The 144,179-nt window shown below is 42.4% G+C and overlaps 2 protein-coding genes and 1 long non-coding RNA gene across 3 annotated transcripts in view; 1 reads left to right on the plus strand and 2 right to left on the minus strand.

Annotated features, from left to right (window-relative positions):
- Positions 1–894: 894 nt before the first annotated feature.
- LOC111146908 lies at positions 895–36,831 on the minus strand. Its single transcript, XR_002640570.1, has 5 exons — positions 36,579–36,831; positions 32,306–32,492; positions 6,167–6,475; positions 2,796–2,852; positions 895–1,168 (listed from the first exon to the last, which is right to left on the minus strand). It is a non-coding gene; the product is annotated as an uncharacterized LOC111146908 (long non-coding RNA).
- On the plus strand, positions 34,006–74,324 carry LOC111146907 (RUN and cysteine rich domain containing beclin 1 interacting protein like). The gene is made up of 14 exons (XM_022502659.1): positions 34,006–35,078; positions 48,355–48,961; positions 51,849–51,931; positions 52,419–52,629; positions 55,954–56,055; positions 56,543–56,603; positions 57,212–57,344; positions 58,458–58,603; positions 60,591–60,655; positions 67,334–67,572; positions 68,515–68,576; positions 71,227–71,380; positions 72,030–72,120; positions 73,284–74,324. Exons 2-14 carry the CDS (start codon positions 48,457–48,459, stop codon positions 73,394–73,396), a joined length of 1,965 nt encoding a protein of 654 aa, XP_022358367.1. The 5' UTR covers positions 34,006–35,078; positions 48,355–48,456; the 3' UTR covers positions 73,397–74,324.
- A 30,893-nt stretch (positions 74,325–105,217) lies between these two features.
- The window catches only part of LOC111146875 (leucine rich repeat containing 63), a 39,064-nt gene continuing 102 nt past the window's right edge, over positions 105,218–144,179 (minus strand). The window contains exons 1-9 of the mRNA XM_022502597.1: positions 144,108–144,179; positions 134,798–135,466; positions 134,254–134,322; positions 130,864–131,024; positions 113,882–113,980; positions 113,505–113,641; positions 110,664–110,747; positions 107,619–107,858; positions 105,218–105,437 (exon numbers count right to left, since the gene is read on the minus strand). The exon at positions 144,108–144,179 is cut by the window's right edge and continues 102 nt beyond it. Coding sequence (XP_022358305.1) covers positions 105,218–105,437; positions 107,619–107,858; positions 110,664–110,747; positions 113,505–113,641; positions 113,882–113,980; positions 130,864–131,024; positions 134,254–134,322; positions 134,798–135,466; positions 144,108–144,179 — 1,751 coding nt within the window. The remainder of the gene's footprint in view (positions 105,438–107,618; positions 107,859–110,663; positions 110,748–113,504; positions 113,642–113,881; positions 113,981–130,863; positions 131,025–134,253; positions 134,323–134,797; positions 135,467–144,107) is intronic.

Genomic DNA, 144,179 nt, shown 5'->3' on the forward strand with positions numbered 1-144,179 from the left:
TGAACGTGCACTTTCTTTTCTCTTGCGCGAATCCTTAGGCTGGCTTATGTGACATGTGTATGTGTAACTTTCTTTTTATTATTATTGTCTTATGTTAGTCATCATTCAGTACATCATCAGTTTTTGATGTAGTGTTCCACTATTCATTGTTTGAGGTATGTTTAACTTTTTAAGAAACTGCTGACCTGTATTTCAAAGAAACTGCTGACCTGTATTCCATTTTACATGCCCACAAGCAGTGTCTGAGAGTTCCAGGCCTTCCACATCCTTGCCAGTGTTCCCTGTGACAGTCTTTTTTTTTTTTTTTTAAGAGAAGGAGAGAACAGCATGGGGCGGTGCAGAGGGAGGGGAGAGAATGAGACTCTTAAGCAGGCTCCAAACCCAGCATGGAACCCACACGGGGCTCAATCTCACCACCCTGAGATCATGACCTGAGCTGGTCAAGAGTCAGATGCTGGCGCCTGCTGTGGCAGTCTTTTAAATTTTAGCCATTCTAAGTCTGAAGCCATGAAATCTGACAATCTGAAGGTTCTGATCATCTTCAGAAAGTATTTGCACTGCAGCTGTGGGCACACAAGCCAGACTGCAGTGGGGCAGAGGAGGCAGAAGTTAAGCCACGGAGACTGTGTGTGATGCTTTCAGAGACTTTAGGCTATCCGGGAAGGCTCCAAGTTTATGTACAAGTCATGGTCATATACTCAAAACACTCAACTTTTATCTGAATTAAAACACTTTACAGTTTAGGGGCGCCTGGGTGGCTCAGTCAGTTAAGCAACTGACTCTTGATTTCCAGGTCATGATCTGAGGGTCATGAGATCAAACCCTGCGTTGGGCTCTGCACTGGGCGTGGAGCCTGGGTAAGATCCTCTCTCTCCCTCTCCCTTTTCCCTTCCCCCACCCTCTCTAAAACTTTTTTTTACAGTTTATTATTTTCCCAGTTCACAGCGTGGGCAGTGAGGTGGGGTCTTCTAAGGAGAAGGATATAGGATAAAATATTTCTTTTTAATCTTACCAATTCGTGAAGCCACATTGCTTCTTGAAAACTAAGTGTTAAAGTTGGATAAAAATCAGCTGGAATTCTTCAGTCCTTTCATCAAACTTTAAATATGTCACATGTGTGTTTATCCTTTCCAACAGGGCACACCCGAACGGAGGACCAACAGAGAGCCTGGAGAAGAGAGACAAAGACAGAGAAACAGATACCATGACATCTGTCCCAGTTTAGCACCACACGTCTGAGTCTGTGAGTGCACTGCCCTCTAGTCTGAGCTAGGGAAGGAATCAAATCGATAAAGCTAGGGCCTCAGATGGAGGACGGAAGATGTCACAGTCTCCGATTGGTTTACAGAATATTTCTCTTTCCTCCCTAAAAATGTGAAGTGTAACTTCACAAATTAATGATGTGTCATGTGTGGAAGAGTCCTACAAAAACTAGGGGTTCATAACTGGAAAATATTTCAGAGCCACTCACTCAAGTGAATAGATCCAATGGGAGCAGGGACAAGGCTAGGACAAGTTCAGGCTTCTCTCCTGGCCTACTTCTCTCTGTTCTGTGGCCTCCAGCTTCTCTTACCCTTCGGGATTCCATGTGGGTTGAATTGTACCCCTCCCCCAATCTGTTTAAGTCCTAACCCCAGCTATCTATAAATATGACCTTATTTAGGGATAGGGTCTTTACTGATGTGATTGAGTTCATACTAGATTAGACTGGGCCTGGATGACCCAATGACTGGGGTCCTTAGAATAAGAGGGAACTCTGGACACAGAAACACCTACAAGGGAAGAAGGCCATGTGACCATGGAGGCAGAGATTAGAGTGATGTACTCATAAGCTAAGGAAAGTCAAGGATTGTTAGCAGCCCACTGAAGTGAGAAAGACATGGAGTAGATTCTTCCCCAGAGCTTCCAAAAAGGAACCCTGGTGATAACTGGACTTCAGATATCTAGCTTCCAGAACTGGAGAGAATAAATTCCTATGGCACGAAGCCATCCAGATGGTAGTACTTTGTAACAGCAGCCCCGGGAAACGAATACAGATGTTTCCACCCATGTAACCTCAGTGATCCCAAACATTTCCTTCACAGAAGTTTATTGAGTAACTATAATGTTCCAGAGCCTGTGTGGGCGTTATGGGAAAAGCAAAGTAAATGTCAAGGCCTGGCCTGCTTCTTTGCCCAAGTACCCATGTGTATTTTCCAAGTCTCCATGTGGCTGTCAGTCCTTCTAGAAAGCCTTCCCCTCTACCTCCCTAGGGGGGTTCCAGGTTCTCAACCATCTCTGGGTATCAGAATCACCCAGGAAGCTTTTAAAACATACTAATGCCCTGTGATCTGAGATTCTGAATTCACGAGTTTGGTGTGGAACAAGGGCATTTTGTAAGATTTTCACTTGTAAGGTTGAGATTCTCTCTTAGGGTCCTTCTCCCCCAGGGTCTCAGAGCACCCTGCGAGGGCTTCTTTTCATCCAGAAGAACATTTCTCAATTTTGGCTGCACAATCACATCACCAAAGAAGCTGAAAGTCCTTGTGCACCTGACCAATCCCAGACCACTTGAAAGAGGAACTCTCCAGCTGTCTGCAATTTGCAACCAAGTTTGAAAACTACTGTACCAGATCATAAACCCCCTTGGAGCAGGAGTCTAGCTTTGTTGATTGGGTTAACTCCCTCCCTAATAGACTCCTGGTGCTTTATGCTGCTGCAAGCGCACCAATGGATGTTTCTTAAGTAAGTTAACTCTACCAGAAAATGGGTTTATAACCTAGAAAGGAGCCTAAAATAAACATGTTCCTACTTACAAAGTTGTACGAAGTGACTTAGAACAGGTACCAGAGAGCTGCGTCTTCTTTGGGGAGCTGATGGATGAGGAGAAAAGTAAGGAAAGTCAGCAGTTACTCTTGAAAAGCCTTTGGGAAGGTGCCTTTATAACCAATGTTTTCCCAAGAGCACAGATATTATGGCTGTTTCTGCAGTTGAACACCAAATGAAATAATGAGATTGCATTCAGGAATTGTGTTGATTTTAAGATCCAACTCTTTGAACACTAGAATCACACTCAGTTTGAGAAGGCACACGCTCTAAGCAAGGCTTATAGCACTGCAGATCTGCTGAGGGGAGAGCTGACTGATTAATTCCAGCTTTGCTCTCTCCGAAACTCGAATAGGAATTTCCCTGCCATTTCAGTTGTAGGCCCTTACTTTTGGGCAAGAACATATATTTTAATTTAAATTTTAAAAAATGTGTGTATGGTTCCATTCCCTTGTGCCAGCAAATAGCTTGTGATTAAAACAAACAAACACAAAACCACTTTATATAATTGTGAGCTAAGGACATGCTTTTTGAATGGAGATAGGACTAGAGCCACCCTTAAGGTTAAGTGAAATCAGGTTGAGAACAAAGGCATGACTCTCATAGCTGCTTCTTATTTATGAATAAACTGTTTTCTTTTAGGCTTCTCCAGACATTCAGGTTCATGGCTACCAGTAGTTTTGGATTCATGCTTACAATCCACCTGTAAGCTAAAGAGCATAAAACCAAGAGAACCCAAAACATCCTTGGACCTCCAATTTGGGAAACCTCTAAGGAAGGACCCTGATTGGCCAAGCTCAGGTCACATGACAATGGTAAAGGCTGGATGGGGTACCATGACTGATGATCCGCTCCCCAGATACAGGATGGAGCAGAGAGAAACAGCCACAAAAGAGAGGTGGTCCCATGAGAGTTCATGAAAGCCGGAATGACACTGGTGCCAGTAAGTAGGAAAACCACCTCAGCGATTAACATGGTGAGAGCTACTAGAGAAAGAGGAACTTTGAAAAATGACTTCAGAGTTCAATTTTTGCTGACTGAAATACTGTCATGTCATTAGGAGAAATGGAGACTTCAAGGGGAGGAACTGGCCAGAGGGGAAAGCAGGAAGCTAACTCCAGACATGCAGTTTAAACTGGTGGTCCAGAGGCCTACAGTAGACCAGCTGTGCACCTGGTGATTAAACAGGAAGAGGGAAGGTCTTGATCAGCCAGTATGATGTGATCTGCATGGAGGAAGACAGGGAGTTGCTGTCAACATTAAAAGAGAAAATATAGAAAGCAAAAAAGAAGAGAAGGTGGAAACTTGAAGGCAGCCCTTACATGTGAAGAGCCAGAAGAGGAGAGAGAAAAGTGCCATCGGAACAGCCAAGGGAGAAAGACTGTGTGATGCTCAAATCTTGAAGGTGTGGCTGAGTTTTGAACCCCGACAGATGGCAGGGTTGCCCAGGAGCATGTGGTATGAGTATACATTATGGATTTCAAAAGAACAGGACAAGCACATGTTAATGGGGTCCACGTCTTCTTCTCCTTGGTTCTTAAGCTTCTGCCATGCCTCCCACACCCTCTCCCCACCTCTAATGCCCTTTCCCCAGCCAATGTAGGGACAGGGAGCTGCAGGAGCTAGCAGGTGTTAAGAAAATGGGTTGCAGGTCTTCTAGTTCATAGATGCCCTTTCTTTGACTCAGTACCTTTGAAGATTTATTTATTTGAGGGGGGGGGGAGCAGGCATGCACAAATGCGCACATTAGCGGGCCGTGCAGAGAATCTCAAGCAGACTCCCTGTAGAGCACAGAGCCCACCCAGGGCTTGACCTTAGGGACTCTGAGATCATGACCTGAGCCAAAATCCAGAGTCGGGGGCTTGACAAGTGAGCCACCCATGTGCCCCTGACTCAGTACCTTTGATACTTATCAGTAACCGAGCTGAGATCATTGAACATAATCTATTATGTGTCATTACATTTACAGCCAGTCTTCATAAAAAAGCAGGCAGCTATCTTTAAGAGGTAGAATTTCTCGTGACCTCCCTTGACTGTAACTGATGCTGAATCCTACTAGTAAAGCTTTATCTTGTTAGTTTAAGGTTTTGTTTCCTGTTAGGGCACAGATTTCACTGGGGGAAAAAATGCCTGTATTTGTTTTAAGTACTGGATTTTGTTGTTTATTATACTACTGCAAGATGCTTTACTGGGTGGTCTATCTCTTCAACCCATCCATGCATTAGTCTATGAGGGCACGGATTGTGTTTGATTTCCCATTGAACCCCCTGTCCCTGCTGCAGCCAATGGTATGCTGGGGCCAGCTTGCACCACTGTGCTCTTATCTTCCCAATTCTGTGTTTGGTGGCATCCCATCGGTGGCTCAGTATCAACCATGGCAGCGGTATTTACACCACAGAAATTGGAGCTCCCCCACCCTGAAGGTGGTTTGTTCAATATTTACCACCACACCACTGCCTGGCCTTTTAGACCTGGTCAGCTCATTTTTCTGTTGAACCACAAGGTTGTGGACCTGCAATAGATTTTAACGTGGTCCTACTATAAAATAATAATAATGATGACCCCTTAAATTTCCATAATACTCTACAGCTAATCTATAGTTTTCCACCATTTGACCTCTCAGCAAAGCCATGAAGTGGGCCAGGAAGATTACGGAGTCATCTGTTTTAGCGATCTCCTTGGGGAAGGGACAGTCTCAGTGAACCCTCACTGTAGGAGGTGGAACAGGAAGGAATTTTTTCCAGCTTCTCATAGGGCAGTCTCATAGAATCATTCTCTTTGCCCTTTATCTCAGCTGTTTTGACATCGGAAGACCAGAAATGGCTGCTGTATTGGGTGAAAGGACCCTTCCAGAATACATAATTGAACAGCTAAGGGCTAATTGTAAATACTGGCATACTTCATTTTGTCACACTTCACAGATGCTGTGTTTTTTACAGACTGAAGGTTTGTGGCAACCCAGTGTCAAGCAAATCTATAGATGTCATTTTTCCAATGGCATTTGCTTACTTCGTGTCTCTGTGTTACATTTTGGTAATTCTCACAAGATTTCAAACTTTTTCCTCATATTTGTTATGGTGATCTGGGATCAGTGATGATGATTTGCTGAAAGCTCAGATGAGAGTCAGCATTTTTAGTAATAAAATATTTTTAATTCAGACATATACATTTTTCTAAACATAATGCTATTGCATACTTACTAGAATACAATATGCTTATATACACTGAGAAACTAAAAAATTCATTTGCTTTGCTTTATTATAAGACTCACTTTATCATGGTGGTCTGGAACTGAACCCTTCATATCTCTAAGATATACCTAAGGCAAGCCATGAGGTAGACAAGGTATGAGTTCACTAACCTTATGCTGCTTGATTCCCTGGCTTTCAATGGTCAGTATTCCAGGAGACTTTATCTTGCCGGGAGACAGACACTATAAGTAGGCTATTGACAAATAAATGTGTTCCAGACATCTGTGGAGGCCAAGGGACTTTTCTCTGCATTGTCCATCTCTGTGTATTGTAACCCCAGGACAACTGGAATATGGCCACCATCCTCAGCCAAGAAGAGAGAATCCAGTAGCATTCTCCAGCTTTGATGTTCTGTGATGTGCTTCATGCGGTACGTCAGAGATCACAGTGAGAGCTCCAAACCAGAAATCTGAGGTTTCCTTGGGGAAAAGACAATTGGCTCAGGAAATGCAGTTGTGTGTCTTAAACAAAGGATTTTCTGGCTCTGAGGCCTGGCTCTGACTTCTGACATGTTCCCCAGGATCAAGCTCCAGGTCAGCCACCCCACTTGGAGTCATGGTCTCTGTTGGGCTCTGCCAAGCCTGGGCCCCCAACTTTGATAATGGATCAAGTACCTCAGCCCCTTCAGGACTGGGCTGTTCTTAATCTTTCCAGGTTTTCCAGGTAGCCAGTTTTCCTGGCCCCAAGCCCTGTTCAACAGCTGGGCCTTAATCACAGATCTCATCTCTGCTTCTTTTCTGTATTACTGCCCTTGACAACTTTTCCAGACTGCCGGTGACATCTCATTACATTGTCTTTCTACTTGTCCCTCCTCTAGAAGAGCTTTTCTCAACATTCTTGAGTACTAGCCCCTCCCAGATCATTCTCCATTATCCTGTCTTTTTTTCCCGATAGTACTGTGTAGAATCACCTTTTAGTTGTATAATTACTTATTTATTATCTGCCCCTCTTGCTCCTTCACTACCTCTTAGATCATAAGTTCTAGGAAGGCAGAGGTTGTTTTGTTTACACTGATTTCCAATTCCTAGGATAGCATCTGACCCATAGGAGGCTCTCAATAAGTATTTGAATGACTGAATCCTTAGGCTAACCTTCCTTTTACTTACTCGATCATTTCTTACATTGCCTTCCTCAGGGACCCCAAGAGCTACTGCTGTCTTAGTAGTACGTGTAATTTTGAGTTCCCACCAGCCTCTCCCTCCCAGCTCTACTGGGCCTATGCCAGGAGACTAAGCATCACATCTCCTGAGCTCCAAGTTTTCCTTCTGAAAACTTGCCAATATTGTCTAGACTTCTGTTTGAGTGCCTAGTTTTGACACATAGCCTTGTTCTTTAAAAAATTTTTTTATTTATTTAAGCAGTCTCTACACCCAACATGGGGCTCAAACTCATAACCCTGAGATCAAGAGTCACGTGCTCTACTGACTGAGCCAGCCAGGTGCCCAGACACATAGCCTTGTTCTTACCACCAATAGCTTTTCCTTCTTGACCTTTGGTTTCCACTCTGACCTCTGGCCTCCCTGGCCTGTACTATGTCTTCTCCCTCATCTTGCTCCCCCATCTTTTGCTGGGCCCTCCTTGTTCCAGCTCCTGCCCTTGCCGCCTGTGGTCCCAAACTGTCAAAGAGAAGTCAAGCATCAAGGGCAGTCGCATGTTCAACCTCTAATCTTTTTGTTTTTCCCTAGATTTTATTTATTTGTCAGAGAGAAAGAGAGAGTACAAGCAGGGGGAGTGGCAGGCAGAGAGAGAAGCGGGTTCCCCACTGAGCAAGGAGCCCGATGTGGAACTTGATCTCAGGACCCTGGGACCAAGATCAGAGTTGAAAGTAGGCGCTTAACCAAATGAGCCACCCAGGCATCCCTCAGCCTCTAATCTTAAATACGATCTCCAGATGAGAATTTCACTCTAGGATAACGCAGAATATGTCAGTCACTGAACAGTCAATAGCTCTCAAGTCTTGTGTTTATCTCCCTAGGGATGATTAATGTTGCCATTTTTTCACATTATTTTTTAATATGAAATAAAACAAGTTCTCAGAAAATAAATGTATAAAACACATGTGTTGTTTACTGAATCTAGCAAACATTTGTATAGCCACCACCCAGATCAAGAAATAAAATGACCCACAATCACGAACCACCCAGTTATACCTGGTCCCACCCCTTTCTCCTAGTGGGAACCACTGCACTGACTTCTGTGTTTATTTCTTCATTTTTCTTTCTAACTATACTACTTGTGTATATATCCCTAAAAAATAGAGTTCAGTTTTGTCGACTCTAAACTTTCTATGAATGGAAACAAAACCTGTATATCTTTTTGTGGCTACTCCTTTGATGGTGACTCTTTTGTATGAGAAAATTGTTCTTAAAATGCATGCCTATACTAGCAGGATCTAGCACGAATCATTATTGGTAGGTTTATTCTTTTTTCATTCCAGCCTTCTTTGGAATGTGAATTGCAATTTCCAGACAGAGTTTACTGCTATGTTTTCCAGATTGCTTGGTAGTAAACCCAACTCCAGTGTCCAAACCTTAACTCCCTCTGAGATGCTTATTACCTACCCCTTCAACCAAACAAAGAACATAAGATGCTTTCTTATCTCTACATTTGCACATTTATAGTAGAGATGAAAATTCTTAATGACTTGTGTTGGAATGTGGCATGTAAGTATATAAGCTCTTATTCTATAGAAAAATAGGAGAATTACTGAGGCCATTGTCCTATAGTAGGGAGAGAATGTGGAAGATTTGGCCAGTCTTGGATAAAAACATCCATGTGGAACAGCTCACCACTAATCCTTTGTGAAGAGAAGTTTTATCTAGGGCTTCCAAAAGGGAACAAACTAACACATTTCGAAGTACCCCAATTCTAAAGCACATTCATACCACTTAGAGAATATTGAGTAGCCTAATTCTGGAATATAGCAATTTTCAAAAAACAGTGATATGAATGAGCCCTTTGATTCAACCTAAATCTTTTGGAAAGCCAGTTTGTGCAATAGTTGTGTAAATCAGGCCGGAATGTATTCTCTGCCTAGAAATGAGTCCAGAGAGTCGCGTGCCTTGTTGGCCTTGTTCCAAAGTTGGCTTTCTGAATCAGTAGTATCACCCAAAATCGATTTCTAGGTTGGGAGTGGTCATTATGAGGCAAAGAATGAAAGAAGAGAAGAAAAAATAAACACCTCCCATTTTGGCCATCTGGTCAGAAGCTTCCACTGTGGTTCCAAGACATTGCATAAACCTACCCATTGTTCTGAGCTCATTCTTAGTCCATGGTAGGGTGGTTTGGCCCCCGTGCAGTTAAGTTACAGAGGGTTGCATCAGCAGGTTCTATTTCTTGCTCTTGCTCACAGCTGCTGAGGGCTGAAGATGAGTGTGTGTGTGTGTGTGTGTGTGTGTGTGTGTGTGTGTTAACAAAAAGGAATCTTGCTAGTACCTTTGGGGGAGGGGTGGGTCTTAACAAAATGCTCACTCTTATTTTCAGAAATAAATATCCAAAGGACGGAAAGCTCAGCCACACCAACACACCCTAGCCGCCTCTGTGTTTCTACCCCTTGCACAGCAAAATAGTCTCTTCCCAATAAGAGAGAGGAAGAGAGAAAGGCTGAGGTTATGCTCACATAACCATTTGAGGGTTTTCCCATACAGGAAAAAGGAGAAATAAAATGCAAAGCTGATGAGAACCTCTTGGTGCTCAGACCAGACCTCAGGGCAGGACCTTTGTTTCCCCAAGAGAAGTCTATCCAGGTGGCCCAGTGTTGGAAAGCCTGGGTGATGGCAAAAAGCAGTTGAAAACGGCCTGGTGGACCTTGTCATGTGACAGGGTCTTATAGCTTCTGGGGCTGGAGAGTCACACACAGAAGAAATAAGGGTAAAAGTCCCCTTGAACGAGGAAGTACAGGGTGTGCAATTTTGGAACTAATTTTACCTGTGCAAGCCAGGCACATACCCCACACGGGCTTGCGAGGTGCTTCTCTTTTGTCCTCTCCTCGTTGACTATCATCATATCAGAGAAAGAAAAACCCTGGCACAAAGTCAATGTGAGAAACAAAGGCAAAGGAAATGTAGCTTAAATGAACATCTCCTAACATCTTGCAGCCCACGAATATCTGAACATGCAGAGCGTGACCTTCCTGGAGGAGCTCATGGCTGCCCTTGTGCCTTCACGTTTGAAAGTAACCTTATCTTGGCCACAGCTGGCCCCTCAAGGTCCTGAGAGCCTTGTTTCCGGATTCCTTGGAGACTTGCGAGATCCCTAACTCCCAGTATTTAAAAAGTAGAGTCACTGCTCACAATCCCAGTATAGCTCTTCCTGCCCACAGATCCTGTCCCGTGAGTAGGGAAGGAGTCACGTTCCAGGCAGGAGAAATAGGAGGCCCCTGTCTTGGCTCTCAGACTGTTCTGGGCAGGTGGAGACGCTGAGACAGAGTGGAACGAGAGATAAGGGAACAAACTAAGACACACGCAGCTCAAGGCCGCAAGCTTCCCAGTCAGTTCTCCATAAAACACTGCCCCTAGAAGCCCTCAGTGGCAATCTCTTTGGACCCCTCTCACTCTAGAGAGCTTTTTTCCTTTCCTTTCTGTTCTCACCTTCACTTGATAAACTTCCACCTCACTTCACCCTTTTGTGTCCTCGAGATTCATTCTTTGACTCTGTGAGACAAGAACCTCATAATCCTGTAACACAGTGATTAGATGTCCTTCCCCGCCCCCTCCTGCCTCCTTCCTGTCCCTCCCCCAAATAGAACTTCGCTTCATTTCCATTTGCCCTCCTTAAAACCCAGTCCATATACATCCCCCTCCCCCAACATCCTACTCCAGCATGTACTACGGCTTGGGACATGGTTCCTTCCAAGTGCATTGGATAAGGATATTGAGATATTTGCTGTGGGTGGTGGTTTATAGTCCATGATTCTTGCCATTAACAGCTTCATCAGTAACATGGATCCTGATGAGGTGGGGGAAAGAAGCAGAAAAATGTCCCCCTTTAGCCCAGAAGGCTGGCCTATAGCCTGCATAGTTCTGATAAGGATCAAATACATCCTGGTTGCTACATTCTTAAAGGGTCTCATGACTGCCTGTACGTCTCATTGATGGTTAATATCAAACTGCATGATAAGCACCAGAAAAATCTTGCAAAAGTCATTTTACAAGTAGGAATTTGAAGAAGACATTTATGATCTCATACTCCCTGCACGTCCCCTCCCCCTTGAGCACTAAGCATAAAACCACCAGCTTCACAGAGTCAAGGTGCAGCTCTAGCATGGGGTCCTGTCCCCGTGCCACTAGAACAAATTTACTAAGTTGCACCATACAACATCTCAAGAACTCTTTCTTGACCCTCACACTCAGTGATCCAGCAACACAAACCAGCAGTGAGCAGAAGATATCTTGTGACCCCGTCTTCAGAGAACCAGGCAGAGCTCACAGCAGCGGTGTCAAGGAATGAGGGAGTGGCACAGGCCAGAGGGTGTGGCTGGGGCAGGGCAAACCTATGCGATGCCAGAAAGACATTTTTGATGGAAGAAAACCAAATGACATCTCACCTTTGGAAATAAAAGAGCTAGAAATGTTTAAAAGGTGTGGGAGAACATAAGGGAAGGGAAGAAAAAATAAAATAAGATGAAAATAGAGAGGGAGGCAAACCATAAGAGACTCTTAACTATAGGGAACAAAGCAGGGGTTGCAGGAGGGGAGGGAGCAGTGGGGAGATGGGGTAACTGGGTGATGGGCATTCAGGAGGGCACGTGATGTGATGAGCACTGGGTGTTGTATGCAACTGATGAATCACAAATTCTACCTCTGAAATTAATTTTTAAAACTTTATGGAAGGAGTTTACATTTAAATTAGTTTGAATATCCCTTTCATACAGCTGTAAATACAGATTTCTTCTCAAATCAGAATTCATTTGTCTCCAGCTCAGCAGGGCCAAGGGGAATAGCAATATACAGTAGGAATTGAGTTTCTTGAGGGAAGAATAATTCACTCATAAACAGGCTTTCACTTCTTTAGGATCCTCTGGGAATATGTGAGGGAACAACTAAATACAGGAATCAAGGTAATGTACCAAGTGTTTATCTTCATCAAACATGTCAGCGACCACATGACCTCCTTCAGGGGAAGTGAAAAAAGATTCGAGGTTCTTATTTGCTGTCGTTTCTCGTATGTCTGCCACAGGAGGAACCTAAACCGCCAATGTATTCTCTGCTGTCTGACAGTATAAATAGAGCTTGTGGGGCACCTGGGTGGCTCAGTGGGTTAAAAGCCTCTGCCTTCGGCTCAGGTCATGATCCCAGGGTCCTGGGATCGAGCACCGCATCGGGCTCTCTGCTCAGCAGGGAGCCTGCTTCCCTCTCTTTCTCTGCCTGCCTCTCTGCCTACTTGTGATCTCTGTCTGTCAAATAAAAAAAAAAAATCTTTAAATAGAGCTTGTAATACCCTTTGTATTAAAGAAGCGAATTATTTCCCCAGGAAGATAATATATGTTAGGCAGTACCTGAGAGGCATTTCCTTCCCTTCCATAAAAGGGAACCCAGCAGTAGGATGATAATTTTATCATCTGAAGCAGAGATCTTTGGTTAAATAAATCATGGATCAATTATGTGGTACGTGATTACACAAACACTCAAAATCAGGGTTTTTGAAAGCTCTTTCATGAATTGTAGGAATGTTGATGCTATTATATTATTTTTTAAATCTGGGCCATACTGTATATACAAGGAGGTTTTCTATTTTGTAATATATGTGTGTACATAATATATATATATATATATATATATATATATAACCTACATATATAACATATATGTACATATGTATGCAAAAAGACAAAGGAAATACAGCAAAATATTAAAAGTGGTTGTCTATAAGTTACAGGATTATATATGATTTAGAAATTTAGAGTATTCTTCCATTCTAACTATCCTACAATAAATGTATTTTTATTGAAAATCAGATAAAAAGCCCCACATTTTGAACACTTTGAAGAATTGTGACTCCCAAAGTGTCCATTATGTTTTCTGGAACATTCTCAAACACGATTAAAATAAATGTAGATAAGGTGAAGAAGATAAACTCGATCATTTTGCAAACCGCTTACTTTGGTTCCTTGGCCACATGCTATCCCAAGTCAGCAGCGCTGTCTGTAAACACCAGGCCCTGATAAATGCCGGAGCAGCTCAAGGTCCTCGTCCTTTAGTGGGTCGATGGTGCCATCATTGCCCAGAGGGAACTGGTGCTCAAGAGTATCTGAAGACACTTGTTTGCTTACAATTCAATTCAATACCCTCTCTAATGGTGAAAGGCCATGGGCTGGGGTTGCAAGGACTCTTCCTAGAAAGTCTAGAGGCCACCGTTCTGGCCCTGGCTCTGACTTGCACACACAGTGTGGGTTTAGACAAGGAACTGCACAGACCTGATCAGCCTAGGCTTGACTTCAGCTCAACCCGGACCCACGCAAAAGAATGACCAGCACTGGAAATGGGGACTACATGGGGAAATATGTGGCACTATATGGGCAAATAGGAAGACTTTCTTTCTTATGACTTAGATATCTTTAAAAGATAATCAATTTGGGGGCGCCTGGGGAGCTCATTTGGTTAAGCTGCCGACTCTTGATTTTGGCTCAGGTTATGATCTCAGGGTTGTGGGATGGAACCGTGCAGGGAGCCCTGGTTCCATGCTCAGCTGGGAATCTGATTCTGGATTCTCTCTCTCCTTCTCCGTCTGCCCTGTCCCCACCAAAATAAATAAATAAATCTTAAAGATAAATAAATAAACAATCAGTTGTTTAAAGCAAAGCCAGGACTTCACTAAATATTCATATTGTCTATTTAATTTTCATAATCACTGTATTTGAAGTATAGTCTTATCATGTACATTTTAAAGATGAGCAGACTAAGGCTTAGTGACCAGAGGTATTTTGCCCAAGGTCAAATAAACACATCTCTTATACTCCCTTGCTTTATGTCAATGACATAGTGCACAGTTTCATTGCAAAAAGTAGGTGGAAGAGGGGGAAATGTATTGAGTAATTGCTATATTTAGCTGCTTGAACAAATGCCTCTTTGTTTAAAAGAAAAAGACAGTTATTGGGACACATTACCATGTTACTCATAAATCTAAATATGAAAGTCTATAAAAAAGAATCATGTCTGATTCACAGAGAAGGAAATGCCCTGAGAGCCAATGGATCACGATAAGGACCAGTTGGCTTTATGAGAATTTACATGGCAAGCAACTGTCTTTTGATGGCAATAATGAGGGGAGAGAACAACGCTATAAAGGATTCTTTGTGTTTTAAACAGATTAGGTCGTTTATAATTTCCATTTGGATTAGAAAAAAAAAATGGATACAGGATAAGTAACATCTGTCCGCCTCCCCCACCAAGTAGAATGTTATTCAAGGAAAAGGATACATTAAAAAGAACACTCATTTTAAATCTATCCAATAAGTTTGACCATTCAAATCTGTAGGATGGGACCTGAGCCTTTTAAGCAGTGCACATGTTCATGAAACAATGTATAGATTTTCTCCTGCTTCAATAGTATCAATGAGAACCAGGGAAAATTGTGCATGTGTGTATGCGTGTGTGTGTGTGTGTGTGTGTGTGTGTGTGTTGTGTAGTCCTGGTGCAGCAACCAACTAACCGAAGTTTGTTTGAAAAAACTAACATTTGTTAGGTTCCTATAATGTATCTAGAAATGTACCACAAATATTCTTAAATATTTACATATTATCTAAAATACAGTGGTTTCTGAGAAATACAAATTTTGGTCATTCAGATGGCTAAATCGATTTCTTAGATATATTTGGTCTTTATCTATAATCCCCGAAAATGCTTCTGAGCCATAAACGTGAAATGGGAGTGTTGTTATTAATGAAGGTGACTATTGGACCCACCCAAGGGTGGGGGGCCTGGTTGCCAGGAAGACCAACCATGGGATTAAAGGTTTGGAACTTTTAGTCCCACCCCTGGACCTCAGAATCAGAGGGGGGAGAGGCGCAGGGGGTTAAATGAGCCAGTGGCCAATGACTTAGTCAATCATGATTATGTAATGAAGCCTCCATTAAAAACTCAAATTGGGCAGTATTTTGGTCTTTTTCAGATATTTCCTACACTTGGGATACCAGAATGCTTCCTCGGGCTACCAAACCAGCCCCCAGACTCCATGAGGACTGAGTTCCTTTGTGCAGGACAATCACTGTGTGCATCTGTTCCTCTGACTGTTCATCTGTAGCCTTATCCTATCCTTTCACAAACCGGTAAACATAAGTAAGCGTTTCCCTGAGTTCTGTGAGCTGCTCTAGCACGTTAATCCAACCTAAGGAAGACGTCTTTGGATCCTCCAGCCTGTAAGCAGCTGATCAGAAGCACAGGGAGCAGCCTCGGGCTTGAGATTGGCATGTGAAGTTGGGGAGAGAGGGGCTGGGCCGTCTTGTGGGACTGAGCCCTTAACCTGTGGAATGTGATGCTATCTCCCAGTGGATAGTATCAGAATTGAGTGAAATTCTTGGATCCCCTGATGGTGTCCCAGAATTTCTTGGTGTTGCATGTGGGGAAACCTGCCCCCAGGTTGAAATCAGCCTTAGGAACTCTAAAAGATGATCTCATTTAATCTTCATAAAAACCTATGTAATAGGTGTTATTATCCTTTTTTACAGATATAGAAAAAAGTTATAATGAGATTATAAGCACTAGTAATAAATAATAATCTAAGTATTTATTATATAAGTTGTACTAAACATCAGATTGCCTATTCTAATCTTCATAATCACTCTATTGAAGTAGATACTCTTATCATGCAGCACACTTTACAGTTAAGCACACTGAAGCTTAGAGAGCTTAAATGTCTTGCCTGATGTCATATAAACACTCAACATTGACACTATCTATTGTTTTGTTTCCTTGACAGAGTACAAACGTTAGTCCCCATTAATTCCTAGCCTATCTCTAAGAGATACATACCAATACCAAAGAGACACATTTCAGCAAGGTATTTTTTCATTTATGATAACCAGTAAAAGGCTGGCATAAAGAAGATCCCATGTCTTCACTCCCGAATCTCAGTCTACTAGGGGGGTGCCTCCTTCTCCTTAGTTTCCATGATGGGACATAGGCTAGTTTGGAACCCTCAGAAGTTAGATGCTGGGCTCCAGGAAGAATCTGATTGAACGTGAAGTGCTTGGGGGATGGTCCCTAAAGAACAGGAGTGTAAGGCAAAATCAGAACTTAGTTCCACTGCCCAAGAGAGCTATGATCATCACACCAGTAGGTACCTTCTCCATGCCAGACCCCGTGCTGAGATCTGGATGTCTATCCTGTGTGTTGCGTGTCATAAGCCCTGCGTGTTACTCACAAAGAAGGGAACTAAGGCTCAAGAGGCATCTGGCTCAAGGCATGCAGCTGGTAAGTGGCGAAGAGACAGGAGCCTGGAGATGTCACTAAACATAGCTCTGCGGCGTTTCAGGAAACTAAGCGGAAGGATGGCTGCGGGCTGAGGAAGAGAAACTGGCTTTATCCACCAGCCCTGTTTCAGCTTGTTTTACTGTTAACTGGAAAAGATTTAGGAGGGAACCAAAAACAATGCAAAGAAGACCTGGGAAAGAAAGCAAAATGGATTAGATGCTAGGAAGAAGAAAAGTTGGTGAATCAAATGTGTTACATAAATTGGTAGCTTGGAAAAAAACAGTTCAAGTAATATGTAAACTAAGAATCCTGGTGTCCGGGGCTTTCAGAAATTCTCTACCTTATCATCCTCTTTTCTAACAGTTTAATCCCATGGGTAACTGCACAAATGATGTTCTCGCATTTTATTCAGAAGACTTTCCTGGCACTACAAACCTTTAATGTCAGTAAGCTTGTTCTCAAGTTTGACTATGAATTTCTTGCTTAAAAATGTTTGAGGGGCGCCTGGGTGGCTCAGTCCCTTAAGCGTTTGCCTTAGTTCAGATCATGACATGACCCCCAGGGGCCTGGGATCAAGACCTGTGATGGGCTCCCTGCTCAGCGGGGAGTCTGCTTCTCCCTCTCCCTCTGCCCACCACCCCCGCCCATGTGGGTGCGTGTGCATGCGTGTGCGCCTGCTCGCTCTCTCTCTCTCTCTCTCTCTCTTGCACAGTCCTCTCTCAAATAAATACATAAATAATCTTAAAAGCAAAAAAACAAAAGGTTTGAGAAAGAGATGATCACTCCTGTGGGTGGGAGGGTCACATGATCCAAAATGATGCCCATGGATTCATCAGGAGCTCTCTGCACTAATACTCCATTTTCTTTCTGGGCTGCTTTTTAGTGGGATTCTAAAAGCGCAACTGAGGCCTCTTTTTTTGTTCTCTCTTAGAAATCATTAGTTGGGAAAGGACTGGTATTTTGCAATTGCAAATGTCTCTGCAAAATGAATGTGAAATTTAAGACTTTGTGAGTATTTGGATGGCTCTGAGTCATCATTCACGATACATTGTAAATCTCAACTAAATAGAAACTGTAGCTAATATAAGAGACATGGCTAAATTGTAGGTATTATTGAGTATATTACTTCAAATACCAGTTTTATCTTTTATGGTTAGTGCTTCCTATGTCGTGATTAAGTAATCTTAATTAGTCTCTAAATCACAAAGGTATTCTCTTATGTGTGTCTTAAAGTGGGATTTCTACTGTTCCACCTTTAAGGTCTGTTCACCTTAAAGTCTGTGATCCTTCTCAAGTTAATTTTTGTGTATTGTGTGAAGTAAAGGTCCAGGTTTAGTTATATCCCACACGGTATCAAACTGCCCACACACCAGTTACACGAAAGGGTCATCTTTCCCCCACTGAACTTCAGTGGCCGCTTTGTTGCCAATCAAGGGGCCAAGTGGCCATGTGCATCTGAGTCTGTTCAAACTCTCTTCTGTTCTATTGATCTATCAGTCAATGAAAGTCTTGAGCATTAGCTAGTGCATTATACTGTCTTTCTGAGGTTGGAAGGAAGAGAAGTAAGTTTAATGCAGCTTAATAGAGTAAATTATAAAACCATACATTGGATGCTTCCTGTGTACTGCACTTTATGCTCAGGACTTTATACTTATCATGTCACTTATACTATGCAGTGGCATGTGACTATGCTATATTGATGAAACAAAGGCTTGACAACTCCTGTGTTTCTCTCTGCAATATCAATTTAAATGGACCTAATTTATTTCTCTGCAACTTTCCTTCACATCTCTAAATCATCCAAACCAAGGCACGATGGTCCTTTTTGAAGAATCAAATGTTCTTGGCTTGATGTTGACCTCGAGAAATGGAGAGGTCAGTCCTGCTCAAGACATTGGGAAAAAGGAACTTCAAAGCTTCTTTGTAAATAAGTGCACATGGAGAGCAGGACGAGACAGGGAGTTCTGAGCTGAAAGTGCAGTGAGTCTGAGTAATGGGAGTAATGGTCCAGAACAAGCAAAGGGCTCAGAAAGAATGACGAAGAATGTTGTCACAATGTTCTCTGCTCAGGCTATTAGGTCGCCCCAGGAAAACACAGAACTATTTGAAGATGGAAAAGAGCTTGGTGTGCGCCCTCCAGCCACTCCCTTGCCTTTTTCCAGGCTCTGAAAAAAACTCCATGGTGGATGCTTACAAGTGATTCTGTTCAGATTTGCTACTCAAAGTGTTGTCCACAGCTCAGCAGTCCTCGTAGCACCTCAGAGCTTGTTGTAGCATCTGGGGCTCAGCCTGAGAACTACTGGGTTAGACTCTGCCATTTTTCAACACTCAAGGGGATTCCCATGCACATGAAAGTTGGACAAGTTAAGACATTAATATCAGCAAGAAAGGAAAATGCAAACATCCCCAAGGTTCCCAACCCGATCATGTCCCATTGTTCAGAACCCTGTTCTGAACAGCCCTCAGGCTAAGGCTCTAACACCTTAATGTGGCTTTAGACTCTCACCTCCAGCCTCCTCCCTTCCCTCTTCCCTCTTGTGTTCCCTGCCAAGATCAACCTAGAGCAGCAACAGGAAACTCCTAGGCTTTCTTTTTCTTCTTTGGGTTGCACCTATTTCTGCTCATTGAAACAGGACTGTCTTAAAGCCAAAGAAACACAGCACGAGTTGGGAACAATGACCATAAGAAAAGTGGCCCCATGGCCCAGAGGAGCCCAGTGAACGTGCATATGGCTAGATCAGTGCATCAGCTCTGTTCGTGGCTGAATTCAAGAAGCAGAGGCCTCCCCAGGAGGACTCTTAAGTCAGCAACTTTCAATTAATGACATTGTTCAAGGGACCTTTTTGTTTACACTGGGTTTGATTCTCTGACAGAAGCTCCAACTCCAACAGGACTCTTGGGAGCCCTTTTTAGTAGGCCAACTGTTGTAATGATTCATTGAAACATCTACTTGTCTCTCCTGCAAACAGGCCTAGTGTTGCATGTTGTACGAGATATGGGTGTCAGCTGTGTTGACAAGAATGTCACAGGCTCTCTCACCAGCCAGCCTGAAGAGCTTCCTCACACCACAGAGTAGAAATGAAGCTTCCTTTTGTGAGGGAAGTCGCTACTGTCTGCTAAGACTGATGTTGATTTTTAAATCGAATCTACATTTTCTCTGGAAGCAGAAGAGAGAACCAGGTATTATCTTCACAAATTTCTCTGTTACTTCAAGTTGGTATAATTTAACTACCAATTTCTTGATAGCAGGGGCATTCATTCACAACTAGCTAGAAAAAGAGAGATGGTTATCCTTGAAGTTCCAGGCAATCCAAGATACACCAATCGTGGCTCACAGACTCTATATTTTGTCAAAATTTATTTATTCAGCAGATATTTTTAAGAGCTTCTATTATGTTCAAAGCACTTTAATGATTAGAGAGAAAAAAATTAAGATATTTTCAATGGAATCCAGGAAACCACTTGGTTTACTGCCTTGCTGCTCCAAAACCTGCATTTCATCAGTGCAACCAAAATCACTCAGTCTCTTGGGGTCTGTAACTTAAAACAACACAAATTTATTATCACGCAGTTCTGGAGGTCAAAAGCCTAAAATGGGTCTCACGGAGTAAAAATCAAGGTGTCAGGAGAGCTGTGTTCCTTCTGGAGGCTCTACGGAAGAATCTATTTCCTTGTCTGTTCCAGCTTCTAGAGACGGCCTTCATTCTTTGGCTCCTAGTCTGTTTTCATCTTCAAAACCAAAAATGGCTGGCTGGATCCCTGTCCCATTGCATCACTCGGACTCTCCTGCCTCCCTTGTTTCCTTATAAGCACCCTTGTGATTACACTGGGACATGTGATTGGTTCGGGATAATCTCATCTCGAAGTCAGTTGATCAGTGACCTTAATTCTCTCTGCAACCTACATTCCCCTGATGCCATGTAACATGACATAAAAGGTTCTGGGGATAAGGATATGGATGTCTTTGAGAGACAATTACTCTCCCTTTTACAACTCGCTGGAGTTGATTTAATATTAAAATTAGTGATCAAATTCACTGGAGATTACTATGTAAGGAGGAATGATCATTTATTACTATTTACTATGACAAATTTAACTTTGGGGGAATCGAGTAGGTGGGAATGCCCATGATGTCTGGTCAGCATCTTCCTTGCCTGTAGGCAAATTGATACAGAAAATCTACTTTTAAATAGAAACCAGCATGAAGGGCATGAAATTAGAACATCAAATCAAGTTGAATGGCTTAATGGCTGCTGGTTGGTATTCACTTTACTGGCACATTAAAAGACTGTAACTTAATGTGGCAAAATAATTGATTGAGGACTTTATTTGTATTTTGTTGTTCGTGATAATTTCTTGGAAAATGCATTTGTTTTATTCTTCATGCTTTGCAGAAAAATCCAAATGACCAAGACCACGGTTCTCCCATCTCCCTGAAGGAGGTCAGTAGGCCTTTAAGTACCTCAGGGTGTAATTAGGAGATTTTGTTTTTAACTTAATTGTGATTGTGTGTTATGTCAAGCAGAGAGGCAGAGGGTGTCTGAGTGGAAAGTGGCTTCTTCAAAGAGAAGAGTGTATTAGTTTTAAATGGGAAGGGCAAAGAGGGTCTGTGAGAGAGGGACAGACTCTCTGAAGGGGCAGCATTTGAATGCTGAGTGACTGAATCCCTAAGAGCCTGGCAAAGGATCTTCACACCCACACTTGACATACAGGGATGGGACTGTTCAGATCAGTAGTTTTCAAAAATGAGAATCTCTGCAGTGACCTTGATGGAAGAAACCAGAAATCTTTCCTCAGATGTTACCTAGGTACCTGAGCTCTTGAAAAACTCTAAGGTGGGGGTGAGGCTCTCCAGCACATGGCAGATTTTTCTTGCTACTTTTTCAAGTAGGGATACAGAGTCAACTTAATTTGATTTGGAAAAAATTTTAGTTAAACGAGGTAACTTGTTTTGGTATCCAAGTTATAGAGAAATATTTCTACCAGCCACACAGGATTTAATCTAGGTGTTTCAGCCTTTCCTTATCAAACATTCCATGTGGAAATGATCTTAGGAATTGTCTAAACATGGCTAGAAGGCTACCAGAAAGGCTAATGAAATGTCACGCAAGAAACACAGAAGTATCAGGTCAGTGCTGAGAGGTCAATGTGAAAAATATAAGTGGTAGATGGCTTGGGGTATAAAAGTAGGAAAATATGAAGGATGTTCCCAGAGCAACTGGTACCATTGAGGGTCTTAGGGTAATTGAGGCACGAGTAAGAGAAGAGACTGTAAATTGGGTTCAGATCACCGTAGAGAACACTTTAAATGTCGACTAAGAAACCGAATGTCGGAAGCTTCAAGTGTTCCCAAGCATGAGATAATCTTAGCCTGATGTCTTTCTCTTCTGTAGGGTGGCATTCAAATCACACCCCACAAGCTACACAAGCAGTTAACAAATACATGGAACACCAGAAACATGTGAAGCACAGGACCAGGCCCATGGAAGGGGATTGTGGGGGAGGAAGTTCAGAATGGACAAAGGTCCTCCTGGGTCCACAATCTAGAGTGCAAGGCAGATTATAAAAAACTTAATATTTTTGTTCTAGAGGGGGAGGAGCAAGATGGCGGAAGAGTAGGAGACCGAAATATCATCAGGTCCCAGGAGTTCAGCTAGATAGTTATCAAACCATTCTGAACACCTACAAACTCAACAGGAGATCAAAGAGAAGAAATGCAGCAATTCTAGGAACAGAAAATTGACCACTTTCCAGAAGGTAGAATGTGTGGAGAAGTGAATCCAAGGCAATGTATGTAAAGAGAGACCACGGGAGTAAGGGCTGGCTCCTGACAAGTGAGAAAGCAGCAGAGCACAAAACTGGAACTTTTAGAAGTCTGCTCCACTGAGGGACATTGCTCCAGAGGCTAAGTGGGAGGATGGAGCCCCCGAAGGGACAGTGTGGTCTCAGGACCCATAGGGTCACAGAAAGACCAGGGGTGTCTGAGTGTGTCAGAGCCCCCTGGTATTGGAGTGAGAAAGCTGACTACAGAGACAGAGCTGAGCAGTGGGCTCTCAGCTTGGAGTTACCTTAAACCACCGTGACCTGAGGCACAGCTGGCCACTACTCTTCCATCAGGGACCCCACAAGTAGCAGATACAGGGAGACTCACCTTCCTCCTCTGGGAGGAGCGGCACAGGAGCAGACTGCAGGAATCGGCTGGCTTTGGAGACTCCAAAGGGGGCTGTGTGCCAGGGATAGAAATGCTCAGTCACAGGCCAGGTGAGCATGGAGCGTGGCTGGAAACCAGGGAGAGGGGAAGGATTGACTGCTTTTCTCTGAGGGCACACTGAGGAGTGGAGCCCTGGGCTCTCAGCTCCTACAGGGCCGGAGATTAGGAGGCTGCCATTTTCATTTCCGTCCTCCAGAGCTCTATGGAAAGTGTTCAGGGAACAAAAGTTCCTGAGAACGAACCCAAGCAGATTACTTAGCCAGGCCCCGAGCAAGGGCAGTGCAATTCCACCTCCCACAAAAACATTTGAGAATCACTGCAACAGGCCCCTCCCCCAGAAGATCAGGAAGAACATCCAGCCAAGACCAAGATCACCAATTAATGAGAACTGTGGAACTCCAGAGCTAGGGGAAAGCAACACATAGAATTCATGGCTTTTTCCCCATGATTCTTTAGTCTTTCAAAGGTAAATTTTTTAAATTTTATTTTTTAATTCTATTTTTAAACTTTCCCTCTTTCCTATTTTAACCTTTTTAAACTATTTTATCATACCTTTTTAAAAATATTTTTTAAATTGTCATTGCTATAGTCATATTCTATCCCTTCATTGTATTTAACCTTATTTTTTGTATACATATAGGGGTTTTTTTTTCCTTTAAAATTTTGGGATACAGTTTCTTCTAATAGATCAAAATACGCCTGAAATCTAGCACATGGCTTTTTTCTAGTCTCTAGCCTGATCACATTCTTTCCTCTTTTTTTTTTTCTTTTTCCAACCAACTTCTTATCTTATTAATTCCTTTTTTAGAATCTTTTAAAATTTTCATCTTTACAGTCATATTCCATCAATTCATTGTGTTTACCCTTATTTTTGTGTATATATATAAGTTTGTCTTTCTTTAAAATTTTGGGAAGTAGCTTCTTTTAACAGACCAAAATATACCCCAAATCAAGTGTGTGGCTCTGTTCTATTCACCAGTTTAAAATATATATATATATATATATATATATATATATATATATATATATATGTTCTTTTTTTCACCCTTTTTCTCCCCCTGGTTTTGGCTCATTTCTGATTTGGTTAGTGTATATTTTTCTGGGGTCATTGCTACCCTTTTAGTATTTTGTTCTCTCATTCATCTGTTCTTATCTGGATAAAATGACAGGGTGGAAAAACTCACCTCAAAAAAAAAAAAAGAACAAGAGGCAGTACTGACAGCTAGGGACCTAATTAATACAGACATTAGTAATATGTCAGAACTAAAGTTCAGAATGATGATTATCAAGGTGCTAGCTGGGCTCAAAAAAAAGCATGGAAGATACTAGAGAATCCCTTTCTGGAGAAATAAAAGAACGAAATCTAACAAAGTTGAAATCAAAAAGGCTATTAATGAGATGCAATAAAAAATGGAGGCTATGACTGCTAGGATAATGAGGTAGAAGAGAGAATTAGTGATATAGAAGAACAAATGATGGAGAATAAAGCTGAGCAACAGAGAGACAAACAACTACTGGACCACGAGGGGAGAATTGGAGAGATAAGTAATACCATAAGATGAAACAATATTAGACTAATTGGGATCTCAGAAGAAGAAGAAAGAGAGAGAGGGGCAGAAGGTATATTGGAGCAAATTATAGCAGAGAATTCACTAATTTGATGAAGGGAATGAGCATCAAAATCCAGGAGGCACGGAGAAAACCCCTCTTAATCAATAAAAATAGGTCCATGCTCCGTCATCTAATAGTAAAACTTACAAGTCTCAGAGACAAAGAGAAAATCCTGAAAGCAGTTCAGGACAAGAAGTCTGTAACATACAATGGTAGAAGTATTAGATTGGCAACAGACCTATCTACAGAGAGCTGGCAGGCCAGAAAGGACTAGCATGATATATTCAGGGCACTAAACGAGAAAAATATGCAGCCAAGAATACTATATCCAGCTAGGCTGTCATTGAAAATAGAAGGAGAGATAAAAAGCTTCCAGGACAAACAAAAACTTAAAGAATTTGTAAACACCAAACCAGACTAATAGGAAATATTAAAGGGGTCCTCTAAGCAAAGAGAGAGCCTAAATAAACAGACCAGAAAGGAACGGAGACAATATACAATAATAATCACCTTACAGGCAATACAATGGCACTAAAGTCATATCTTCCAATAGTTACCCTGAATGTAAATGGGCTAAATGCCCCAGTCAAAGGACACAGGATATCAGATGGATGAGAAAACAAGACCCATTGATATGCTGTCGGCAAGAAACTAATTTTAGACCCAAAGACACCTCCATATTTAAAGTGAGGGGGTGGAAAACAATTTACCATGCTAAATGGACATCAAATGGAAGCTGCAGTGGCAATCCTTATATCAGATAAACTAGATTTTAAGCCAAAGCCTTTAATAAGAGATGACTATACTATACTTAAAGGGTCTGTCCAACAAGAAGATCTAGCAATTTTAAATATCTATGCCCTAACATGGGAGCAGTCAATTATATAAATCAGTTAATAACAAAATCAAAGAAACACATCTATAATAATAAATAACAGTAGGGGTCTTTAACACCCCCCCTCACTGAAATGGACAGATTATCTGAGCAAAAGATCAAAAAGGAAATAAAGGCTTTAAATGACACACTGGACCAGATAGACACAGATATATTCAGAACATCCCATCCCAAAGCAACAGAATACACATTCTTCTCTAGTGTACATGGAACATTCTGCAGAATAGATCACATCCTGGGTCACAAATCAGGTCTTAACCGGTACCAAAATATTGGGATCATTCCTGGCATTTTTTTCGGACCACAATGCGTTGAAACTAGAACTCAGTCAAAAGAGGAGAGTTGGAAAGAACTCAAATACATGGAGGCTAAAGAGCATCCTACTAAAGAATGAATGGATCAACCAGGAAATTAAAGAAGAATTGAAAAAATTCATGGAAACAAATGAAAATGAAAACACAACTGTTCAAAATCTTTGGGACACAGCAAAGGCAGTCCTCAGAGGAAAGTATATAGCAATCAAGACTTTCTCAAGAAACAAGAAAGGTCTCAAGTACACAACCTAACACTACACCTAAAGGAGCTAGAGAAAGAAGAGCAAAGAAAGCCTAAACCCAGCAGGAGAAGAGAAATAATAAAGATCAGAGCAGAAATCAATGAAATAGAAACAAACAAACAAACAAACAAAAAAACAGTAGAACAAATCAATGAAACTAGGAGCTGGTTCTTTGAAAGAATTAATAAGATTGATAAACCCCTGGCCAGACTTATCTAAAAGAAAAGAGATAGAACACAAATAAATAAAATCATGAATGAAAGAGGAGGAATCACAACCAACACCAAAGAAATACAAACAATTATAAGAACATATTATGAGCAACTCCACCAGCAAATTTGACAATCTGGAAGAAATGGATGCATTCCTAGAGACATATAAACTACCAACACTGAACCAGAAAGAAATAAAAAACCTGAACAGACCCATAACCAGTAAGGAGATTGAAGCAGTCATCAAAAAGTTCCCAGAAAACAAGAGCCCAGGGCCAGACAGCTTCCTAGGGGAATTCTACCAAACATTTAAAGAAGAATTAATACCTACTTTCCTGAAACTGTTCCAAAAAAACAGAAAGGGAAGGAAAACTTCCAAACTCATTTTATGAGGCCAGCATTACCTTGATCCCCAAACTAGATAAAGACCCCATCAAAAAGGAAAATTTCAGACCAATATCCTTCCTGAACATGGATACAAAAATTCTCACCAAAATACTAATGAATAGGACCCAACAGTACATTAAAAGGTTATTCACCATGACCAAGTGGGATTTATTCCTGGGCTGCAAGGTTGGTTCAACATCCGCAAATCAATCAATGTGATACAATACATTAATAAAAGAAAGAACAAGAACCATAGGATACTCTCAATAGATGCTGAAAAAGTATTTGACAAAGTACAGCATCCTTTCTTCATCAAAACTCTTCACAGTGTAAGGATAGAGGTACATTCCTCATTATCATAAAACCATTTATGAAAAACCCACAGCTAATATCACTCTCAATTGGGAAAAACTGAGAGCTTTTCCCCTAAGGTCAGCAACATGGCAGAGATGTCCACTATCACCACTGCTATTCAACATAGTACTAGAAGTCCTATCTTCAGCAATCAGACAACAGAAATAAAAAGCACCTGAATCGGCAAAGAAGTCAAACTCTCACTCTTTGCAGATGATATGATACTTCATGTGGAAAACCCAAAAGACTCCATGCCAAAACTGCTAGAACTCATACAGGAATTCAATGAAGTGTCAGGATATAAAATCAATGCACAGAAATCAATTGCATTTCTATACACCAACAGCAAGACAGAAGAAAGAAATTAAGAAGTCGATCCCATTTATAACTGCATCCAAAACCATAAGATACCTAGCAATAAACCTAACCAAAGAGGCAAAGAATCTGTGCTCAGAAAACTATAAAGTATTCATGAAAGAAATGGAGGAAGACACAAAGAAATGGAAAAACTTCCCATGCTCATGGATTGGAAGAACAAATATTGTGAAAACGTCTATGCCACCTAAAGCAATCTACATATTTAATGCAATCCCTATCAAAATACCACCAATTTTTTTCAAAGAAATGGAACAAATAATCCTAAACTTTATATGGAACCAGAAAAGACACCGAATATTCAGAGAAATGTTGAGAAAGAAAACTAAAGTTGGAGGCATCACATTCCAGACTTCGAGCTATATTACAAAGCTGTCCTCATCAAGACAGTATGATACTGGCATAAAAACAGACACATAGATCAATGAAACAGAATAGAGAGCCCAGAAATGGACCCTCAACTCTATGGTTAACTAACCTTCGACAAAGCAGGAAAGAATGTACGATGGAAAAAAGACAGTCTCTTCAAGAAATGGTGTTGGGAAAATTGGACAGCCACATCCAGAAGAATGAAACTGGACCATTTCCTCATACCACACACAAAAATAGACTCAAAATGGATGAAAAACCTCTATGTGAGACAGAAATCCATCAAAATCCTTGAGGAGAACACAGGCAGCAACTTCTTTGACCTTAGCTGCAGCAACTTCTTCCTAGGTACATTGCCAAAGGCAAGGGACGCAAGGGTAAAAATGAACTATTGGGACTTATAAAGATCAAAAGCTTTTGCACAGCAAACAGTCAACAAAACCAAAAGACAACTGACAGAATGGGAGAAGATATTTGCAAATGACATATCAGATAAAGGGCTAGTATCCAAAATCTATAAAGAACTTATCAAACTCAACACCCAAAGAACAAATAATCCAATCAAGAAATGGGCAGAAGACATGAACAGACATTTCTGTAAAGAAGACATCCAGATGGCTAACAGACACATGAGTAAGTGCTCAGCATCACTCAGCAGAAGGGAAATACACAACAAAACCACAGTGAGATACCACCTCACACCAGTCAGAATGGCTGAAATTTATGTCAGGAAATGACAGATGTTGGCAAGGATGTGGAGAAAGGGGAACCCTCCTACACTGTTGGTGGGAATGCAAGCTGGTGCAGCCAGTCTGGAAACAGTAGGGAGGTTCTTCAGAGTTGAAAATAGATCTACCCTATGACCCAGCAATCGCACTACTGGGTATTTACCCTAAAGATACAAATGTAGCGATCCAAAGAGGCACATGCACCCGAATGTTTATAGCGGCAATGTCCACAAGAGCCAAACTATGGAAAGAACCTAGGTGTCCATCAACAGAAGAATGGATAAAGAAGATGTGGTATATATATATGTATACACACACACACACACACACACACACACACACACACACACAGGAATACTATGCAGCCATCAAACCCCCAAAATCTTGCCATATACGACGATGTAGATGGAACTAGAGAGTATTATGTTAAGTGAAATAAGTCAGTCAGAGAAAGACAGTTATCATATGATCTGTCTGATACAAGCAATTTGAGAGGCAGGGTGGGGATCATGGGGAGTAGGGATGGAAAAAGTGAAACAAGATGGGATCAGAAGGGAGACAAACTGTAAGAGACTCAATCCCAGGAAACAAACTGAGGGTTGCTGGGGGGTTGGAGGGAGGGATAGGGTGGCTGGGTTATGGACATTGGAGAGGTATGTGCTATGGTGAGTGCTGTAAATTATGTAAGCCTGATGATTTACAGACCTGTACTCCTGAAGCAAATAATACATTATATGTTAATAAAAAATATTTTTTAGCTCTAACAGCAGATTGCTGTGTACCATTGCACTCATGCAAGACCCCAAGTTTTTTTGTATACCATGTTTCTTGTGAAAATAGACCACAGGACAGGTGAACCTTCTGGTTCTACTGGCCCAGCTAAGGCCTTCTTCAAAGAAGAAAAGTGAGAACTGTGTACTGGGGAGAGGAGGAGGGGGACAAGGGACAAGGTTTACTGATTATCTGTCCAGCCAAGAGCACATGCATTTCATCTTGTCATTTCCACTAGAACAGGCTAACCTTGGGGGTCAGGGTGTGCCTGAGGCAGTGAGGTTGTGTGTCTGGTATTCCTGGTTGGCTGGAAGCAACAACATTGTCCCCCAAGTCCACAGTCCTTTTACTTGTTACAAAAGGAAGAACAGGACTGAAATGGAATCGCTTGCCCCCACAAGAGGAAGAAAATGAACCAAGACTTCATTATGGTTTCGGCTCTGCCTGGGAAGGTGTCCTTCAACTGGTCAATCTGGAAGGAACTGAGCAGGGCTAGTGAGATTAGTCTACATGAGAAGTCCCTGCCTTCTTCCCAGAGGAAAGTGATCTTGCTGCAAATAAGCCTTCCTTTGTCTTTGACTTCCTTGTCCCATGCTGTTCTGCCTTTAAAAACCTTCTAATTTCCAAAGAACAAATAATCCAATCAAGAAATGGGCAGAGGACATGAACAGACATTTCTGCAAAGAAGACATCCAGATGGCCAACAGACACATGAAAAAGTGCTCCATATCACTCGGCATCAGGGAAATACAAATCAAAACCACAATGAGATACCACCTCACACCAGTCAGAATGGCTAAAATTAACAAGTCAGGAAATGACAGATGCTGGCGAGGATGCGGAGAAAGGGGAACCCTCCTACACTGTTGGTGGGAATGCAAGCTGGTGCAACCACTCTGGAAAACAGCATGGAGGTTCCTCAAAATGTTGAAAATAGAGCTACCCTATGACCCAGCAATTGCACTGCTGGGTATTTACCCTAAAGATACAAACGTAGTGATCCGAAGGGGCACGTGCACCCGAATGTTTATAGCAGCAATGTCTACAATAGCCAAACTATGGAAAGAACCTAGATGTCCATCAACAGACGAATGGATAAAGAAGATGTGGTATATATACACAATGGAATACTATGCAGCCATCAAAAGAAATGAAATCTTGCCATTTGCGACGACGTGGATGGAACTAGAGGGTATCATGCTTAGTGAAATAAGTCAATCGGAGAAAGACAACTATCATATGATCTCCCTGATATGAGGGAGAGGAGATGCAACATGGGGGGTTAAGGGGGTAGGAGAAGAGTAAATGAAACAAGATGGGATTGGGAGGGAGACAAACCATAAGTGACTCTTAATCTCACAAAACAAACTGAGGGTTAATTGGGGGAGGGGGGGTGGGGGGGGGGTTATGGACCTTGGGGAGGGGAAGTTGTATGGTGAGTGCCGTGAAGTGTGTAAACCTGGCGATTCACAGACCTGTACCCCTGGGGATAAAAAGATATTATATGTTTAAAAAATAAATAAATTAATTAATTTAAAAAAAAAAAAAAAAAACCTTCTAATTTCATCCAGACTCAGAGCTCCCTTCTCTTTGCAGGAGAGGCTGCTGCCTGATTCGCAAATCATTGAATCAAGTAAATTAGATCTTTAAATGTACTCGGTTAAATTTAGTTTGTTGTTGTTGTTTTTTTTAAAACCTGTGTCAGCTTCCTTTCTCTCTGAAAGGTAAGGAGCCTCTTGCAGGAGGTGGCATTTCTGAATATGCACTCCGCAGACCCCAAGCTACCTTCCACCAGCAGAAGCAAGTAGTAAAATGGCAGGATTATTCTTCCTTCTCAAGGAGGAGTGCAAACAACTCCAAAGCTAGGCCCTGCCACCCCTAAAGGAAAGCAAAATGAGGCGAGACAAAACAGGTAGAAGACATGAATCGATGTTTCTGCAAGAAGACATCCAAATGGCCAACAGAGACACATGAAAAAGTGCTCAACATCACCAAGCATCAGGGAAATACGCATCAAAACCACAGTGAGAAACCACCTCACCCCAGTCAGAATGGCTAAAATTAACAAGTCAGGAAACTACAGGTGTTGGCGAGGATGCGGAGAAAGGGGAACCCTCCTTCACAGCTGGTGGGAATGCAAGCTGGTGCAGCCACTCTGGAAAACAGCGTGGAAGTTCCTCAAAAAGATGAAAATAGAGCTACCCTATGGCCAGCAATTGCACTACTGGGTATTTAACCTAAAGGTACAAATGTAGTGATCCGAAGAGGCACGTGCACCCGAATGTTTATAGCAGCAATGTCCACAATAGCCAAACTATGGAAAGAACCTAGATGTCCATCAACAGAAGAATGGATAAAGAAGATGTGATATGTAATACAACGGAATATTATGCAGTCATCAAAAAACCCGAAATCTTGCCATTTGCAACAATATGAATGGAACTAGAGGGTATTATGCTAAGTGAAATAAGTTAATCAGAGAAAGACAGTTAACATATGATCTCACTGATATGAGGAATTAGAGAAACAAGACAGAGGATCGTAGGGAAAGAGAGGGGAAAATGAAATAAGATGAAACCAGAGAGGGAGACAAACTATAAAAGACTCAATCTCAGGAAACAAACTCAGGGTTGCTGGGGAGTGGGAGGGAGGGATAGGGTGGTTGGGTTATGGACATTGGGGAGGGTGCTATGGTGAGTGCTGTGAATTGTGTAAGACTAATGAATCACAGACCTGTACCCCTGAAGCAAATAATACATTATACGTCAATTTAAAAAAATAAATGAGTTTCCATGGGCAGAACCCATCTCTTAGCACATTGCTTTCACTTGGGCTTTTACTCCAAAGAAGTATTACATCATGATAATAGATCTTAAATACATATATGTAATATATATACTTATATATAATATGTATTTTTACTATAACACATATTATACTTAGAATACACATTACATATATATAACATTATAATACATATATTTTCAATATATATTTACATGCATGCACACATACATATATAGTTTATTATGGTAAAATATACAGAGCATAAAGTTTACTGTTTCAACTACTTGTAGGTATACACTTCAGTGCCATTAAGTCCATTTGCAAATATGTGCAACCATCACCACTATCCATCTCCAGAACTTTCTTCTCATCCCAAACAGAAAGTGCACCCATAAAACACTAATTCCCCATTTCTCCTCCTCCAGTCCCTAGTATCCTCTATTTTATTTTCGGCCTCGAAGAATTTGCCTGTTTAGGTTCCTCATGTACGTGTCATCGTATGAATTTGTCCTCTTGTGGATAGCGGATGTTTCCGACAGACAGAAAGGAGGAAAAGAAAGTGAGATAAGCCAAATGCAGCTTACCTTGGGTCTTTTACTCCCTGTTGCATGTGTTGACTTCCCTGCCACTGTGGGATCATCCTTCCTTCCCTGAATGTCCATCGTTGTGGTATCACTAGGCTCCTCTCCAGAGCTGATGATGCTACTCATCTTGTTTCCCTCCTGTTTTGCCCAGAGACTGGTTTCTCCTTTGCTGACTTCGTTAGCTGAGCTGAAAAACAGGGTCGCATCCCCACTCATGGCACAAATCATGGATAGTGGTGATGGTTGCACATTATTGCAAACAGACTTAATGGCACTGAATTGTATACCTACAAGTAGTTGAAACAGTAAACTTTATGCTCTTGTGAGGTCTGGCTGGGTTGGGGCAGGCAGCTGCCAGGCCTCTAGTCTCCTATGAGGCTGTCTTGGCCACAATGGAGCCTTGTGTGTGACCAATGGGTACTGGGAACAATCCTGACCAGCTGAAGTGGTGAGTTGTTCCTGAGGCTTTCACTGCCCTTGGGCCCTGGGGAGGGGAGCATCCTGTGACCTGGAAGATGACGTTCCCCATGAAAAAGAAAACCAGCCTCTGCTTTTCCAGAGTGGTTTTTGGCTAGTACTTATCAGTAACTTTCTCAGAAACAAACAATTGGCTAGGCAGTCTTGGAAAGCCCATCCTCAGCATTTAATACTTGGGAAATTCTACTTCCAGAATTCTAATCCTAGAGGGGACAGTAGGTTTCCAGTGAGTGTTTATTTGAAAAGAAATCTGTCCTTGAGCTTTCTTTCTAAATTGTAGAGACACTCTTCCAGGAGATGCACCTCCTTATCTGTGTCTGGTGAATATGTATGTCCAAATTTATAGGATGTCTGCATAACAGGCCGTAGGCCAGCCTATTCACCTATTGGTGAAGATGATGTTAAAGTGACTTCAAAGGGAACTGACCAAATCTTACCATCTTGGTCTAAATTCCTCTAGTGCCATTACAAGAACGCTTTTCTGGTCTTGGACTTGTCCAGGCTACCACCTAGTACAGTTTGCTTTTTGTATTTTGACTTTTTCTTGACCAGTTGACTGATTTACTTTGCATAACATTCTTTCTCTCCTCTTCCTCTTGATCCCTCTCCTTTTTTATATATTCCTGGGAAAGCTTTTGCTTTACCCCTTGATTTCATTATTTTTCTGTGTCTTGCTAGTAACATAGTGGAAAATGGTCACAGGGTTTGGTGTTAGAGACACTGGTCTTTATTTATTTTTTTTCAAAGATTTTATTTATTTATTTGACAGAGATCACAAGTAGGCAGAGAAGCAGGCAGAGAGAGAGGAGGAAGCAGGCTCCCCGCTGAGCAGAGAGCCCGATGTGGGGCTCTATCCCAGCATCCTGAGATGAGGACCTGAGCCGAAGGCAGAGGCTTTAACCCACTGAGCCACCCAGGCGCCCTGAGACACTGATCTTTAAAGTCTGACTGTGCTTTACTGGCTGTGTGACCTTGGGCAAGTAACTTAACCTCTTTACGACACAGATTTCTCCTTTGTGAAATAGAAGCAGATGATTTGTTATTTGCAGGAATGTTGATAGGATAACTCAAAATAATTTGGAAAAGTATCTGGTACATAGGAGAGCTGCACTCATTGACAACCCTCCATCCTTTCACCTCCCTTCCTTCCTCCTCCTCATCCCTCCCTTCCTCTCTTCCTTCCTCCCTTCCTCTCTTCCTTCCTTCCTCCCTTCCTTCCTTCCAGTTTAATGTAAGCCCTTCCCAGTCTGCCTTCAGCCCATCTGAATTCCTGAGACAGAACCCCCAAAATCCACAGTCCTTTCAGGTCCAAACAACTCTGGTCTCCAAACAGGCAGTGGTCAGCAAAGGTGGGGTGGTTGACAGCTAGTTTATCAACTGGCTTTGATACTGGATCCTACTGGATCCCATCAGAAGATAGGCCTTCTGAGAGAGCAGAGACCGCCTGGAGCTGTCCCTTAGCCACTCCATCTAGGAAGTGCCAGGGAGGGGGTGTTCCAGAGAACCTTCCAGCACATAAAGGCCAACACACCTGTGACTTGGTTCCACAACCTAGAAGTGACACAGGACAAAGCCAAGCAACTAAGGCGGGTACGATGCTGTTGGTTTTATCCCCGCAGAAGTTATTCTTTTAAGTAATCCCAGACAAACTCACCTACCTGTTGTTATGGGGATAGGCAACTCTGAGATTCCTTCCCCAAGAGAGACTGGGGCGCTGCTGGAGTGCGCCCAAGCTCCCTAGGGGCGAAGGGACGTCGTGCACTCTGCCCTAGGAAACTAAGTCAAGGCTTTGGTTTCTAATGGTGGAAACTTTGTTTTGGTTGGCAGCTTCTCCCCAGCATCCACCTGGATCTGGATTCGACCCCCGCAGCATAGCTGTGATGGGACAGCAAACCCTCGCCTCAAGAATACAAGGTGATGATGGGGTGGGACGAATTCCAGTAAAGTCCTCGGAGTGGGACTCCCCGTGGAGCAGCCAGCTGAGGTCACGCTCGGGTTAAGTTTTAGGCCCCCGCGGGGGCGCGCAGAGTACTATGCAGACAAATCCCAACGATTCAGGAGGACCGTTCCCCATTTCAGGCAGTTGCACGGATGCTAAGACCGCCGCTTGGGGCGTCTGGGGCCCGGAATTCGTCGTCCTCCAGGTCTGCGTTTTCCTCTCGTGTTTCAGCCCCCGACAGCGCGGCTGCGTCTGGGCCCCCAGCGAAGGCAGGTCCTGATTTCGGGGAGGACCCCGGGGAGAGGGGAGCCCGGCTGCTCCCGGCTGTCCCAGCCCGCGGTCACCGAGGGCTCGGAGGTGGGCGCCGGGGACACGGGCGTGGGGGCTGGAGCAGTGCGGGGGCCCCAGGTCGTGCCGGCTCGCGTCCTCCGCGTCTCCCAGCAAGCCGCAGGCTCGGGAGCGGCGCTTCGCTTCCCCCAGGGGCCTTCTCGGATTGCGGCGGGAGCCCGGGATTTTGGCGGGGGGTGGGGTGGTGGTGGCGTGGCAGCGTCAGGGCGCCGCTTCCCCCTCCGCGCGCCCTCTTTCCGCCGCGGCGGCGCGCGCTGACCTGGCAACGCCGATCCGCTTGAGCTGGAGCCCACGCGCCGCGCTCACCTGGCGAGCTGGGGTGAGGCGGCGGCCCGGGCCGGGGGCGCAACGGGAGCCCGGGGTGGGGGCACGCCGGCGGGGGGAGGCTGTCGGAGCGGGGGTGTACGAGGGGAGCCCGAGGCAGGGGCACGCCGGCGGGGCGAGGCTGCTGGAGAGGTGAGGTGGCGTGAGGGGCTCAAGAGAGGCTTTGCGCGAGTCGGGGGGCCCTGCCTGGGCAGGGTAGTGCAGAGGCCCCTGGGGGAAACGTAGGAAGGGGCTCCTCTGCAGGGGGTGGAGGGTTTTTATGGAACTCACTTGCAAAAGGGAGGGACCGTGAGCTCGGCTTGGATCCGGAAGGCTCGGGAGCGGGACCTTCAGGCACTTTATCGCTTGGCGACTTTCAGGGAGCACAGAGCCTGCACCCTGCGTGGACCCAGGCTCTGTGTTCCCAGCGCGTTGGCTTTTCTCGGTTCCCCCAAAGCGCGCACACAGATGGCGAAGGCCCGCGGAGGAGCTCCTCCCCAACACACCCAAACCTAGGGATAGCTGGTGGCAAAAGCCAAACTTTTTGCTACTTCTCCGAGCTAGGTGAGAGGGGGAGAGCGCGGCATATTGGGTGGTCGAGCGCCCACGTCAAGTCCACCTGCTGAGATTGCAGCGGGAAAAGCGGAATTGCTGCATTTCACCCCCGCCCCCTCCAGCCTGCCTGTCGCTGCGCGGGGAGGTTTGCTACCCCCACCGCCTGCGACTACTGATGCTGTCAGCTTGGAGAACGTGGAGAACCTTCGGAAGAAGGGTTGTTCGGCCCTAAATGGAAATTAAGACTAGCAGGGAGGGGCATATTCCAGAACTGTGCTTACTACGTGATTGCCGTGGAACTTGGAAGGATGTTTGAATTGCAGATGGGGTGGGAAAGTTCAGAGGGCTGAGGGTCAGCAAATTCAAGTTTCCTATACTCTGTCCTCAGGCCGAATAGCAGTGAAGTTTTGGCAAGTCAAGAAACCTCATGGAATCTGTTTGCTTGTGTGAGAAGTGGAGCGATAATCCCTGCCCTACCACATTGGATGATTTGTAAAGAGGGAGGGGAGTGTTTTGAGAAGTATGTAGAGTGGTTTCTGTAAATGACGGTTATCACCGCATTGCTCCCCACACCTCCCTCCTGGCCGCCAGCAGAACCTCATTTGGAGGGGACTTAAGGCAGCGGGGAAGTGCAGGCATTTTCCTGCTTACCTGTCCAAAATGTCGGGATGCGTCTGTTTCTCGGTGTGTTGTGGTAGTTCTTCTTCCCAGCACGACTACCTTACACTGCGCATCACAGTGTGACATCAGGAGACAGGAACTTTGCTTTCCTCCTCTTCTTTAGGGCCTGAGGGAGATGCTAAGAAAGTTGAGGAAAATTGGTAGTGACCAGTGGAGGTGGGGGGAGCGTTAGATTTGATTTGCCATGCTCTTCATGAGAACATTTAACTCTGAAAACCTTCGCTTTCTGAAGTTGGAGTTCTTGTTTTCTGATACGGGAAGACTCTGTCAGGGCCAAGGATAAATATGCAAAAATCAGCATTTCAATTCAAATGATCTTTAGAGGAAGATAAGTAAAGAGCTAGAGAAAAGAGTACAGTTGCTTGCTCGCAGGTTTTCTCCACCCCTCTGGGGCACACAAATAATAGCATTGCCAAATTTAAATAGTTTCCCTTGTTACTAAATTTAGATCCATATTTCTGATATGGAAAGGAAAAGAGTCACAGGGTTGGTTGTGTTACCGTTAGAATTTAAGCAGTTCCTTTTAAATAAGCATGTCCAATCTTCTAGCCATTATAAACGTGAGCAATACTAATGCCTGTGTGTTTTATTGTATGTATCTTTTCTAAAAAGATAAATAAGGTAAGCTTGTCAAGGTCACCAAGCTCTCTGACTGGTTTTTCGTTTTAATTAAAAGTAGTTGAGAGGTGACTCATTTACGAAGTGGGGTAATAAAACTAGGTCTCCTTAGTTGTGCTGTGGTGAACGGAACTGGAAGTTTTTCTAAAATAACACTGATGGTGTTGAATATTGTGTGCCAGATTGAGAATTCATTTAGTTCTCACAACAGTCCTTAAAGAAACTGAAGCACAGAGAGGTTAAATGCCTTATCCAAGGTCACACAGCTAGTAAGTAAGGAGTTTCTCAGGTTGGCATAAAAATTACATTTGATTAGGACCCTGGTGTTTTTTTCTTAACTTCTGCACTGTGTTTTATCCCACACATACAGCAGCATGAGGGAGAGATGGCGGGCTCTGGAGCCAGGTTCCACGTCCTAGGGCTGAGCTTGCTGTTGAATTGCTGTGTGGGCTTCACGTTACTTCCTTTCTCTGGGCCCCAGTTTTCTCATCCACAAAATAATCTCAATAATCCTATTGAATATTGAACGGAGGCTGTAGTTCTCACTGGAACATGAAGTGTGAACTGTGAAAGAGAAACATTTCCAGTATGTAACAAACTGCAGAAATGATTCCTAAAAGTCTAGTCTACACTTTCTATGTAAAAGGAAGTTTCAGAGACAAGTGTTTTTGCTGTTCTCAACATAGGCTGGAACATGACAAAGGGGAAAAAGCCAAACTAATCTACACACTTCAATGTGATCTGCCCAACAATTAATGTTTGGAAATTATTTAAAAAAAAAAAAACTTTAGTTCTGTTCTTGGATCCTTAGTTTTACACTTAAAGAGATAAGTGTAAATTAGACCTCAAAGTTTTTTTGGGCAGGTCACCCATGACCAGCAGATGCTTTCATCTTGTTGATTTCAGGAGCTAAAGACCAGAGGTTGGGGTGGCCTTAAACTCTTCCACATTCTTTTATTTCAGCAACTTGTAGTGGGTCAGAAAACAACTGTGCAGGAAATAACATGTAATGTACTTCCTTATTCTCTCTTTCTTTATTTGGAGATTATTCTTAGAAGCTAACTTGAGGATGGCCATTTTAAATATGATGGGTCAGGAGAGTTGAACTTTGGTTTATGCACATTTTGAGGGTATTTTAAGCAATATGGCTCAATTGTCTAATCATTTCAACTGTCCTACGACATATATAAAATGGTTTTTTTTTTTTTTTTTGGTTGGTTTTGGTTTTGGTCTCATTCTTAGTTTAAACTCTTGGTCCCTGTGGGGATTGGGGCCCAGGGAGGTATAAGCATGCCCATGTCACTGACATTGCCAGCAGCCCCTTCGTGCTTGATAAATTTTGATATTCTGGAGAGATGTTTGGATCCATGAGATTTAAAGGTCTTTCCCTCATCCCTGCACTGTTGCAGGTAAGAATGTGAACTTGGAAGCAAGACTGCCTGGGTGTGAAATGCTCCAGTTTCAAGCTATGCCTCGGGTCCTAGTGTTGTTATAGCTACCTCGTAGATTGTTAGAAGGATCAAGTATGTGTGTGTGTGTAGAAAAGTCTAGAACAGGGCCAGGCCCATAGTAAATGCTGTGTAAGTGTTAGTTAGGAACTGATGATGATGGCTAAGATAATAGAAGACGAGTGCTCTGGGGCAAAAAAAAAATAAAAAAATAAAAAATAAAAAATAGGGAAGTAAACCAGGATAGTGTATATTTTAGGGATGAAGTTTTAAAAAGGGTGATGAGGAAAGTCTCATTCCAATGGCAAATTTGAATAAAGAAGTGAGTGCAAGTAGAAGCTTATAGGGGGATGCAGGGGTGCAGAAGTGTATAGAGGTGTAGGAATGTAGAGGTAGTAGAGAAGTAGGTCAGAGAGGTAACTCAAGGTTACATGGACAGATACAGCAATGTTGAAGTTTTTCTTTTTTTTTTTAATTTAAAACTTTTTTGTTTTTAATTTTTTAAATTAAAATTCAGTTAATTAACATGTAATGTATTATTGGTTTCACAGGTAGAGGTCAGTGATTCATTAGTCTTATGTAATACCCAGTGCTCATTACTTCATGTGCCCTCCTTAATATCCGTCACCCAAGCCCCTCCCCTCCAGCAACTCTCAGTTTGCCCCAGTTTGTTCCCCATGATTAAGAGTCTCTTAGGTCTCATCTCCCTCTCTGGTTTCATCTTGTTTTATTTTTTCCTCTCTTCCCCTATGATCCTTTGTTTTGTTTCTTAAATTCCACATATGAGTGAGGTCATATCATTGTCTTTCTCTGATTGACTTATTTCACTTAGCATAATACCTTCTAGTTCCACCCACATCATTGCAAATGACAACATGTTATTTTTGATGGCTGCTTAATATTCCATTATATATCTATACAACTTCTTTATGGATTCATCTGTTGATGGAATTTTTCTTTTTTTTTTTAAAGATTTTATTTATTTGTTTGACACACAAAGAGATAGAGAGAGAGCGCACAAGCAGGGGGAGCAGCAGGCAGGCAGAGGGGGAAGTAGGCGCCCTGTTGAGGAAGGAGTCAGATGTGGGGTTCAGTCCCAGGACCCTGGGATCATGACCTGAGATGAAGGCAGCTGCTTAACCAACTGAGAAACCCAGGCACCCCTTTAATTTGTTTTCTTAAACTTTTTTTTTTTTTTTTTGAGAGAGAGAGAGGGCACACACATGTGCAAGACGGGGTGGGGGATGGGCAGAAGGAGAGAGAGAAGCTCAAGCAGACTCCAGGCCCAGTGTGGAACCCTACCAGGGTCTTGATCTCACAACCCTGGGCTCCATCTCACAACCCTGGGATCAAGATCTGAACCAAAATCAAGAGTTAGATGCTTAACTGACTAAGCCACCCCGGCACCCCTGTTTTTGTTTTTGTTTTTTAGCTTTTACCTAGGGAGTTTGCTTATGGAAAATTTCAAACGAGAAGTAAAGGGATCAGTACATGTACACTTCTCCCATTTTCAACAATTCTCGACATGGCCAATTGGGTTTCACCCATAACTTCTGCTGGCACTTCCCACTGGATTATTTCAAAGCAGATGTCAGAAATTCTATCAATGATTTTTACATACGTCTGTATATACTTCTCAAGGATAGGCACTTAATCATACAGAAGCACAATACTTGGGGTGCCTGGGTGGCTCAGTGGGTTAAGCCTCTGCCTTCAGCTCATGTCATGATCTCAGGGTCCTGGAATCGAGTCCCACATCAGGCTCTCCTGCTCAGTGGGGACCCTGCCCACTCACCCCCCCGCTGGCCTCTCTGCCTACTTGTGATCTCTGTCAAATAAAAAAATAAAATCTTTTGAAAAAAATTAAAAACAGAAGCACAATACTTAACTGTGTTGATTTTGTTTCCCATCTGTAAATTGGGACCAGCAGAACCTCCCTCTCAGTGCTAGTTTCAAGATGGGGATGTCGATGTCTGGACCATTGTGTAGGGTCCAGCGACTGGTGCCCCATTGCTGGTTGCCATCACATTCATGATGTCGTCTTTACCAGCCATTGGTTTTTGTTTTTTTCCTCTTTTCTTTTTCCAGATAGGTCAGTGGTGGCAATTTCACTTCTACTTCCCCTTTCCTCTCTGTACCTACTTTAGGCACCCATATTCTGTATTCCCTTTATCTATGCTCTATTTTTCCCTTCACTTCCAGTGCCTGTGTTTGCAGCCTGACTTACAGTCAGTTGTCCTCTGAGCCCCCGAGCCCATGCCATACCAGTGCTCTCTAGGCTTCCTAGATCTTTTTAGAAGGGAGATGGGAACTTCTTCCCACTTCATTTTTTTGGACAGCATTATTGAGATGGAGCTAGAGTTCACATAACATACAATTCACCCATTTAAAGTGTACAGTTCAGGGGTGCTGGGCTGGCTCGGTTGGTTAAGCATCCAACTCTTGGTTTCAGCTCAGGTTGTGACCTCAGGGTCATGGAATCGAGCTCCGCCTCGGGTTCCATGCTCAGCTTGGCATCTGCTTGGTATTCTCTCCCTCTTCCTCTGTCTTCCCCCTCTCAAACAAATAAATATATCTCTAAAAAAATGCCACTTTTAAAGTGTACAGTTCAGTGGTTTTAGTATATTCACAGATATGTGTCATCATTGCCACAGTTAATTTTAGAACATTTAGAGCCTCAAAAATGTACCCTGTACCCTTTAGTTATCACTCTTTATGTTCTCATTCCCTCCTTCCTCCACTAATCTATGTTCTGTCTCTATGGATTTACTTATACTTGACATTTCGTTAAAAAGAAGTATCTATCAATATGAAATATCTTTCGTGACTGGCTGTTTCACTTTGTATAACGTTTTCAGGGCTCACCCATGCTGCGGCATGTCTCAGTTCTTACTGTGGCCGAATAGTACTGCATTGTTTGGTGGTCACACACTTTGCTTACCCCTCCGTCAGTTGATGGACATTGGGGATGGAATTTTCCACTTTTTGGCTATTGTGAATCATGCTCCCATTCACATTTGTGTACAAGTGCTTGTGTGAACATCTGCTTTCGTTCTCTTGGGCATATACCCAGGAGAGGAATTGCTAGATCAAATAGTAACTGTATGTTGAACCATTTGAGGAACTGCCAGACTGTTTTTCGACATGGCTCCCTATTTTATTTTGCCCAAACTTGGGAGACTTGCCATCATTTAACGGTAGGTGCCTACCCTTACTGTGGGTGAATGTTTGTATTAATATTTTTTTGTAAGTCTTATTCAGTTGTCTAATATTCATGGATAGATAATTTTTTTATCATTGGTTTTTATATAGAAGGTATAAACTAAACCATTATTTGTATGGTGGTAGGTACCTTTAGAATACAAGATGATTTATTGGAAGAAAGAACAAAATGCTATTTTCATGAATTTTTAAGTTACATGATATATTAGAATAGCTGTGCACATATAAGGTTTATAAATAAATAGTCCCATACTGGAGATGTAGGTACAATAATTTTGTTTGTTTTTTACAAATAGATATAAAATTCCAGGCACAGTGTTCTAAAAACATGGAAGCAAGTATAGTGGCTTGGTTCTTAATCCTTCATTTTGTGACAGCTCTCATGGGAAAATTCTTAAAATTACTTTGCCAGTGAAATTGCAAACATCCTAATTTGAGCCCAAATGGCACATGTAAATATCACTGGAAGGAGCTTTGGATCAGGTCAGACTTTTGGTTTTTTGTTTTATGTCTGGTAGTTATTCATGGTAAGGCTTTGGGCAAGTCCCCTAACGTTCTTTATTTCAGTTCCCAAATCAGCATAGTAAAACCTGACATAATTCATGTTATCATCACGTAGAATGAGAGTGGTTAAGTGTGACATACACAGACCACAGGAAGTTAGTCATTTGTGTATCTTGGGCAACCTTGCAGTTTTCTTAGGCAAAATATCTATGTTCCTTGGTCTTTGCCTTTGTTGGGTCTTCCCCTTCTCACCCCACCCATTTGTCATAATTGCTTTCTGTCCTTCCCTGGTGTTCTTTTGACAGCAGACTTTCAAAATTAAGGGTCATTGTCGAAGGTCAAGTTGGTCAGGTTGGAGTCCCTGGGATGCCACTGCCACTGTTGCAATATAGCTCTGTCACCTTCCGGGTGCTCTTCATGTTAGAACACAGAGTTCATCATGTGTCATTCAGTGGTGGTAACCTTGTAGCTGTCGGAAAATGGCGGTTTGCTCTGATTCCTGGCCGCTTTGTGGAAGCTGTGGAGTCGCTTGACTGGTTTCTGTTTGGTAAGTGATAGTGTGAGTCTGTTTAAAGTCTAAGCTTGAAGGGAAGTAGATCAGGAAAGAGGAAGAGAACCAGGGAACTGTGTTAACCTCAAACAGCTTACACGCTGACCGTTCACTTGCATTTGTTTATCATTGAGCCTGCTCGGTAAGCCACCATAAAATCGGCATAAATGAATCTTACCTTTCACCTCCACTCTTATTTGTGATTTCTAGTCTCTAACTTCCTTTATTCCAAGGGTTGACAGGAATGTTAGGTCATGATCTCCAATTTCTTCTAATGATGGACATATATTCTTGACTTACTTTCTTGGGCAACAGAAAAAACCAACAGAACCACACTTAGGTAGTGTTTGTTCATTCATTCATTCTTTTTTTTTTTTTTTTTTTTTGAAGATTTTATTTATTTATTTGACAGACAGAGTTCACAAGTAGTCAGAGAGGCAGGCAGGTCGGGGGTGGGGGGAAGCAGGTTGCCGGCTGAGCAGAGAGCCCGATGTGGGGCTCAATCCCAGGACCCTGAGATCATGACCCGAGCCGAAGGCAGAGGCTTTAACCCACTGTGCCACCCAGGCGCCCCTCATTCATTCCTTCCTTCATTTTATTCACACTCAAAGAATATATTTGCTGAGCACCTATGATGTGCCCCTGTTCTAGCTTCTGGGAACAAAGTAGTGTCCCAAGTACAATTTTTTTAAAGTTACCCTCAGAGATTTTACATTCTAGCAGGTGTCAGTCTTTGAGATCGAATGAAATGGGGAGTCATGCTAAGGAGTAAGAAGAAAACTAGAGGTGGGTAGGGGGAGAGGAATTACTGGCTGGGACAGTGGCCATGACTTACATGGGGGGCCATGGAGGAGTTGCTGAGAAGGCGACATTTAAGATGAGTCTTTAATGCTCCCAGTAAGTATTCAGTCCGTAGTTAGTGTTCAGGCAGAGAAAATCTAAAATCCTAAATCTGACATGCTCATGTATATTCATCCAATTGTTAGGGGTCCTAGCAGCTAAGAGCTGCTCTTCTGCCATCAAAGTGCTGGCCGGTTAGGGTCTGAAAGACTTTTGTGAGGTCACTATAGAGGTCACGGTGGTTCCTGCCCAACTGAGTCATCCACCCCTTTTGCAAAAGTGGCATCTTTGCAGGCAACCCTTTGGCTCTAAGGTTGCCCTCATGATACGGTCATTCTCAGCAGAACCACTGATCTTGAGGGGCAGAGAATCACCCAGAATGACTGGACAGGGGGGATCTGGGAGTCTCTCTCTTGTCTAGGACCTCTGCTGCTGCACGTATGTTAACTAGTAATCTGGCCCGTGCTCTACCTCAACAGGAAAATCTCAATAGAAATGGCGGTAAGCTTCACGCTCTGATTTCTCCTCCTTTAAAATGTTTTTGAAAATTGATTTTATCTTTGTACCTAAGCCTCTCTGATTCAAAAACCCCATTTGTGACAGTCGGAAGCATTTCGGGAAGATGCCAACCATTGTTTGGGCCCATATTACCGACTGCCTGTCAGCACTGAAATGTGTAAATGTCTGGGTTTAGTCACTGTCTCCCTTCTAACCAGAACATAAATGACTGGAGGAATCATGGAGCTTATTTTACTCCAGTGCTTCCAGAACAAAAACAATGCCAGCCATGTAGTAGGTGCTCAGTAATTATATGTTTAATTGAATAATTGACAAACCACAAGCAAGGTGACATCGAGCAGCACAACGATATAATGGTATCTCACCAAAGATCAAGCAGTGGAGATGTTGACCTCTGGGACTAGGGCCTGGACTTTGTTTCTAATCATTGCCCTCTCCTGTGGCCATCTCCCTCCCAGAGAAACTCATGCTTCTTAATGAGTGTCCAGCCCGGCTTGTCATCCTCTCGAGAAGCCAACATCTGCTGGGTGTTTGTGTGAAACAAAAGCATCTTTCTAGAAGGAAGTGGAGCAAGTACCTGCTTCTGAAATTATTTTTAAAAAGAAAGTCTGTTGTGCTCCATTTTGTGCCGTTAAGTCAATTCCACATCTGGGAGGCTCAGAATTAGCATCGCCCTTTTTGAACTATTACCTTTAGTCTGTTTATAAAAAAAAAAACAAAAAACCCCAGGGATCACTGCTACTTATCATTAGTTGGAGGCTATGCATTCACTTCTGTAATTGTCTCCCACACACAAGGACAGCTATGACGTGGAGAGAACGGAGTGTAAAACACAACTTCTAGCTTCATTCTCTTGGAAATACATTATCAGGAGCTATGGACTCAGAACTAAAATCAGAACTTGTAAAGAGAAGAGAACTAGTGAGAGAAAATCAACAAAAAGCAACACAGACAAATATGTTCATTGCTATATGTTTTATAATAGTGAAACCAAAAATAAATTTCTGTCAGTAGGAGTCTGGCTCAGTAAATCTGGATACATTTATACAATAGAAAGTGGTAAGATAGTTAAGATAAGCATTCTCAAGACCTTGTTGAGAGAAAAAGAAGGTTGTAGATTCTGTCCAGGATGAGCCCTTGTGTATGGGTCCCATCTTCTGACCTGTCCTATGTATGTTAATTCATAGGAAGAGGTTGGAAGTGGTTACTAGTGTCCTTTCTGGGAATGAGATGGAATTGGCAGGTTTGGGCCCATGGGCGTGCTTCACTCGCTCTAGGCTTCTGTGTGGGGGGCATTCCATGAAAACACAGTCATGATTCTCATTTGTAATGTTGAAGCCCAAAATTATTGGAGAGGAAAAGACGGGTGATGAAAAGAAATTGGGGCAGTGGGTGAGATTTGAGGTTTGGGGAAGGAAGACAAAGCGCTTGAGATGAATTCAGACAGTCGCCACCAGAGCCCATGATACTTGGTGAGGGGTGATTTGGAGCTTATGTAGTATTGTACCATATTATGTGTATCCTGTCTATGTGTATGTGTCACTTTGAAAGGTTTGACCTAGAACAGAAGTCAAGAAAACCCAAGGAATTGTGGTACAGCTTTCCCATGTACCTTCTTTTGGTCTATTTGTAAGTGTTGGGTGAGAAAAATGTCCTATCATTAGAAACATGGATTCACTTCTATCCTTGTACTGATAATTCTGCCACGGTAACAGAACAGGTGTGTCTACCACAGAAGTCCTCTCTCCAGCTCATGATATTATTTCCAGTTTGTTGGATTTTCTTCTTCAGTCCGGAAGCGTGTTGAGTCCCCAGAGAGAGCTCTGTGCCTGGTGCAGAACAGACAAGGTCCCTGCTCTCATGGAGCTTATAGGGAGGGGGCAGAGGGGAATGACAGTGAGGAGCTAAAAATATGTCAGGAAGTGAGACGACTATGATGGAAATTAAGCAAGGTGATGTGATAGGGAGTAACTGGGGAACTACTTTAAGAGAGGTAGTTAGGAAAGACTTTTTTGAGGAAGTAATTTATAAACCAATACGTGCAACAAGACTGAAAGGAGTCAGATGTATGATCAGTTGGGGGAAGAGCGGTCCAGGTAGAGGGACTAGAACAGCACCATTAGGATGGGCAAGAGCCTGTGGGACATGAGTTTGCTGCGTGGTTGGGACTTATCGGGGATAGACAGAAATAAGTGAGAGTGGTCTGCAGGACAGGATCATGTCATGCCTTAAGGACAAGGTAAGAATTTTGGATTTTATTACAGATTCGATAGGATCTATCAAGGGCCAGATGGATGACTAGGGGACTGACATCTTATGTAAGCTTTAAAAGATCTCTACATACCTCTTGATTGTAAGTTGAAAAAAATAGAAGCAGGGAGACCCACTGGTCAGATGGAAGGAGACCCAAGTGGGAGAAGATGGTGACTTAGATGAGGGCAGTAGCTATGGATATGAACTTGCTAATGGATGAAAGACAAAGAGTTAGGGAAAGATAGGATCAGGGATCACTTCCAGATTTTGGACCTCAGCAACTGGGAGGTATGTTTCCTGAGATGGGAAGACCAGGGAGGAGCAGATTTGGAGGAAACTAGCATCTTTTTGAATGTGTTAGTTTGCCATGTCCCCTGGATGGATGTTGGATAGGCATAAGATATGCTAGCCCATGGTCCCAGGGGAGGTCAGGAGCAGGGATCCAGGTGGGAGCCATCTGCATACATAACACTAGTTTTTAAAGCCCTGAAACTGACTCCAAAGTTTCAGTCACCACCTTGCACCCCTGTTCTCTACCTTTCCTTTAAGCTAAGCTCACTTAAGCCAACTGCTTCCATCTCTAGGCCTTCCCCTTGCTGACTTCGCTTTTGCTGTTACGATTACTTGAGCCTCATAGAGTGAAGGACAGTGGGAGCAGTAGAAGGACACATGCTGGGCCTGTGATTACGGTGACCAGAGTGCTTCTCTTTGGAGTTTTAATCATGGCTGTATTTACTGGAGCCAAACAGTGAGCTTAAGAGTGAGCCAACTGGGATGCCTGGGGGGCTCAGTAGGTTAGGCTGCCAACTCTTGATTTCGGCTCTGGTCATGATCTCAGGTTGTGAGATCAAGCCCTGCATTGGGCTCCACACTGGGAATGGAGCCTGTTTAAGATTCTCTCTCCCTCACCCTGTGTCCCCCTTCCTTCTCTCTCTCTCCCCCACCCACTAAAAAAAAGAAAAGAAAAGATAGATTCTAGATTTGCAGTGTGTTCTTTAGATATTATAAGCGAATCACAAATTTCTACTGCGATTATAATTCAGTATTATAATCCAAGTTACATAAAACAAAGTTTTTAGTGCTAGGGGTTCTCTTCAATTTAACATACCACTTGTCTACTTTGTTGTAATACAATCACAGACTAAATAAAAACAAGAAACTAAGAAACTATGAAAATGTGTCTTTACTTCCCCATGGTATTCCCATTTGGGGTTTGACATTTAATTTTATTGGAATAATGCACGGCTGTCTTACACTTTTATCTGTTTTATCACCAGTATGCATATATGCCTTTATCCTTATGTAAAACAATCTTTGATTATCTTTATGCCTTGAAAACCCTTTCTTGTGCTAACATCATGCTTCTTTTTTTTAAAAAAAGATTTATTTATTAATTTATTTGACAGAGAGAGAGAGAGAGAGAGAGCGAGCGCAAGTAGGCAGAGAGAGAAGGGGAAGCAGGCTCCCTGCTGAGCGGAGAGCCTGATGCGGGGCTTGATCCCAGGACCCTGAGATCATGACCTGAGCCCAAGGCAGAGACTTAACCCACTGAGTCACCCAGGCGCCCCCCAACATCGTGCCTCTTGTGTCTGCTGCTAGTTGTATTGCTAATTTACTTATTTCTCTTTATTTATGTGTTTGTTTAGTTATTTCTTACAAATCCAAGGGGAATTAACTGTATTATACAGGGTGAAGTACAAACTTACTAATGTTTTGTTTCTTCTCCAAAGATTTTGGAGTTTAAAGTACGACTGTGTTCTTACTTATCTTGAATGGTTTTTGCTTGTTGCAGATAAGCTGTCTGCCCCCCACCCCCCAACAACTGGCATTCGGGTGAGTTCAAGGCCCTAATCCAGTAGTACAGTGGAACTCACACCACCCTGAGCTCAGAAAGATGGTGTCACAGTCTACAGGCCGACACGATTCTCCAGTGGACTCGTGGGACAGGGACAACAATGACCCTGGCGACATTGATGTTTCCCCCAGCCTCCTGGACACTGACCAGCCTCCTTGCCACTCAGACGTCAGATTCATGAGGCACAAAGCTGCCTGGATTAACTCCCAGTGTGAGCAGCAACAGTCTCAGGATTCGCCCCATCGGGTGCCAACAGTGAGGAAGAGTGGGAACCACTTTGGAGGGGACACAGCCTTGCCCCTCAACCCCTCACCATTGTTTCTCGGGGACTCCATGGTGGAGACATCACTGTCAAAGGATACCGCAGACTCTGCCCAGGGCTCAGGGGACAAGAGCAGCGACCTTTCTTTTACCTCAACGGAAGAGCAGGCGGTGTTCCTAGGACACTCTCCTCAGATGTCTTTGTTCACAAGCTCCTCTCCTTGTCCTGAAGTGGACCGTGCTTTTCTGCAGCCTTCCCAACTGACAGCTTCCATGGATGAAGGTAACCCTGGTCGGGAATTTACCTCATTCCTGTCTGTTGCCATGCCGGCCTTGCTTGGTCTAAAGTTCGTCTGACGGTCTTTGTCATGAGAAAAAAGTCATGGTTTTTCCACTTTGATCAGAGGCTGGTGCATTAGCTCATTTAATATTGTCTCCAGCCCATCTGTCCGGATGGTCACAATGGGTAAAATCAGGTATTTCCATTCTCCTTCGATAGCAAGGGGGTGCTATCTTTGCTCAGTTTAGTTGATAATCAGTGCCAGCTGCCATCTTTGAGCTGGTGTGTGCCTCCAGGAGCTTCTGGCCCATGCAGTTGCCTAAAAAAGAGTATCGGAGGCGCTCTCAATTCAGTGTGGTGGGGTGGGGAGTGTTTCCAGACAGAGTGGGTTCCGTTTCACATGGGTACTTTCCTAGGAGATGCACTTGCTGCCTCACCTCTATTTACCTTAATGGAGTGTGACTAGAAAATAGTAAGATTTAAAAATGGTAATAACAATTCCCCCAAAGACTATACAAAAGGTTTTTGGTTTTGTTTTTGTTTTTTAATTAAAGCCAGAGTTCCCATTGTTCTGAAGTAACTCACATATTCTTAAAAAACTGGAATTCCTAAAATAAGATAATGCCTGCAAAATGCCACTCAAGAGTCAATAAGTTATCTATTACTGTTCTCATTTGTGGCGTTCTGATTTTTAAGAAAATATTCATTACATTATATTCACACTGTGTCGATCTGCATTTCTCTCAGAATCCTAGTTCAAATAGTTGATGAAGTTTTTTTCTTTCAAAACAGTTTGAAAGCTGCCCGCCTGCCTGTGTGTGTGTGTCCGTATGTGTGTACATATGTGGGTAATTTATTTATTTCTTACCAGCAAGAACCAGCCCTCCCCCTTCCCTAAAATATGCGGTTTATTTGTTCTATTGGAAAAACTTTTGGAAAAGTCGAAGATGATGATATTCTTTAACATATTATTCATAGCTTAAGCATCGCAGATTTTGGACAATCTTAAAATGGGCTAGTTTTGAAATAAGAACCAAATTTGGGCAAAATGACACACTCTACAGCAATTTAAAATTTAAAAAAGCAATTTAAATTAAAATTGTGGTTCTGCAATTTAAAATTATCCTGTAGCTTTGTCTTTCTCCCAGAAAGAAAACAGTTGCCCCGGCCCCTTTTGTCCCAAGACAATAATCTCCAGCAATTTTTATAAGTACTTTTAAAAGCCACTGCATCTTAAACTTGGTAGGAGGATGCTGCTTATGAAATTAAAAAAAAAAAAAAAGTAGTCCCCAGCGATCTGGTCTCTCTTTGCTGTGGGACAGCAATGCAAAGACAAGGCATTTGCAACTAAGACACAGAATTTTCCCTGTGACTGCTTCGTCACAACTGACAGCAGCACACTCTTCCTTTTCTAGATAATATGGTAGAGGAAGACCCACCCGCCCACTCCCCCAGCCTAGCATTTCCTGAGGCCCCAAGAAACCCATCCACAGTTCCTTTTGTTTGCAGGGCACACTCACATTCCTGGCCTCCTTCAATCTCCTAATAGCTACCTCTCCTAGTGCAAGAAATGAGTATATTTTAACACAGAGGCCCAGCCAGCTGGTGTAGAGAGAGCTGGAACTGGAATCCACAGCTTGACTTTTTTCTGTCCCATTTCTTCCTCAGGTTCCAAAAACTATGACCTATGGGCCAGCTCCTTCTGGCCTCCTGATTTTACAAATCAAGTGCACCGTGTGTTGCTGATAACGCCATCCTCTCCCCAGTGGCGGAACTGCATAGTTGCAACAGATGGTCCTTAGAGCCTATAATACCTACTCCCTAGTCCTTTTCAGAAAAAGCTGGCCCACCCCAGATGGATTCTGGAGCTAACCGATTCAGAGTTCTCCGTGGAACAGTCGCCTTCTTGAAGCAGAGGCAGGGGATCGGGCGATTCTGCTAGCGTCTCTCTTTGTCACCCTGAGAGCTATCTAGTCTTGAAGCCATCTGTGGCATTTTGGCTCCTTTAGCAGGTTGGAACAACTCAGCTCTTGGGGCCCTTGTAGAAAAGTTTTGCCTTAAATGCTGCAAGAAGGAATCACATGACAGGAATCATTCCGTTTTGATGGTGTTTGCTGCCAGTAATGGAGCGGCTCCGGGGGCAGAATGGCTAAGTCAGCTGCATCTGTCCTCCACAGTTTCTTCTGGTTTTTGGCTGCAGGAAGACCATTTCAGAGAAGCAATGCTGGCCTTTTTCAGATAGATTTGTCTCTGTAAACAAGAAGTTTTGAGTCAGTCACAGTGCATGGGAGAAGAGACCCCATAATTCCTAGGGCCCTTCTTCTAGACTGTTCCTTCTCACCCTTCTCCGTCTCCCTTAGGTAGTTTCCATGATCTTCTCTTTCTACCCTCTTCGCCTCATTGGTCTCCTCCATCCAGGGGTTCTCCCATTCCTTCTCTGAGGAGTCCTCCCAAGTTGCTCCAGCAGACTCTTGTAGAAATGTTCCCCATTAACGCAATCTCTGCAAAGCCTCCCACCAGAAGGTCCTGTCTTCTTCTGGCATCCTAATTTATTCTGGGATTGTGCTAAATAATAAAAAAAAATATATTTTAAGGCCACTGCCTAGCATCATTTTGTTTTCTTTTTTTTTTTTTAAATATTTTATTTATTTATTTGACAGAGATCACAAGTAGGCAGAGAGGCAGGTAGGCATGGGTCGGGGGGGGGGAAACAGGCTCCCTGCTGAGCAGAGAGCCTGATGTGGGACTCGATCCCAGAACCCTGAGATCGTGACCTGAGCCCAGGGCAGAGGCTTAACCCACTGAGCCACCCGGGTGCCCCTCATTTTGTTTTCTTAGGGGATCTTTGAACTTCCTTTTCTCCATTTTTAATAACTTGCTGCATTGGTAGGTGCTGTTCAAGTCAGCAGAAGAACCACTTCTTTGAATTCCTTCTCTCCGGAGGCATTCCTGCTCCCTGTCGATGTCGAAAAGGTGAATACAGCTTCTTTTTTTTCCCTTTTCTAAAACCACAGAGAGTGTTCATTCCTTAGATGGTGCTGTTCTGATTTAAATCTGGAAACTTCTCTTGGTGAAGCTTGGCAGATTGGTTTCCTTTCAGCCTCTGGCAGGCGCGCTGAGCTAAGAAGGGCTCTGAGTCAGTGTCTGCGCTCAGCTGGGAAATTTTCCATGACCGATGCCTGAGGTCTACCCTTGGGCCACCATCAGCCCGGGGTCTTAAATCACAAGAAATTCAGCTTGGGGTATCTGTTGGTCTCAGTGGGCTAAATTTTATGTGTCTGGAAGATAGGGGCTCTACTTCATAGAATGACCTGTGATCCCTGAGTTAAGTGAACGTTTATATTTCCGTGCATTAACTCCACTTAAATACAGCTTCTTGATTTTTCAATCCAGTATACCCTCAATGAAAAACAGTCAATTATGCTTATATTTTACCTGATACTTCTTTTTCCCCCTGCAGGAAAATGCCCACTTCTATGTTGCAGATATGATTATAGCAGCAATGGAGAAAATTAAGTGTACGATCCTGAGTCAACAGCACACAGAGCCCTGGGGTGTGGAAGAAGCCGGTGGGGTGCTCGGGAATGACCAAGCTGACTCCGAAGTCACGTTTTATACCAACACAAAGCAAGAATCTGGGTCTTCCAATTCTTCTGACAGTGGCTATGAAGGCAAGTAGGGCACATCAGAGAGACTTTATGCTGTGTTCTCCATTCATGTCTCTTTTCCTGTCACATCCCAAAGTAGATCTTCAAATCCTTTGCCACAACTTTCTAAAACTTCCTGAATAACCAGCTGCATAGCTCACCCCAGTCTTACAGGACCCCGGATCCACATTCCCAGGAGGAGCCCCCAAGGGGGCCCACTTTGATTGGGTGTCCCCAACTGGTCAGCCACCCTTGGCCAGGGAAGTGAAGGAACGTAATCGGACCATCATCCCCTCTGAGGCCACCAGTGGGGAGAAAAGAAATGATTCCTATATCAGTCCTATTTCTGTGCTTTATCTTTGACTCTTTCTTTTTTGTGTCTGTGTCTTGGCCCCATTTCTAGTGAGCAAATCAGCCCTGACTTCTCAGTAACGGTGGCATCTGCTCCGTCCATTCCCTGTCCACCTTTGACCTGGCCCATCACAGCAGCCTCTGGTCAGTCATCCTGTAAGCCGTGCACTTAGGTCCTCAAGACACATTTACTGCCGTTAGTTTTCTCTTTACTTCCAGCCTCTTTCCACTCATCCATCCCATATGCATCTGTCTGCCTAGAACAACTTCTACTCCTCTAAAACGGCCTGCTGGGTTTGTGCCAGATTTGATCCTGGGACTTTGAGCTTTGTGGGATGCAGCTTGCCAGCGGGCATCTCCTGTTTCCCCGTGTTGTACTGTGAGCTTTAGTTTTACGAGCCTGGTCAACTTGCCCGCAGACATTTCTCCCAAGCCTCTGCCTCCCTCCCTTTGCTTTGGCTGGGCTCCTTGCAATGCTGGGTCCCCAGGAACGTCACATTAGTTCCTTCACTCTTCCACTCTTCGAAAGCAGTCTCCCTCCACCACCACTGTGACAAGCTCCCAGATTTCATCCCAAGGCAAGAGCACCATTCATGCGGAAGGAAGCCTAAGTTGCGCTCCCGAATGCTCTGTGATTGTCCGAGTGCGTGCCTCCCTCCCTCCTGGAGTTGTGCAGCGTGGAGTCCTCCCTTCTCAAGGCTGGGGTACACGCAGTTGTGTTTTCTCACAGCTATGCGTGTCAGTTTCTCAGTTCCCTTATGAGGTTTTAAACTCTTTGATGCATTAAAATGTGTCTCATTTGAAATTTGCTTCAGCCTAGTGCCTTGCTTAAAATAGTATTTTATAAATATTTGTTAAATGGCTGAGCATGAGCAGGGGGAGGGTTATAGGGAGAAGCAGGCTCCCTGCTGAGCAGGGAGCCCGACACTTGCTCAATCCTGGGACCCCAGGATCATGACCTGAGCCAAAGGCAGATGCTTAACCAATTGAGTCACCCAGGTGCCCCTGAATTTTTTTTAACATGAATATAAATATGTTAAATAAGATTTTAAAATATTTCTACCACCCCAATAAAAATATGTGTCTTTTATCACATATGTCTCTTGTGACCTTTCTGGTAGTAGATACTACTCCTTTGGGGTAGGTCGGCATACTTTAAGTTGCAGGTTGGTCTTGAGAACAATTGAAAACAAACAAAAAGAATAGAAAGTGTCAGCATTCGACTTACCTCGAGGGAGCAATGCTTCCTGGAACTTTTTTTCTTTTTTTTTTTTTTATAATCAGTGAAATATATTTTTGTGTCTGTAACTGAGTTGCAGTGGGATTGTATGTTACTATGGATCGTGGTCAAAAGAGGGTGGGGGAAACAGAAGTGGGTGAGGTTGCCCTGCCTTACCCAGGAGGAAACCAAAGCTGATTGTGCATGGTCACCTGGCTAAGGTGGGGCAGTGTTGTTGGTTTTTAAAACAATTTTTTTTTAAGATTTATTTATCTTAGAGAGAGAGTGCACACAAATGAGCAGGAAGGGCAGAGAGAGAGGGAGAGAGAATCCCAGGCAAACCCTGCACTGAGCACACGAAGCTGGGCACGAGGCTCGATCCCAAGATCCTGAGATCATGACCTGAGCTGAAACCAAGGGTCAAGTCAGACCCTTAAGTGACTTGCAGTACCCAGGCAGCGTGGTTTTAAACACTGGCCAGTTCCCTGTGAAACCCAGTCATGTAACCTCTGCCTAACCTGCGGGCTAGAATATTTCCCTCAAGAACTGTGTCCATTTCTCTGTGCTTTTCTCTTATGTTTATTCAAGTGAGTACAGTTTCATAGTGATTATATATTTGTATTAATGCAATTCCATTAACAATATGATTATATTAACAGTATTTCCTATCCAGTTTTCCATGTTGCTAAGTTTTCACATTTTTCCATGATGGTATTTCTTGATTTAGTAACATGATTTGCAAAATCAGTTTATTATTATTTGGCATTTTGATAGCTTTTAGTATTTTAATATTTTAAAGGCACTGCAGATAGCTCCTTCTGATCAAAGCCTGCCTTTTGAACCTTTTTTTTTTTTCTTTTTAATGACATTCTTAGGATAATTCCACAGACTAGCATTCAGGATCGAAAAACATGGACATATTTGTAGTAGTTTCCTTGGGTTGCATTAACAAAATACTACAAACTGGGTGGCTGAAACAACAGAAAATGTATTCTCTCTCCGTTGTGGAGGACAGAAGTCAACAGTGAACTTGTTGGAATGATTGGCTCCTTCTGGAGGCTCTGAGGGAGAACCCGTTCCATGCCTCTCCCAGCTTCTAGTGGTTACTGCCAGTCCTTGATGTTCCTTGGCTTGTAGACACATGACCCCTGTCTCTGCCTCTGTCTGTACATGACCTTCTCTGGTTATCAGTGTCTGTGCCCAAATTTCCCTCTTTATAATATAACCAGTTGTATTGGATTTTGAGCTCACTCCAATCCAGTATGGCCTCAGCTTGACTTGATCACATCGAATTCCTAAAGACCCTAATTCCAAATAAGGTCACATTCACAGGTCATTATCCTGGGGTCCCAGGATTGAGCAAGTGTTGGATTCAAGTTCTGGGTGGATATATATTTTGGGGGGGGGATGCTCCTCAACCCAGTACAATATTTAGGTCGCTTCTTCTCTTTGCCTCACTGTGAAGCTGATTTTTGTCCTCTTTCATTTTTTTAAAACTTTGTATTTTAGAAATTTTCAAACACACATTAAAGTAGGCAGCTGACTCTTATGAACCCCTCACCATCACAGATTCTCCTCCCTCTGTTTCACTCAGTCACAGTGAATGGACGAACAATACAAAAATAGCTCCCTGCGTTTTTTAATTCTTAAAGCTGGATTTTTAAACTCTTTTAATGTAAACTCTTGGCCCATTTTTATTCCCTGGTTTCTAGTTAGTTGGCTGTGACAGTTTTTCTTGTTTTTCTTTTTGGTGAAAGCCCCTTCATTTCTTTTTCTAGGTTATGCTGTGTTACAGGGCAGCCCAGTGGCCGGGACACCCACTCACTCTGATATGCTGAAAGAAGCCTGTAAATGTGACTTTGACGACTTTGTTATCATAGGTAAGATTTGGAAACTCACCAGCGATGACTCGTAATTTCCCTCCCCTCAACACATACTGACATGCATCCCATGTGATACCACGTTATAATGGCTTTCAAAGAAACTTCTCCCAAGATCAGATTATGTCAGATTAAAAAAATAATAATAGTAATAATAATTAGATGTTCTTATTTCAAATGTCTTGATAATCAATCTCTCATCTCACTTGTAGAATTGAATGCAAAAGCAGATACTCATTATAGTCAGATCTGTTTGGCCTCTCAATTAAATTCTGGTGGAATTTCAGGAGACTGGATTTTGAAATCCCATCTTTGGTCATTAGCTGTAGTTTCATAATAGAAACCCAGAGAACATGAAGAATGGAGATGCTGAATAACGAGACCTTTCTGAGAGGCAGGGATTTATTTTCGTGTTCTTATAAAATTAAGTATGAGTAAGTAAAACAGACCGAAAGACTTTAATACCCTTTCTTTTATTTACTTGCAGAACTTGGTGAGTTTAGCAATATCACAGAAACCTGTGGGTGTTCCTGCAGCTCCTCAAAGAGGTAGGTCTCGTCCATGTCCACCTGCACCTAGACCCCTGGGCCATTACCACCGAGGCACTGTGAATGCCAAGCCTCTGACATCTCCAACCAAGTTCTGCCAGTTCCAGGGACAGAGATTACTATTTGACAATGAAACAATCACCACTAAGTTTTCCATAGAGCTTTCTATAATCTTTTATTTTTTTTAATAGAGTGTTTAAAGGCCTTTGTATACATTCTCATTTAATCAGCCTGGGTAGGATTTTTTTTTACCCCATTTTCATAAATAAGGAAACTGAGACTCAGGCTAAATGTGCCTCAGGACACAATGCTATTTGATGAGCAGAGACAGGACTTGAACTCAGGTCTTCGAACTCCAAATCCAGTGCTTTTTTTTTTTTTTTTTTTACCACATTTCCTAGTCTTGGTCCCCTCCATAAATAAAAGCTGCTGTTTCGAGCACAGAGGAACTGTGTTGCATAAGACAATCAGTGGGTGGCTGGGGCATGTTCCCTCCTGTGACACCTCTTCTGAGTTTTTGGAGGGGGAAGGATGGTTGAAAACATGAAGATCTACAGCATACTCCTCATGAATACCATTTTCCACTTTTTGCGTCTCTTACCTTTCAGTGTCATTTATGAGCCAGACTTCAATTCTGCTGAGCTAATAGCCAAGGAGCTGTACCGAGCATTCCAGAAGAGCTGGCTGTTGTCAGACGTTAATCAGCAGCCTGCAGGTCCTCCAAATGCAGCTGGCTCGGTAGTAAGTATCCAAATAAACTGGCCTTGCATTGAGAGTTCCTAAATTCTCATCTTGCTTGCTGTTCACTTCAGGCATTTATGCCTTTCCTTGCGTGGTCCCTGGAGTGTTTCCCGAGTGTTGATTATGGGCCGGAGAATTCAGCATTTCACATTTTCATCCTTACCTGTATCCTCTTAAGTAGATGCCGTTGTTATGTTTAAAGTGTTAGTTCCCGCCCCTCGGCCAGCCTGGTCCGCGGAAGAGCAGGAGTCATGTCCAGTCTGGTCCCATGTAGACACACCGGCCTCTGACCGCCCTCAGCCCGTTGCGGGGAGAGAACTTTGCGGCAGAGCTAACACAGGGGTGGGAATAAAGCAGTCTGCGTATGCAGAGGAGGGGTGCTTCATTTTATCAGGGGACTCGGGAAGGCCAACTGGGCATCTCTGAACTTGAGAGTGGTAGCAGGTAGAAACACGTGGCACAGGGCAGCTGGAGCAAAAGTGACAGGGGCGGGTGCGCATGGTATGTTTACTGAGCAGGGTGGCCTGGTGTAGTTGAATAACATGTGTTTGTGTGTGGGTGCGTGTGTGTGTTGGGGGGGCGAAGTTGGTCTTCCTCGGAAATTAGGTTTGAAGGATAGGGCCAAATTGTGGAGGACACAGAATGCTACTTTGAATGTTAATTGCAAACAGGAAAGTGGAATGGCTCAGAGGGGAGCCACTGGACATTTTTAAGCTGGGGAATGGCCTTAAAAGAGCTGTTTTGGGGGAAGTCTGACAACAGCTGGGGGTTCTGTTGGGCAGCACGTGGTAGCCTATGGACTAAGAGCAGTAAGGCTTCTGCTGCGAAGAAAAGCATTCTGGGTCACAGCGACCTACTTACAGAAACTTGAAGTCTGAAAACAAATGAACTCCCCAAAATACTAAGAAAAGTGATCTCAGCTGGCTGGCGTTTCAAGCAAGACTTCTACAGATGGCGTTAGATACTGGGAGGGCTTCTTTCGTTCAGTTGAAAGCAGTTCTAATTTTTCATGGCATATTTTAATGCTGGAAACACATTTGAATATTCTTTTTCTTTCTGTTCCAGAAATATGCTTGTTTGGGTTGCTCTGAAATCCTCTTCTGTGTTATGCAGGTAGTGAATGAAGAGCGCGTCCGGAAAGACTTTGAATCCAGTGTGGACGTCGTTCAGGAAATTACCCTTAAGTCGAGGATCCGAGGGGCTGAAGACTGGGAGCCCCCCAGATTTCAAATCGTAGTTAATGTTCACCCGCCACTCAAGTAAGTCTGGGTTGCTGTGAGGGCTTCCAGTCCAGGTAACAAGGTGTGATAGGTCCTCTCTTTGTGGAAGTAGGGGAAGGGAAAAAAATTACACACCGAGGGATGAAGGAAAATTTGTTGTAGGAAAAGGAAAGTTGGGCATATTTTTCTGAATTAGCGTCCAAGCAACTTGTTTATCATGGGTTTTGTGGGGGGGGGGCCTAAGTAAGTTTGACAAATTTAACCATGTCCTTTATTATGTATGTTACACAGCAATTAAAAATTAAGTAGGTTTAAAGGGGATTTTTTTAAAGATTTTATTTATTTGTCAGATAGAGATCACAGGTAGGCAGAGAGACAGGCAGAGGGGGGGGGGGGGAAGCAGGCTCCCTGCTGAGCAGAGAGCCCGATGTGGGGCTCTATCCCAGGATCCTGGGATCATGACCTGAGCCGAAGGCAGAGGCTTAACCCGCTGAGCCACCCAGGTGCCCCTAAAGGGGATTTTTTTTAAGTGGCTAATATTAAACCTTAAAAATCATACACAATATCTTTAAAAGATTGCTCTATTTCCCAGGCCAATGTGAAAAAAAAAATAAATGGATAATTTTCTTTTAAAGGGAAAATCTTACCTTGAGGAGGGCTGTAGTTAAGAAATGCAACAGGATGGGGCACCTGGGTGGCTCAGTGGGTTAAAGCCTCTGCCTTTGGCTCAGGTCATGGTCCCAGGGTCCTGGGATAGAGCCCTGCATCAGGCTCTCTGCTCAGTGGGAAGCCTGCCTCCTCCTCTCTCTCTCTCTCTCTGCCTACTTGTGATCTCTGTCTGTCAAATAAATAAATAAAATCTTAAAAAAAAAAAAGAAAGAAATGCAACAGGATGCATATAAAAATGTCTTTGTTCTCTAAGAAGTAATAAAATCCTAAAAGACAAAATGACAAAAGAGGGTACAAAAGAAAAAAAGAAATAAACTCATTTCTATAAATGTCTATGTATAAATAAAATACATAATAATTCAAGGTAATAGTTTTATTTGTTTCTGAGAGGATATAACATTGTAAGGGGACATTTTAACCACCTACAGTTTCTCCAGTCCCCTTGGCTTGTATTTAACGTGTTCCCAAACTGCAGCATAAGGAAGGGACTGGGGGAGGGTCTTGCCAGTGGCCCATGGAAGTGCCCTAATAGGCTCTGTCTTGTATTTTTTCTGTTTGAGAGAATGCCAAGAAGGTGTCTGGAGTGCTTAGGCAGAAGAGCTCCTTCTCCTGGCTTGGGGAGGGGTCACTCTCCTCAGCAAGGGTTGTCTTTTCTCTAAAATGTCCCTACGTCCTCTCTAAGGCACATGGGTAGGGTTCTGCCCATTTTTACCTTGGTCCATTTTTGCTGACCCTAAACTGTAATAAAATTTTACAACTCCCTTCGTATTTCCAAATCACATATGGAGTTGTGGCGTTAAGAGTTCAGTAGAAGACACTGCAGTAGACGGTCGCTCTCCAGAAATGTCTGATACTTAGGTCTTATGTGACCTCTTATTCATCCACGTTTTTTTGGGTCCCTGTGTGAACTTCCCAGGCGCATCACCTCTTGGTGTTTCATCTCCCTGAACTTTCTCCCTTGAGTTACATGTCTCCAGTTCTCACCAGTGGGGGTCCTGTGCATGCACAGTGAGCCGTCTCCAAAGATCCCACGGTGAATAGTCATGATACTGACTTATAGTCTGGCGATAGTAGGGGTTTTTAAAAGACCCAGAGATCTCAGAAAATAAATAAATAAATAAATAAATAAATAAATAAATAAATAACTAAATAAATAATGATAAAATAAAATAAACGACCCAGAAATCTCAACTAGAAAACTCGACTGAAGAATGCTATTTTTTTCCTAAATGAAAAAATGACAAAATTAAGGCCTCGAGCCCAGAAAAGCACCCTGATGTCAGTTTCTTGTCTAGTCAGTGAAAAATGCTCCATTGGCTATTTCTGAACTGTAACTGTGATCCTTTTCTGTGCGCAGGAAGGAACTCGTGGTAGCAGCCCAGAATTTTTTGTGTGCTGGCTGTGGAACTCCAATAGAACCTAGTAAGTATGGGCAGTGGGTTACCCGTTGAGGACGCAATGACAGGGCCAAGAATGGCGAAGTTGGAGAGTGCGCTGTTTTTGTGAGAAATGCCTTGGGTGGAGTTGTTACAGGAACTTCAGCTGCTGCCTTCTCTTTCCTGAAGAGGCCATCGTGACCTATAAGGCTATGTGGCTGGCCTGTTACCTTATCTCCTGGTTCTCTCGCCCTTGAGCCCTCAGTTCCAGCCACATGGCCTCCCTGCTGGTCCTTGAAGGAGGCAGGCTCATGCCTGACTTAAGGACTTGCATTTTTAGTTTTCTCTCCCGAGGATGACATCCCTATGGCTGGTTCCCTCACTTCCTGCACACCTTCACTCGACGTGAGGAGATGTTCTCTGGCCACCCTGTTGAAGATGCCAACATTGCCACACTCCTTGCCACAAACATGTGTACACTTTACTCTTCCTACTTATTTTTTATTCTAGCACTTACCTTCCTAAAATGCTCTTTGAGATTTTACGGATTTTGATAATCGTTGGTCTGCATCCCTGTCTCGATTCTAAGTTCCATGAGGACAGATGTGTTGTCTGTTTTGTTCATTGCTTTGATCCCCTGCTCCTATAAGAGCACCTGGCACACAGTTGTTCCTCAAAAGGTATTTGCTGAGTGCCTGAATGGCTTGTATCAAAGAGCTGGCCAAAGCCCTCTGAGAGGGTTTGGGGAGGTGGCTTGAGGGATCATTCCTGGGCCAGCTGGGGGCCTAGAAAGTCAGACTTCTTCTAGTCAGAAATTCAAATTGCCCACTGAAGACTGCCAGTCACGTATTCTGCTTATGAGGGTATCCACAGGTCTGGCATGTAAAAGACTGGGGAGAGGAGCTTTGCTGGAAAGGGTTCCTTTGGCCTTTGATAGGAAGTCTTGGAAGGAAAAAGACTTTGAGGACCTCCACCTCAGGAAATAAAAATAGAACACAGAAATCTGTCTGGGATTCCTTCTACCATATTGAATGACAGTGCCCACCCTTCATCAAAGTTGTAACTGGTTTCCTTGAAAGGAAGGACTCATCCTCCCAGCTAGTCTAGTAGAAATCATGGCTGTTTGGTTAACCCCTATATCATGGTACCTCAGTATGGAGTGCATGATTGAGTGCATGAGTCAGAAACTATGAACACATGACGGTGATTCTGCCAACTTTTAAACAATCTCTCTAAGTTTGTTCAACTACGGAGATGTAGGCCTGCACTGGTCACGTGAACATGGTCCTTCCCTCATGAAGCTCGCTTCCAAGAAGGCAGAGGCATCAGCCAAATGAACAGCAAGAATGATGCTTGCAATGAAAGAGAAAGTCAAGAGTGCTGTGGGATTTACTTCATGGGAACTTAATTTGGGCTTGAGGGGCTGGGAGGGAGAAGTTCTGTAGGGAAGTGATTGTCCCAGGAAGCGTGTGTGTGTGTGTGTGTGTGTGTGTGTGTGTGTGTGTGTTGCAGGTGTAAGGGTCACCCTGAGCAACGGACCTGCAGCAACTGCCGGGAAGTCCTGCATGAGTGGAGAGTAGTAAGGAGAGAAGAAAGCTGCTCACAGGTGCCCAGGGCATAGACAGCAGATGTGCTTTCAGGCACGGAGACGATTTGAACTTTTCCTGTGAACTTCCTATATAGTTCTTAGGATATATTTTGACTTCTTAAAACTTTTTAAAAAGATTTTGTTTATTTGTTTGAGAGAGAGAGAGCAAGTACAAGCAGGGGGGAGAGGCAGAGAGAGAGAGAGAGAAGCAGATTCCCTGCCTAGCAGGGAACCTGAAGTAGAGCTCGATCCCAGGATCCTAAGATCCATGACCTGAGCCAAAGGGAGATGCTTAACTGACTGAGCCCCCCAGATGCCCCTTGAGTTTTTACTTTAAGATATTTTTGAACTTCCGGAAGAGTTGCAAAAATGGTATTCTATATTCCTTTCATCCAGCTTCCCCTCACATTAGCATCTTATAATAATCAGAGTATAACTACCAACTGAGGGCTTCACGTTGGTACAGTCCCATTCACTCAGGCACAGACTGATTCAGATTTCACCCATGACCTTGATCTGCTCCCAGGTCCAGTCCAGAGCTGCACATGGCATGTAGTTGTCTGGTCTCCTTGGGCTCCTCCAATCTCACACATGTTGAACCATTTGAAAAGTATGCAGACAACATGACAGCTTACCCTTTAATATTCCAGCATGTTTTAAAAATAAGGATGATGAACAGTTAGCACACCAAAGGAAATTAGTAACAATTCTCTAATACTCTCTTGCATTAGTCCATATTTGTTTGTTGTTCTCACGATGTCATTTTATAGCTAATTTTTCCATCCATCTTCTGAGTTTCATACACTGCATTTAGTCATTATTTCTCTTTCGTCACCTTTATTCTAGAACTCCACTGTCCAGCATGGTAGCCACTCCCTCATGTGGCTAGTTAAGATTTAATTTAAATTAATTAAGGTTAAAAATACAGTTCCTGAGGCACCTGGGTGGCTCAGGGGGTTAAAGCCTCTGCCTTCGGCTCAGGTCATGATCCCAGGGTCCTGGGATCGAGCCTCGCATCGGGCTCTCTGCTCAGCAGGGAGCCTGCTTCCTCCTCTCTCTCTGCCTGCCTGTGATCTCTGTCTGTCAAATAAATAAATAAAATCTTAAAAAAAAAATACAGTTCCTCAGGGTGCCTGGGTGGCTCAGTCAGTTAAGCGTCCACCTTCGGCTCAGGTCATGATCCCAGGGTCCTGAGATCAAGTCCCATGTCGGGCTCTCTGCTCAGCAGGGACCTTGCTTCTCCCTCTGCCTGCCACTCCACCTGCTTGTGCTTTCTCCCTCTCTCTGTCAAGTAAACAAAGTCTTTAAAAAACGATCCAGTTGGGCGCCTGGGTGGCTCAGTGGGTTAAGCCGCTGCCTTCAGCTCAGGTCATGATCCCAGGGTCCTGGGATCGAGTCCCGCATCGGGCTCTCTGCTCAGCAGGGAGCCTGCTTCCCTTCCTCTCTCTCTGCCTGCCTCTCTGTCTACTTGTGATCTCTGTCTGTCAGATAAATAAATAAAATCTTAAAAAAAAAAAAAAACGATCCAGTTCCTCAGACACTAGCTACATTTCAAATGCTCAGCAACCACATGTGGCTTGTAGCTACTACATTGGACGGCACAGGCTTAGAAGAGTTCCCTCCACCCAGAAAGTTCTGTTGGACTGTACTGGTCTAGAATTTGTCCTTCCTATTTTTTTTTTTTTTTTCCTGTGGCATTGACTTTTCCTCCAATGAGAACAGTTGTGGTTTAGAGCAGGGCTTCTCAACTTCAGTACCACTGACTCTGTTGAAGGGCTGTCCTGTACATTCTAGGACGTTCAAAAGCATCACTAGATGCTACTGGTGGCTCCCCAGTTATAACAACTGGAAATATCTCCAGCTATTTCCATATATTCTTAGGGAATCACCCCTGGTCGAGAACACCTGGTTTTGGATGTGTTGTTTAGCTCTGCTTTAATTAAAGGACTGAAGAAACCAAAAGAGAGAGACATCACTTATTCTGTATCGATAGTATAGTACTTAGTAGAGAGTCAATGAAATTTGATGAATGAATGACTGGACATTGAAATTTTAGGATTGTAGATTTTAGGAAAAGATGAATTACATCAGGAAAATTTATTGGTCCCATCTGTCCCCCTTTCTCTTCCCATCCTGCTAAGTTTTATCAGAAATGTAGAGTGGAAGGGCCAGAGCATACCTTCCTTTCTGCCCATTTTATATAAAATGTATCAAGGCCCTATCACAAGCCAAAAAATATTCATCATCTGACAAATCAGAAATCGTAATCCAGGGTAGGAAATAGACATATACAACTGACTTCTCAAGATTTGAAATTGAAGAACTCAGCCATAAACATCAAGCATTTAAAGAGTTCTTAACAAGAATTTGTCAACCCTAGTTGTGTGCCTTATAATTGAACCTGATTGTTTATGATTCTGTATTTGCAGATTTACCTACTGGATAAAATTTATTGGTGGTCACAGAATTACTCATGGCGTTTTCACAGTCATGCCCAGATATGCACAAAGCACCAAAAATTTGAGTTGCCTGAAATTTGAGTTGCCCGATGCACATGTTTCCAGCTGAAGGCAGTGCTCTGCCTTCTGGTTTTCTCTCTCATACTGTGAACAAGGCCTTCTTATGGCTTACTAAGTGCCTTTTTTATTTGTTACAGCTTTGCATTTTTTGTTGATGAGTTAGCTATTTAAAATATCCCCCACATATGGTACTGAAGTGCTTCTAAGCACGAGAAGGATATGATTTGCTTTATGGAAAATATACATGCATTAGATAAGCTTCATTCAGGCATGAGTTACAGATAGTGCTGTTGGCCCTGAGCAAGGATATAACAAAAATATAACAAAATAATATATTGTTCGCAATGTATATATAAGGTTGTTACTGTTGGTTTAGCGTTGATAATATATATAAGGCTGTTAAAAATAAATTATAACAAAATACATTAGATATGGTGTTTTTAAACAGAAAACACACATAAAGCAGGGTTATATATTGACCGATTGGTGAAAATGGTACCAGAGGGTCACAGAAGCCTAAACCTGTTTTTCCCTCCGGAGCATACATACCTGTTTTGACAAATTTGGTGTTCATGGCACCTTTACAGAACATAAACTATTGTAAATAGTAAGAATCAATGGGTGCGACCGGGGTCTGAGGGATAATCTGGGCAAGCACAAAGGTGTTAGCTCCTCGCCCTTTCTCTCTGTTGCATGCGGCAAAGGGTGAGGGGGCTGTGATGGCCAAAAGCTGGAGCTTCAGGCCAGACATGGGTGGGAACCCCACTAGCCTGCTCCCCGAGTGTCTCTTCATTCCCTGTCTGGGCTCTTATCAGTGAAATGGGGCGTAATAGCCCCTGCCTCTTACAGGTTCGAGCAGAGAATGACAGAGTGTAGGTGAGAATTTTAACCAGAGCGTAACACAAAGTTGGTGCTCAGTAAGGGATAGCTCCCGCAGTCACTCAGGCCTTGTTTATTGATTGATTGGTTTTATATTTTATTTTATTTTTGTAAACATACATGCAGAAGCATATAGGACTAGCAATGTACCTAACTCATTGAAAGCTCTCGTCATTCAAGTAATGTCTCCTTTCATTAAAATACAAGCGACCTTGTTTATTCTGGAAGCCAGGGCAAAGAAACTAGATTTAGAATCTTCAGCGTACCAGGTGCTGTGGTAGCTGCTTTGCCACCCATCCTTTCATTTAATCTGATAATGATGATATCATCCTCGCCCATCTTAGACTCCAAGGTTGAGGGCGGGACACTGGGGAGACTTAACTGAGTTGCTGTCTTCTTCTTAAACTGGGTGGTGGGTACACAGGGACTTGATGCACTTGTCCCTACACCTTTTGCTTGCCAATATATTTTGTTAGATATATTTCGGAAAGCAATGTGTGCTCATTTGAGCAAATTAAAAAATGCAAAAGAATGAAAAATCCTTTCTCCTGCCCTCTGGAAGTGTTCACTTTTGGCTTTTTGGTGGGGATGCTCTTGGACTGTGTATGTGTGTTTTTAGAAGCAAAATCATGATCTCAGTGTAAGCATCTAGAACTGGATGTCCACTGCCCACACTCATCCACGCATTCGTGGGCTCTCTGTCATTTCATTGTTGAGGGCACCATGCCTGTCTAGCCGGGTGCTTCTTAATGTATTTTAGATTGCTGTAACATACTGTAATGAGCACCTGTGTCTCCACGTGTGCATGTTAGCATTTCTGTCTAGTGTCACCAAAGCAGGAGTTCCGGTATGTACACATCAGAGTTAAAGTATATTGTGGAAATGTCCTCCTAGAAAGTCCCCTCAGGTCAGCCCTGAGAGTGAGTGTCCGCCCCTCTGCCCCTTGCCGGCCCTGGGTCCTCTACCTCTGTGACGGTCTCCTGCAAAACCAAGCGTTCACTCTTTCGACATGCACGTCCTTGTTGCTGAGATTGTTTCTCAGGTCATTCCTGGTCAGCTGCACTCCCTGTTTCCATGTATCGCCTATTCCCGTCCTTGGTGCATCTCTGTAATGTGTTTGCCCTGGGTTTATCCAGGAAGTCTTTGGAGTGCGGCTCCCTAAGGTGTCCAGAGCGTGCCTGACGATTTACCAAGCACTTTCTGTAGGTGTGATAGCCCATAACCTGGTCCTGAGCTGCTTTTTATAGCTTCAGGATAGTTAGCCTGAAAGGATTCCACCAGCCCTCAGGCTCCCGGCGGGCCAGAGGCAGAGGGTAGACTCCCACCGATTTCTGGACTCTAAACCTCATGTTCTTTTGCCTATACTGCCGTTTACAATGCCTGTCTTCCAAATTCAGGAGTATTTGGGGCGGCTTTCTCTTTTTCTGACACTTGTTTTTGGAAAGCAGCGCTCCTGAATGGCCATATAATACACAGCCTCCTGCCCCTGCCGGAGCTTTCTCAGAGGCTGTGAGGGCGAGTACGGTGTTAGCAGCACAAACCCCGCCATCTGGGTCTTGAACCTCACAGGGATGGGAAGCGGTGGAGGGAGAGGGCGGCAGGGCGGGGGGGTGGTGGCGGGGGGGGGGGGGGGGGGGGGGGGCGGGGGGGGTGGTGGCGGGGGGCGGCGCGGAGGGCAGTGGGTTTGCCATTCGCCAGCCGAGGTGAGGCGTGCTCACCCTCCCGTGGGCTCTTGCAGAGTTTGTGAAGCGGCTCCGGTACTGCGACTACCTGGGCAAGTACTTCTGTGACTGCTGCCACGTCTACGCAGAGAGCTGCATCCCTGCGCGGATCCTGACCACGTGGGACTTCAGGAAGTACTACGTCAGCAATTTCTCCAAACGGCTGCTGGACGGTCTGGGGCCCCAGCCCGTTTTCAATTTGCTGAGCATCGGCCACGGCCTGTACGCCAAGGTCAAGGAACTGGACAGAGCGAGGGTGAGCACCGGCCTCGGCTGGGAGGAGGGGGGAGGAGGTGGGGCCGCTGGCGCCAAGGGACCTGTGCCAGTGCACCTTGCAACCTTGCACCGTCTCAGGGGACACAGCTGGACCCTCCAAAGGGCGGGTTTACTGCCAGCCACTGGAGCTTTAGCTTCCAAGGCCCGGTACCAAATTCCCTATGTAGGCATCATTTTGCATTTATCACATAGATTTTGACATTTATTTATTATTAGTTTTTAAAATAAAATTATGTTTAAGGTGTAGAGCATGATAATTTGATGTTCAACAAGTGAAATAATTACTGGTCAAGCTAATTAGCATCTCCATCTCCACAGTTAGGGTGTGCGTGTGTGTGTGTGTGTGTGTGTTGGGAGCACCTGAAATGTACTCTCTTAGCAAGTTTCCAGTGTTCAATACAGTATTATTAACTATAGTCCTCATACCATCTATTAGACCTGTAGACTTATTCATCCTACGTAACTGCACCTTTGTTCCCTTTGGCCAGCATCTCCCCATTTGCCCCACCTCCCTGTCTCCCTGTTCAACTCTCTGCTTCCGTGTTTTTGACTTTTTTTAAGATTCCACGTGTAAGTGAGACCATGCAGGTTTTTTTTTTTTTTCTGTGTCTGTCTGATTTCACTTAGCACGATGCCCTCCAGTTTTATCCATGTAGCCACAAAAGGCAGGATCTCCATCTTTCACACACAGTTTTGTGTTTTCCTCAAAGAAGGTCCCCAACGGTTGTGTAATCCTCAGGCTTCACATAACTTGGGTTTCTACTGGACTCTGTCATGAACCCCTGCTATATAGACTGTTTGCTCCAAAGGCTTGTCTTAGAGTTGTAGCATTTCGAAGTTAGAACTAACATTTAAATTTGATTTGTACATTTTCTGTGTCATTGATCACATTAACTTCTCCCCGTTTGGCTTCTCTCATTAGGAAACCCGGGAACAACTTTTTCATATCAAGAAGCTGTTGAAGACCTGCAGGTTTGCTGAAAGGTACTAATGTTGGCTGGGCCAGGCCACGCCTGAGGTTGTGAGGGCTGGGAGCCTCTGCATACCTACACACACCCAGTCCCTTGGGTGCCACCTGCTCCCAGCTCCTCCAATCCACAGGCCCCTTAGCATAGCAACTCCCTCGGGCCTCTTCTTGATGATCCAGACCCTATCGTTAAAGTTGCTGAGTCTTCTGGCTCACTAGTAATGAACTTAAAGTGTTAGAAGAATCGGCCAAAACAAGGATGAAATAACTCCAACTGGGGGGCCTTACTATGATTGTTGTTTTAAGTTGTGACCAAACACGCATAACAAAATGTACCATCTTAACCATTTTAAGTGTACAATTCAGTGGCATTAAGTACATTCACATTCTTTTCCAATGGTCACCACCATCCATCCACAGAATTTTTTCTCTTGCAAAACTGAAACTCTGTATCCATTTAGCAATAACTCCTTCCTCCCTCGCTCCTCCTGCCCCTGGCAACCACCATTCTCCTTACCATCTCTATGGACTCACTCCTCTGGGTGACTCCTGGAAGTGCAGCCACAGAGTATCTGTGCTTTTATGACTGGCTTATGGCACTCAACATAATTTCCTGGAGGTACGCCCATGTTGTAGCATGGGTCAGAATTTCCTTCCTTTTTTAGGCTGAAAAATATTCCATTATATGTACCTACCGCATTTTGTTTACCCGTTCAGCCACCTTGGGTTACTTTCACCTTTTAGCTGTTGTGACTAGAGGTGCTCTGAGCAGGGGTGTATCGATGGCCTTTTTAAAAAATCCCTGATGGAGGGCGTGTCAAACCGTCATTGCTGTTTAGTACTTTATAGTATCATGTGGTGTTAATTTCGGTATGGTTCTCTTACTGGTAGATTTTTAATCTAATAGATTTTAATATCTCTATAGATAGTATACTATCTGTATACTCTATAGAGTATAGCATACTATACTCTATAGATAGTAAACTAGATGGATTTTAATATCTCATGGATACTTGGATTTTTAATACCATTTGTTATTTAAAAGACCGGGCTTTAGGTGAATCTCTGTGCACATCCATAATATGTCCTGAGAATAAACTTCTAGCAGTGGAATTTTGGGGAGCCATGGCATAAAGGTATCGGCATGAATTCAATGACAGAGATATAATTTTTTAAGTGAGAAAAGAGGTTACTTAAGGGGTTAAGATTATTTGTTATAATAGACAGGATCATAGTTTTTAAAAAATTGTTTCATTTCATTTTTTTTAAGTTTTTATTTATTTATTTATTTATTTACCAGAGAGAGATTGAGCACACAAGTAGGGGGAACAGCAGGCAGAGGGAGAAACAGGCTCCCCACAGCAAACCCGATGTGGGACTCGACCCCAGGACCCTGGGGTCATGACCTGAGCAGAAAGTAGATGCTTACCCAACTGAGACACCGAGACGTCCCAAAAAAATCGTTTTATTTTAAAGCTGCTTTCAGTTTCTGATCTTTAATGATAATGTAATGTATCTTTAATGATAATGTATTGCCTTTGAATTAAATTTCTTGGGGAGGAGCACATCTCCTGTAGTTATTTGGCCTTAAGCTCTACCTCATGGCAGTGGTGTGACAGGTTAACTACATCTCAGGCTGTCCGTTTTCTTGCGTAACCTATAACAATCCCCATAATTATTACTGTCTACCAAAATTTCTATTCTGTGCTTCAGATAAAAAGTCCGTAGGACTCATGTTACATCCAGGGAGAAAGCACAAACCTCTTAATGCCAGACCATGTGTTAGACACACACACATGGTGCTGCACAGAAGAGGCAACAGTTAGGTCCTACGGGGTGGGGCAGGGAGGAGGGCCACAGAGCTTCCCAGAGAAAAAGCAGAGTTTAAAGAGCAAGTCAGACTGAAGAAGAAGTGTCAGGGGTTCCCTCCAGAAGAAGCAGTGTGAGCGAGCATCTCAGGCTGGATGGAGAATTCAGCACAGATTGGCTTGTTGGAATGTCAAATCTAGCGTAGGCAGTGGCTGGCTCGGGAATGAGTGCGTGGCGCCACTAATAGATTTAGGGAATCCAGGAGGAGATAAGTACGGGTTGGAGAAAGATGCAATCCATATGTGACTGCCCTTCGGACACACAGGTGGCTATGATGAGCTCACAGTTGGATGCTTGGGTCTTGGGCTCGGTGCTGGACTCCTAGCTGGGGAAGTCATGCACCTGCCTATGAGCAGTGATCCTCCTGCTGGCCTGACAACAGTCAGCAGGCAGATGGACTTGAAATTGAGCTGGAATGAATGAGGTCGTCTTTTTTTTTTTTTTTTTTTTTTAAATCTCAGTACATGTTTTTAAGACTTGAAAAATAAATGTGCAGCTGTCTTTTGCTGAGTCTCTCCATGGGCAGGCTGCAAGAGATGTTTTTCTGCTGGCTCAGCTTTTTGAAATCCACTTTTAGGAAATTTTAGGTTTCTGGCTTCCAAACAAACTTGCAGAATGTCAGACGGTGAGCCAGGTTCACTTGCTCTTGGGCTTTCTTTTTTTTTTTTTTTTTTTGAACTGAGTTAAAAAAATAATCAGGTGTGAGTGCCAGAGAAAACCCCCGCCTGCTCGGCCTCCTTGTGTCACAGCCTCTGTGTGGGTGGCCGTCCGAACTCTTCTTTGTTTCCTCCCCGGCAGTGCGCTGAAGGAGTTTGAGCAGGTGCCAAGGCACCTGACTGATGAGCTCCACCTGTTCTCCCTGGAGGATCTGGTCAGGGTCAAGAAACGGCTGCTGGTGCCCTTGCTCAAGGACATTCTAAAAGCTTCCCTCGCGCATGTGGCTGGCTGTGAGGTAAGGCTCCCCTGGCACAGGTGTGTCCCTGAGCTGTCCCTTACCCTTCAGGGCCTGGGATGGGTGTTCTGGACCTTACCTCATTTAACCACCACTGACAGTGAGGGAAGTGCGAGGAACACTATTTCCAGATGAGAGAAATGAGGTTCGGAGCTATTTGGTAACAGCCAAGATTGTTGTGCTGGCCCCCCGCAGGGCTGGGAATGCAAGCGTGGGCCAGTCGACTTCTTCGTGTCAGGGCCAAGCCCTGCTGGGGGCCTTGCCTGACTCCCATCTGCCCGGATGCTCCAAGGACAGCCATGTGGACTCAGGATCCTGGGGACTAGGAGCTGTGTGTCTTCATGAACTCAAAAGTTGTAGAAGAGCCCTCAGAAATAAGAGTAGATCATCTGAAGGCCCACGTATAAAGTCATGATCTTTCCCTGACATCTTGAACTAAATCTCTCCATGCAAAACAGAGGCACACGTACCGTTCGCATCCGTTTACTCTACTCTAGCGAGATCTAGCGTCCCGGTCCTTCTAGAGGCCGGGATGCGAGACACTTAACGACGGAGGTTTATAAAGTTCTGTGAAAGTAGTCACTTGGCTTCTCCATCAAAAGAATCGTTGCCAAGGAGGATTTTAACTTTTTGGCCCCTTCTCTTACAGCTGTGTCAAGGAAAGGGCTTCATTTGTGAATTTTGCCAGAGTACAGCTGTCATCTTCCCCTTTCAGACTGAGACGTGTAGAAGATGTGCAGGTATCTTAATAACTTCATAATGCACGCTTGATAATAGCTTAATAACGGAAGCGCACAATGAGCTTAATAGCAGCTTAATCACTTAGGCACATTGTTGTTGGAAGTGTAATGGTGCTAGTGCATGCGCGTATGTAGGGTGGGACCTCATGGAGTTTTGGGTGCGTGGGGAAGAGAATTTGGGTGAGGCGGGGATGACAGGGGACATCTCCCCATACAGGAGGGAAGAGTGGTCCCCCTTTTGCCTATGGCCCAGTTCCTTCCCACCAGGGCAAGCCATAGCCATTGCCCCAGTTTTAGAATTGGATCGCGGTCATGCTTAAGGCTGAGGTGCTGTCCCTGGCCCCTCTTGCACTCCAAGGGCAGTTTGAGTCGTCATCATGGAGACCATGTAGCCCAAAAAACCTGACGCGTTTACTACCTGGCTCTTCACGGCAGAGATGCTCAGACCTTGTAAGATTGTCTGTATGGATGCTTGAGGAAATCCCGTGACCTCTCAGCTGTTTCTTGGGAGAGATCTGACCATGCATTCTGCCTTTACCCTTGATAAGAGCCATTCCTCCCCTTTACCACTCCAGCACCAACTCCCCGAACCCTTTAGGCAGGATCGCAGGAGAGGCTCCCCAGCAGAGAAACTCCAAGCACGGATCTGTGTGCAGAGAGCTAACTGGGGTGTGATGTCAGGCTCAACACCCGTCAGGGTATGAAGTCAGCAGGACTCGGCAGAGGAGGAGGCGAGCCGTGGTCTGGTAGCAGTGGAGGGTCAGCATGTCTCACAGGGCGCTCTGAAGCAGGATGGCTTGCATGTTGTCACATACTGGGGACAGGGGCCAGGGACCAGGCAAAAACCTTTAAACAGCGTGATGACCAGTCACCCGATGTAGGCCAGTGCCAGGCAAGGGAGATGACCTCGAGGGAGGGAGGCAGGTCTCTCCAGTTCCGGCATTTCCAGTTAGGGCCGCCTCCTGAGCTGTCAGTCACCAACACTCACATGTTCATGGCACACTGGGGACTTTAGAATCTGTCCATTCCAACCCACCTCGTTTCTTGTTGGACGACTGGTTTCTGGACCCAGACCATGTCTCTCCCCAGGGTGGGGATGAGCATTTGTATGTATGTGAGAAGACAAGATAGGCTGCTCGCTGATGGCTGTCCTCCTGCTCTAGGGTGCAGAGCGTGCTTTCACAAGCAGTGTTTCCAGTCCTCTGAGTGCCCCCGGTGTGCGCGGATCACAGCTCGGAGGAGACTTTGGCAAAGTTTACCTTCTGCAGCAACGTGATGCTCGAGTATTGTGGAAAAGACTGTTCAACATGCCTTAGAACACCGATTCCTGTCTATCATTGATCAGATTGTTGCAGATGTTGAGTACTGTATATTAAGGGAAAAAAGTGGCCAATATTGTTTTTTATTATATATATTTAATGTTTTAAAAAGAATGCACTTTTTTTGGTTATTAAGCATAGGTTTGTTCCTGGTGGTTTTGTTTACAAATGTTCGGTGTTTTTGCTGCTGCTGGTTTTTTTTTTTATGAGTTTTTTTTGATACTTCTTCAATTGTATTTGAGTGGTTATGTAGCTGATATTGGAGCCTATTTTTGTATGAATTGTAACTGACAAGACAAAGGACTCCGTTTGTCTTTCTCTCAAGCTTGTTTTGTGAAACGGATTGGTACTCTCAGTGAACAAAAATGTAGCCAACAATCTGTCTACTCCCCGTGTTTTTTCTGACTTAAGTGCCGTTTCATAATTATATCCGTTTTGCAACCATGTTATAGATTTTCCTTGCTCCAGGGTGGGTAGAGAGAGTACACGTTACTTCCGCAGGTGCACCCATTTCAAGACGAGCGGGAGTTGCTCAGCGGTGCCTAGAGCTGCTGTCAGAAGCAGGTGCCTCTACGCCACGCCCTTAGAGACACACAGACCCGTGCGGCACTTGTCATCTCTCTTCCGAACACTGAGTCAGGGATGCGCGGCTGGGTAGAACTTCATCCCTGCCCTTTAGGATTTTGTCTCATCAGTATAAAACTGAACATAAGGTATTTACAGACTTAAGTCGTGGGAAACTACTGTTAATGAACAATGTGATTTTAGTAATAATAAAATCATAGACATCAATTAAAAAGGCGAGGCAAATTGCTAAACCGTTACGAATTTATTTTTCCTATATTCTTTTATTTGTATGCTTTCTTGAGACACACGAGTCTGTTTTTGGTTGTTTGTTTTCCTTCTACCTCCTGTATACTCTCGCCTACTTGAGAGGTGTCCTGGGCCCGGGTCCCTTTCCAGCACATCTTTGCCCAAACCCCATCCAGTTTGTGTGTGTGTGTGTGTGTGTGTGTGTGTGTGTGTTGTATTCAGTAGGATAATATCGAACAAATGAAAGAAATGAGCGTGTCTACCAATCCCACCAATCTCATCCTGCCACCTGTTTTCATATCCTAGATGCACCTGGGACTGTGCTCTCATTTATTGTTTAAGCCAGGCCTCTCTCTCTCTCTTTTTAAGATTTTATTTATTTATTTGAAAGAGAGAGCACAAGCAGGGGGAGTGGCAGAGAGAGAGAGGGAGAAGCAGGCTCCTCACTGAGCAGGGAGCCTGATGCAAGGCTTGATCCTAGGACCCTGAGATCATGACCTGAGCCGAAGGCAGACGCTTAACCACCTGAGCCACCCAGTCAACCCAAGCCAGGTCTCTTTCAGATAGAAATTTAGGTACATGAGATAAGATAAATAAGATCGAATTTAAACCAGTGTTTTATTCCTACCTGTAGCTTATATTCATTCCTTCTTTGGAATCAAGAGTCAGAGTGCTCTGTTAATAATCCTTATACCATCTCTGTGAGTTTGTGGCAGCGTCTTCATTTCACAAGCAAGACAACAGGCTGAGAGAAGAAAAACGACCTAAGTCCCCAGAGGTGGTGCACGGGAGAGCTAGCTTTGGCATTTGCGTCCACCTGCCTCCATAGCCCCTACCCATGTGGTACCGTTTTGAGATAATAGAAGCAAAACCAATCCGAGCTTGTAAGTGCTGGTCAAACCTTAGCTAGCGCCATGGGGCTGAGGGCTTTCTCACTCGTGCTCTTGTGTTGATTTGAGGAACTTTCTGCGGCTTCCTCACTGCCTGAAGGGCTCTGTGTCCGGGCTGCTGTGTTCGCAAGGCACCGGAATGTGGACCGTGCGGGAGACACATCTCTGACGTTGAGGAAGGAGGAGTGCCCAGCAGCTGCCAGGAAGTGATGCCTTTGATTTTTTATTTTCTGGAAGAATGAGGCAGTATGAGTAGCCACTCTGTGGGTTTGGCTGAGACTCGGTCCCTCCCCACTGTGATCACAGATGTTTCTTCCCAGTGAGGTGCCCGTTAGAACCCAGAAGTGGCCTCAGGGCATGTGCAGCGGCCTGTGGGGAAGTGATCAGTTGTGACATACATTGTTCTTTTTTTTTTTTTTTTAAGATTTTATTTATTTATTTGACAGAGAGAGAGAGAGATCACAAGCAGGCAGAGAGGCAGGCAGAGAGAGAGGAAGGAAAGCAGGCTCCCTGCTGAGCAGAGAGACCGATGCGGACCTCGATCCCAGGACCCCGAGATCATGACCTGAGCTGAAGGCAGAGGCTTTAACCCACTGAGCCACCCAGGCGCCCCATACATTGTTCTTTAATGGGCCTGACTCACTGCCCTGGTTTTTCCGTGCAACTCCTCCCTGGCTGCCAGAGGAAGATGAAGACTTGGTCTTTCTCATCAGACTCGTACCTGCTGTGAGGTAGCAAGTTGCTGTGCTGTGATCCCAATGATCGGTTTTAACTTTACACTGATCTCTTGGAAAATTCCAGTAACATATCCTTTATAGTCATGATTCTCAGCTGCAGGAGGGACTTACACTGAGGGATATGGAGCGAGGAGGAGTGAGAAGGAGGAGTGAGACATCTCAGAGATATTCTAGTGGGTTGACTTGGGTGAGAATTAAGGGATGGATTCCCAGATCTGCCGCTTTGTATTCATGGGACTCTGCAAGCTCCTTAAACGCTCCGTGCGCTCCCGCCTCTGTAAAATGGGGGGTAATGAGCATATGCAGTTGCTGTGAGGATTAGACGTGGAAATGAAGCACCCAGCAGAGGGCCTCATACAAGCAATTATTAAGTGGTAATAATCAGGTCAAGACAAATTAAAAACGGAGTTATACCAACTATTTTCTGTGTCTCTCTGAGTAAATTACTCTGTGTCTCCGTTTAATATGCAGATTAGAACGATATCTATTATTGTGGGTTGAATTGTGTCCCCCTGTCCCCCCGCCCAAAAAAAAGTTGAAGTTCTCACTCCAGGTACGTTTGAATGTGGCCTTATTTGGAAAGAGGTCGTTGATGATGTGATTAAGATGAGGTCATGCTGGATTGGGGCGAATCTTGATCTAATGACTGGTGTTCTTATAAGAAAAGGGAAATCTGGACGGAGATACCGACACAGAAGTCCCAGGGAGAATGCCTGCCATGGGGCCATGTGTCTATAAGCCAAGGAACACGGAGGCCTGCAGGCAAGCAGCAGACCCTAGAAGGGAGGCATGGAGCAGATTCTCCCTCGAAGCCTCAAGAAGGAATCCCACCCTGCAGACATCTTGACTTTGGACTTCTAACTTCCAGAATGGTGAAAGAATAAATGCCTGTTGTCTTTTTTTTTTTTTTTTTAAGATTTTATTTGTTTATTTGATAGACAGAGATCACAAGCAGGCAGAGAGGGAGGAGGAAGCAGGCTTCCCGCTAAGCAGAGAGCCCGATGCGGGGCTCGATCCCAGGACCCTGGGATCATGACCTGAGCTGAAGGAAGAGGCTTTAACCCACCGAGCCACCCAGGCACCCCAATGCCTGTTGTCTTAACCACTCGATTTGTGGTCATTTGTTGCCACAGCCCTGGGAGACAAATGCACCAACATTTGGGGGCATCAGGAGGGCTAGATGATGAGTGAGTGTCACCGTTTCTGATGTCCTCCAGTTTTCCATCTCTTCCCTTCAGACGTCAAGACCCAGAGAATGGAGTCTGAACGGTAAGAATGGCATGGAAACTATAGCATCTCTCGACCTGTGGGTATCTGTACGGATAGAGATCCCCACGCACATGGCAATGGGGACCGAGCACCGCCATCACCTCTCCTACTCTGATCCTTGAGAACTGGAGAGAACCACTGACCTCAGGTGCCCGGGGATAGCCATGAGCTTCAAAGGTGCTGGTTTGAATCGTCGTGGGGGTGGCTGGGGGAAGTGGCTCTTACCTCACATTAGCAAATGAATCCATCTTGATTTTTGGATTTCACAGAAATCAGAATATACCTTCAGACCCATCTCAAGGGGGCATTGATGGCAAGTGTTCAAAAGGCCCTCCTTTCCCTCGTTGCCTACACAGGCTGGAGGGGCACTGGCGCTCGCAGCTGGCCACACTCATGGGGTCTGCATGTAACGGGGTTGGGGTCTAGCGGCCCTGCCCTATCCCAGGTCCCTGTGGAGGACCTCAGAGGGGGAAAGAAACTGTCAAATAGAAGACGTTGTGGTGTCCTGTGGAGTAACTGGTTGGGGACAAAGGAGGTCACTTCCGTAGCTCTTTGCTGTAGCTGCTTAGAAAGTCAGCCTAAGGCTCCAACTTAAGATCAAGTCTGAGGCATCACTGGGACACCCGTGAGGCAGGGGAGAAGATCTATGTTGCTGTGGAGAAAGATCCATTACAAAGGCCATGAAGGAGATAAGCGGAATGTGTGTCAAATTATGAACTGGAGCAGCCCAGAGGCAGTGTGATAGACAAGCACAGAACTGAGGGATTTGACTGGGGAGGAAACCAGAAAGGTTAGCAGGACCCAGAACGTGAAGCCTAGAGAACATGGAGCCTAGTGAATATGGCAGGCTTCGGATTCTGCAGGAGGCAGGGAAGCTTTGAAGGATTTTGAGAGAGGCTCACAGCTCAGCCTATACTCAGGAAGGTAATGCTGGGTCAGGGTTGAGGATGGATGGGAGCCGGAAATTAGAGGCTGACCAGTGGAGAAGAGGAGGCTTGGAACCCGGGCTGCCATGGAAGAAATGGGAAAGGAAAGAGGCTTGAAAAGGCAGAGGAAGAACTGGCAGGAGGGTAATGAGGCCCTCCTTCTCAGGCATAGAATTCGGGTGACCCTGAAAACTCAAGATTCAAGAGAAATCATGTTTTGTGCAATATTTTTAGAAATTAATGTCAAAAAATTAATGTTGAATAAAATATCAACATTTCAAATAAAGACAGGATCTTACCGTGCCCGGGCTCACCTTGGCCCCACGCATCTGCCCGAACCCCAGCCAGGGGTGGGGGGGTGGTGGAGGGACACAGGAGACCCTGTGGCCACCGGCAATATGTTGAGAACTGAGGCGGCTGGGCAGGAGGTAGGAGGGGAAAGGCCCCACTAACCTTTGCAGAGCCCATGCCAGAAAGCAAATGCAGGCCCTCATACCAAATACTTAAATATGTAAAAATTATACTAGATTTATTTTATCCTCCTACCGCGATGCATAGCTCTTCATCAGGACCCAGGAAGACAGGTTTGAATTGAGAACCTCCGACTCCTTGGTGCCCTGCTCTGGAACTCGAGGACTCAGGCTAGCTGAGGCCTGGCGTCCTTCCCTTCCCGCCTCTGGCTCCATCCCATTGGCTGCTGCTCCCTGGTCTTAGTGGGGGCAGCACAGTCCACCTTCAAGAGACTGGACCAAGGGCAAGGTCCAGACTGTCTACTGTAAGTGGTCTGGGGCAACAGGACAGGCAATCCCGGGGTGCACAGGGTACCCGATCTAAGCACAGTGACCCCAGGTGGGGGGAAGGTGGGGCAAGATGAGGGGGAGGGGCAGCCTTGGGACCTAGAAGCCTGGAGGCACAAGCAGAGGCCTGGAAAGTGCAGAGGAAAGTGCAGAATTCCTCTAAGCTCTGTGCCTAATTTCTTGGATTCCTAGTCCTCTTGACTAAGAGCTGCCCCTAAGTGCGGAAGCAGAAGAGACGGCTTTTCTCAGTTTTACGCTGAGGTTTCCCAATTGTGTTTACAACCTACCTGCTGTAACACCCATCACGAAAGCCCTAGATTAGTTTCTGGTGAAGTGAAAAGGGCCGTTTCTCCTTTCACACCAGCTGGGAAACTTGCTTATCTAAAGACAGAGATCCTTCAATGTTCATTTTAAGGAAGCGAGCTTATGAAGGATGTTGACAAAGGAGACACTGTAATTCTTGATTTCATCCTCTTTTGGAGATGACCGGAGAAGGCTCATGACCGAGGCGTTCTCTGTGCCGTGTTGGGCTGATGTCAAACCAACAGAGACCTGTGGCAGGCCTGAGATCCCAGTTCCTCCCAGTCATGTCTGCAAGGTTCTTCCACCCGGGGTGTGGGCGGGGTGGGAGGGGGCAATTCGTGGAGACATTAGATCACCAGCCCCGGGGTCCAGAGTGCCCCTGTGCTCTAGCTTGCCACTCACAGACTTTGCCACCACCCAGGCAGGGATAGAGAAGCTTCTAGTTGCTCATTTGAGGAGTGTCCCCTTCTGCCACCTCCCCACCCATATTACATTGATCCTATCCTCAGTCCCATTCACTTGAGCAAACTGCAATGTTAAAGACAAAATAATGAAACCAGGCAGTAGGTCATTTACTGAGGACGTACTATTGCCATAAAGATGCCTTTGGCAAAAAGCTTGACTATGGATCTGAAGTCTTTCCGCTGTACTCTGCTTCTTACGGATTCCACGAGTGTCAAACAAGAGCACGTTGCCTTACCACTGAAGGTGGAAGGCTGTGCGGGACAGCTTCTCTATCAGTAGCCAACAAGAAATGGTTTATTCGCGTGGAGGTGTGTTTGTGGGGGTGGGTGGTGGACACAAGCCAATCTCGGCCACTTCTAATGATTTCCCTGGGCTTCCCAGCTAAGTGAACTTAAGCTAACCGGTGATGCCTTTTCTCAGCCTTGTACCAGCTTCAGAGCTGGGGGCAGGTGAAGACTGCAAACAGAAATTCTTTACGCTCATGGCTCTGTTTGTGTCAACGGTCCCAAAAGCCTGTGCTGTCCGGTAAAAAGAAGGAAATTAACATTTATCACATATCGCTTATGTAGTAGAGACTGAGGCTTTTTGTGTGTGGTTTTGTTTTTGTTTTTTAAAGATTTCATTTATTTGAGATAGCAAGAACAGGAACATAAGCAGGGGGAGTGGGAGAGAGAGAAGCAGGGTTCCCGCCAACGAGGGGCTTGATCTCGGGACCCTGGGATCATGACCTGAGCCGAAGGCATACTGAGTAGGCACCAACTCAGCCCAGGGGGAGATGGGCTGAGACTGAAATCTCTCTCTCTCCTCTTTATTTCCCCAACTGTTAAATTGTTTAGGAAGGACGGGGGAAATCATCCATTTGTCCAGCAGGTGGCAGCATTGCTTTCAGTTCCACCCATCCGGCTCCTCAAGCAAAGAAGCACGCCCATCAGCGCCACCAAACCCCGCTGTTCCCAGCTCACGCTGCTGTCCCCGGGGCGCGAGAAGCAGCTCATCAGTCTTTATCACGGTCTAAAACACCACCCTTTAGGAAGACGGTTGATCAGATTCTGCTTTAACTATGTCATTCTCCCATAAGGCCTTTTTAAAAGGAAGAGTTGGTTTTTCCTGTCTTTCCAGTCACTACAAATCACACACTGTGCCCTAGGCAGTTCCCTGACAAGCCCATAGGGTCTGTATCCCTTTCACTGCCGGGATCTCAGAGCTGTGTTGTCAGGCATGGGGGGCAGAGGGGCTTGGTAGCCCCGAATTTGAGAGCCTCCCGATCCAGACCACTTGGATTTCAAAGCTGATTGTTACCCTCACCTGGTCTGTGACCTTGTGCAACTCTTGTGCTTTAGTTTTCTCATCTGTAAATGGCACAACAACCGTGCCTCCATGGGAGGTTGTGGAGATGAAAGGAGTTATAAGGATAAAGCCTGCAGGGCAGCTTCAGCCCTGCGGCAAGCGCGGGAGGGGTGATGGCTAACATTGTCAACACTGTGTGTGCACTTGGTGGGTGAGAACAGCTTTGCAGAGCACAGAGTGCTTATCGCCCCAGGCCAGAAGGAACTGGCCCCAGACTATCTCCTTAGTCTTCCAAGGTTAGTGTCGAGGGGGTTGAAACCCAAAGCTGCAATGGACTGAGAAAGGCATAGGGTGTGTCCCTGCTTCTACAATGATCATAGGCAAGCCTACGCAGGGGCAGGGTGGGTACTAAATTTGTACCTAGCCCAACTTCCCCCCTCCTGTGGGTCCTTCTGACCTTAAGATTTAGCCTCTGCTTGAACACTCTAGAAAGCACAGCATTTGCTCTCTAAGACTCTATCTGACCCCTATCATTTACACCCCTGATCCTAATTCCACCTCACATCCACCTCAATAAATGGAAATCTGTCCCCATTCCAAGGGTTCTTCAGGGAAAAGAGACACAAGAGGTCAACTTTGGTCCCCAATACTACCATTTTCGGGAAATCCTTAAGCAAAGGGGACTTTGGGGAAATTCATTAAGGAAAAGGGATTCTCTCTGAACTTAGCCTCCTGACGCTTTTGTTGGAAAACAGAAATTCATTACAGTATGACCTTGACCGCAGGATCAGCCATGAGCTGGCCTTTCTTTTGACGAGTGTCTAAGTGCCCCGGGTCCATGAACTGCCTCAATAGGAGGAAAAAACATGGTTAGAGAATTTGAGTATCTGTGAAACAGCAGCAGGGACCAAGACAGGGCTTTGCGGGGCTGAGTGAGGCCTGCCCCCATATCCTACCCTCAGCCCCCATTGTCAGAGTCACCCAAGGGTGACTAGGATAGGGTTGAAACCCATATGGAAATGCATCACTCAAGTTATATAACTGGTGTGAGCAAGTCACCTCACCTCCCTGGGTCTTCATGTCCTCTCCTACAGGTGAGCCTAGTGAATGGAAGCGGTGTTTCCAGAAGTGAGTTTCCTGCAACATTAGTCCTTTGAGTTGCTCTGTGAAGAAAAGAATTCTGTGGCCTAAACTGGGGGATTCACCAGGTGCGTTTTTGCTGCTCACGTGACATTTGGCAATGTCTGGAGCCATTTGGGGTGGTCACGATGTGGGGCTAGGGGAGATGTTACAGGTGTAGAGACCAGAGATGCTGCTAAACATCATAGGAAAGTTCCCACAGCAACGAACTACCTGCTCAAAAGTGTTCCGAGGTGGAGGAACGAAGGAGAAACTAATGAGTGGGGGATATATGTGGGAATATATGTGCCATATTCTATCACTTTCCTTCTCATTATTCTATCTCATTCTTTCTTCCACATTAGCATAATGAATGCAGGGAGATGTGTCACCATAAATTTTCTTTAAGTGGGTATTTGTCGAACTGGTTTGATCTTGGAACACTCTGTCTCTCCACCCCCACCAACATACACTCACAGCCTTAGTATCCTTCAGTGAAACTGCCTTTAGACAGTGGGCCATTTGGGGAAATGCTGGCTACATGATCCCTAAAGTTGTTTTCTGTTGTAAAAACCATTTAAAGACAGGACGCCTGGTTGGCTCAGTAGTTTAAGCATCTGCCTTCAGCTGGAGTCATGATGTCAGGGTCCGGGCTCCTTGTTCAGCAGTGAGTCTGCTTCTTCCTCTCCCTCTGTGATCTCTCTCGCCTTTCATTCTCTTTCTCTCTCTCAGAAAAATAAATAAAATCTTAAAAAAAAAATAAAGACATTTTCCTCTGATGAGGCAGCATAATGCTGGGTTCTGAAGAAAGCTTGGAATCCCGCTGCCTGGGTTGGTGCTGGGGGTCTGGGAGGACTTTGGACAAAGTGACTTCGAAAAAGGCGGAAGTAGCACCGCTCACTGCATAGGGCGGCCGGAAGGGTGGTGGGAGGCCATACGTGCAGTTTGCTGGTCAGCATCCAAGCCCTCCAACCAATGTCAATCATTATTATTTAAGCGTTTTGGTGTTATTTTGATTTTGTCATTTCCTGATAATGCAATTTCCCAGCTATGTTAGGTAGGGGTCAGATCTGCCCACAAGAGGGCACCAGCAACACAGCCTTGACTGGAGAGTTTGTCAAATATCCTTGGAAGGCCAGGCCGCTCTGGGGTCTCCTAGGTCTGACTTCTAAAGAGCCACGGAACCACAGAGTACAGAGCTGAAAGAGACCCTGTGGAGGATATAATCCAATTATCAGATTTTGCAATTTTAAGCCACAGGGGAGGTTAAAGGCGGAGCCCATGAATGTGACTTAGGAAACCAACATAGTCACAGGAAAATCAACTTCAGGTACATTCTCTGTGGACTTGGATGGCAGGACAGAAACTCTGTTTTTCTGGAAGCCAGGAAGACATCAGCTGGGTTCACAGCAATGCCAGGCTGAAAGGAAGAGAAGCCATTGCTATAGTCCAGGGGCCGGAGAGGAGACCCTATGCCTTTGGAGCACCTGAGGGAAGAGCAGGGCTGCTGGTACAAAATTCCTCCACCCTTTTTTTTTTTTTGGAAGCAGTTTGGGTTTCTATAGTTTTCTGCAACTAAATTGCTTAATGAAGACAACAAGGAAGTTCTGAAGGCCCTATCAGATGACGAAGGCAACACTGAAGGCGTGTGTTTAAGGAGTGAAATTCATTGCAAGCGAGCCTGCAGGGATGCGTGAGTGTTGAGAGGAGCAGGAGATGCTCCTTCTCTCCCACTTCCTCCTCTTCCTTCCCCTCCTCCCCCCTTCTCCTCCTCCTCCTCTTCTCCCCCTTCTCCCACCCCTCCCCCCTCCCTTTCATCTTTCTCTTTCTTTGCTTGCTTTCTCTTCCTTCTTAGCTCTAACAGTAAAACCCTTTTTATTTTGCAATAGTTTCAAGAATTACAGAAGTTGCAAAGACAGTACAAAGAATTCCCATTCTCCCTTGCCTAGCTTCCCCAAATGTTGGCATTCTACCAACACTTCTTGGAGGCGCTGGTGAATAATTGCAGAAATGGTGCCCTTTTACCTCCAAGCTTTGCCATGGATAGTTTCAAAAAAAAAAAGAAAATAAAAAAATAAGGACATTCTCTTACATAATGAGAGGTCAGTGATGAAAAATCAGAAAATGAATATTGATATATGGTGCTCTCCTCTCAAAAACCTACAAACCGTATTCAAAATTTGCCACTGGTATTCTACTCCCGAGTCATACATAGCATTTATTTGTCACATCCCTTCATCTCCTTCAGTTTGGGTCAGTTCTCCCTTGACCTTGACAGTCTGCTTCTTCTGTAGAATGTTCCTGCATCCGAGTTTGTTTTCGCTCAGGTGCCATCACGTTCTGCGTTGGGGCAGGAATATTGGGCAGGAAGTGAGGATATAAGCGTCTCAGTTGGGGCAGGAAGTGAGGATGTGAGCGTCTCAGTCAGGGAGACCCTAGCCCTCCTTTCTCTCCTGCCGGGAAGACTCAGCCTAGCACTTTGCTGGAGCATAAGCTGGGCTTCCTGGAAGAATCAGCCCTTGAAATAAGTTGTGAAGAATAAGAAAAAGCTTTGAGATAAAGACTGAGGGGAAGTAATTCTGGAGGGAGGAAACAGCTTGCCCACTTGGGGGTGAGAAAGTGTATTGCGTTGGGGAGCTGCTGGTCATCTCCTGTGGGCTCTGCACCATCGCTCACCTCTGGGCTCTATCCCCCCCACCCAAGCCGCCCCGCCCAGAGGTCACCACCCCTCCTGCCACAGGGGTTCCCAGCCATCCTTCCGATGCCTGGAAGAGTCCCCGCCATATCCAGAGGGTGGTTGGCCAACCCCACAACCACTGGGCTCCAGGAGCATTGCTCTCCCTCAGCTGCTGCCTCTGGAGCTCCCCCGGGGTAGCCCAGTGACTCAACATTTTTGTCCTTCCTCTCTCCTCTGTGGTTGCCCGGCTTGACACCTCTCTCAGCAGTGGGGGATGGAGGGAGGCAGAGCACCCCTGACTCTTAGGACAGGTATCCCCCGCCCCCAACCCCGGGGGGCTTCTGACACAACCCTCCCCCCACGCGGTGAAAGAGCACCCCCGCCCCAGCCCGGGGCCCACTGCAGGTCTTTCCAACTGCGTTCCCACTCCTTTGCCCCCCAGAGAGGCTCCTCTACCAGCCCGGGCCCCCTCACACAGACCTCTGAGAGCCCCCAAGTCCCTCCCTCCTCTATAGGGTCTGGCCACCAGGCTCCCCACTCTCCTCGCTGTGCCCCTGCTCCAGCTCGCTGCCTGGCCTGGCTGGACCCCTGCACCCGAGGCCCTGTGCCCTGTAGGCACTCAGCACGCTGTGTCAGGGAGCAGACCCAGGAGGGCATGGCTGCATGGACTCAGCAGGGAGACGTCAGCCCTCCTCCCCAGAAAGGGCAGGACTAGGATTCAGGACGCCTCTCCTCCCATCCTGGGATCTCTTTGCCCCAAACCAGGAAGCATGTGTGGCCCTTTGCCCCTCCCACTGCCCCATCCCACCACCCCGAGGCTTTCCCATGGGCCTTTGCCAGGAGCTAAGGCCATGAGGGCAGGGACTGTGTTGATCCCAGGATCTGGAAGATACGGCTGCTCAAGAAATACTTGTTGAAAGATTTTATAAAAGAGAGAGAAAGAGAGAGAGAGAGAGACCTCACCACCTCAGCACCTCACACTTCCAGGCTCTGCTTACCCGTGCTCTCCTCTGCCTGCTGCCACTTCCACCTCTTCCCTTCTCCTCTTTCCTGGAAAATTCCCACTCAGCCTTCAGAACCCGGTAGAAGAACGTTCCTTCTCTGGCTGCTAGAGAATGGTAAAGAGCATGGATTTGGAGACACGTGGGCCTGGGTTCAAATCCTGCCTCTCTCATTTTAACAAGTGAATAATCTTGGGCCAATATTTAACCTCTCTGATGCCTCATCTCTCTCTACCTTGCCCCCAAGGGCTGTGCTGCAGGCACACGGGCCTCCTCTCATACCCTGGAAAACACCTAGCTTTTCCCACTTTAAAGCCTTTGTGTTTGCCTCTGTCTACAATATCTTCCCGCTTTTTGTATTTAACTAAAAGCAATTTTTGATGGATACATGCAATATTTGTAAAATCTATAGGATGTTTACAGGAAAACAACATCCCTTATATTCATGTACCCACCAGTCATCTGTCATTTACTGTCAGCTCTGGGAGATCGTCCTTGATCCCAGCCCTTGTCCTCCCCACTCTGAGATAAATGCTTGCCTGAATTTTGTATGGAGTATGCTCTTGCTTTTCTTTTTTTTTAAGATTTTTTAAAAAATTTATTTATTTGACAAACAGAGATGACAAGGAGGCAGAGAGTTAGGCAGAGAGAGAGGGGGAAGCAGGCTCCCTGCTGAGCAGAGAGCCTGATGCAGGGCTCGATCTCAGGACCCTGGGATCATGACCTGAGCCGAAGGCAGAGGCTTTAACCCACTGAGCCACCCAGGCACCCCTGCTCTTGCTTTTCTTTACGGTTTGTTTGCTTGTATGTCTAAGCAATACAGGGTTTAGATTGCATGTTAACGAAATCATATTACTTTGGCCATTTGTTTTTTTTCACTATGCTCTATGTTGCTGAAGTTTATCATGATGTTGAACGAGGCTGTAATGCATTCCTTCTCACTGCTATATAGCATTTTATTTCATTAAAATATCAAGATCTCATTAAAATATCAATTTTATATCCTACCATTGGTGGACCTTTGAGCCTATCCCACTTTTTGCTATTACAACAAAACTCCAAAGTTTCTCAGACATACCTCCTAATACACAGGTAAAAACTTCTCTGCAGTATATACTTAGGTGTGGACTAGTAGTTTCTGGGATATAATTATGGGGTTTTTTTTTGTTTGTTTGTTTGTTTTGACAGACAGAGATCACAAGTAGGCAGAGAGGCAGGCAGAGAGAGAGAGGAGGAAGCAGGCTCCCCGCTGAGCAGGGAGCCCGATGCGGGGCTCGATCCCAGGACCCTGAGATCATGACCTGAGCAGAAGGCAGAGGCTCTAACCCACTGAGCCACCCAGGTGCCCCAAATTATGGTTTTTTTTTTTTTAAGATTTTATTTATTTATTTGACAGAGATTACAAGTAGGCAAGAGAGGCAGGCAGGGAGAGAGAGGAGGAAGCAGGGTCTCTGCGGAGCAGAGAGCCCGATGTGGGGCTCGATCCCAGGACCCTGGGATCATGACCCAAGCCAAAAGCAGAGGCTTTAACCCACTGAGCCACCCAGGTGCCCCTAGGATATAATTATGTTAACATTTTCTAGGTAACACATCATTGTTTTCAGAGTGGTTGTACCAATGTTCACCCTCTCCAACAGCAAATAAGAATTCCTATTGCTCTATATCCTTGCCAATATCTGGCATCACTAACTTCTAACCTAACTTATTGCCATTCTGACAGGTGTAAAATGATAGCTCGTTACATTTTTAATTTGTACTTTGCGGGTTACTTGCCCTGATCTCTGCAGGCTGGTTCCCTCTTGTCACTCAAATTTGAGCTTAAAGGACCACCACCTAGCAACACCTTTGTCACTCAACTACACCTTATTTTAATTCTTACTATCTGATATTTTCTTTTCCTTCTTTTTAAAAAATATGTTTCTTGGTCTTTTTTATTCCTTCCGACCCAGGGCTTGTATACTGTAGCCACCTAATAGATTTACTGAATATTTGTTAAATGAATGAATGGGCTAACTTCAATTCTGTTCAGATCAGTATGTGCTGGTTAATGGTGCGAGCTCTCTTTGTGTTGGCTTCATGTCTCTCTTTCGTATCGCTTTCAGTCTCCTCTCATACCTTCTCCACTGTCTTTCTCCCCATTACTGTCCACTTTTCTCTTTGTTCTCCTTCTCGGCTAAATTCTTTCTTCTTGACAAGTTCTCTCTCTTGCTTCCACACTTGTTGCAGGTTTTCAACCTTCAGGAGACCTTATTCACATCTTTCAAAACCTACTTCTCCTGTACCCAGCTCCTTCCCACCCTGTTTGGCATCTACTCAGGCAATGGTCAGTCAGAAGCAGTCTGAATTCTAGAAGGCAAAGAAGGTAAGAGCAGACAAAGCCATCATTCATTCAAGTCATCTGCAGAGAACCCAGAGAAAGAGCTCCGTGGGTCCGTGTCCTTTGTTAGAGGTGATTTACTCTAGAGGCAAAAGTTATATACTGTCTGGAGCTCATTTCCACTTTAGCCTTCTCTCATATATGCTGTCAAATTTCACAACACTGGTGTTGCAATAGCAGGAAATGAGGGTAAAGGTACCTGAAAGATACAGCCATCTATCACCCAACAAACTTTTAAAGACAAATGAGAAGGGAAAATTACTTCCGAGTAGTAGAAGTGATCTCAATTTTTTGTGTGTGATAATTTTCTGAAATATACTACCAAGTAACTTCTGTATTTAAAATTCACTAGGACACAAATTCAGCTTTCACCATATACTTCAAGTGTTGTTCTAAAAAGCAACTACTGAATGCTGTCTATGCATGACAGTTCAACAGCATACTCCTATCCCCTTCCCTCCCAGAATCCTATTAAAATGACTGTAAAGGAAGTAAGAAAATACAAAAAATATCCTAAGAGGACTGAGTGAATTGGATAAGAAACAGCATCAGAGGAAAGACACTTCAACAGAATTTTGGTTGCTAGAGGATTTGTGACTAAGGTTGGTGGCTGGTGAGAGGAACACTGATGGGAAGTCAGGGGTTCCTTTTTAGACCCACAGAAAGGCTCTGCAAAAATGTGAAGTGCCATGAGGCAAAGGACTGAGAACAAAGAATTTCGGGGAAATCTGTCAGGAGCCATTAGACACCCTCCCCTATCCTCGCAAAGTTGGGCAACTTATCTTCTTACTGGACTGAGAGACTGGAGGCTTGCTCTCATTGACTGGAGGCTTATTTTCTTCAGAAATTGAACTTAAGAAACTTGGGAGATCACAGTGAAGCGGTGTAAGGAGAGATGGGAGGCAAGCTGAAGACAAGGGGATTAAGGGAAAGTCTGCCCATGGAATTGTATGCTCTCCACTCCCTCCTCACACTCTGCTTTCCAGAAGTTGGCAGCCAGGCTTACAGTCCTCCCTGTCCCTGAGGAGAAGATCGGAGGATTCTTCACTGGAGCCTCCCAGTGAACCTATAGGAAATATCCCAGGCGCTGCCATTGGAGGGTCCTCCAATGAAAAAGCAAACTTGCCAATGATCTCACTGGGGTAAGACCCCCAAATACCACAGCTGAGCTTCCTGCTCAACCATGAATGAATGGGCAACGCTGTCAGCCATTTGTGAGTAGCTTCCAGAATGAAAGAGACGAGAGAGAAAGAGAGAGAGGACATTGAGGAAAGAGATTATGCTGAAAATAGGAAAATACAACTTAAAAAAAATCAATATTCTGCAGTGAAGGAGGAAGGATGAGGTTATAAAGGGGGTTCCGAGAGGCAATGTATTTTGTGTCATAAAATGACAGAATTATAACACACCTTGCACCCATATCAGTTCCTTGGTTTTGATACTCTTTATAAGTATGTAAGATGTGACCATAGGGGGAAACTAGGCAAAAGGGTAAGGGGTGCTTGGGACCTCCCTGTATTGTCTTTGGAACTTCCTGCCAATTCTAGAATTATTTCAGAACAAAAAGTTAAAAAACTAGTATCAGCAAAGAGTTAAGAGAGAATATTGCATCCAAAACAAGAATGAGATACTATAAAAGAAAGCAAAGGAAGAAACATTTCTTTGAGGTTAAAAATGGTACTTTCCAACAAAATTAAAAGACTGCAAGATAATATTGATGAGATCTCATGTAAAATAGAAATGAAATTACAGCAGTGGAAAACACAGGAGAAAAATAAGGGCAATAGATCTGTCTAGAATGTCCAATATGACTTTCATACAGGAGAAGACAGAAAACAGGAGGAGGAATTAGTGAAATGAGATAAAGCAATGCAATGAGATAAGCTCTTGGAACCAAAGGACTGGGTTCCGGGTGACAGGGCTCGCTGACTGCCCCACACAACAACTGAAGAAAGAGTCACACCAAAACTCGTCATTATGTAGTTGCACAATACAAGAGATAAAGATTCTAAAAGCTTCTGGAGAGGGGGAGAGAGAGAGAGAGAGAGAGAAAAGGCAACAACAAACAGTCTGCAAAGGCTCATGAGTCAGACCAGCATCATACTGCCGACCAGCCACACCAGAGGCAGTAGACAAGGCAAGGAGCCATGCTGAGGGACGGTACTCTTCTACCCTGAATTCTATAAGCTACAAACATTGAGGTTAGAACAAAAGCATTATTGAAGCCCTCAAAAGAACTGTCTTCCTTTAATACTTTCCAAGGAAACTACCAGAGTCCATGGTCCATCAAAACAAAGGAATAAAGCATGAAAGAGGAAGATGCAGGTCCAGAAAAGAGAAGATTGAACACAGGAGAATGGCAAACAGGAAGTCCCGACATGGTGGTCAACAAAAATGGTGGGTTGAGACGCAGCAAGCACGGGCGGGAGACAGGCCCACTTGGAGCAGGAGAACAGGGCTCCAGGGAGAAACACTAAAAGTAGCTGATTGGTTTGATGCCTAGAAAATGTTACTGATGAGCCCATCATAATAATAAGGGGCATTTGGAACACTTAGCCATCCATCGAGTGGACCTGTTTCTGCAACATAGTTTCACCAGTACCATTAGTCAGTCTTGGAATTTTAGAGCTAGAAGGTGTCTTGGACATCATACAGTTCAAATCTTTGGTTTAACAGTCGAGGATCCAGAGAACCTGTGTGTTTTAGCACACTGCCCAGCTCTGCAGTGGCTGTAATGTAGACATTACATGAAGTAGAGGCCAACTGTCCCAACTCTTTGTCACGGCTAGTATTCCTTGAAATGCCTGAACAAAGATGAATTTTCTCTGAGATTCCTGTTGAAGAATCTTTAGGCTCCTTGTGGTGTAGAGATTCAGTAGAGGGCCCAGGCTGCCAGCTGGGGAGGAACACAGCATGGATGAGCACAGGCTTCCAGAACAGCTCTATCTCTTACTAGCATAATATCTTTGGAAAAAGTACAAAGTACTTAAATTCTCAAAGTCTCTTGGTAAACATTCCATTTCCAAGGTTGCTAGGAGGATTAGAGATACATAACTGGACTCTCTGGTGTTCCCATTTTTTCTGGCAGAATAATGGTCCCCCAGAAATGTCTCCCTTCAATTTCCTGGAACCAGCAACTATGTGATGTCACCTGGCAATGGGGCAGTTAAGATTTCAGAGGAAATTAAGGTTGCTAATCAGTTGATCTCAGGGAGATAATCCTGCATTATCTGGATGGCCCAGTGTAAACACAAGGGACATTATGTTCTTATGTCCTTATCTTCCTTAGAAGAAGGATATAGAAGAGGAAGAATCAGAGAGACGGCAGTGTGAACATCACTGAGCCTGCCACTGCTGGTTTTGAAAATGGAAGAGTAGGTCCACGAACAAGGAATGTAGGCAGCCTCTGGAAGCCGGGAAAGACAAGAAAATGGACTCATCCCTAGAGCCAAAAGAAGGAAAACACCTTTTCTGACACCTTGACATCAACCCAGTAAAACCCATTTTAGACTTCAGAACTCCAGAACACGAAGATAATACAATTACATTGTTTTAAGCCACTGACCCATGGTAATCTGTTACAGCAGTTATTACAGCAGCTATAGGAAATGAACAGACCTTTCATCTGAACTTTGTTCCTGCTCCCCAGAGTGGTCTCTGTCTACGTCATCGTCATCGGCTTTTGGATGATATAGCTTTTTGGAGGACACTCCTCGTCATAGTTTTCTTTAGCAGAATCTGCTCTTAACACAAGCCAACCCAAGCAGAAAGGCTGCTTCTTTGGAGGGTGTAGCTTCTATCTTGCTGCTTCTCATTCCTTTTAGCTACTTGGATTAGCACTGAATCAAAAGCAATGGTTTACATTTGGGACCCATCATACTCGGGAATGAAAATGTACTCTGAAATAGCTGGCAATCTGATATTTTTTTTCTCGTGCCTGATCAGACATTCTGGTTAGAGCTGCCATCTTTCCAGAAAGTGCTGCCCTCTTGCAAGGCGTCAGATGTTATTTGCCCAGAAAGGGTTGAGAGAGAGGCAACAATGAGCTTCCGTGATGACTGGTGGTGGTGGCAGACGGTTTGTGGTCTCTGCCCCTTGCAACACCCATCATCCTGTTTGACACAACCCTTTGATGCAGTGTGAAAGCCACTGTAGCAGGAGCGAGGGCCTCCGTTTGACCCACTTTCCTTGTACCCAAGTACAGCTGTTGGGATTTGCAGGTTTGCCAAGCACGTGTTCATTAAGTTACATACAATTCTCAGCACGTGGAGACACCATGACATGACCATTGCCAGTTATGAGTTTATTGAAGGATAGAAAGCAGAGCAAGGCTCTACCTAGTTTCTGGGAGGCTCTCAGTGCCTGCAGGCTTCCAGTCACGTGGGTCAGCACTCTCAACTTCCCCTCCGGGGCTGCTGGTGCTGATGCGGGCCCTGACCTGGGCTCTCCAGATGGGGGACACAGAGCAAACTTCCTCCTGGTTCCTCAGAGTAAACAAGCTGTTCCTACTTCTGGAACGAGCTGTGGAAGCATGGGTTACTTTTAGCTTCTCCTTTTTCTAAATTGTTCCTTTCCTTTTAAAAATGAAAATAGCTAAGGCTGGCTCAGTCTGGCTCCTGGTAGAAGAGTGAAGCATTTCATCATTTTCGTTGAGGATTTCTGTCATGTTGGCTCTCCGCAAAATTCAGAAGGATCACAAAGTCAAACTACTCGAGAACAGGGAATTTCAAATAAAGACCATTGAAATAACCACAAGAGGGGACTGTTTTCCTCTACTGACTGATTAAATATTTCAAGAGACATTCCTCACTGTGTTGGTGAGTGTGTGGTGTGTACACAGGTGGGAGGTACAGATTTTCCAGAAAGCAAATAGGCTTTCTGTATCAGGAGCCTTGAGCATGTCCACGTTTAGAAGCCTGAAAGCATACTGTTCAGGATCCAACCCTTTAAAACTCAGGCTTTTTGTTTCCTCACCTGTAAAAGCAAGCTATTAAGAGAATCTGTGGAGTGATGTGAGAAACAAAATCATGGAGAACTGTTGCACAATGTGTACATGGCAATCATGAGGCATCATAAGCGATGAAAAAAAGACTGTTTCCAGATAAAAATTACTGCAACATGGCAGCAGAGAAATTTCAGGCACCGATCGTGCCCTGTGCTTGAGCAAGGCTAAAAAACACCTTAGAAAGAGAGCTTTGGCTCACCCACTTCCCATTCAGCTCTTGAAATAGATCTCTTAAGATGTCTCAAAGTTATGTAAATTGGAGATCTTGATTTAATTCAGACATAGTGTCATAAAAATGGGGTAAGGACTTAGTTGACATAAGAAAACTGCACATATGATTTTTATGGGATACTTCCGTGCCAACTTAGTGTTCTCTTAAGGGAACATTCTGGTGAACACCCTGTTCCTGGAATTGCGTGTTTAGCGTGGGCTTACCAACCTTTCTCAGCAGACACTGCTTTAGAGCTAGGTCTATTTGAAGATTTTCGAAGAGCTTTGAAGACGGAACTTTCTGGGCCCCTGGGGGAGAGGGGATCCAGATTGGCTTTGGTTGCGAACTGTGGGCTGTGGTTTAGATAAGGAAATCACGTTCTCTAATGAAAAGGAAAGAGAATGTAGCTGTTTGGGAGGGTGGTAAAGATGGTGTGTCCCAGGAACTCACAGAGAATAGAGAAAAGAGAGCTCTCACGGTTATGGGATGAAGAGAGTGGTCAGAATGGGGAGGAGAGACTGTCAGGGGCAGGGGTGAGAGGAAGGTCGGGAGGAGTAGACTGGTAGGTCTGTGCGGGGTCCCTCATGTGCACCCAGAAGCCACCTTGAATGGTGTCTTCATCACTGACCACCCAGCCTTCGCCCATGTGGAGACCACAATCCCCTCCATCTCTGGGCCGCACTTGCCCGGTGCCATACCAGCTGCCAGACTAACAGGAGTGACGCCTAGCAATGACACAGGCCTGGTTCTGTCCCACCGCCCTGTGCAGACACCTCCCCACAACGTCCCAGGCTACCTGTAAACCCAAAAGAAGCATCAGGGGAGCTCCCTGTCCTGTGCTCAGGCAGGAGTCCTGCCAAACAGAGCAAGATCTAGACCCCCAGGCTGAGAGAGTGCCTAATGGCATGCCTGTTACCTTTACAGTATAATAATATTTTCCTACTTCTTTTAAGTTTGTTTGTCTTTACACAGGAAATACTATCTGCTGTGTCCCCTGAGAACTGGGAAGGGCTGTAATTCTACTTGCTCAGTCAGGGGGGGAGGGGCGAGCAAGGAGCTGGATCCAATAGTCTTGATAACAGACACCCTCTATTATTCTAATGGAATGAACGGAGTTGGAATCCAAATCCAGGGACGGTGGAGGGCTCCTTGAGCTTTGCCAAAAGGAATACAGTAGATCATTTTGGGTCTCTTTTTTGGTGTATTGCCAAATAGAAGGGGAAATGAAATTGGAAAGTTTCAGTTAAGGCAATGCTTTCTATGATGTATGATGTTACAAAGAAATGCCCTTGTCTGGATGCTGTTTTAAGGACTGTCTATTATCATGCTTTCTGGGCCAAGAGAAGCCTCAGTTAAGGTCAATTAGAAATCTGGTGTCCGAGCAGATATTTCCCAATTACATAATGACTTTTTGTGACTGTCTCTGTAGTTGTCCTAGGTATTATGGAGACTATTGATCTGGTTGCTGAGCCAAATTTTGCATTACTATAAATGACTTGGGTAATTCTTACTTTTTAGTGCCTCACTTTTCCAATTAAAAGTGCATGGCAGAAGCAAGAGTGACTCAGGGACCAAAAAATGCAATTAATGTGCATCTCTGTTTAGTACAAAAATGTATACGACCCCTAAGCTATGGGAAACCCAGCTAGAGAAAAGTAAAGGAAACACATCAAGTTATTATTTCTATAGTTCTGAGTAAGCCCATTATTCTCACCAAACTTTAAAAAAATTATAAGTGCCTTGGCTGAGTTCCTGAGGAATAGGCCCATTTGCCCCCAAAAAGATCACCTTAAGAGAAATCTAGTCATAGTCCTATTCTGGGCATATCCCTGGATTCTGCAGAATTTCTAAACATCAGCTTTGTGTATTTGAAACATACTGAAAATGTAACTGGTTCAGATTTTCCTAGTGATGAAACATATCCAGGGAGTTGATGTGGAAATGTTGAGGAGGGTCAGACATTTCAAACTTGATGTGACACTTTGAGGACACTGACCCCTCTTCTCATGTTCCAGGTTGTCAGGAAACATCCTTTCCAATTTTCAGAAGAAGCTGGGACAGGGACGCCTGGGTGGCTCAGTTGGTTGAGCCGCTGCCTTAGGCTCAGGTCATGATCCCAGGGTCCTGGGATCGAGTCCCGCGTCGGGCTACTTGCTCAGTGGGGAGCCTGCTTCTCTCTCTGCCTCTGCCTGCCGCTTTGCCTGCTTGTGTTCTCCCTCTCTCTCTCTCTATGACAAATAAATAAATAACTAAAATCTTAAAAAAAAAAAAAAAAAAAAGCTGGGACAGAAATGCTCTCCACAGGGGCAGGTAGTTCCAGTGCCCTGGACTCAAGCACTGCCTGTGGGCCATGAGGGGCCGGAGGGTGAAGCTGGTGTGGCTGCTTCTCTGAGCAAGTGAGACCCGATGAAGAGGGGATGGAAGCAGCCGGTGGCAGCACAGAGTCACTTGGCCCTTTCTTTCTTTCTTTCAAAAATACATTTCTTTCTTTTAAAAAAAATTTTTCTTTCTTTCTTTTTTTAAAAAAGATTTTATTTATTTATTTGAGAGAGAATAAGAGAGAGAGAGAGCATGGGTGAGAGGGGGAGGGTCAGAGGGACAAGCAGACTCCCTGCTGAGCAGGAAGCCTGATGTGGGGCTGGATCCCAGGACTCCAGGATCACGACCTGAGCCAAAGGTAGACGCTTAACTGACTGAACCACCCAGGCACCCCCATAACTTGACTCTTTCTTTCCCCGGCCCCTTATGACCTCTTCCAAGGAAGGTTCTTTCTTGCCTCTGCATGAAATCTCTGGTAGATGCCACAAGTCCTTCCTGCCCTTTTGGGTCAGAAAAGCAGCATCGTGGTAGCAGCAAAGCATCTAGTCCAGTGTGACAATCACACGGGAAGCTCTTAGGCAAGTGAGAAGAGCATTGGCTCAGGCCTGAAACCCACAGTGGGGGAAGGGCCCCACTGACCGTGCTGGTCACCCCCTGCCCCCTGGCTGCCTGCCTCCAGAGAGCTCTCCCATCACTCAGTGGCAATTTCTGACCCTTTCCGAAAGGGGTAGAAAGAAGAGGACACAGTCTTTGTCACTGGCCCTGTCCTGATCAGGCATTTTGCCTTCTGGCCTTGGTGGATGCTCAAAGTAAACACTGTCTGGGGCAGTTTTGTGGCTTTCTTGGAGAGTCCCCCAGTCAGTAGGAATCTGCCACTGCAGCTGGAACTAGCTGTCACAAAACCGGTTTTGTTTGGTTTTTAAAAATTTTATTTCTTTGACAGGGAGAGAGGGAGAGAGTGCACAAGCGGGGGGTGGGGGGGGAGCAGCAAAGGGAGAGGGAGGTGCAGGCTCCCCACTGAGCAGGGAGCCTGATGTGATGGATGTGATGCAGGACTCGATCCCAGGACCTTGGGATCACCAACTGAGCCCAAGGCAGATGCTCAACCACCGAGCCACACAGGCACCCCAAAACTAGTTTTGTCCACCTCCTTTCCTAGCACTTTGATTTGGAATATTCCGTATGATACCTCAATTTGGAAACTTAACATTTGAACATTTAAAAATGGAAACAGCAGGAGTCTCATTTTAGCCTCCTGTGACAGTGGATAACCAGCACCAAACAATAACACAGCAATGGAAGAAGAAGTGATAGCAAATACATGTATGAGATGCTACCATGTCGACAAAGAGAAGCCCCGTCTGGTGAATTATTTGAATAAGGATTCAGAGGCGGAAAAGGGTCAGAGCCTAAGGGTGGCTTAGCTGTGTCTACGCCAAGCAGGGACTATGGTGAGGTGGGGCCAGGCATTTCTATCCCAGTAGATGTTGGGCACTCAATAACAGGGCAGATCTGACATGCTTGCATGCTGTTCCTAGGTTTTCTTGGTTTGCTGGTTTTAGAAGACTTTGTTTTTCCTTTTTAGAGGTACACACAGGTACAAAAAAGAAAATAATTTGACCTGAAGTGGTTGATTTCTTCCTTGCCCATAGGTCATATAGACCCGTGTCTGACGAGGTTGGGCATCCAACTCTTGGTTTTGGCTCAGGTCATGATCTTGAGGTCTTAAGATGGAGCCCCACATCGGCTTCCACGCTCTGTCAGGAGTCTGCTTAAGACTCTCCCTTGCTGGGGTGCCTGGGTGGCTCAGTGGGGTAAGCCTTTGCCTTCGGCTCAGGTCATGATCTCAGGGTCCTGGGATCGAGCCCTGCATCAGGCTGTCTGCTCAGCAGGGAGCCTACTTCCCCCTCTCTCTCTGCCTGCCTCTCTGCCTACTTGCGATCTCTCTCTCTCTGTCAAATAGATAAATAAAATCTTTAAAAAAAAAGAAAAGACTCTCCCTTGCTATCCCTCTGCCCCTCCCCCCTCTAAAATTAAACAAATCTTAAAAAAAAAAAAAGTTAATAGCAGCTTGAAAGGAAAAAGAAAGGAGTTAAAAACACATTACTCCAGTAGAGGGAGTATATGACTCCTTCCTGATGCAGTGGATTGGAGTGTATTACAAGCTATATTTGTTAAGATTAAGTTTGGCTAGAGAGAACAGAAAAGCCTGAAGTATTGGTGGTTGGTGGCTAAAACAAGGTAGAAATTGGGTTCTTTTCATGTATAAGGTGGGCACACGAGTCTGGGTTATGGTGTCACGAAGGACCGAGGCTCCTACTTTCTGTTTTCAAGGTCTCCTCGTGGCCCAAAATGGCTACTGGAACTCCAGCCATCCTGTCTGCATTCTAGGCTGGAGGAAAGGGGAAAGATCAAAGGGCAAAAAGGATCTTCTCTCAAATCCACCTGTTCCCTTTAACCAGCCTTCCTGGTATCCTGCTATTGCTTTCACTGGCATTTCATCACCATAAGTTAGTGGCTGCATCTAGCTTCAAGAGAGCCTGGGAAACATAATGTTTTTATATTGTGAGGCAGTCATGCCTAATTAAAAGGCAGGATTTTATTCCAAAGGAGGAAAAAGAAAAAGGAAATGTGCTGGGTAATCCATCTTCCATGCCACACAGTAATACTAAAAACATGATGGCTTTAAAATCCCTCCTTTCCTTCAGTATGTGAAAGTGCTCAGCAAAATAGAAAATATTTAGGCAATGTAATCTGCTTTACAGTGAATTGTATGTAAGAGTCTGAAGTGATGGCGAGACAGTCCACTATTTGCTGAGAGATTAAGTAAGCAAATTAGGAGTATTCAAATCTTAGTGTCTTTTTCTCCTAAAGTCATCTGAGAAAATACTGACCTGCCACTTACTCTAAAACAAACAAACCAAACAACAAAAAACTGTCTTAGAAAAAAAAATCCACAAATCAACTCAAAAGTATGTATATGTCTGTTTTTATAAAATAGGTATATTTCTGAGGAGCGTAATATTAAATCACATTTAGAGCTATTTATTTTTAAAGATTTTCTTTATCTGAGAAAGAGAGAGAGGAGAGCACAAGTGGTGGCAGGGCAGCGTGGGGAGAGAGGAGGGAGAGGAGGAAGAGAGGCAGAGGGAAAAGCAGACTCCCTACTGAGTAGGGAGCCAATGTGGGACTTGACCCCAGGACTCTGAGATCATGACCTGATCTGAAGGCAGATGCTTAACCAACTGAGCCACTCAGGAGCCCCTAAAGCTGACAATTTAAAAGTGTCATATAAAGATTTATTTTATGAAACGAAGAATCCTTTTATAGAGAGAATAATCACCCTTGTTTTTTTGGACAGATCTAGATTTTTAAAAAGTGACATTGACATAAAATAACCTCAACTTCACTTTAGTGTCTGGAAGAGAACAGAATATGAATTAAAACCAATATGCAGTTTAAAAATATCATATCAGTTCTATAAAACTGTTTTTTTTTCTATGACACAGTTATAGGCTTGGTGAATTAAATGAAGTTGAGATTTTTTTCAAAACTTCTTCCTTCCCTGAAATGGAAATCAAGGGAATCATTCCAGAGGCTCCCTTTCTCCTTCATGCCCAACATCCTTTCTGCCAATTTTACCTTCTAAATATTTCTGGAAAATTTTCCTCCCTACTACTACTGTCCTGCCTGGTTGGAAACCCCAGCATCTTCTCTGAATTTTCTAATCTATTTAAAATACACATTTGATCATGTTATTCTTCCGTTAAAATCTTCAATGACTCTTCAGCAGTTAATAACACTTCTTAGCGCATCATGTGAGAGCCTCATGACCCATCCAGTTTATTTCTCTAACCTTAAGCCTCATCTCCCAAAATTTGCTGCTGTAAACTTGACAACATTAACCCTGCTCACTTGGCTTGACAAATATGCCCTCACGAAAGCTTCCTTGATCTCTGTAAGTGGCTCTGTGATGCTTCACTGCATTCCCACCATGCTCACATCTCTATCATAGAACATTCCACATGATACTAGATCCAAAGAACCTATATTTCATGGTTCCTGGCATCTAGTAGGGGCTCAATAAATCACTGGTGAATTGAATTCAACTAAAAAAAAAAAAAGATCTCCAGGGAGCACTAGTTTCTAAGTTTTACTCAAATAGTGCTGATGTGATTATTATTTTTCTTTCTTCCACTACAAAACAAAGCATCTTCAGGTCTCCCCAGAGGTATGCAGCAGAAGGGCCCTTGGGCCTCTCACATGTATGTCCTCCAACTACCATTTTCTGATCAAACATACAGCATTTCTTATTGGTGAAAAACAGGAATTCCTGACGTGTTGGAAAAGAGTGGCTAGATCGTCAAAATGGGTTGGCATTGTTGATTTGTGCAGTTATGGATTGCTGAGATTAACTGCATTTGGAACAGTGGCATTGTTTGCTAGCCAAAGGAATCCTATTTAAAGATTAGAAGTGTTTACCTAAGCACAATTTGGGAAAAATAGAAAAAAAGAATCAATTTTGCCATTAATCTCTACATCCTCCCCCCCCCGCTTAATTGCGATGCAAACAAAACAAAAATCAGAGATCTTGAACTGATATTCAATCCATTGGGAATGTCCTTGTGCTGATAATTTAAAAAGAGGAGAAATTGGAGAAATAGGTGTTTAAAATCTATATAAAAAGACGAACCATAATGCCTTTGAAAGCAGCCATCATGGTATAGAAGAAGGGAGAATTGGGTTGAGGCTGGGAAAATACACATTCTGACTCTAAAGATGTGAGCTACCCTTTTCAGAGCCCTGGCTCGGGGCCAAGTCCTGCACTAGGTACCTTGTCAGTCAGTCCCATAATGCACCGAGGAGCTTCAGCCACATGATTCCATCTCTGCTTTCCTTGACCTTACTGGAAGTAAGGACCCTGAGTCTGGGAGTTTGGTAGGAACGAAGCATTCCCAGAGAGTGGTGGGCCCATAAAAGAATCCAGTCACCGCTTTGAAACAGGACATTCCTTTGGCTTCCTGAGCAATCAACTCTGGGATCTCAGGCCCTGACCCCAGAACCCCCCTCCGACTCCCCTCAGCAGGACCACCTGGAAAGCTCACTGCAGCTGCACCAGCCTAGGCTGGGGAATGCTCTGGGCTGCCTTGGCTGAGGTCAGCGCATTTCCATCCCTGGCATCTCTGGCAGACAGTGACATCATCGAATGTCTTCAAATTGTCACTTATGGTGTGTTGTTGGAGGGGCAGTTCCTGGGAAAGAGATTGTCAAGGGTACAGGCTCAGGAGGTGTGATGTCGGGTGTGTGAAAGTAAAGCATTTCCTCTGTGGGTTAAGGTGCTGCTTAAACAGGGACACCAGTATGTGACCTCTGAGCACCCGGGGCCCAGGACATGGCACATACTTCCGCCTCCTTAGGTTCCAAGTAGGAAAGGACAATCCCCAGCACAGGGGCCTGTAGAGACCCTGCTGGCCCACCCCCAACCCCTGCCTTCTGCCCCAGCCAACGAAGCATGTGGATTCCACAGAGAGAACCGAGGACAAAGCAGAGAGCAACCAGAGCTGGCATCCAATTTTCCTGAGCAAGGTAGAGTCTTCCTCAGAGCTACACCGATCAAACCTTTGAGCTTAAAAATTCTACTTTTTAAATAAGTGCATAAACAACAATATTCATGATCATTGCTCCCAAAAAGAGGCCAGCGTTTTGTCATAAACAATGTAGAATATATATATAATATAGAAAATATATATATTACATATATAATATAGAAAAAATCTCCCAATAGCTGAATTAATATCATTACCATTATTAGTCCATAAATTAAGTCATACAGTGTGTGTTCTATATCATGTGGTTTTCAGTTTCCTTCAGTTGCTAACAAAAATCCAAAGTACTTTATTTGGTGAAAGGGAGGAAGATAATACAAAGTAATTTTAAAGATTTTAATAAGTATTATATAAAAATAAAGGTATAAGAATAGCGAAAATGTATTGAACAGGGGAGCCTGGGTGTCTCAGCTGGTTGAGCGTTTGACTCTCCATTTGGTTCGGGTTGTGATCTGAGGGTCGTGGGATTGAGCCTCGCTTTGGGCTCCACACTCAGCTCGGAGTCAGCTTGGGATTCTCTCTCTCCCTCTCCCTCTGCTCCTCCCCTGACTCACTCTTGCTCTCTTTCTCTCAAGTAGATAAATACATCTTTGGGGGAAAAAAAGTACTGAACAAAAATAGCAATGAGTGGGAACTTGAATAAGATATATTAAGATGTAGTTTCAGTTAAAATAATTAAAACAATATGGTGTTGGCATCACATAGACAAGTTAATGGAATAGAGTAGAAAGTGAAAAAGAAACAGAAATAGACCTAATTATCTCAGAATTCAGTGCGTCATAAAGGTGGCATTTCGAGTTGGTAGGGTAAAGTTTCAGTAGGAAATGAACAGGAAGGGGCACAACTTCCCAGCATTCTAGAAAGACTTAAATTTGGATCCACACCTCACGTTCCATACTAAAGTAATTTTGAGATGCACCAGTATTAAAATGTAAAATAAGTAAACTACAGATAGATATTTCTGTAATTTGGGGAGAAAGACAGACTTGCTAAGCTTAGCAATAAAAGATAACAACATAAGGGAATAGATTGATTTTGACCAACATCCATCTGCCCATTTTCCCTAAACCCCAGGCCCCGGTAACCACTATTCTAGTCCCTACTTCTGTGACCTTGACCTTTTCAGACCCTGCATATATGAGAGATCAGGCAGTATTTTTCATTCTGTGTCTGGCTTATTTCACTTAGCATAACGTCCTCCAGGCTTATCCATGATTTTTGTAAACTAAAATTTAACATCTTCATGTCAAAAACCTCCCCACTTTGAATAAAAATAATCCCAAAGTGGTCCTATAACAGCAAGTGCATGTGTGAGTGTGCATCACATAGAAGAGGGCTGGAGAAACTTCCCTCAATTTTCAGTACCAGAACTCTTTCTTGGAGAGAATCTGACTCATGTGTTTTGGGAAGAGGGAATTCCTCCTTTCCCAGTTCCAGAGATGGGCATGTGACTCAGTCCTGGCCAATCAGAGCATTCCATCCATGAAGCTACAACGTTGTATTCATATATGAACATGTGAACCAAGTCGAGCCAAAGAAAATCATCCCTAATGTGTTTCAGTGTAATGGTTGGGCTTAGATAGTGCACTTTTCTCTAAGGTTCCTGACATTCCAGAACATGAACCTGGAATCATCCGTGGCCATCCTTGCTATCTGGAAATGAGGCAAGCTTAAAAGTGTTGCTCAGAGATAGATGATAGCTAGATAGATAGGCAGAAAAACAGATACTGCCTTCACGACCGTCTGAGTTCCTGAATTGGCTGTGCCTGAAGACACACACACAAACGAATACGGTTATATTTCCTTAGAGTGGGTTTCTGTCATTTACAATCATGACTTTAATGTTGGTCAGTTATATGTATTACAGGTATTTTCCCATGAGTTGCTTGTCTTTTGACTTTATGTATGAGGACCTTGGCTGGCCAGGAATTTTAAAAATTTTTACATATTGAATCTGTTCATCGTTTCTTTTCGGCTGCATTTCCTGATTTAAAAAGTCCTTCTCATTCTAATTATTTAAGACCCTATTTATCTATTTATATTTTCAATTTAAACCTTTGAGGAATCTAGAAATTGTTGTGTATGGTGTGAGGCAGATAATTCCCTCTTTAATAAAAGAATAATATCGGGCGTCTGGGTGGATAGGCAGTTAAGGGACAGCCTCTTGATTTGGACTTGGGTCATGATCTCAGGGTCCTGAGGTCAAGCCCTGGGTCAGGCTCTGCACTCAGGTGAGAGTCTGCATGAGATTCTCCTCCTCTGCCCCTTCGCCTGCTCATGCTCTCACTCTCTCTCTAAAATAAATACACATTTTTAAAAAGGCAATATATAAATGTACACATAGACAATATACATGTCGAGATGGTTATCTCTGGTTTTCATTGAGTGACATTATAAGGAGAACTTTGTTTTCTTCTTAGGTTTAGTTCTGTTTTCAAATGTTTGCGTAGTAAGTATGTTTTAGATCACTTAGATTCAAGGTTTACACCAACCATGAGGAAATAACGAGATTGGGCTCTAAATGTTTTTCGTATTTGTTCAAATGTCTAGGTATATTCATTTTTCTGCAGCATCTCTAAGATATTGTAATTTCCTTTGAAAACTGTTCTTTCTTCCCCATCTTAATTTATTTTATTTCCTATCTCAACATCACATCACCTTGTTATTCAAAGCAAAAATCAACATTTTTAAAATTAAAAAATAATTCTTCCTCCAACAAGCATTTCAGAGACAAAGGTGAGTATGAATAGGCTACATGCCAGTAGGATGTAATCTTATTTTTTATCTTGTTTTAGAAGTATGGATATATTGCATTTTAATACATGTATTTGTTATTATGCTATAAATATCTCCTCTGGATTACTTGCATGATATGGTAGTTACTTCTATATAAAGAATTTTATTCTTTTGCTGGTGAATATGGTATATACTTCTCAAACAACATTTTCTTATTTCTGTTTAAAATCAAACTGAGTCTCAAGGAGGAGAGTATAAGTACCCCAATTTATTGAAATCAACAGTCAGAAAAAAATTTGTCTGGTTTATTTTGTCTTTGATTTAAATAGTACTAAATGAAACACACACACAAACACACCTGACATAATGTGTATTTTCTGACATTCTCTAAAGATAAGATATATATACAAATTTCAATCATTTGATTTTATCAAGTTTTGTCATTAGCAATGACATTTTGGATTTAAGTGTATTTAAAAAAATATACCAAATATGAAACAATTCTGTGCTACTCTAAAATGTCTTTGTTTGTATATCAAAAGGCTTTTGCTTTTCTCTTACCAAACACTAATTCTTAAAGCCTCAAGTTCTACTGTATTTGTATGTTGCTCTGCAATGTAATTTTGTAAGTTTTACTTTATTTTTTTGCCAGGCTCTCACTGAAGGCCTATTGAATGCTGGCAGCGGTCTATGGAGTCAGGCTTTGTGAGATGAGGGTCAGGATAACTGAGAGATTGTACCAGTTTTCTAAGAGCCTGGGTAATGAATTCAAACCACTAAATATAGGACTGGAATCAATCTTTTATTCCCTAAAACAATCCACAATTGAGATGGTTGGCACTGGACGGATTTCCACAGAAATTCACAAAGAGAACTTGGGTACATGACTTTGAACTCATCTGAGACAGGAGCCCCACTGATGACTTTGAAATGCTATCTTATCACTTGGAATGGATGCATGAAAGTGCCAGTTGTAATGTAAATCCTTTTTTTGCAAAGTTTTCCATCATTTCTCATTCGACAGCAAATGTGCTCTAAAAGAAATTTTCTAGATTTCCACTGAAATCCAAAGACCTTTTACTTATCCTTCTTAAGTAATCATTCTGCAACCATTCCCCAACAGTCACAAACTTCCTAAGGAGCTGGGTTTACAAAGAGGAGCCACAGAAGAAAGAAGCTGTACTCTCAAAGAAATTAATTACTATAGACATAAACTCTAATGGCTTTTAAAGTGGGACTCCTAAATCATTGCCTGACTTATCAACTCAGAATTTAGAGTTATTTTTCCACTAGGAATACTACCTGAAATAAAACTGCGTTCCTTTACTTCTCTATAGCAGGAAGAAGAACACACAAGAAACAAAATAGGAAGGTGTGTTGTTCCAAAACCGTCATAGGATCGGATGACTCGAAAACCTTCACCGAACATGGGACCTTGACACCATTCACACCTAGATGTGCTGCAAGGGAAGACACTCAAGTCAATATTTAGTAAATCTCTATGGAGTAAAAGACTATTGTGCTTGATGTTATGTGAGACTCACAGTAGTGTAAAATAAGGCCTTTGTCATTATTGATCTTACCTTTTAATTGAGGAGCTAAGACATACATAAGTAAAAAGTAAATGATAAAAAATAAAGTGGATAAATGTATATAAAACAATCTTGGTTTTCTAAAACAAAAATGTATAGATGCATAGCAGAAAACACTCTTAAGGATAGATTCCAAGTAGAAAACAGTAATTATTCTTGGTCAGTGTGATCACAGGAAATTTTATGTGCCTTTATAATCTTTTTCTGTATTTTCCAAACTTTCCATAATAATTATGCATTATTTTATAGTTCAAAATAATGATACTATTTAAAAAAAATAAAGGGACTATATCATAGCTTTGTACAGGATGAGTGTCTATATATATTTTTAAAGTCTCCTGAAACAGTTAAAAAAAAAGACATCAACCCCATTAGTCCACTGACATTAGCACATGAGCAGACTATTCACAGAAGAAGAAACTTGAATGTCTAGAGAACATTGAGAAGGGGAGCTTCTCAATCTCAGTAATCAGAGAGGACAGGTACCATTTCATAATCATCAGATGGGCAAAATGGAGAAGTCTGACAGTAAGACATTTGGTGAGGATGGGAATCATCAGGAGCACTCAGACTTTCTTGGTGGTGTAGAAATTGGTGTAATTTGCCAATTTTAGATTTAAAAAATAAAGCTTAATATAAAAATGTATACATGTTAAAGTCTATGTATAAAATCTCAAAAGTGATTTAACGAAATGTCTTGGACAACTTTTTATTGCAATACATTTTGTTTTGCTTCATAGTAATAGCATCATAATATTCCATAATGTCGATACACCATAATTTATTTTACCACTTTTTAATTGACGCACACTGACGCTGCAGTTATCATCCCTAGTCCTAACTTTGTGTTCACATGTAACTATTTCTATGAGATGGATTCTGGCGATTTACATTTCTATTTCAAGGGGTAAGTAGGATACTGTCCAGTTGCCTTCCACAAAGCTTTTGCCAATTTACAGCACTACTACTGGTATATAGTGATCCAGATTTGGGGCATCCAACGACAAAGTTTAAGGTCAATCATTTTCTTTTTTTTTTTTTTTTTTTAATTTTTTTGTTCACTTATTTGACAGACAGAGACCACAAGTAGGCAGAGACAGGTGGGGGGGGGGAAGCAGGCTCCCTGCTGAGCAGAGAGCCCAATGTGGGGCTCCATCCCAGGACCCTGAGATTGTGACCTGAGCTGAAGGCAGCAGCTTAACCAACTGAGCCACCCAGGCACCCCTAAGGTCAATCTTTTTAATCTTAATAAAACAAGTAAAATATTTGTTGTTGCCATTGATGTTGCAGTTCCTTGATTACTAGTAAGATTTAACATGCTTCAGGTCCTGGGCCCTTTTCTATTGGTAGATTATTAATCACATTTTCAATTTCTTTGATGATTACTATCTGTTTAGGCTTCCTGCCTTTTGTGGAGTCAATACTGGTAATTTATACACTGCTGGAAAATTTACTTAGGCAGACAACAAAGATTTGTTAAATCAATAATATAAGGACTGGTGAGTGTTAAAAATAGTTTCATACCATCAGAAGAAAATACAAGAGAAGCTGAGTGGATTCCTAGTGCACGGGCTTTAGAAACCCTGGTCCTGAAATTATGCAATGATTCTCGCACTGGCCATTAATCCCTGAGGAGGAGAAAATGCTCTAGATAAGGTTGCTCTCTTCCTGGTCTCTTACAAAGTGTTTCCCTGCATAGTCTGCCGGGGACCAAAGAACCCTTTTTTGGAAGAAACCACTTCTGTGTCCTTAGTAATTCACAGGAAAGATTAAAATCACACCGTATAGATGTGGCCGGCCACGCCTCAGCAATTTGTAACTCACACTGGAATTAATTCTCAATTAAACTTGAGAATATTAGGAAACGGGCTGAATTCAGACTCCATTATTACTCTGAAGAGACAGAAGGAGAAATTTAAAGAATTCTATGTATGTTCGAGGCTGCAATATGGATGTGTTAATAGTAGAACTGTCATCTGGCCTCTAAGGAACAACATTTTAAATGCTTAAAGGTGTATTTTCATTAAAAGGGTGTCAGAATCTGCTCACCATTTGAGTAGCTTTTGAATTTTCGCTGGGATCACATTATAATATTCACGTAGATTATTTTTTAAAAAGAAAAAAGAAGCAATTTGAGTAAGGGATGGTGGGCTATTCAAAGAATTCTCCTTCCAAAACATAGGATGAGTGAAAGTATTCTCAAAGAGGATTTTTTTCAGGTTAAGCTTCAAAATTGCAGATGGAAAAGTCGTCAGTTCATTCCCATCAACATTCAGTTTTTCAAGTGATCTGCAAATAAAGGAAACCAAATTTAAAAGGTATTTATGCAATTTATAATACCAAAGTAAAATTTTTTGTCCCTGTGTTCCTGCAAATTGGCATCAAAGGTAGTAGCAATAACGTCCAAGTGCTTAAGTATTTCCTTAGAACCGGAGAATTACAAAACAAATGACACGGTTTGTTGTTATGCCGATCAGTGCATTTGTGTGAATAGCAGAGTTAAAGCATGTACTTTGGGTCTCTGCAACATACCATTACGGAAAAAGAAAAATTCTAGTATAGTATAATGGTAGAATATATTTTCATAGACAAACTGAACACCAGTACACATTTTTTCCTTCAAGTCTAATCAAAACAGTGGAATTACCACTAGCAAAAAATATCATGTGTTATGTTGCAGTTTTGATTTTTCATCACCTGAATCCCCTTGGTTTTTACTGTGCCATTTGTTTCTGATAACAGCAATTCCTTTGTTCGAAGAGAACAAACATTACTGATTTTCTCATTTTATACTACCTGCCTTGATGGTGTTTTTTTTGTGTTGTTTTTGTTTTGTGTGTGGGTGTGTGTGTTTTTTTTTTTTTTCTTTTCTTTTTTTCAGTTCCTCATCTTTCTACTTAGTGCTGGAGACAGGCAGAAAAGTATCTGTTTATGAGGGACACATAAAAACAAATCAAAGGCTAGTCCAACTTGCTGGGAATGAAAAAGGATGACATGCGGACTGTAGGTCAAAATTTGCTGGGAACTCTAGGTTCTCACGTGCAGTGTAGTTTCCTCCTCACACAATTTAAATTCTTTGGTGGGATTTGAAATAATGGGGCTAGGAACATGGCCCCTCACCCGTCTTCATCCCACAGCCACAGTCTGACTACTGCACTTGTCACAGTCTGGAAAAGGGAAGCAAAACCCCAGGCTTTACTGTGGTCCCAAAGGAGAGAGCTGGCTGGCATGGTCACTCTGCTCCCTCTAGGGAGCCTTAGGGCCAGCAGCAGAGAGCCCAAAGGACAGCCAGAATAAGTGTGGTGGACTCTAGGGAGATGTCAGTGGAGGTCCCCAAATACCCTTGGCAGAGGCTGCCCCTTCCTGAGTTGCTTTATCTCAGAGGCTTCAGCAGTCTGGGCTCATCCTTCCTCTGGATGAGGTCTGAGGAGTTTGCTAGGCTCAGCAGTCTCTAAAGCTGGAAGAGCTCCACCGGAGACAGCCTTAGCAGCTGAGCATCTGAGCATCGCAGGGAGCAGAGAAACTTCCTCCCGTTAGGTCGCTGACGCTCTCTGAATGGTGCTCTTTTGACTGCCTTTGGTCCTGAGCAGACGGCAGAGCAGCCAAAAGAGAAAAACTGACAAACACACAGAACGGTGCTCTTGAGGCAATCGTGCTCTGGGAGGCAGAGAAATTGGGGTGGAAGCAGGAGAAACACTTAATAAAATTCACACACACACACACACACACCCAAGGCAAATAGGAAAAGAAAAAAGTAAATAAACAGTAAATGCAAAGTAAAATGGAAGAAAAAAACTGAATATATCAGCCATAACAAAGGTGAAGAGGTTGAATTCCCCTATTAAAATATAAAGATTGTCACATGGGAAATTAAATAATTGGTACAAATATTAGAAAAGCAGAGATAAAATCATCTCACTTTACTGTAGATAAGACTATGCTCCTGGAAAACCAAATGAAATCTAGTCAAACTGAGCCAGAATGAAGATAATTTGGGTTATATAGCTTAATTTTAAATTCATGTAAGGAAGGACATAGCTTTTCTCTATTCTGTAGGGGCAATAGTTGGCTAGAAATGAAAATTATAGAAAATGTTACATTCATAATAACAACACAATTATAGAATACTTAGAGACGGTCAGTAATAAAGGACTTAATGTGAAGGGAGTCATAAATCTTTTAAAAGATTTTATTTATTTATTTTAGAGAGAGTGGGGGGCGGGGGTGGAAGGGGCAGAGAAGGAGGGAGAGGGAGAGGGAAAGAATCTCAAGCAGACTCTGTGCAGAGCCTGATTTGGGTCTGGATGTGGGGCTCGATCTCACAACCCTGAAATCATGACTTGAGCTGAAAACAAGAGTCAACCTCTAGGCACCCCAAGTCATAAATTCCTATGAAGGACATAAAACAAGATCTGAACAAATGAAAAAATATGCTCTGTTTTAGGATGAAAATATTTATTAACATCAGAAATGTAAATTCTTCGAAACCTATATGTAAACTCAAGACAATTCCAATTGAAGTCTCAATTTTGTGTTTATATTTGGGGGGGTAGAGGGGCTTGGAAGTATATTAAATGCTCTTAAAACTCACGATCTAAAGAGAATAGTTAAAAGGCTATTATTGAAAAACAATCTCCCTCCTAATTATTAAAAATTATTCTAAAGTCATAATCAAAAGAGTATAATCAAAGGAGTACTGATCTGTAAGGACAGAGATGAACTTCAGATGTGAGATTTAAAAAATCAATGTGAGAAAGAATCAGGGCTTCGTATTAGGCTTACACTGTTATATGTATTTCCTTATCCCGAAGAAATAAAACTGATAAGAACTATAGGTGTACATCCAGAAAAATGGACAAAATGAAGCATGTCATTCTATTAAGAAGCCATCAGTACAACTTTTAAATAATTACTGAAAATGTTATGTCTTAAAATGCCAGTCATTCAAGTTACGTTTTCATAAATGTGATGTTTCATATATTACGTTTTGTGGCTATTAAATGTATGAATGAACTTAGTTTTCTCCAACACAGTCGTCACCAAATATGTCCTGACAGGGCATATGGCTTTGTGTACTTACAACTTTCAGAATACCTGAGTTTCTGGATTTCATTAGGAATGGAAGCAATACCATTGTAGGAAATATCAAGTTCCTCAAGATGGGACAAAAGAAATAACCTTAGACAGAAAGAGAAAATGGAATTAAAAATGATTACCTGCTTGTCATTACTAGGCATGAATAAAGAATTAAATACTCGAGCAAAGAGGTAGAAATACGGAGAAACTACATTTTCCTACAATCTTGAAATTTATGGACTTCTTTTCATTATAGGTGGCTTAATGACAATCGAAGTTCCTAAAATGATTCTTCTACCCTTTAAGACAGCTTTGAAATGTTTGGAGCAGATAAAGCCCCATACAGAAAAAGCCTGAGAAATTTCTAAAACATTTAGAGAGAGTCTTTTCTTGGTTGCTGTATTTGTTTCCTAGGGCTGATGTAACCAATGACCACAAGCCAGGTGGCTTAGAGCCACAGACACTTATTCCCTCACAGTTCTGGAGGCCGGAAGTCCAAAATCAAGGTGTTAGTGGTGTTAGTGGAGTCGGTTCTTTCTGGAGTCTGTCAGGGCCCTCCAGTGAGGCTCTGGGATAAAAAAGACAAGAAACAGGAAAAAAAGGGGGGGAAAAACCCAAAAACAAAAAAAACAAGGCAAGGAGAGAGACACATTCTGGTGATCTCATTACCTCTTAAATGAACAACAAAATCCCGTGTATTTCATGAACAAATGCTATCCTAAAGCTTTGGGAAAAAGAAGAAACCTTTTGGATTTTTTAAGTGATCTATTGTCTTTATTTTAGAAGAAAACTAAATGGACCTTTTCGTGGTCACAAAACTTCAAACATTTCATCTGAGAGCATTGAGTATACCTTTCCATAGTATAATCAAGGGCATAACTGTAACTGTAGAGGGCCTATCTGTAAGGGGCATAGCTAAGATGAGGACCCAGTTCTTTGTGCCTCCAGAACCTGGGCTTTGGTGTCTGCATTTGCATAGCTTATGCCCCAAGCAGCTCAGGGCAAAAATAGTAGCAACAAAAACTTGGGCCTCAGTTGACTTTGTGCTGTTGATCTCCCCTTGATATGCATACATAACCCATGTTATTTGATTAAAAAAATATATACTGCTTCGGAGGGGCCTGGGTGACTCAGCTGGTTGAGTGTCTGCCTCTGGCTCAGGGCGTGATCCTAGCGTTCTGGGATCGAGCCCTGTCTCAGGCTCCCTGCTCTACAGGGAACCTGCTTCTCCCCTCCTGCTCCCCCTGCCTGAGCTCTCTCTTTCTGTCAAGTAAATAAATAAAATCTTGAAAAAAATATATATACTGCTTTATTTTAGGAACTCTAATATTTTTTAGAAATAGCTCCTTAAAACTTTTTGAGCATAACCAATAGTTAACCAATAGTTCAAACTAATTTGCTTAATCTCTAAATAGTGAGCAATGTTGACCCTGTAGCTATGAACAAGTTGTAGTTGCTTTAGGAATTTTTACATTTTGTTTAAATGACATAGAGTTATTAAAGGTCATAATTACAATTTTACAGATTATTAAATATAAATTTTATTTAGATGTACATATTCATATGCATATATACATATATATGGGTCTCTATATGCATACATATATGTAGCTGTGTGTGTATATGTGTATATATACACAGGGTTATGTGTGGTGTATATTTACAAATATATATATATATATACATATATACATATACACACACACACACAGAGAAAAATATAGATACATGTGTACACACAGATTAGTAGACACACATGTATTACTTAGCTCTGTTCCCAGGGTGTCTAGAAACAATGTTATCCCAGTAGCACTGGGACTTCTAGCACCCAGATCTCGGTTTTAAATACCATCTTCCAATAAAAAGGAAGCAGAGTTTGCTTAGAGAAACAGCTGCTTCTAGAATCAAGGCAGGTAAAATACAATTTATATTACTGTTGAAAAAATAGATGATTTAAATAGAAATAAAATACATACAATGCAATATTCTTACTTTTAATGTTGATTTGTTATACATGTATTATGTGTAATGTGAAATGCATTTATATACAGGAATGGTATAAGTTTTACATACTTTTTTATTCTTTTAAATGACTGAATAGTTTTACAGTTTATTAATGCAGAATTTGTTGGATTGATAAATATAAACAATGTCGGGTGAACAACTTTATAAATGAATTTTGATGCATTTCCTTAATTTTGGTGAGAATCTTCTTTACAAAATGTTCAACTGTATAAGAGTCCTTGTCCCTTTGCCCTTAATCCACATCCAATTTGTTTAACTGAAAGATGTATGTCGTTTTGCATTTGGCTAAAGTTTTGGTTTAAGAATTAAATAATCACCAGTCCATAAGTCTGGAAAAATTCCATCTCTTTTATACCCAAATACCAACATTCTTATTAAAGGATGATACATATCATATTGGCTAATTTCTTGATTTATAGATTAGGAAATTGAGACCAAGAAGATTAAGTGATTCCCCAGCTAAAACAGATCATTATCCATTTTGAAGTTAAAAGTCTAGATTTCCTAATTCCATATGCAGTGTCCTTTCCAAATGCACAAAGGCTATCAAGAGATCAGTGCAAGTTTCTCACTCGAGCCTTTTTCTGTAATTGGTGTTCATTTAATCCATACTCAAATAATGGATCTCTAGATGAGCATTCACTAGCCCCTCACTAGCTGCCATCTGTGTAGCTGCTAGGATTGCTTTTAACACAATGATAAGAAGCAAGTCAGCTAACTGGAAGAGAATTGGAATCATTCAGTTGCTAGCTGCTTTCAAAAGGGAAATTGATCTCTTTCTAAATTATAAGCTCTTTATTTTCTGTGCTCATACTCTCAAGCCATTGACCTTACCCAGGTGGAAGAGTAGTAATCAAATTAAAGGCAATGCTGAAAACTCTAAGGAGCTTAAGTTGCTGAATTTCAGAAGAGATTTCTTTGATAGGATTATTTCTTAGTAATAGTATTTGTAAATTTTTAAGACAAAGTATCTGAAGAACAGAAAAGAGAAACAAACATGAGTAGAATGATCAAGTATCACAGATCTCGACTTGGTACATTTTATAAACCCTTTGAACTAATGTAGTAGAATCAACGAATGAACATTGATTGGCTGTATCACCTGTCTCTTTTTTTGCTCTTTTCCAGGGTATCATAAATGTCTATTTTTTATTATAATGATTTTTAATAAGAAATTAGTGCAATATACACAATGATAAAAATGGACTCACTTCTGTGGGGAAGTAACTGATGTCATTGAAGGATAAGTTAAGATATACCAATTGGGAGGCCAAAATCGTTAAGTCTGGACAGTTTGTGATAAAAAAGCCCTAAAAGAAAGTGACAAGTGATAAGAGGTTAATTAACAATGCACAAAATATTTTATACCAAAGAAAAATAAATGAGCACATAACTGAGTGACAGTGCTTGACACAGTACACTAACAAGGCTATACTCATCTTCCATTCATTTGTTAGTCTGCCATAATAATAATTCCCTAAATATGGAAAGGATAGAAACCAAATAGAAACTCTGCTAAGTATTCATGTTTATAATAAGTTTAGTGTTAGATGTGTGACAGGAATTATTTCGATTAACGGCAAACAAACATTTATAGAGTATCCATTGTGTGCTGAAATGTAAGTACATTTTATATTTAATTATCTCTTTTATCTTATTTTTTCTTGTTTCTACCTCTTTTTCTGTTATCATTCTATTAATCTAATGTCTATCTAAAACTTCTTGCTTAAATATGCCAATTCTGATTGAGGAAAACTATGTGCTGCTGTGAACTAAATGTTTGCGCTACCCACAAACCTTTATGTTAAAGTCCCAAACCCCAATGTGATGGCATTTAGAGGTGAGGCCTTTGTGAGGTAATTAGGGTTAGATGGGGTCTTAAGGGTGGAGCCCTTATAATGGGATTAGTGCCCATATAAGAAGAAGAAGGGGCCAGAGCTCTCTTTTCCACCAGGTAAGGATGTAGGAAGAAAGTAGGTGTGAGCAAGAGATCTCTAACCAGGAGACAAATCAGCTGACACCCCTCAATGTTGGACTCCAGGGCTACCAGAACTGTGAGAAATTAATGATATTTTGTCATAGCAGTCAGAACTGATTAAGACATGTTTGGTGTCCTTAGTATCTTTAACATTCCAGGATAATTGAAACACTTGTTTCTTAAGGGTCATAGGATCAGTAGTGGTCATCTGACCAAGGGACACCATTGTCGGATGATCAGACCTCAGCTTGTAGAAAAGGGGGACATCATTGCAGGTGCGTTAGACTATGCCACATATCATATGAGAATGAAAGGCTCATGGCTAAAGAACCTTAAAGTTGAGTACTGGTTTCAAGACTGACCTTTTACCGAAGGATTACTATTTGTAAATGTGTATATAGACAAAAGTAGGTGGTCTTTTTTTCCTGTCATAAACACTTTTCTCTGCAGAACTGGTGCTGTATTTACAGAGCAGATATGTGTTTATCATAGTCTCTAATCATTTCACTTAGTGTGCTCAGACAACTAGATGCCTTTACATTTCCTTCTGCCTGGAAATTTCTTCCCTCATGTCATCCCATGAACTATATAGTCTCATCTCATCAGTGGCCAGCACAGAGTCAGCTGTCTACTCATATGTCATCTGGCCAGAGAGGCCTTCCTAACCAACCTATGACAGAGAGCAACCTCTCAAACCAGTGCTCCAGTGATGATTCCCTGTCCCTGTCACTTGCCTTATTTTTCTTCATAGTTCTTATAATCATAGGACAGACTATGTACAAATATATGTCTGATCTCACCCCACTAAACTTTAATAAGCTCTATGAAACAGGCATTCTCTTCTGTTTTGCACACTGACATATAGTTAAAATACATAGTTTACCACTGGCACATGGGGAGTTCTTGATAAATATTGGCTGAATGAGTGAATATCCGGAACCTTCATGTTGCCTCATGTAATCCCCAGGACCATCACTAGGAGGCTGGTCCACCACAGGTACCCTGGATCTCTCTTTTACCATCCCATCATAAAACCCGTTTGCTGTGGTTATCATGCAAAGGCTGTGTGGAACTAAGCCTTAGAGGAGTGTGGTCCAAGATGGCGGAGGAGTATGAGACCTCGATTTCATCTGGTGCCAGGAGTTCAGCTAGATAGCTATCAAACCACTCTGAACACCTATGAACTCAACAGGAGATCAAAGAAAAGAATAGCAACAACCTTAGGAACAGAAAAGCGACCACTTTCTGCAAGGTAGGACACGTGGAGAAGTGAATGGAGGCGATATATGGGAAGAGAGACTGCGGGGGGAGGGGCCGGCTCTAGGCAAGCCGTGGAGCAATGGAGCATAAAATCAGAACTTTTAGAAGTCTGCTCCACTGAGGGACGTTGCTCCAGAGGCTAAGCGGGGAGTGGAGCCATCATGGGGACAGTGTGGTCTCAGGACCCTCGGGGTTGTAGAAAGACCAGGGCCATCTGAGGGTGGCAGAGCTCCCAGATATGGGGTGGAGAAGCTGGCCACAGAGACAGAGCCGAGGAGTGGGCTTTCAGCTCAGGGTTACCTTAAACCATGATCCGAGGCACAGTTGGGCCACTGCTTTTAAAGGAGGGGTTCAACAAGTGAAAGAACTGGGGAAACTCCCTTTCTTAACCCAGAAAGAGTGGCTTTGGAGCGCACTGCAGGAATCGGCTAGGTTTGGAGCCTCCAAATGGGGCCGTGCGCCTGAGATGGAAACACTCGGTTGCAAGCCAGGTGAGCACGGAGCGTGGCTGGAGACCAGGGGATGGGAGTGACTGACTGCTTTTCTCCGAGGGTGTACTGAGGAGTGGGGCCCCAAGCTCTTGGCTCCTCCTGGCCGGAGACTAGGAGGCTGCCATTTTCATTCCCGTCCTCCAAAGCTCTATGGAAAGTGTTCAGGGAACAAAAGCTCCCAAGACCAAAATCTTTGAGCAGATTGCTTAGCCTGGCCTCTGGCAAGGGCATTGCAATTCTGCCTTGGGCAAAGACATTTGAGAATCACTGCAACAGGCCCCTTCCCCAGCGTTCAGCAAGAACATCCAACCAAGATCAAGTTTACTGATCAATGAACTTGATCAGTGCTAGGGGAATACAGCACATAGAATTCATGGCTTTTTTCCCATGATGCTTTAGTCTTTCAACTTTAATTTAAAATTTTTCCTTCTTTTTCTTTTTCTTTTTCTTTTTTTGAATTTTTCTTCTTTCCTTTTTCAACCAACTTCTTATCTCATCAATTCTTTTTTAGAATCTCTTTTAATTTTCATCTTTACTATCTTTACTATTCTATCCCTTCATTGTATTTAACTTTATTTATTTATTTAACCTTATTGTATTTAACCTTATTTTTTGTATATATAGAAGTTTTTCTTTCTTTAAAATTTTGGGTTGCTGTTTCTTCTAACAGACCAAAATACACCCCAAATCTAGTGTATGGCTCTGTTCTATTCACCAGCCTGATCATATTTTTTTTTCTTTTCCCCCCAGTTTTGGGTCTCCTTTGATTGTTTAGTGTATATTTCTATGGGGTCATTGTTACCCTTTTAGCATTTTGTTCTCTCATTCATCTATTCTTCTCTGGACAAAATGGGAAAATGCACCTCAAGAAAAAGAGCAAGAGGCAGTACCAATTGCCAGGGGCCTAGTCAATATGGACACTAGTAAGATGTTGGATCTAGAGTTCAGAATGACAATTTTAAAGATATGCGCTGGTCTTGAAAAAAGCATAGAATACACTAGAGAATTCCTTTCTGGAGAAGTAAAATCTAACCAAGTCGAAATCAGAAAGGCTATTAATGAGGGGCAATCAAAAAGGAGGCTCTAACTGCTAGGATAAATGAGGCAGAAGAGAGAATTACTGATATAGAAGACTAAATGATGGAGAATAAAGAAGTTGAGCAAAGATAAATAGCTACTGGATGACGAGGGGAGAATTCGAGAGATAAGTGAGACCATAAGATGAAACAACATTAGAATAATTACGATCCTGGAAGAAGAAGAAAGAGAAAGAGGGGCAGAAGGTATATTGGAGCAAATTATAGTGTAGAACTTCCACAATGTGGGGGAAGAAACAGGAATCAAAATCTAGGAGGCACAGAGAACCCCCCTCAAAATCAGTAAAAATAGGTCCATGCCCCGTCATCTAATAGTAAATCAAGTCTTAGAGACAAAGAGAAAATCCTGAAAGCAGCTCAGCACAAGAGGTCTGTAGCCTACAAAGGTAGAAACGTTAGGTTGGCAGCAGACCTATTCACAGAGACCTGGCAGGCCAGAAAGGACTGGCATGATATATTCAGAGCACCAAATGAGAAAAGTAAGCAGCCAAGAATATTATATTCAGCTAGGCTGTCACTGAAAATAAGAGGGGATAAAAAGCTTCTAGGACAGACAAAAACTAAAAGAATTTCCAAACACCAAACCAGCCTTACAGGAAATATTGAAGGGGTCCTCTAAGCAAAGGGAGAGCCTAAAAGTAACAGACCAGAAAGGAACAGAGACAATATACAGAAACAGTCACCTTACAGGTAATACAATGGCACTAAAGTCATATCTTTCAATAGTTACCCTGAATGTAAATGGGGTAAATGCCCCAATCAAAAGACATAGGTTATCAGAATGGATAAAAAAGCAAGACCCATTGATATGCTGTCTGCAAAAAAACTCATTTTAGACCCTGGGGTGCCTGGGTGGCTCAGTGGGTTAAAGTCTCTGCCTTCAGCTCAGGTCATGGTCTCAGGGTCCTGGGATCGAGCCCCGCATTGGGCTCTCTGCTCAGCAGGGAGCCTGCTTCTCTCTCTCTCTCAGTCTGCCTCTCTGCCTACTTGTGATCTCTCTCTCCATCAAATAAATAAATAAAAATCTTTAAAAAACTCATTTTAGACCCAAAGAAACCACCAGATTTAAAGTGAGAGGGTGGAAAACCACTTACCATGCTAAGGGACATCAAAAGAAAGCTAGGGTGACAACCTTTATATCAAATTAGGTTTTAAACCAAAGATTATAAAAAGAGATGAGGAAGGACACTATATCATACTTAAAGAGTCTATCCAACAAGAAGATCTAACAATTTAAAATATCTATGCCCCTAACATGGGAGCAGCCAAGTATACAAGTCAATTAATTAAAAAAAAAAAATCAAAGAAACACATGAACAATACAATAGTAGTAGGGAACTTTAACATCTCCTTCACTGAAATGGACAGATCATCCAAGCAAAAGATCAACACACTGGACTCACTGGACCAGATGGACATCACAGATATATTCAGAACATTCCATCCCAAAACAACAGAATACACATTCTTCTCTAGTGTATATGGAACATTATCCAGAATAGATCACATCCTGGGTCATAAATCAGGTCTCAACTGGTACCAAAAATTGGGATCATTCCCTGCATATTTTCAGACCACAATGCTTTGGAATTCAAACTCAATAACAACAGGAAAGGTGGAAAGAACACAAATACATTGAGTCTAAAGAGCATCCTAGTAAAGAATAAATGTGTCAACCAGGAAATTAAAGGAGAATTTTAAAAATTCATGGAAACAAATGAAAACAAAAACACAACTATTCAAAATATATGGGATGCAGCAAAAGCAGTCCTAAGAGGAAAATATATAGCAATACAAGACTTTCTCAAGAAACAAGGAAGGTCTCAAATATACAACCTAACCCTACACCTAAAGGCCCTGGAGAAAGAAGAGCAAATAAAGCTTAAACCCGGCAGGAGAACAGAAATAATAAAGATCAGAGCAGCCATCAAAAATATGAAATCTTGGGGCGCCTGGGTGGCTCAGTGGGTTAAAGCCTCTGCCTTCAACTCGGGTCATGATCTCAGGGTTCTGGGATCAAGCCCCGCATCGGGCTCTCTGCTCCGCGGGGAGCCTGCTTCCTCCCCTCTCTCTCTGCCTGCCTCTATGCCTACTTGTGATCTCTCTCTCTCTCTCTCTGTCAAATAAATAAAAATCTTAAAAAAAATATGAAATCTTGCCATTTGCAACAATGTGAATGGAACTAAAGGGCGTTATGCTAAGTGAAATGAGTCAATCAGAGAAAGACAATTATATGATCTTGCTGATATGTGGAATTTGAGAAATAAGGCAGAGGATCATAGGGGAAGAGAGGAAAAAATGAAACAAGACAAAACCAGAGCGTGAGATAAACTAAGAGACTCTTAATCTCAGAAAACAAACTGAGGGTGCTAGAGTGGAAGGGGGTGGAAAGGATGGGGCATCTAGATGATGGATATTGGGGAGGGTTTGTGTTATGGTGAGCGGTGTGTATTGTGTAAGACCAATGAATCACAGACCTATTCCCCTGAAACAAGTAATACATTATATGTTAATAATAAAAAACAAAGTTAAATTAAATTATTTCAAAAAAAGGGGAAAAAAGGTACTAAGCACTAAGAATGTGGAGGCCTTCCCAATCTCTTGAACTGCTCTAGCAAGCATTAAGTTCTTATATCTTGGGTCTGTATTAATCAGTATACTTGTTTTGTATGAGTTTTTGTTCATAGAAAGTCTACTTCTTTTAATAAGGCCCTGAACTAGATCAGGAATTATGACCTTTAATTCTTTTATATCACCCACAGAGCTCCAGATTCTACTCTGGGGTCTAATATTTTTTTAAAATAATATTAATGGCTGTGGAAATAAACTTTTTCTTCACTAGTTCCACTCAACTCTTTAAAAGCTACATTCATTCTCCATCTAAAGCAAGGATTAGCAAACTACACTCTGCCACCTGTTTTTCTAAGTTAAGGTTTTACTGGAACATAGCCATGCTCATAAGTTTAAGTATTGTATATAGCTGCTTTTGCATTATATAACAGAGTTGAGTGACAGAGACCATGCAACTCTCAAAGCCTATGATTTTTTATCCAACTCTTTGCAGAAAAACTCACCAACCTCTGATTTAAAGTAATTCATTCCTGGGGCATCTGGGTGACTCAGTTAAGCATCCTACTTTTGATCTCAGCTCAGGTGTTGATATCAGGGTTGTGAACTCAAGCTCCATGTAATGAATGAATGAATGAATGAAGAAATAAATGAATAAATGAATATCTAAAGTAATTCACTTCAAAGGGCACTCTATTGACTGGCTCAGTCAGTAGAGTATGTGACTCTTGATCTTAGGATTGTTAAGTTCAAGACCCATGTTAGCTGTGCAGATTACTTAAAAACAAAATCTTAAAAAAATAAAAGCAGTTCACTATAAAACCAGATAATCTGATTGCTCACTTATCCTAATGGTTAATGACCTTATTTCAAACCAACCTTCTCACCAAAACCAAGAAGGTAAACAAACACAACATAATAAATGTTTGGAGAATTACCAAGGTAGCTAGGTCTTAATAAGCCAAACTTCTAGAAAGAAGAGAATCTCAGGATAGTAGACAGAACACTCAACACTACTTTTCTCCCTAAGTCATTTGCCTAATCAAAAGCTGTGGACAAGCTAAGTTGAGCAGAATTATAGCCAGTCTAATAGGGCCAGAGAGATAAAAATTGGAATTCACGGCTTACCGAGGACAAGGGGGTCTCAGACTTGGTATGAAAGGGCTGAAAGGCTACAGCCCTAGGAGTAAAAGTTAACCGGAAATCTCTATAAAGATTGAAGCTTAGATCAAAATAAAGTGTTTTGAGGCTTCTGGTCCAAGATGGTGACATAGAGAGACCCTGAACTCACCTTCTCCATGCACTTGCCCCTTCTACATCTATTTACAGAGCAATTCCTCCTGAAGAAGAACTGAGAGCTGACTGAATGGCTTCTGCACAACAAAAGATAGAGAAACCATGCAGAGAACATCAGAAGAGATGGAAACACGGTAAGGCAGGGAGCCCCCATCCCCACCCCAAATGCTTCCTCTGGAACTGCAGCGGGGAGGGACAGTACTGAGGGACCAGTACCAGATTCATCTACCCTGAGGCACAGAGAAAAAGCCATGGTTTCAAAGAGCAACTAGAATATAAGAGATGCAGCCCTAGAACTCTGCCAAATGGTAGGGGAGCTGCTGGAACTCTATGGACCAGAGGGGCTGGTGAACACCACGTTTAACATTTCCTCTCTACGGACAGAGCAGACAGGAGCAGGCTCTGGGCACCAGAGTGAGTCTGCTTGTCTCAGTGAGCCTTGGTCCCCTAGCCCACGCCAGCTCTAACCACCCCACTAAGGCAGCCGCAAGATGGTACACACTGGGACGCTCCTAGTCAATACCCACTACAGCTCCAGCCATCAAGGCAAGGTGGTGGTGCCAGTGCGAACCACCCCAGAACACTCCAGGCCTGACCCACTTTGTCTCCAGATGGCTTGTTAGGGCGCCCCTAGTGGAGTGCTCTAGGACTTCCTGGCTCACGCCTGTTTGGCCCCAGCAGCCCCACCAGGGTATTCCCTATGCAAAACATCCCAAGGAACCCCCAGCGTGCCCCCTGCCTCAGCTCCAGCCACCCCATTAGCACCCCCTGCACAGAGCACCCCAGTACACCCTGGTCTGTGCCCCGTCTCAGTTCCAGCCACCCTATCAGAGTGACCCTGAACTGAGCATGCTAGGACCACTTGGCTTGCAGCCACTTCAGCTCCAGCTGTCCCATCAGAGAACCTTCTGCACAAAGAGTCCTAGGACCACCCCAGCCCATACCCACTTCCGCTCCAGCCATCCCACCAGAGTAGCCCCAGCTCAGAGGGCTCTGGGATCCCCAGCCCATACCAGCCACAGCAAAAGACTGGTAAATGTCAAAAGGACACAGAAACCAACTTGAATGGCTTTTACTAATGAAATCTAGAACAACTTAAGAATAAAAATCAGTAACAGTATAACAGATTATACTCACCACAAGAAACAAATTGAACATTTGATGAGAAATAGGATTATTTGCATAGTTTTTACATATTAAGTGCAAAGGGGAAGAAAGAGTAACAGTGGAGAAGCTCTGAAGATACCTCTTTAAACATGTAATCTAAGTAAACCCTGTTAGTAATGGGATAAATTGAAATCATGTACCATGTGATAAGATAAAATTAAAGAAAAAATTTTGAGATATTAATGCCACCATTGAATGACCTATATCTAATCACTGGAAAATATAAGAAAAACCCACAGTAATGCACATTTTGCAAAATAACTTGCCTGTAATTTTTAAGTTTCAAAGTCATGAAAGTCAAAGAAAGCTGGAAACATATCAGCTTGAAAGAAACTGAAACAACTGTATTCAGCTTGTGACCCTGGATTAGATCCCTCTGTGATAACATTATGGGGTAAATTAGCAAACTTCAAGTGGGATCTCTTGGTTGAATAGAGTAATGAATCAATATTAATTTCCTGATTTTGAAGGCTGCCCTATGGTTACGTAGGAGAATGTCCTTGCTTATAGGGAATATGTGCTTAAATATTCCAGGGTAATGAAGTACTTCTGCGGGCTTCCTTTGTACTTTTCTTGCAACACCTCTGTAATTTTTAAATCATTTCAAAATTAAAATATTCAAAAATACGACATTTTGAACCTTGGGGGATATAGTTAAAGTTATGATTACAGAAAAATTCGGAGTCTTAAATACAAAAACAAGAAAATGAAAGGCTGAAAATCAGCCTTCTCATAGGAAGCCCACATTCATATAAAGAAGTTAGAAAAAGGACGGCAAATAAATCCTTCCAAAAGAAGAAAGATATTAATAATAAAGATAAGAGCAAAAATTAATAAAATAAAAACCAGAATGGTAAGAATCAGCAAATCAAAAAGCTCACCACATGAAAAACAAATAAGGGAATACTACCAGAGTTTGTTTTTGTTTTTTTTAACTGACCCTCTCCTGAGTTTTTAATTTTAGTCATTCTATAGAATATGCTGTGCAATCTGACTGTGGTTTCAATTTGTCATCCTTGATGAGCAATGACGAGAACATTTTCATGTTATAGTTGGCCCTTAGTATATCATCCTTTGTAAAGATCTGTCAAAGTCTTCTGTCCTTTCTCTTTTTCTTGTGTGTGTGTGTGTGTGTGTGTGTGTGTGTGTGTGGCAGAATTCTAGATGACCTCTGTGACTTTGACCCTGGTGATAGTCCTATGTCAGTTTTTAAACGTTTGACTTTGTTTCCAGCAACCATGCTGAATTTACTTATTAGTAGGATTGTTTTGAGATTCCTTAAGATTCGCTAAACGGTTGTGTTGTATGCCAATGAAGATAGTTTTACTTCTTCCTAATCTTTCTTATCTTATGTAAGTGGCTAAAATCATCATTACAATGTAGGATAAAAGTGAAGGAAAAAATTTTCTTGCCTTGCACCTATCTTAGGGAGAAAGTATTCAATCCTTACTGATTATATATGGTGTTGGTGGCAGAGTTTTCATAGATACTGTTTATTTAATTATGAAAGGTTTCCTTTAACCCTAGTTTACTTAGAGGTATATTTGTTTTCTTTCATCTTTTTAAAAAAGATTTTATTAAGACTATACTTTCAGGGATCATTTCTATAGTTTGTTAAAAAAGATTTTATTTATTTGAGAGAGAGAGAAAGAGAGAAAGAGAGAGAAAGAACACAAGCCGGGGAGGCACAGAAGGAGAGGAAGAAGCAGGCTCCTTTGTGAGCTGGGAGCCTCAATGGGAGGCTCCAACCCAAGACCCCAGGATCATGACCTAAGCCGAAGTCAGATGCTTAACCAACTGAGCTACCCAGGAGCCCCTTTCTTTCATCTTAAATGGATGTTGAATGTTGTCAAGTTTTTGCATTTATTGAGATGATATTGTTGAAAATCTTTTCTTGTGAAAGCTTCATTTAGTCATGATACATTATCCTTCACTTTTAATTTTTGATATTGCTGAATTTGATTTGCTAATATTTTCTTGAGAAGTTTTGCACTTAATTTATGAAAAATAGTGGTCTATAATTTTCCTTTCTTATAATATCCTTGTCTGGCCTTGGTGTGGAAGTTATATAGGCATCATAAAATGAGTTCATATAAACTAGTGTTATTTCGTCCTTAAATATTTGATAGACTCACCGGGGAAGTCCTATGTGCCTAGAACTTTCTTTTGTGTAAAGGCTTTTTTTCAATTTTTGATTTGATATTTAGAGTTTTCTTTTGTTTTTCCTTAATCAATCATATTACGGATTTAGAAATTTTATTAATCCTTTCAAAAAACTAAGTCTTATCAAATGCCTTTTCTGCATCAATTAAGATGATTATGTTTTTTCCCTTTATGAATATTGTATTTTTATGTATAATAATATATATATACATATTATGTTTAATGTGTATTGATTTTCTTTTTGAATCATCCTTTTATTTCAAGAATAAATGTCCCTTTGTTATTACATATAATTCTTTTAATTTTTTGGATTCAGTTTGCTAGTATTTTGCTGAGGATTTTTATCCATATTCATAAGGGGTGTTGATTGTGGTTTTCTTTGGTGTCTTTTGTTCCTTTGGCATCTAGGTTATACTGACAACACAGAATGTGTTAGAGATTGTGATATTCTTTTTTTTTTTTAAGATTTTATTTATTTATTTGTCAGAGAGAGAGAGAGAGTACAAGCAGGCAGAGTGGCAGGCAGAGGCAGAGGGAGAAGCAGGCTCCCCACTGAGCAAGGAGCCTGATGCAGGACTCGATCCCAGGACCCTGGGATCATGACACAAGCCAAAGGCAGTCGCTTAACTGACTGAGCCACCCAGGCATTCCGAGATTGTGATATTCTAATTCAAAAGAATATGTATTTGGTCACTCAGATGACCAAAATATATCTCTCATGTATATTTGGTTTTCATTCGAAGTTCCTGACTCACAGGTCTCCAAATTCTTGAAATTTCTGGAATCACAAGAGCAGTGGGAACATCTTTTGTTATATTTGATCCCTTTTCCCCAGTTCCTGAAATCACTTCAGAGCCGTAAAGGTGAAATGCATAACAAGTCCCTTTCCACAACTGGATTTATGTTAATAAGGTGACTTTTGGAAAGCACTGAAGGATGGAGGCTGGTTTCTAGGGGAACCAACTATGTGATTAGAGAATTGGCACTTTCTGCCTCACTAACTCCCTTCCTCCAGAGAGGGGAAAGGGTTGGATATTGAGTTCAATCACCAAAGGCCAATGGTTTAATCAATTATGCCTATGTAATAAAGCCTTCATAAAACCCAAGAGGACAGGGTTTGGAGAGTGTCCAGGTTGGTAAATATGTGGAGATTTGGGGAGAGTTGTGCCTGGAGAAGGCATGGAATCTCCATATCTGTTAGGGTCCGTTATCAAAGGAACAAAACTGAGACAAGGTGAAAGTTATTTAAAGCTTTATTTTATGACAAGTATTAGAAGTTAGACTGATCAGCCAGGGGAACGAGACTGAGACAAGGTGAAAGTTATACAAAGCTCTATTTTATGCCAAGCATTAGAAGTCACGCTGACCGGCCAGGGCCGCCTCCGAAGAGAGCAACCGCTCCCAGCCTCACAGACTAACTTTTATAGAGCAAAATCCTGGCCACACATAGGTGGCCAAGGAGATTGTAACATTGTATAGTCATGTTAGGCCACATGCAGGTGGCCAATTGAATTACAATTTACCCTATAGTAGCTGTTTGAACTAACCTATTACTCTGGTCAGAATTGGCACTCAAGTTTGGTGCCCAAAAGGCGGGGTTTACATTCTTTGGTGGTTAGGGAGATAGTATGTGTGCTTTACTGATTGGATGTTTTCACCTGGCCTGACTGGTCCTTGTATTCTGGGCTCCGTTATCAGGAACTGGCTGACCTGGTCTTGTATTCTGGGCTCTGTTATTAGGAACTGGCCGACCATATTTTACTGGTTTCCCAGACTTGCTTCTAAGTAAGTTTCTCTGGGTGGGGTGGGGGGGCAGGGTCAGTTTCAGTTTTACTGCACAAACAACAAAATGGCTTTGAACCAAGATGGAGTCGCTCTGGCTAAATAGACCCTTACACTAACCTTTTTCCATACTTTGTCCTCTGTATCTCTACATCTGACTGTTGACTCTTATCCTTTAATTCCTTTAATATCCTTTATAATAAACCAGTTATCTAGTAAGTAAATGGGATTCCTGAGTTTTGTGAGCCACTCCAGCCAATTAATTGAACTGAAGCAATGGTTCTTGGGAACCTCTAATTTATAGCCAGTTGGTCAGCGTGTAGGTACCAACCTGGGCTTGTGATTGGAATTGTGAGTTGGAAGGCAGTCTTGAGGGACTTAGCATTTTACCTATGGAATCTGGTGTTAGCTCTAAGTAGCGGCAAAATTGAGTTGAATTGTAGGCACCCAACTGGTGTCTAAGAATTGCTTGGTGGTGTTGGGGAACTACTCCTGCCACCATGGTGGAACTGGGTTCAGAATACCATTAGAGGTATTCCCTCCGCTTTTATTATTTTTTTAAAGACGATTTTGAGAGGTATAGGTATTCATTTTTCTTTAACTGTTTTGCAGAATGCATCCATGTAGCCTTGTGGTCCTGGGCTTTTCTTTGTGGGAGGCTTTTGTTATTTATTCAATCTCTTTATTCATTATAAGTCTACTCAGATTTCTTTTTGTTGTTGAGTCAATTTTGGTAATTTGTGCTTTTCTAAAACATTTTGCCATTTCATCTAAGATATTTAATTTGTTGGCACACAATTATTCATAGTATTCGGTTATAACCCCTTTTATTTCTATAGGGCCAGTAGTAATGTCTTCATTTTCATTTCTGGTTTTAGTTATTTCCTTTCTCTCTCTCTTTTTTTTCTTAGTTTAGCTAAAGATTTGTCAATTTCATTGATCCTTTTAAAGAACTAACTTTTGATTTTGTTAATTCTACTGCTTTTCTTTTCTTTTCTTTTTTTTTTTTTTAAAGATTTTATTTATTTATTTGACAGACAGAGATCACAAGTAAGTAGAGAGGCAGGCAGAGAGAGAGGGAGGAAGCAGGCTCCCTGCCGAGCAGAGACCCTGATGCAGGGCTTGATCCCAGGACCCTAAGACCATGTCCTGAGCTGAAGGCAGAGGCTTTAACCCACTGAGCCACCCAGGTGCCCCAATTCTACTGCTTTTCTATCTCTATTTCATTAATCTCTGTTGTGATCTTTCTTATTTCCTTCTTGCTGCTAGTTTAAGGTTTATTTTGCTCTTTTGTTCAAGTTCTTCAGGTGTAGAGTGAGGTTATTGACTTGAGATTTTTCTTCTCCACATTCCCCTTTACCCACATTCCCCTGGTCCCCAACGTCAACATTCCATACACCAGTATGATGTATTTGTTATAATCAATAAACCAACATTAACACACATCATTATCAACCCAAGTCCATGATTTACATCAGAGTTCAAACTTTGTGTTGAATATTCCACGGGTTTTGACAAATATATAATGAAATGTATCCACTAGCACAGTACCACACACAAAAATTTTACAGTCCCAAAAATCCCCTATACCCCTCCTGCTCATTCTTCCCTCCCTCCTCCACCATCCCTGGCAACCACTGTTTAGTTTTACTGTCTTTATAATTTTGCCTTTTCCAAAATGTTTTTCATTGTTGTTCTTTGATTACTGCCTTTTTGGAGTTTAATTATTTTGTGATCTGCCATATTGATTTTCTTCTCACTCTCTTTTGTATATATTTTAAAGATAGTTCCTTAGTAGTTGTTACCATGGGGATTACAGTTGGCATCTTTAATTTTTAACAATCTAGTTTAGATTGATATCAAATTAATTTCAATAGCATGTAAAATCTTTGTTCCTATACAACTCCATCCCTGCCCTACTTTATGACATATTGTCAAAAGTGACATCTTTATACATTGTATGTCCATTAACATAGATTTATAATTATTATTTTATGTATTTATCTTTAAATCACATAGGGAATAAAAAGAAGTGCTGCAAACCAAAAATAGAATAATACTGAGTTTTATATTTACCTGTGTAGTTACCTTTACCAGATTCCTTTATTTCTTTCTAAGGTTTTGAGTTGCTGTCTAATGTCTTTTCATTGCACCCTGAAGAACTCCCTGAGCTTTTGGTTACCTTAGAACATCTTAATTTCTCATTTGTTTTTCAAAAGACAGTTTTGCTGGATATAGGATTCTTGGCTGAGAAATTGCTTTTCTTTCATCACTTTAAAAATGTCATCCCATTCCTTTCTGGCTTCTGTGGTTTCTGAAGACAAACTGGCTATTAATTTTTAGGATGCCTTATGCATGACAAATCATTCCTCTCTTGCTGTTCTCAAGATTTTTCTCTAGTTTTTGACAATTTGATTATAATGTGTCTCATTGTGAATCTCTTTATGTTTACCCTTCTTGGAATTTGTTAAGCTTCTTGGATCTATAGATTTGTAGCTTTAATCAAATTTGGGAAGGTTTTGGCCATTATTTCTTCAAATATTCTTTCTGCTCTCTTCTTTCTCCTCTTCTTCTAGGACTTTCATTACCTCTATTTGGTTCATTTGATGGTATCTGGTCTCTTAGCCTCTGTTCATTTTTTTTCTTCTTCTTTTCCTTCTTTCCCTTCCCTTTGTTCTTCCCCTTCCCCTCCTCCTCCTTTTTCTCCTTCTTATCCTTCTTCCCCTTCTCTTCCTTCTTCATCCTCTTCTTCTGTTCCTCATACTGAATGATTTCAATTGACTTATCTTCCAGTTCTGTGATTCTTTCTTTTGCCTGCTCAATTCTACTATTGAAAGCTTCCAATGTTTTGGTTATTATATTTTTCAGCTCTTTTTGTTTCTCCTTTATAATTTTGTTTTCTTTTTTCTTAAAAAGATTTTATTTATTTATTTGCCGGGGCCAGGGTAGGGTGGTGAGGGGAGAGAGCATGAGCCGGGGGAGCAGCAGAGGAAGAGGAAGAAACAGGTTCCCTGCTAAGCAGGGAGCCCGATGTGGGGCTTGATCTCAGGACCCTGGGATCATGACCTGAGCCGAAGGCAGACGCTTAATGACTGAGCCACCCAGGCACCCCTCCCCATTATAATTTCTATCTCTTTTTTGATAAATCCCTGCTCACACATCATTCTTCCTCTTCTTCATTTTTTAGCTACTTCAGCATATTTAAGACAGTTGAGTTGAAGGTTTTTCTAGCAAGTCCAATGTCTGTGCTTCCTCAGAGACAGCGTCTATTAATTTCTACAATGACTAGGCCATATCGTTTCTTCACATGTTATACATATTTTGTTGAAAACTAAATACTTTCAATATTATAATGTGGTAACTCCAAAAACTATATTATCCCCCTTCTCAGTGTTTATTTTTGTTGCTTGCTGTGGGCTGTTGCTGTTGGTTTAGTGATTTTTCTAAATTGTTTTTGCTGTCTTTACATGCTCACATGTTGTCTTTGAAATCTGTGCTCCTTTAGCTTGTGTTCAGTTAGTGTTTTGAAAGAGTCCTGTAAAACAGGACTGGGAAGGGGGAGAATAATATTTCTTCTGGTCTTTTCAGATTGGCTCTATTGAGGGGCACCCTTTCAATGATTAGCTAGACCATTAAAAGGTGGTGAAAGCTTGGAGTCTTCTTGGGCCTTTTCTGAGAATGCATCCTGTGCTGGCCATGCACCTAGCTTTTTAAATCCCCCAGTATGCAGAGGCATTTTTGAATCCCTAATTTCCCCCAAGAAACTCTTATAGCTTTTCCTATTTTTGCAATTCTTCTATGAGTTTGAATTTATTTCAAAACAAAATTTAAAATAAAAAAGCATAGATTTTGAGGTCAAAGAGGCCTGCCTTCAAACCCAAGCTCTACTACTTGTTTGCTGTGTAGTCTTTCACAAGCTATTTTCATTGGGCTTCAGTGTTTTTATCTGCACAATGAAGATTATAATACCTATTTTAAGAGTAACATTTTCTTTGCACATAGTGGATGCTTAATAAGTGGTAACTATTATTACTGCTATTCATCATACCAGGTTCATGTTCAGCAAAAAGTCAATCTATTGCTAGATTTGGCACAGGGGCCAAAGATTTCTGATAGCTTTAAAATATGATAATTCTGAATCCTACTTTTCTTATCATGCTAGATAATGAAAAAACACTATAATTGCTTTGGATCTTAACATTTTAAGAAACTGGAAGGAAGGCAAACTAAGACAACAGGTTTAGGGATAAATCTGAATGTGTTCCTGGAGAATCTCTATTGTAACAGGAAAGATCACTTCAATAACATGGAAATTAACCTAAATTAAGAAACCTAAAGTAAAAATAATAGGTAATACAAAAAGAAGTTGCCATTAAAACAATCTAGCATACCTTAAGATTAAGTGCATTTCTTCCATATATTTGACAGTTTACTATGGCAAGGTTGGTCATGGCTATTATTGTTTCATATCGTGTTGCACTGATAGTCTTAAGACCTCCACCACGTATGAGATGTACCTGTGATTCCTCTTGTTTTCTAGATTTAACAATACCTAAGTAAATAGAAGAAAACATGAGACTCAACTGTGTTAGTACTTAGAATGAAAGTTAAAAAGTATTGATATGATAATAGTGAATCATCATAAATAGGTTAGCTGTGTAAATCCTCTGGAAAAGATTCTTCATAACCTTCCCCCACCCTATCTCACCTTGTTGCTAAACTAGGTGTTGTTGTTGTTGTTGTGTGTGTGTTTTCCACATATTAGATAGTACAATTGCCTTTCAAAAAGAAAACCATATGCTTATAGATTTCTATCTAGATAAGTTAAATTCCACCAATCTCAGTCTTTTTGTGTTGTATGTAAAAATATATTTTTTAAATTTTATTAATTTACATAAGGAGCTTCTTGCTTCATAAAACTAATAAAGGACATCATATAATCTAAGTCAGATAGAGGTCACCTCCTAAGGAACAACCTTGCTTTTTCTCCTAATACCATCTTGATGCATTTTTCAAGTGCATATGTAATTCAGCTTCCTTCTCTCAGTTTGAAGACCCCATACAAGAAGAAAAATCCAAACAACTCAGAAGTTAGCCTAACAGAGATCATCTAAATTTACTTTATCATGACCCTTGTGGGCTTCACTTTCTATCAAAAATGTCCTATCCAAGTATACACCTAAGTGCAGCAGGAAAATATTGTGAAATTTTGTAATATAAATTTTATATTCATAGCCATTCTTGCTGCATTATTTGCAGCAACATATTTTACAACCTCAGTAATTCTTTTTTTTTTAACAACCTCAGTAATTCTTATGCCATTGCTTCAACAAAAGGAAATAATGCATCTTAGACCAGAGAAAACAGTGTTCAGTTTCTATTTATAAAATGGGCCCTGTGTGCCCATTTCAGATCAATAAGTGTAAAAGTTAACTGCAGCAGAAAGATGTGTGATATGATAGAGTCCTTGTCTTGGGAGAAAGTGGAGCAAGAAGGAAAGGAGAGTGAGTTAAGACCTAAGTCTGTGGCCTGCTCCCAGCTCACCTATCCTCATGGACTAAGTCCAAGCCGTTGGTTTTTGAGTGGAAATGAAGGATATGGAGGTGGAGAGATTAAGTATAAATTCCCTGATGGATCTCTGAAGGATCTGAAGACCATTAAACTCACACCTGAAACTTTTCAAAGAAGGAACCACCAGAGTGGGACAATCTCAACAAATCAGAAGTAGCAGCATGCCTTGTTTCAGCTTATGATGTGGAGGAGGCTGAGAAGTTAACTGATGTCACAGATAATGGTACAGAATTATTGGGAGGGATACCGTGCTCTGAGAGTCCTATGGTTGCTATAATTAACAATACTGTCCTGTATATTTGAAATCTTAAAAATTCTCATAACAAGAAAAATGTAGGGTGCTAGATATTACTTTCTTGTGGTAATCATTTCACAATAAGTAAATTAAACTAGGAAAAAAGAGAAAGTTCTATAGTTGGAATGTTCTATGTTTAATCATTAATTGAATCATTAATTTGTTGTATTATTTTTTCTGTTCCAGAATTTTGACTCTTGGTTTTAAAAACAAAAATTCTCGTTCTCTAGTAAAATTCTCCAACTTATTCTTTCTTTTCTTTTTTTTTTTTTTAAGATTTTATTTATTTATTTGACAGAGAGAGACACAGTGAGAGAAGGAACACAAGCAGGGGGAGTGGGAGAGGGAGAAGCAGAAGCAGGCTTCCTGCTGAGCAGAGAGACTCATGTGGGGCTCGATCCCAGGATCCTGGGATCATGACCAGAGCTGAAGGCAGACGCTTAGCAACTGAACCACCCAGGTGCCCCTATTCTTTATTTTCTTAAACATAGTAGTCACAATTATTTTAAAATCGCCATTTGAAAACTTCAGTATCTGATTCTATGGGTCTGTTTCTATTATCTGTTTCTTTCTCCTTATTCACTTTATCCTGTTTTTAGGATGTCTTGTGATTCTTTTAAGTTTAATGCTAGACATTGTGGATGAGAATTTTAAAGGATCAGGTTAATGCAACATCTCTCCAACAAGTGTTAAATTTTCTTTGATTAGGCAAAAAGTATCACTTTGATTCATTAAGGCTTGGTTTTGAGCTTTGTTAGGGATAATCTACTTTAGTTTTGTGCCTTTTTCTAAAACATCATCCTTATTCCTAACACATGGGTCCTCTGTGTCTTCAACTAAAAGCTCAGTGTATTTACAAGGCCCCTACATTTTGGCAGAGCTTTAATTCCAATAATTGTCTTCCATGCCACTATGAAATTATATGTTCCCTTCCTTTGCATCTCAGCTGATATTTTATGCTGTGTTTCTTAGAGTTTTATCCTGCACATGCACAGATTAGAAATTAGCAGATATGTATGCAGATATTTGGATTCACTTCTCTCCTCTCTGAGATTTTACATCAAGCCCCAGCTATACTGACAGCTCTGAAGTCTGATGGCTATCTTCTCAACTCGGTTATACTCCCCCTTTCTACCTGTGCTCTATTCTCTAACACCACAAACGACCTCAGGCCAAAGGCAAGGTAAGTGGAGAGCTGACTCACAAGCTTCCCTTATTTCAAAGATTGTAGCCACTCACGTCAGGCCTACAATGGTTACTTTCCAATATCTTCAATAGCGTTTTTCTATATTTTGGGCAGCTTTAATAGTTGATTTTGGTGGGAGGATTTGTCCAATACAAGCTACTCAACTGGAGACAGACCAAAAGTCTTCAAGTTATTTTAAAATCTGTATCTGATAATTCTAACACCTGGCTCTCCTGTGGGTATGTTTTCACTGTTTACTTTTTTGCTAGTTCACATTCATTTTGTCTCTCTGTGTGCCTCACAATTATGAATTGCTTACTACACACTGTATTTGTGAAATTATTTGTAGAAATAATGTGAGTCTAGGATGATATAATTTTCTTTAAAGATTATTTTTCATTTGTTTTTGCTGGGCAACTAAAGCCAAAGCACTTAGAACAGTGACTGGCATGTGGAAAGTAGTTAATTTTCATTATTTCATGTTTACCTGCCCCACCCAGATTAAGGATCCTTTTTATGTTCCCAACATCAGTCCAGTTTGGTTTAAAGTCAATATTTAAAAAAAAAATAGTTGCTAAGTAAATGGCCTGAAGAGCTGAGTTGAGCTCTAAAAATGTGGTGAGACATATATATGAATCACGCACACATACACTGACACACAAAGTCATGAATATTTTTATAGAGAGGTAAAGTTATATGCAGTTTTTTAAAGAATGATACAGCATTTACCTTCAGGTAGGTTTGGTGTGCTTTGCCTCGGAGTACTTTCTACCTTTTCAGATTCTGCTACCTGAGTTTCTAGAAAAAAGAAAAAAATGAACCAACTTTTGGATTCCTGTGAAAATTTGTGTTAAGGGTATTGTTATTTCATTATAATTATTCATCTTTTAATGAATTTGTATTATACATGGAAATGTGTCCATGAAGGCATCCATCAGCATTGGCATTCTGCTTCTGGATTTCATCTAGATTACCTTCTGAATGATTGTTTATTCCCACTGCTCTTTTATATTGACTTTTCTGATCCTTTGAACGTCCTCATCTGGTTCCCACTACCACCATCAAGGTAAAGCATCCGGTTTGACCTTGGGAGACCTCCAAAGTCAGTATTTCTGCTACTGCATTCTGGCTCAAATATTGAATGTATGAGCCAAAAGTGATCCCATCATCCAAACTGCAAACACAAGGGATAACTACCCTTTGCTCTCATGCCATCTCTCTCCCTTGCTCTACTTGAGCTCATTATCACAAACCATGTTCAGAATGCATTTACCTAACAAAGACTGTCTTTGAGGTTTTCTTGGCAAAACTGGTGTTGGTATGGAGATGGGACCTGGAAAATGAGTAATACTTAGTACCACAGCAGTATCTTGTTTTAAATGTTTAGCCCACCATCTTCTTCCTTTAACAGGACTAGATCTTGTTATAGGGCTTGGCACAGTTGCTCTTGCACCTATCAGAGGTTGCCTAAAAGTGTAGGTAGATGCAGATAGAACTTCCTTGGGTTTGGGAGAAATAGCTGGGGAAGTAGTACTTGGAAGTCTGGAGAACTCTGAGGAGAAAATCACAATGTCTTTGAACATGTCACCAAAATAAATATTTTTTATTTTTGATGATTTTTCTTTTGATTTTCTTGACCTTTTCATTTGTCTTATTTCTTTCCCAAAAACACGACTTGAGGCTGAATGACAGGTTGGAAAAAATAAGGAACCAGTAGCAGTCTCTGGAATGTGCCAATACACATTCTTAGAAGTTTTTCTGGGTATTGAAATAGTAGTCACTCTTTCTTGTATATAATGATCAAGAAAGAGATTTTGGATATTGACAAGGGTTTGTGGTTGACTTCTTGAAACATCAGGAAAACTAGTTTTCTTTCTTTCAATTGAAGTGGTTTCATCTTGAATGAACGTTACATGTTTTGGCTCAGTTTTACCAGTCTTGGCTAAACCAGAAAGAAAAGAAAACACAATTAGTTTATATTTTTCAAGGTATCAGGGACAAAACTATTAATGTGTTAGCATTCATAGCTTTTCTTTATTTACTCACCCCTCTTTCACCTTCTAAAATTTTCTGTATGTTTGCTCAGCTATCAGGACTTTTGTTTAGCTGACTGGGATAAAGTTTGAGTTATCAACTGGAGAAGTGGAAAGACTAAATTGTATTAGGTTTAGAAAGGGTAGGGAGAAACTCTTGGAAGAACAGAATTGATAGAATAATAGGACATAAAGGGAGGTGTTTTTTTGTTTGTTTTGTTTTGTTTTTGAGCAGTTACTACTAAAACTGAAGTATGGGTAGGCAAAAATGATCTGGATGAAGTTTTGCTATTTATCTATCTCTTCCTCATTTGAAACTTCTTCAAGCAAAGACATTTCTTTTCAATGCCAAATGGCGGACCAATGTCCAAACACTATAACATCCTGATATTGGCTACAACGTACTACAAGTTCAGTTAGGTTACAATGGTAAATGTTCTTTTCTCTCTTAGGTCCAGAAAATGCACTGTGCCTGCATTCTTCAGTACCTTACTACACAAATATGCTTTCTCTCTCCTTTGTGACTGAATGTGAAATGACTTTTCTTCCATTGTCTCAGTTGAGTACAATAAATGATGAGGACCTCTACATTAAGGCAAGGCTTGGAAAGAGATGGCCAAAACAAGTCCAACTCTCACCCTTTTAAGAGATGGCTGAAGACTGGCCCGAATTCAGAGAGAGGAATTCCTCTGAATAGCACTATTGGGGTGGTATGTGTTTTCCTGAACTTCCCCTCCCTGAGGAGGGTGGATTAGGATGATTTTTCCCCCACCTCAAGCCATGTGAGGGGAATTCTCAGAGAAGCATTTATAGAAAAAGAGGAGTGTATGCCACAAGGAGAATATAACATCTTACCACTCCCCTACTCACACCCCCCACTAATACAGCCCTTCCAGGGCTGTGTTCCAGTTGGAGCAAGGCAAGAGGGTCCTTGAAACTACTTGATCTGTATCTTGTGGGATTTCAGGGGGTGCTGAGACTGATGTGTGATTCTTACCTTCATTCCTTAACTCTTCCCCACCCCTAACCCCACCTATGCAGGAGCAGAAACTATCAGTTGTGGAAAAGAAGTAAAGAACAAGATGGAAGAACTTATTATGACCCTGTTTCCTTTGACTTGTCTACAAATTAGCAGACCCAGTCTGAGCTGGGAGAAGGGGCAAGGTTTGAGCACATGCTTGTTAAAAGTAATGATTTAGGTTGAACTATTTGTTTAATATCTGAAAATGAAACCAGGCTCATAGAGGACAGTGATGAGAAAATCCTGGGAAGAGAGATCGGTGCCATATGAGTGTGAAGGGCAGTAGTAGGAAGAGAAGAATGTTTCCTTCCTCCTTATATAAAACTAATAAAAAATAGCTCATTCAATAAAATGGTTATACCACTATCTTCACCTTTTTTCCCCTCTCTCCCATATTAAAACAAACATGGTAACACAAGCAAAATCCTCAACAAACTCCAGACCTCCACCACCATCTCACCATAGTTATCCTTCCCTTCAATGGCAAACTGAAGTAATTTACACTCAGTTTGATTTCTTTTCTTCTCCTCTCTGTTGTTTCACTTTATTTAATCTAACTTTTAATTAAATTAATGGACTTTATTTTTAGAACAGTTTTAGATTAAAAAAAAAAACTTGAGCAAGAAGACAGTTCCCATACATTCCCCTCCCTTGCACACAGTTTTATCTATTATTAACATCTTGCATTAGTGTAGTACATTTATTATAATTGATGAACGAATGTTGACATGCAATTAATTAGAGTCCATAGTTTATATTAGGGTTCATTCTCTGTGTTGTTCAGTTCCATGGATTTTGACAAATGAGTCATGTCATGCATTCACTATTACAGTATCCTAAAAAATAATTGCACGACCTTAAAATTCCCTGTGCTTCACCTGTTCAACACTTCTCCTCTCCCTGAACAAACTTCTGGCAACCACTTATATATTTTTTATTGTGTTATTATTTTGCCTTTTGGATACTTCAGAAAATTCATGTTGAGGGTGGTATGATAGTTATTAGTCTTTTAATGAATTCGTATCATTCACAGAAATGTGCCCGTGAAGGCATCCATCAGCATTGGCATTCTGCTTCTAGAGTTCATCTAGATTCCCCTCTGAATGATTGACTATGGTACCTAGTCTTCTCCTTTTCTAGTTTCCCAGGGTAAAAGCTTAGAGTATTTGTTTTAGATTAATCTTCTTTTCCTAATATATGCATTCAAGGCTCTACATACCCTCTAAGCCCTACTTTTGCTGTGTACCACACATTTTGATAGGTTGTATTTTTATTTTCATTTAGTTCAAACAATTTTAAAATATCTCTGTGACTTCTTTGACCCATGTCCTAGCTAAGTGTGTTGTATAATCTCCAAATATTTTGGGACTTCCACATATCTTTCAGTTATTGATTTTTAGTTTAACTCTATTGTGTTCTGAGAGCAAATAGTGTAAAATATCTGTTCTTTGGAAGTGTGTTTTATGGCTCAGAATGTGGTCTGGCTTGATGAGTGTCTTATAGGAGTTTGGGAAGATGTTTTCTGCTGTTGTTAGATGAAGACAATTGGATCCTATTGATTGTTGGTACTATTCGGTTCAACTATATCCTTACTAGTTTTCCACCTGCAAATCTATTACTAACAAGGAATGTAGAATTCTTATACTATAATAGTGGAGTTATCTATTTCTCCTAACAATTCTAGCAGTTTTTGCCTCAGATATTTTAACTCCCTCTTTTGGATACATGTCAAAGATTATTATGTCTTCTTAAAGAATTGACCCTTTTATAATTAAGAATTGCCTCTATTTATCCCAAATAATTTTTATTGTTCTGAATGTGCTCTGTCTGAAATTAATATAGCTTTTTCAGCTTTTTAAAAAATTAGTGTTAGTACAGTATGTCTTTCTTTGCACCTTTACTTTTAACCTAAAGGAAGTTATACTTAAAGTAAGTTTCTTATAGACAACAGAGAGTTGGGTCTTGTTTATCTGCTATAACAGTTTGTCTTTTAATTGGTATACTTAGACCATTAATTTGTAATGAATTATGGACATTATTGGCTTAATGTCTGCCACATTTATAAAGTTTTCCATTCTTTACTATTGTTTTGCTGCTGCTGCTGCTTTTTTTTAATCTTCCCTTCCTTTTCTTCTTTTTCTGGTTTCAACTGAGCATTTTATGATTCAGTTTCTCAGTTTCTCTCTTAGCATATCAATTGGACTTCTTTTAAAAAAATTTTAAGTGGTTTCCCTGAAGTTTGTGATATACACTGATAATTCATCTGATTCTACTTTCTTTTATTTTTAGTTGATATATACTTTATTGATTGGTATTCGTACTTTAAATTTCAGCTATCTTGATACGCAAAAAAACAAGACAACCTAAGTTTGATGTGCTGCATTTAGAAAGGATATTTAATTTATAATAAAAGTTTCTTTTATTGTCCTTTCAGAGTGTCCTCCCATTTACTTTTCAAACCATTATGACTTGGAACTTCCCACTTCTACTACCAAAGCTGTTATCACAAAGTTATTGATGTCTGGTTGCTAAACCTAATGGATACACATTATTACTATTTGACCTCTTTTTAGCATTTGATACTTTAATCTACTCTCTACTCCATGAAATTCGCTCTTTCCTTGGCTCTCATGAGGACACCATCATTTCTCCATTAATGCCACCTGGCTATTCACCTTTCTCTAGACAAATCTTTCTTTCCAAATTACCATTTAATATTCCCAAAAGTTCTATCATTATCCCTCTGACTTTATCTGACTTTAACTAATTTTCCATATACAGTAATTCTAAGTCTGGGTCTGGAAGCCCTAAGCACCTCAAATGTCTCATGTTTACTCATCAACAGTTTCTGTTCTTCATCTCATCGAGGTACATCTGTTATCTCGTCACACACATGTGCATACACACACACCACACACACACACACACTGGAATCCTGGATTCTTGAATTCTTCTTGTAATTAGCTTCCTCTAGCTGCTGTAACAAATTACCACAAACTTGGTGGCTTAAAGCAACAGAAATCGACTCTCTCACACTTCTGGGGGCCAGAAGCCAAAATTATACCACTGAGCCAAAAATTCAGGTGTCAGCATGGCCGTGTTCTCTCTGGATTCTCTTATGGAGAATCCATTCCTTGCCTCTTCCAGCTTCTGGTGGCTGCTAGCACTCTGTGGTTTGTGGCCACATCATGCTTATCCTCAAGGCCAGCATCTTCAAATCTCTCTTTGCTCCATCTTCATATCATCTTCTTCTTTGTGTGCGTAATCTCCCTCTGCCTCTCTCTTATAAGGATACATGTGATTGCATTTTGGGCCCACCTGGCTAATCTAAAATAATCTTTCATCACAAGATTCTTAACCTGATTCTATCTGTAACCCCATATAACTTTTTTTCCATATAAGATAACTGTAGAGATTAGGATATTGTTATCTTCTTATGGGGTTACTTTTCAGTCCACATACTTCCAATTCCTCAGTCCTCACATATAACACACCCAATGAATCACCTCCAGGCTATACTCAAATTATATATGTCAGCTCCAAAGCTTCTAATTCTCTGCTTCTTTTCCTCCCCCACTCCACTCCCCTCTCCTTTTCTATCAGGAGAATCAAAGAGGAAGTGAGCTATTGTTCTGAAGGATTCATGCCCCATGTCCTCTGTTTTACAGTGGAGAAAAGGATTGAAAAATCATTGACCTAATTAAGCTCTGCTGTTTCAGAATAGAAATAAGACCCACCAACTGAATGACTTCCCAAAGCCATGCATCATATCAGTGTTGGAACTAAGACCAGCACTCAGATCCCTGGACTCCCACTCTAGGGCCTTTTGCACTTTCCAAGTTGCTGCAAGTCAGTAAACAATTGCAGGCCGAGTAAGAAGTATTACAAGTAGTGTAATGTCTCACAACTACACAATGATTTTAAAGTTTATGAAGTGCCTTCACACAGGGTCTTGCATTTTAAACTTCTTCTCTTGCAGTTAAGTGATATTTTTTTAAAAACCCAGATTTTCCCTTCTAATTTTCACTTTCATCATCCTACTTGACATCAATTTAACTTCAACCTTGATTTTCTGACATAGCCTGATAACATTTCCATCAAATTATCTGAGTCTTATCAGTGATAACTCAGATTCCTTAGTTTGGTGAATAAAACCTATGTGAATTGGATCCACTTCACCTAACCTTGCTGGGTAATAACTCATTAACTTCTAGTGGAAACCTCCAGATACTCTAATTATTACTGACAACCACAAAGCCCACCCTACTCATGTGTAATTTCATTTCTTAGGTTGATCACACCGTGTGAAATACCTTCTCTTATGAACCAACTGAAATCATTTTCTTCTTTCAAAGTCTACATTAAGCCTTATTCAATCCGTTTTTCCTGATTAATATAGCCCACACTTAACCGTTTTCATTCATTACATAAACATTTAGCACATGCCATGTGCCAGCTGTACACAGTGCTGAGGGTACAACCACCTAGCACAGACCTTACTACCAGCAAACATCTCACAAATTAGTATAGAAACTAGGCAGGTAAACAGTTACACTAGAGGGGGCACCTGAACCGCTCAGCAGGTTAAGCATCTGCCTTTGGCTCAGGTCATGATATCAGAGTCCTGGGATCAAGTCCCACATCTGGTTCCCTGCTCAGTGGGCAGTCTGCTTCTTCCTCTTCCTCTTCCTCTGCCCCTCCCCCTGCTTGTGTGCTCTCTCTCTCAAATAAATAAATAAAATCTAAACAACAACAACAACAACAAATCAAACCGAACCAACCAACCAACCAAACAAAACCAAAAGAGTTACACCAGAGAATAAGTCCTTGGTGGGGTAATGGTAGAATACTACGTGAGCATAAAGGAAGGTACTCTGATTTGAGGAGGGAAGAGATGCTTAGGGAAATCCTCCCAGTGAAGATGCTATCTGTCTTTTCAATTCTGTACTTCCCAAGTTTTTGATACATTTCCCCATGATTTCTTTTTTTTTTCCTAACATATTAAATTTCTACTTTTCTAAAAGACTCCTCTGCCATCAGAAATTATACAGATCTCCTCTATAAAACATATTTCATTCCACTTCTACTAATTCCTCAAGTCTTAGTTCAAGCCCCATTCCTGCCCCAGTACTCTCTCCTATCTATGAACTACTGTCTGTACCATTAATTGGGCATAAATTCTATGCTGCCTTATACTGTTATTTAAGGTTCTGATTTTATGTGTAACTCATCTCTAGAACTTGATTAAAGGTCTTAAAATGTCCTAAAAGACTTGTACCAGATCATTCAGGTTATTAATTCCCTACAGTATCTAGAATCATATGCAAATTATAGATATTTATTTCAGGGTTTTATTTCAAATGTGTTGAATATTCATTTTTATAAACTGTACTTGAGTCATTTTAAGTATTAATGAACAAATATTTTAAACACCTATTACACGCAAAGTCCTCCACCAAAAGCCTTCAGAAACATGGGATTAGTAACGGCCAAGGTCATAGAACCTCTGAGTTGACAAAAAGCAGGAGAGGCCCCCCCACCCCCCAAAAAGAATTAGTCAGTCCTGTACTCAACAGATAAACCTCAACTAAAAGATGAATGAAAAAACTACAACAAAAGAACTGGTGGTGAGCAGTAAATCCACATAAATGTGTGGGTATTATTTTTATAGAACAGGTTGTAAATGTAGAAATGTAGAACACCTAAAGAAATGTAGAAAGAACATAACAAAAGTTGAAAGGGACAGTGGGATAGGAGATTGGAGGTAGTATAGGCATGTTGATTTATACATCTTTAATAGCCTCATTCAAAGGTAGTAATTTAACATTGTAAATCAAGTTACGGACTAGATATATTTTAACAGTATAAATGTTGACACTAAAATAAGGAAATATGTTATAAAATAATGAACACAATCAATGAAAATCAGGTGGTTGAGGAGACTGAAAAGGGGAAAGAAGTGGAAATATGCTACTTTTATCATTGCTGTAAGTAAGGAGTCAATATACCGCACACGGAAGTACAGGATTATGGGTATATTATATAGAGTGATAGTTATTCAAGTGGCTTGTCTTCACCTCATAGCACTTATCACAGGGTAATTTTACATTTACTTACATGATTATTTGATGCAACCAGAGGGTAATCAATGAAGAGGATGGACAGTGTCTCTTTCGCTCACTATTACACCCTCAATTCCTAGCACTGTGCTCAAAAGTATGGTCAATTCTTGTTATTTCTGACTGTTCTGTTCTATAAAAATCTCAGTGAACACTGAATTATCCAACACTGAGCCGTTGCTTCTAGGAAAAATCCAGTGTTAGGTTCTTCTAGGTCTCTGCTCTCAACAGTATCAGCAACCAATCACTACACAATCTTCTTTTATACGTGTTTCTATTTAAAGACACTTTAAAGATTTTATTTATTTATTTTTGACACACAGAGAGAGAGAGAGCAAGAGAGGGAATACAAGCAGGGGAGTGGGAGAGGAAGAAGCAGGCCTCCCGCTGAGCAAGGAGCCTGATGTGGGGCTTGATCCCAGGAACCCGGGATCATGACCTGAGCCGAAGGCAGATGCTTAACCACTGAGCCACCCAGGCGCCCCTAAAGACACTTTAATATATATTGTTGATTCATTAATATTGAACAGACAGCCAACAACACTGCAGCTTATGCCTGAAGGCAGCTTAGCCAATATATATGTTTTTTGTCTTTAAGGCACAGGCTTTCTTTGTGCTTAGGAACACAAGACAGCACTATGCCCCAGGGGGCTCTTTTAGACAGCAAAATCACCAACAAAAAGCACAAAAATTTTAAAAACGGGCACTGAGAAAAGATTGAAAACAGACTGAGCAAGGGGCTGTTGTTTACAGTATGAGAACTGAAATAAGAAGGCAGAGCGTATCCCTTGTTGGATGTCCACTGGGAGCGTGTGTTTTCACCATCCTGGTCATAAGGACCAAGAGTCACCCTATATACTGCTCTCCTGCATACAGTTCACCTATTATAAAAGGAGAAAGAGCTCTCTCTACGGCTCTGAAGTATTCTGCATACCATTGAGTTAAAAAGACAAACTACAGGGGCACCTGGGTGGCTCAGTTGTTTGGGTACCTGCCTTTGGCTCAGGTCGTGATCTCAAGGTTGTGGGATCAAGTCCCCTATCAAGGCTCCTTGTTCAGCAGGGAGGCTGCTTCTCCCTCCATCTCTCCTTGCTTGTGCTCTCTCTTCCTCTTTCTCTCTCTGACAAATAAATAAAATTACAAAATGGTGAAGTACAGCACAGGGTACTGCTTTGGGGGTCAGAAATAATTTTAGCAGTTAGGTAAATTTGCACCTATGGAATCCACGAACAATGAGGATCAACGGTAATTGTAGAATTGAATTGGATGTTATCATCTCACAACAAACATTTGTAAGTTACTGGTTATTAGTGGGTGTCTCTTTTACTATTGTGATTCTGAACTGTGCAAGTTAAGGAATTTCTATGAAAACTAAATAAACTTAATAACATGTCTGACTAATACACATACCTGTATGGACTTTCTTCTTACTTAAAGGCAGCTTAGGGAATTTTGGAGGTAAAGGTCTTCGAAGTAGTTGTG

The sequence above is a fragment of the Enhydra lutris genome, unplaced genomic scaffold, assembly GCF_002288905.1.
Source record: "Enhydra lutris kenyoni isolate GAN:26980312 unplaced genomic scaffold, ASM228890v2 scaffoldscaffold15, whole genome shotgun sequence".
Lineage (NCBI taxonomy): Eukaryota > Metazoa > Chordata > Mammalia > Carnivora > Mustelidae > Enhydra > Enhydra lutris.

Excerpts from the sequence above, each read along its gene's own strand:
- LOC111146907 (XM_022502659.1), top strand. The coding sequence starts at position 48,457 with ATGGTGTCACAGTCTACAGGCCGACACGATTCTCCAGTGGACTCGTGG. Across the intron at positions 67,573-68,514 it reads AGGAACTGGACAGAGCGAGG|GAAACCCGGGAACAACTTTT; the intron begins GTGAGCACCGGC and ends TTCTCTCATTAG. Across the intron at positions 71,381-72,029 it reads CGCATGTGGCTGGCTGTGAG|CTGTGTCAAGGAAAGGGCTT; the intron begins GTAAGGCTCCCC and ends CTTCTCTTACAG.